At 36.4% G+C, this 121,896-nt stretch overlaps 1 protein-coding gene, 1 long non-coding RNA gene and 1 other non-coding gene across 4 annotated transcripts in view; 1 reads left to right on the forward strand and 2 right to left on the reverse strand.

Annotated features, from left to right (window-relative positions):
• The window catches only part of LOC150103448 (uncharacterized), a 4,719-nt gene extending 3,972 nt beyond the window's left edge, over nucleotides 1-747 (reverse strand). The window contains exon 1 of the long non-coding RNA XR_016548868.1: nucleotides 693-747. This is a non-coding gene — a long non-coding RNA (uncharacterized LOC150103448). The remainder of the gene's footprint in view (nucleotides 1-692) is intronic.
• Nucleotides 748-50,961: 50,214 nt separating this feature from the next.
• Nucleotides 50,962-116,801, reverse strand: LOC150103449 (uncharacterized). Of its 2 annotated transcripts, none has more exons than XM_090397976.1 (6): nucleotides 116,338-116,801; nucleotides 84,875-85,135; nucleotides 70,623-70,717; nucleotides 69,364-69,839; nucleotides 59,168-59,902; nucleotides 50,962-51,405 (listed from the first exon to the last, which is right to left on the reverse strand). In XM_090397976.1, exons 1-6 carry the CDS (start codon nucleotides 116,383-116,385, stop codon nucleotides 51,281-51,283), a joined length of 1,740 nt encoding a protein of 579 aa, XP_090254102.1. In that variant the 5' UTR covers nucleotides 116,386-116,801; the 3' UTR covers nucleotides 50,962-51,280. The 2 variants fall into 2 exon arrangements, with proteins under 2 accessions (XP_090254102.1, XP_090254103.1); XM_090397977.1 differs by lacking the exon at nucleotides 116,338-116,801 and adding an exon at nucleotides 111,707-111,737.
• On the forward strand, nucleotides 73,751-73,933 carry LOC150103450 (U2 spliceosomal RNA). Its single transcript, XR_016548875.1, has one exon. It is a non-coding gene; the product is annotated as a U2 spliceosomal RNA (small nuclear RNA).
• Nucleotides 116,802-121,896: the final 5,095 nt, after the last annotated feature.

Genomic DNA, 121,896 nt, shown 5'->3' on the forward strand with positions numbered 1-121,896 from the left:
CAATTGAAACGTCACGAGTAAATTGATAGAAAGCAGGAGTGGTATGCAAACTAAAGTGGATTTCCTTATTATATTACATAATTCTCATTTATTTTATGCAGCTTAATTTAGGAACAGTGTTGAGAGACTTGAATACTAAAATCCAGAGATGGTGAAGATAAATCCCACTAAATCGTACAAACGTTTCACAGAGGACTTTTTCAAAGTGAGCAGTTTGAAGAGATAACATGAAACCAACTGCGTGGTTCACATGAGTGGAATCCTTCCTAAAGGAATGGAAAAAAAAAAAAACCCTACTTTATCTCCATTTCCTCTTCTGTTTTTTTTTTTCCTCCCCTAGCAGTAAACAGGGAAGGCGGAGTGCAGCACGTGAGCGGATGCCTTGCAAGTTAATCGTTTGCAAATGCTGTTGAAAGCAAGCCGGAAAATAATTATCGTCACGTGACCCCGCCGCCTTCGCCACCGAGAACGGAAGCTGACGGACGTGAAACTCTCTCTCTCTCTCTATCACACACACATACAGAAACGCTAGCAAACACAGTGACCTTTTCATTAACCCAATAAGTCTGAAGTTTTGATAGCAAAAGTTAGGCTTAACTGATACTGGTCATTAGGCCTAAGATGATGTCAACAAATCGTGCTTAGGTCTAATGCTATGTAAATGAGCAACTGTAAGTATAATAGATACTCACCGATAGAGTTGTGAGGTGCTCCTTGTTAGGGGAAATAATCGTTTGTTCTGTAGCAAAGGGCAATCCACAAATTGCAGGTAAGTGATTGGTGCCGCAGGCATTGGTCGATCCGCAAGCTGTCAGTGTCTGGTATTGGGGATGAGGATTATACTGACACGAACAGACCGCATGACCTGTGAAGGTATCCGTCATCAAAAGACGATCATCACAGCACGGACCTTCGAAAGTGGACACGTGAGTTTGCCTGTGAATAGGAAGCTGGACAGAAAAAAAAAAGAAAAAAAAACTCGTTATCTTGTGACGTCACCATTTATAATTTTCTTAAATTATAAAAGAATTGGGACAATTCGAGAGTGTTTGAGTTTCAGTCTTTTACTGAGATTCCAATTCTTATCGGATGAGTTCCCTATTCAGTTATTCAGTGCATTTTCCTCTTTAAAATGTCAATTAATGGAATCACCATATTCCGGTGCTCTTATCTGTCTTTCTGAGAAAAAGAAATTTTCAGTGGGCATGCAAAAACTGGTCGGACGATGTCTACAACACCCAGACGGGGTGTAGAGCCGTATTTAACGGGAATGCATGAGAGGATGACATCCGGTCATAAAACCAAAATTCGCTCAATGAGAGGGATGGTCAAGCAGAACGTCCCAAAAATAGCGAAGGGATAAAAAGCCGGAAACAGGACGAAGGAGACCGCTCATGAATATCACATAAGAAAAGAAAATTAAACACGTGAATAGAGCTGGAATGAATGGTGATGGAATAAGCAAACCAGACTGTTTACTACTTCTATATTTCTTTTTCACGCGCCTGTATTGAGGTTAGTAGCAACAACGCCCTCTAGTTGGAAAGACATGAGCTCGAATCGAGTTCCAAGCCTCAAGGAATTTTTCTAATTTTTAGGAGAATTGTCTATTTCATAGGGACGTTTAGTTGGGTTTTTCTTTCTGGACAACACTCCGGTTCGCCCCTGGCACATTAAAATAAAAAAAATAAAACGAATACCCTGTTGTCCAAAACCCTAAGAACGAACACCATTTATGAAGATTACAACCGCAAATTCAGACGAATCAGCTTGTGACGATTTCTATAACGGATGTTTTCGAGTGGGAAGCGGGAATGCATTCAAATTTCCGAATCGCTCACAAAAGGGCCGCATGGTAGCGGCCCTTTTGTGAGCAAACGTGGACGTCTTGTAATGTCTCATTATTTAAATGATTTCGCGCGAGGAAGAATTATTGGAAAGCTTGAAGAAAGTCGCAGAATTATTGATATTGCCAGAAAGTTTGGAATCTCACACAGCGTTGTATATAGGTTTTGGGGAGAATTTCAAGCCAATGGAATGTGTTCCAGACATTTGCAAAGAGGTCGCGCTCGCTCTGCCACGGAGCATCAAGACAGAATTTTTGGTTATATCAGCAAAACATAATCGACACGCCAAAACATCAAGGCCAACTTGCAAGTCAGCTCCATTCAAACACAGGTACGCAGATATCTTGGAAAACTGTGGCAAAACGTGCGCGACAAGTAGTCTTACACGGCTGAAGGTGTGTAGTCTGCATCCTTTTATCCACATCTCATCGAAGAACACATTTTCAGTGGAGTTGCATCCATAAAAATTGGACAAAACATCAATGGACTGATATACTCTTTACAGACGAAAGTCGTTTAAGTGTTTCCTCTGATTTTAGATCATACTTGATCTGACGTCAAAGTGGTGACACTTAACATAGCGAGAATGTTCTTTAATGGGAGAGATACCGCCGGTGCTAGGGAGGCATTATGCTTAATGGATGCACCGAGCTGCAAGTGCTGGGAAAAAAAGGACTATGATTGGTAAACGATATTGCAAGGAAATTCTTCAACGTGATGTTTGATTGTTCCGTGGTGCTGTAGGCGAAGAATTAATTTTTATGGATGCTGTGCCACACTACATTACATGAATAGTAGAGATACTGCTGGAGACTATTAATCGAATTGAGTGGCCAACAGATCTCAATCCCCATAAAACATCTTTAGGATGCAACAGGAAGATCATTGCTGCTCCAAATCTCCCTTCAGAAAACAAACAAGGCCTAATCCTTGTTTAGAGGAGGAGTGGGCCAGTTTGCCTCAAGAACTCATGAATCATTTGGTGCTAAGCATTGTACGACGTTATAAAAGAGCTGAATCGCAGTTTGGGGTGGACATATTCCATACTCAAATGTCTCTTCGCATAGTTTTCTGTAAGTATTTTAATTTGTAAGAAATTTATAACACATTTTTTGTATAATATAATTTATTGGCATGCTAGCAATAAATTTATGTCCATATTTAGCTGTGGTTATGAAAGTTTTTTTTTCATATAGGTAAAATTGTAGTTCATCCTTAGCTTTTGGACACCAGTGCAATCGAAATCTTCCGGGACATATGCGCTATTTACAGATAGACCTTCCTTATGCCTTTGGTTGTCTGGATGCCATCTTAAGCAAACTTTTCAGTAATAAAAGGAACTAAAATAAAAAATAAAAATCGTTTTATGTCTGCTTCTTGTCATTGCATAGAGAACCCCTACCACCTATCATTGTTGTTTATATTTTACTAGTCTGGCCAATCAGACTCGTTTCATTGATCAAATTCAGTTGACAGGTGGGCTTTTGTGTCTTTGTTTGATTCTTGCAAAATCAACAAGAAAATATTATTAACATGCTCGTTAATAACTATATTATCTTCATAAGACTCCTTTATATAGAATAAAGAAATGAGATGATTTTAACAACTTTCCTTCAACATACGCGATTTTCAAAACGACGAACATTATAACTTACGTGGATAGTTTTCGGTATTGAGACCACGTTATGATGGAAATAAAGAGTTTAATAAAAATAAGCAATTAAAACCCGACGAGTTTCGCACGTCGTAAGACTTACATCATCAGGGGGTAATGGTACATAAAAGTTTTACACAACAAAAGCCTATTAACAATTAATTACACACTTTTTTTTTTAATTTCACAAATGTTAATCATAATGGATAAACAAGAATACCAATGGTAAATTCCTTACTGTATGCATATTGGAATATTGCTAGTTGTTGCTATAATGGTCTGTGGTGTCATAAGTGTGGTATCACAAGGAATGTCATTCCAGTAAGAGAGATGTAATCCTATCTGTTGATGTGTATTATTGCTGACGATAAGGAAAGGTGAGCTAAGATCCCCCTTTTGCGAGAGAAAAAGGGAGGGCTGCGTCTTGACGTCATTTGAGATGACCTGCGAATTATCCTTGTCCCATTGAAGGATGGTATATAGATCAATGTTTAAGGCACTGGTTGCAGATGATCTTGATGATTGGGATGTCTGAGAAATACATAGTTTGTCCAAGGAGTAGAATGGATGGAGGGTGCTATAATCCCCCTAAGCTGTGGATAGGATTAGGTGGGTAATAGAAAGGAGCCTGGAGGCACTCCTGCATTGGTGGCAAAGCTTGAAGAGGGTGCCGTCCACAATGACACGCAGTGAACCAACCAGAGAGAAAGCTGGTTATCCGGTGTGACAGGTAGAAGAGGCGCAGTTTGCAGAGCAGGCCTTGATGCCAAACACGATCAAAAGCCCTGAAAATGTCAAGGGCAAAAGTACACGTTTCTCCGAACCTTTCCATGGCAAGTATCCCGTGGTGAGTGAGTTTGCGTAAGGGATCAGACGTGAATCTAGAATGGTGGAATTCGTACTGCTAGTCGCTGATTAACTGCTGAGGTTCTGAGCGGTGAAGAAGTTGACAATTAATAACTCTCTCCATTATTTTGGAGAGAATTGCGGTGGTCGACAGCATTTTATCTCCATTTTTTTAATGGATTGGATATTCTGTATGCTTGTTTCCACGTGATGGGATAGGTACTAGCTGAGTACTGAAGAAGAGACAATAGGAGACAATGGAACACAACTTTTGAATGCAATAGGAGAGATGCCATCAGGACCGGAAGACTCTGCCGTGTCCGGGTTGTCAACGAAAGAAGGTGATTTGCATTCGTCATGTATGCTTCCGATGGTTTTTGCCAGGGACCAGAAAGCATGGCGTCCGTTTGGAAACGAAGCGATATTTCTAGTATTAGTTTTTATGAAGTTGGATTTGCTGATAGTTGATTTACATTTATTGCATGTTACTGCATAGTCTGAGTACGAAGTTGGGTTCTTGATGCAAGCCACCTGCAGTAAGCTCATTTTTTTCTTCTACTCCTTTCCAGGGCCTGAAAAGAGGACAGGAATTTGGGCTAGAATGAGGAATGAAGGCGTTCATACCAATGTGGATGATTTCTGTGACTCACTTAATGCAGATATCTGGGTCTGAACAGCAGAAGCGATAGTCATGTCATGGAAAAGTAGTAGTTCCCGAGGTCATCCTACTTTGTGCCTTTGTAGTCCCAGAGAACACGAAGTTGGGTGTGGTCAGAGGAGGGGAGCGTTCTGTAAGACTGGAAACTTGCACTAGATTGTGATCTAAGTTGCTGAGAGGAGAGGTCACCTCTTCAGTGTGTCTAGTAGGAGAACTAGTTAAAAAGAGATCAAAAGGAGAGAGTGGAGGGGGATTACTGGATTCGGGTAGGTAGCCGCACGATTTGCGTTACATCATTGCTTGGAGCAAAACTTCTGCATTACGTCCAGCTTGATCATTAGTGATGGAGAAGGGGAGCCAGTTTGAGTTGTGGACATTTAGGTCACGTAGGACCATGACTTCATTGGTTGGATAGCTGGACTGTAGATGGTCGAATTTCGCGGAGAGGAAGGTGAAGAGATCTTTTTGGTTTTCAGAGTTTGGAGATTGAAGCTGATGAATGTTATTAAGTGGGACAAGGAAACCGTCAGCCAGAGGAGGTCAAAAGTAAAGGATTCTAAATTTGGGATTGTCGGCTTCATGATTCATTTCGCCACCCTGTAGCGAAATGAATCATGAAGCGTATAATTTGTGTACTGAAATCTTTTAATTAGTTATTAGTGATTCAACTATCTATATTATTAATCTTATACTAGTATTATAGTATAAAATTAATATTATCCACTAGGATATTACATTACTACCGTAGGCGGACCAAGAATTAGGTAATCCTGGAAATCCTATTCTAGCAAAAATCATGGATCTTTCATGCCGCTGCACGCCTCCACTGAGAAGGGTGTTGTGTCACATTGAGTGATGAAAATTATCTCTCTTCACCTAAAAATAACAATATGAAATAATGCTTTATTTTTATTTTTATGAGTCGCAATTAAAAGTAGTTTTTAGTTTATTTCGGTATTATGAACAAGAAATATTTTAATGCCTAACCACTTATTGTAGTGATCTAGGTCCGCTGTTCTGCACGATGCTATCAATTCGTTTTTCGAACGCCTTCATGTTAAATTGAGAATCCTTCTGTGGGTAATTTCATTAAATATGAAGTCTCTCTTATTTGAAAATGCCAAATTATCTTATGATCGGAATTATTTCTATTGGTTTGTACATCGTCTACTGAATAAATTTAAATAAATTAATATTAAGACGATAATTTTAAATTTAATCGATTTTTTTGAAATGGTTAACTTGAAATCGTACTTCAAACAGTTAATACTTCGAGTGTTTGAAACTTCATACTTCAAATTAATTAGTATTACTTGAGCTTGAAAAATGAGAAAATACTTTATCAAATATTTTCTATTTGGCACTTGAAGTACTTTTAAAACGCAACTATAAGTATGCACGTGTGTTTCTCCTCAACTTAATGGTTGGGGGGATAGTAATGCTACTGTGCCAGGGAATTATTATAGAACAGTCTGGTTTCCTGTTGCCTTTCTTGTCCAATAGTATTTTAGGTCTGTAGATATGTATTTTCGGGGGTAGGACTAATTTGCCTGTTTTGAGGAACCATAAATGCTAGTGTCCTGGAGAAACCTTACACCTCCCTATGAGTTCAGGTAACTCATCTTTGATTGAAAAGTCATGATAAAGTTCTTCAAGCTGGAACCTAGGTCTTTCCAAACAAAGGGTCCTGTCTAAACCAACTGACCTACAGAGGTTCTACGTAAGTATGTAAGAGTCAAATTTAGAATACAAAAACTCCAATTGTGTTCGTTATCAGGCTGTTGTACTATAATGCAGTTTATTGGTATAAGCAGAGACATGAAAGACATCAGTGACTACTCAGCTGGGTTCTTCGAAACAGAAAGAAGGTCAAGCACTTTAGTCTTCAAATAAATGAAGACTAAAGTGATTTCTTATAGTGATTCAACAATGAAGTCATTTCTTCCAACAGCGCGGTTCTTTCCGGAAGTTCAAAATTATGTGGTTCACAACTGAGCCATTGCTCCTAGTAGTTCGGCGGTTAAGTGATTTCTTACAGCTGTTTAGATGTTAAGTGATTCTTCTAGTAGTTCAGCGGTTAAGTGATTCTTCTAGTGGTTCAGCGGTTAAGTGATTCTGTTAGTGGTTCAGTGGTTAAGTGATTCTTCTAGTGGTTCAGCGGTTAAGTGATTCTTCTTGTAGATATAAAGTGATTTCTTCTAGTGGCTAAGAGGTTAAGTGATTCGTCTAGTCGTTCAGCGGTTAAGTGATTCTTCTAGTGGCTAAGAGGTTAAGTGATTCGTCTAGTGGTTCAGCGGTTAAGCGATTCTTCTAGTGGTTCAGCGGTTAAGTGATTCTGCTAGTGGTTCAGCGGTTAAGTGATTCTTCTAGTGATTCAGCAGTTAAGTGATTCTTCTTGTAGATATAAAGTGATTTCTTCTAGTGGCTAAGAGGTTAAGTGATTCTTCTAGTGGTTCAGCGGTTAAGTGATTCTTCTAGTGGTTCAGCGGTTAAGTGATTCTTCTTTTAGATATAAAGTGATATCTTCTAGTGGCTCAGCGGTTAAGTGATTTCTTCCACTGGATCAGTAATGATATGGTTCTTATAGTGGTTCAGAAATGATAGAGGTATAGTTGTTTAGAAGTTAAGTGACACCTAGATCTGTGGTAATTATTTGAAGGGGAAAAAAATAACTACCCGATTTTTACCGCTAAATATTTCGCTAAACCAAAAGAAAATATTATTCCTTGGAGTTAATCTTTGATTGGTTAAGAAAAAAAAAGAAAGAATCAAATAGTTCCTCTACGAAAGTTCTTAGTTCGAATTCGTATGCAAGTGTAGCCAAAACAGAGTAACTTCCAAAAAGATTAATTCAGTCATTATCAGTGTATTTCTATCAAGCATCTGCCAACCTATTAAATCTCAGAGACAACTAAGTGTACAATTACCAAACGCCTACATGTGTTTATTGCGTCCTAGGCTTTGTTATTCTGTTCGGGATTTTGTCGAGCTGTGTAGACAGCTTGTCCTGCGTGTTGGACATTCATAGCGCTCGTGTACTACAACCCAGGACATCTCTTTCTCTCTACAGATGCTAGTAGTTAGTTTGATGAGACCCACATAGTTCAAGGTGATGTCAGCAACCATCGATAGCACACATTCAGAGACAAAAGGGGGAAGATGGAGCCTTTCTATACCTTGGAATGAGAATAAAGATTCGTTTATTAATCTACGAGTTTGTTTGTTTGGATTTTTAAATTCGAGTTTCGTTTTTCTCACTAAAAACGGTTGAAGGTTGCCTACAAGCACAAATCTGACATCCGTTTATTTATCTTTATAATTAGTTTACTCGCATCTTCCAGATAAACAACAGGTGGCGCTATTATTACGTGATGTGCTGGATGAAGATCAAGTAATAGTGATAAAAAGGTCATCAATTATTTTGATGACCTTTAAGCTAATTAACTAGCACGGCAAAAAGCGAAACCTCTGACCTTCTTTAGCTACCATTTAATGTATACGTATATTAGTAAACTTAAGGGGGGAGTTCACCCCCAGATGGTTAGATACTGCGTAATTTCGATATGTTCATGAGGAGATAGAAATGATTTCAATCCGTACACACGCACGTGACCGTGTAATAGTTGGTTACCCCCGTAAAAGGAATGATAGTCCCTTTTTTTTGAAAGGTCAAATTGCAGTTATTCTGACTGTGGCAGTTTTCGTTTTACAGAAAAGGTTTTTTTTTTTTTTCTTTTATCTTATGAGAGTTCTTGATAGTAACTGAATAGAGGATCAAGTGTTTGCATATTTTCCACAATTAAGAAAGGCGGATGCTGCAGAATCGTCTTTCTTAACTTAAAGAGATTGTAACCATGTGCTGAACATTCGATGAATCTCTTTGTGAGTTTTTCAAGCCTCTAATAAGCTTGGGTGATGTTGATGGCGATCTCACATCGAGAAATAAAATTTATCATGCCATTTAAATGGATTCACGAATCGGATTTGAACCTAGACTCTTGGATGGCAAAGATGTCCATGTCACTTATAAAGGGACACACAGTGGGGGAGGGACAATGCAGATCCCTGAACGTCCGTGTATTTACTACTGATATATTTGTCAACAAATTCTGATTACTAGGCATACAATGCCTATTAGCAGCATCTGAGATGTGAACTTGCATCTAATAAATTGGCATGTCGTATACACATTTATAAACGAGTTGCATTCACGCACAGAGAATGCAATATTTCTTTTCTTATTCTTAGCCTTTAATGAAACAGGAAGTATCTAATTAGGATTTCTCTTCGGAAACAACGCGATATCAGTAAAGATGAACAATAAGATTGAAGGAAATTAAAAAAGAAATACTTACCGGACTCTTAATGGTGTTGCCACAGCTGATCTGTAAACATGACATCGTACCTCGAACTTTTTTTCACAAATCACGTGCTACACGAATATCCCCCCTTCGGCTATCACCGCACGTGTCTCATTTGACGTTGGCCAATAAGACAGACAACGTCGTGCAGCTGACGGTCGAGTTCCTAATCTATCGACGGAGGAAAAACCATGCAAACAGATGTGACAGTCGTTCACCTTTTCTAAGGGGGAGGTCAGAGGTCATGCACGTCCTGCCGACCGGACGATCAGGCTACTTGCTCTTGAACCGTTCCTACTTTCCTAAAAAAAAAAAAAAAATAGGAAAAACAAACTTTTGTTTCGGACTTCGTCACAGGGGTGTCGGATTCGACGATTGTGTCCCTCGGTCGCTAGCTGTCATCATCGTCGGATGCACGCACGAGCTGGCGGATAAGCACCGAGAAAAGACGAAGGTCGTGCGCGTGTTCTATGCTTTTCGTCTATTCGCTACGGTTGAGCTGTGGCGATGGCGTTGCTAAGGGAATCGCTTGGGGTGACCTACAGGCACAAAGTGTCTAGGCCAATCGCATTAATTCATAGCGAACAAAAACTCTGGCTTGCACGCCCCCAGCTTTGGGGGCGGGAGTCATCACTCGTGCGCATTAGGCGCTGTCATAACTATCGACGGAAACAACGCTCCGCCTAAGAGTGCGGATCGTAAATAGTGGTGCAGATGAGTTTACATCATGTCTCAGGTTTTTATCTCCCCCCTCATCCTCGCTCACATCATCTACTGATGTCACCTAGGAATGCTTTGTGGTTTTTCGCTGGAAGGGATGACAATGGTCGGCAAACAGTTCCCTACAGAACAATATCTGTTTCAGTTAATGAAGGGGGAAATATATATAAGGGCACTACAATGAAAAGGATTATAACAGGGTATATGGTGGGTAATAAAATATATACAATTTGTCCTGCTCCCGTCTCAAGAAGACATTCTGGTGTCGAATGGCTTCTTGAAGGGAAGGAGGTGTATTGTGTGTTCTTGTTTTCGATTCTTCATCCTGCTTCATCTAAACTCCTTGACAAGTTTTTTTTTTAATTATTTCATTTTATTATTTTTCTTAAATCTCTACCATGTTCTCATAACGGTATCATAAATATGATGCTGTTGTGTAGATGCTGTATAGGATCTTGTCATAAGTCGCAATATCATAGTTGAAAGACGAATAACATTTACTTCAAAAAACGAAAAACTATACTTAGTTGAGGATATGACGTTTGGGTCCACCTTTGTATTTATTTAATGTTCTTTTTCCATAGGATTTATTGTTGATTTGGGCGCTACAATAACCACAATACCTCATTTGTTCCATAACAGAAAAACGACATGAAGTTCCAACAGAAAGAGAAAACATCTTGTTAAAAAGCAATAGCATAGGACTGGAAAAGAATCAACAGTTTATTGAATACGAAAAAATATCTTGTCGAGAAAAGGAAGACGGATTGAGGGGGGATTGAAATAATGTAAATGGAAAATGAGAACGACAACTTTCGGCATTGAGAGTTTATTGAGTGATATGAACTGATTTTTTCGTTGAAAAAAAAGTATTAGTTCGAAAAAGGGTGAGTTAAATCACCCACTAGAATCACTATTAGAAGGAACCCTAAAGATTTATTGGTAATTTCCTTTCTTTCTTGAAGTTCAATAAATAAAGGGTATAGAAATATAATAAAACCTTGAATCTAATTCATATAAATTTCTATTGAATTCACATAGTTCCCTTCGACACTTGTATAAAGCATATTAACAATTGATCGTACTGGGTAAATTTAAGTTCTAACAATGATTGAACTTTGTAACTCTTAGCGAGGATCTGATGGTTCTACTTGGACGCCTCTGAGGTCGTTCACCATCTCTTTGTAACAGAGAAAGCGAAATGAACTACAACAGACCACTATTGAAAAATAAGCCCATAAATGGCATATCAATCAGGACGAATTACCTAACAATAAATCCAAACAGACACTTGAACAAGGAGATTAATATAATTTTTCTTTTATTTATTGCCAAAGATCATATATCAAGGCTTGTTGACGTAAACTTGTCGAAAGCCCACAATTTTACAACTTATTTGGTATGTTTGGCAATAACTAGAAGAGAGAAAGAAAGAAAGAAAAAATAATAATAAAGACGGAAATATGTATACTGGAGAGGTCAGAGTTTTACAAGACAAAATATGTGAGTCACCAACTTCCCAACTACCTATCGAATCTCACACCGTCTGCGAGAACACGGCTAACATCTCCTATAAAATGAGTAAGTTTATTCAGGATAAGCCACAAGAAAACAATTACTTTGCAATGAACACCTGACCCCACGGTGGTGATTTATAGAGGGATCTTCCTGACCAGTACAACGCGATGCTCGTAAAGCGTTCTCTGAAAAGATTCCAAACAATGGAGAAGCAAGCAAAAATGCCACCAGGGGGCAGTCTATTGTGGTAAGAAGTGCAGTAGTGAGTAGTTTGATGAGTCAATGGTGAGAAGTTGGTCGGCTGTTTTGAGAAGGCAAACTCTTGTCCATTGTTTGAGTTGGGAACTTTCTTCTTTTGCTCCTTGTTCTTCTCGTGTTCATCCTTTGTAAAACATGAGTGCCTAGAGAAACATAACACACACACGATGTCAATAATTAACAACTTGACAGCTTTGTTTGGTGAAATGTGGCCAGTTTATTGTTAGCCGGAAAATAGATGAGAAGAATACTTAAAATTTTGCTCAATAAGGGATGATGAAACGATCCAACCTATTCGTTACCGTTTGCAAAACTTTTTCAAAAAAAGAAAAAATTGTTTTTCAGGAATTTCTGAAGAGGACAAATGGATGGCACCTTTGGAGTTTTAAATTTCCTTCTTCCATTGTTTAGAACTTTTAGTATTTCAAGAATTGTATAAAAAACATCAAACGATTTGTAAGTATTGCAAAATTAGAATGAAGTCGTTTTTGGAATAGAGAAAAGCCATTGCAATCCATACAAGGAAAAGATTATACAGAGCAGTGGCGCACTCAGAGGGGGGGGGGGGAGTCATGCGTAGTGTATATTCTCAAATCGTCTACTCAACTCGTTTCCCCCACAAGATTAATCTCTGAGTGCGCTATTGATACAGAGACATGCAGAGTTTATATATTTATATATGAGAATAAATCCTCAGAATTGAAGGAGATACAGAAAGATAATTTCATGGGGAGCAGTTGTTGTAACAAATATAGCTTAAAAATCAGCAATAAAAAAGACGAAAAAAAAAGATTCGTTAAAATAGCAGAATTATATTCAAAGTGAGTTTATTAGGAAGAAACTTGAAGCTGTTAGCATTCAATAATGAATGAGAAGAGCTAATCTCAGATGGTATAGTCACTTAAACAGAATAAAAGAAAGAAAAGATTAGCAAAGCGTGTGATTTGCTAAATGATTGGGAAAGGACACACAGGAAGACCAAGATCTAGACGGATTGATGCAGTTATGAGTGCCTCAGAAGAGAGAAGTATAAAATCTGATAAGATTGTAATAATAAATAATAACCCTCGGTACTGACAGGCCCCCAACCTACCAAGATTGGCGCTTTCGTTCCCATAATTTTAGGCTTAAGTGGTTAGGCTGATGTCTATATATCAGGATAATTTAATCAGGATAACTTTTAAAATCGGAAAAAGATTTTTAAAAAAAAAACGTAATAGAAATTTATTTTAATCTACGGAAAGTTTTTAACTATGCGAATAATCGGTCAAATACGATCACTCGCATTTGGTCACATCTTCTAGTACAATTTTTTCGGTCTTTTTAATCGCTCGTATCTGGATAATTTTTTACCATAACTAATGACCAACTTAAGTGTTCTCGAGTACCAGCCAATACTGAAATTCATTCGAAATCATTTTGTTGTCATTCCAAAACCAATTGGCCATAATGAGGTTGATTATCTCTTGATGAATGAACATTATAAGTCTCGTATGATTACTGGGAATTACATGAGTATGACATATTTAAATTACGAGCTATGAAAAGCAATCGTGTGTGACTAAGAGTTCTTCACTTCCGTTAAAAAAAATTACTCGACATTAATATTGTCGCCATAGAAACGAGCGAATTAAGGGAACTAATCAGTATTCGTGTTTCACTTGGACAGTGCACGAAACCTGAAAAAAAAGAGCTAACGCCAAAGTAAAATTGTGTTTGTGATAAATGGTTTATAGATTTAAATCATGATTGCTATAATTACAATAATCACCTTAGTATCCGCCATCACTTTAGTACACATGCGAAGAATTCATATAACCCAATAGAAACCGCATTCGCCCATTTATTACGTTGGAGTAACTTCAACATGTGACTTAGTCTATAAAAAAATGATCTGTTTAACTGCACTGTGGTGTGGTGGCGCCACTTTACGACTTGCTACTAACTGCCCAGACATTTAATTAGCTGAGACAGAAGGCAGGCATCTGTCAATGGACCACTTGACAGGCCAACTCGCAGTTTTACAACCCTCACCCTCCATACAAAGAATCTGCTAAGACAAGTAAATAAGCAAATACTCAAGCAGTAAGTTAGAAAGTAGAAAAAGATGCCGACATTCTTACAACTTCATTAGTGTAAAATTCCTCGAAGAATATTCCCAGACAAGAATTCCTGTTTAGAAATAACATAAAGCGCCTAAATAAAGTTTATAATATTATTTCTGAAGAATTGGCTATATATTTGAAATAATTACTTCAAATTTTATTTTCCTTATTTCATAGATATTATAGGGTCTTTATTTTTTATTCGAGAAATTATATTTATGAAAGCATAGGTGGCTCTGCAGTCTGAGTTCAATTTTTTAACTTTTGGATATGATATACTATTCCGAAGTTATTTTCAACATCGAAAATAAATATAACTAAAGGCATTGTTGATTCTTTTAATAAAACACTAAAAATAAACTTTCCTTTTCTCATAGAATTTTAGAATTTTCTGCCATTTCCGTATACTAACTTATGTTTGGTCGTAAATAATAATAGTTATTATTTATTTTATTTTATTTTATTTTATTTTATTTTATCTAAAACCTCGTATAGTAGTTTCATTCGTTTGTTAAATTTTTCCAGATGGCGCTTTTTCCTATTCGTTTGCGCTTATCAATACTAACTTATGTTTGGTCCGTAAATAATAATAGTTATTATTTTATTTTATCTAAACCTTGTAGTTTCATTTGTTTGATAAAATTTTCCAGATGGCGCTTTTTCCTATTCGTTTGCGCTTATCAATACTAATTTATGTTTGGTCCGTAAATAATAATAATTATTATTTATTTTATTTTATTTTAGCTAAACCTTGTATTTCATTCGTTTGTTAAAATTTTCTAGAGGGCGCTTTTTCCTATTCGTTTACGCTTATCAACAATGAGACATTTAAATTAGTGCTCAATAATGGAATTCGTTAGTGTTTATCTCGTTCTGAAAAAAAAGCTAAGATATCAGTTGCATTTCAAATGAAACAAAATCTACTTATTTCCTGCTTTTGATGTTAACTTCTTAGTTTGAGTTTTTAAAAAAACCTCATAATGTGTTACATTTGCATGGTTGTTAAGTATTCATGAAATATAACCAATGATAGAGTATCGCTAAAGCGATGCTATCTCTTGCTAAATTAAAGTGAACGTACATTACATTTATTAAACGAGGCAGTTTATTATACTTGTCATGACTTGTTCTCCGTTGACTAGTTCTATGTTTTTTGTCAACGTAGACCGCAGCTGTTCTCACTGGTGATACGTGAACGGATTATAATTGCGAATCGGCAGGAAACGGACACATTCCCAGGAAACGATTGAAGTCAAAAACATCCTTGCATGTAAGATTTTTGATAATAAAATCTATCTATTGAGTATAGCGTAATTTGGAAGTTTAGATTATTGCTTTAATACCTCATTATTATTCTGAAAAACTATTATGGCAGTTTAGACTTATTACTGGAATATTTAAATAAATAAATAAATAACACCATTCATACATTATAACCAAGTCAGGAAAGTTAATACGGTTTTTTTTTTTTTTTTTTTTTTTTTATCATACTTCGTCTTTAAAATGAGATATCTGCATAGAAATGAGATTTATTTTGACAGTTTGATAGTCTGAGACGATTGTAATCTTAAATACTTCTAGATTATTTATAAATTTTATGCAATTTATCTAGAAATCATAATGAAACCTTTATTTTACTAAAATTAATTAAAAATAATTTGAAAATTTCAAAATATTTTTGAAATATTAAATAAAATTTTCATACACCTTTAAATATTCTATGTTAAACTATTATAATTAAACTGAATATAGGGATTTTTATTGGTTTATTCATTTGAACTGTAGGTGTTTCTAGCCATGACATTTTATCAACATTACCTCGGCGCCTTTTCTGATCAGCAAGGCGCGGATGACCTCAGCAAGTGGGATGGGATATCACATGTGTTCTCGATGATCTTAGCGCTTTGCGTGATAGGCCGATATCCCCCCGAATAAATAAAAGCAGCTTGCAAAACAATTAAGGCAAGGAAAACTGAAAACTCCTGGCTATGAAATGAGCGAGATCGCACTTTAGTAAAAAGCTTGCGGCTAATCTCCCTGACCAACACGGACTATAAAATTTTCACGAAAATTATCTGCGCCTGCATTAAATCAGGCATCCAAAATGTCATAACCAGCTCGCAGGTTTATGGCGTTCGGGTAGATCAATGGAACTAAATTTCTTTTTCCTTCGGGATTTCATCCGTATCGCCAAAACCGAGGAATATCCACTTGCACTTCTCTCAGTTGATCTGGAAAAAGCATCTGATAGTGTTAGGGGCACAGCTACTTGCATCACGTCCTTCAAAAAATTGGGGTGGAACCTGGGCTGCTCAAAATAATCAAAAATATTTACTCAGAGGTCTCCACCCACGTAGCTATAAACGGATTTCTTTCGGAACCGATTCGCATGCAAAAAAGAATAAGGCAGGACTGCCCGCTAAGCCTTCTCCTTTTTTCGCTAGCTTTAGAACCCTTCATCAAAAAAAATAGATTACTCTCCCGCAGTCAGAGGAATACATTTACCCCTAATCTCCAGACAGAGCAAGATTGTGGCATATGCTGATGATGTAGTTGCATCGCTTCGAGTTCTGATTCTATCTACATCTATTTTGGCATATTGTAGCAATTCAGCATGATCAGCGGTCTACACGTAAAAACGAAAATTAAAATATTTGGAAATTTCCAGACAGCATGTCTTCCGTATGGTTTAAATCCGCTACTATCTCCTCCTCTTACAGTACCTAGGCGTTCCTTTTTTGGCGAGTGCGGTTCTGCCCGTCCGAAAACTACAAGACTCCTGTAACGAAAAATTGAAACCTTTTAAAGCCAGTTATTTTTCATTCTAAGGCAGAGCTATAGTATTAAAAACAATCATACCCCCCCCCCCCCAATGCTCATGCATACGATTGACGTAACCGGCATAACAGAAGTTCAAGAAAATCGACTTTATAAACCACTAATAGATTTTTTTTCTGGAATAATGGAAAGCATGCAACTGAGAAAGAATACCTAAAACTTAAAACCAACCAAGGGGGGATTTTCGCTTCCCAGTCTAAAATACTTATACTATGTTGAACACATTTAAAACAATACGGAAGGCCTTAAGTTCGAACCACGCATCCGGAACTTTGATTAAAGACTTTCTGGGGCATTTTCTTCCCTACTTTGGGACCAAGCTGGTCCTCGTGCAGAGGTTGTGCCCGAGTGGTGTTATCCACAATGTAATTACATAAAAGAAGTTTACGACAGATGGATAAACGTTCTTCAATTACAATCACAAAAGTTAGATATGACCTTCCGCATCTTGGAACAAATGTGGAGGTATTATTCGACAATATCAAAAATAGTTGGGGACAACCATTTCACCAGGACTTGGCCTGGAGGATAGCCTATGGGCATCTTCCGGTAAAGTGGGTAAAGTCGCAATACAGACCCAGACGTGCAATCCGTTCTGTGACGTTTGTTTGAAACGGAGGGACATTTCTTCTACTTCTGTCCATCCCCCTCCGCTCAGCGTGTCTGGTGAAGACTCAGTAATGTACTAGGCATCCCAATGCTGACCTTTACAGAGATCGTGTATTTACAGTTCCGCCACCTGTTAGGAAGATGCAGAAATTCCTAATCAATATGCTGAAATGCCATATCTGGAAAGTGAGTCCTCAATGGGTTTTATTTTGACTTGCGTAGGTTCTTGGCACAAGAGAGATACCTGTTGAGGGATAAAAGGTTCTTCAACAAATAGTGCGAACCACCTATTATCTGTTTCATGACACAGGGACAAAATAAACCTTATCTATTTTTATAAATAATTCTTTGATTTTATAGTTCACAAATAGGAGGGGGGGGGGGGTTGACCTGATTAAACCTGAGCTGTGAAGGCTAACATCGAGGCGGTTTATCCTTGAGAGCTATACCACTCGGACCAGGTGCTTCCCCCATTTTTCTGTTCATTTGGTTTTCTAATCAACGCTTATTACATTATCTTAGGGATCATTTCGTCATTTTTGTTTATTTATTTTGGATAATTTATGTTCAGTTTTCAATTTTAGCATTTTTTTTTTAGACAGGTGTGATCAGAGTGATGTCTAAAGACCTTTTAGCCACAACCTCACAGTTACATAGCTAAATTAGTCGACTGAGGCCTCTTTTATAACCTCCTACTATCATACTCTACCTTTATCTCTTCCCCTCTCACTACTTGCTGACCCTCAGCACTCTTTTATACTATAAAGCCCGACGATGAGGAATATGAACTCACCAAATATCTTATCAATTTTTATTCTTTTTCTTAATTCGAATATCAATCTTCCCAATTTGCAGAGGTCGTTGATATGATAGCTGTTTATATAATTTCTTATAATATATGTTCTTTCTTTCTTTCTTTTTTTATATCAATTTTATTGATCTTCTTACCTTCTTTAAAAGTAAAGCCAAAATAACTAAATAAAAGAAAATACGAAAATTACATTAGTCTTTTTTTCATTCATTGTTCATTAATTTCGACCTTTATTTATAATAAAATTCATGTGTTGCCTAGCGGCAATTTCTGGTACAATAATGTCAGATAACCACTACACACACGATTCTAGTCTGCGAATACTTCTTTGTCGGCCTTTTTCCAAGTTATTCGATCTCTGCTACCCTACGTCTCAAACTGGATTTTTGCTCTCACATTACTTCAGACTTTTAATTTAAATACCAAACAATCGAAAAAAAAGATAAGTAGACTACCTTTCTCAAGTGGTTACCCATCATCATTACGAATTAGAATATAACATCAGTCAGAGAATAACGAGACAGCATGAGTTGTCTATCATACTCTCTCCCACGATACCCTCAAAATCTCCGGTAACCCTGAACTCAACTATTAGTGACGACTAAGTGCAGTTGTCCACCGATTTCCAAAATTCATTTAGTCCTGTTTTCTGTGCTTCCTTGGAAATAAAAGTCAATGAGCTGAAAACGTTAGATCAGTTTATATAATTGCGGCTCCGGGAAGGACATTTGGCACTACCTTTCCTATTAGGATTTATTAATATGAAACTTTTGCGAACATCAAAGCGCAGATTTACAATACGTGATTGTTACGCTATGCAAGAACCATTTTCTATTATTTTATGAATCGAGCTTTTAAAATTTCTTCAAATCCAACTTCCTGTAGTCTGCAACTTTTAATTTAAATGCCAAACAGTCGAAAAAAAGATATGTGCTACCCTTTCTCAAGTGGTTATCATTCGTCATTACCTGTTTGGAGAACTTCGCCTTCGCTCTTCTCAAAGACACCTTCAGATCTTACGAGGTGGTGTGGAGGAAAAGTTCTAATCCTGTTTCTTTTTGGTATAAGACTCTCTAAGCTGAATTGAATCAATTTTATCAATCTGTAGCACGTTGGTGGTTAATTATTATTATTATTATTATTATTATTATTATTATTATTATTATTATTATTATTATTATTATTATTATTATTATTATTATCTGCACTCCAATTTTTCGAAGCTCCACATCTATATAATTTTGTTAATCAACACAACTTCTAACTTATCCCATTTTCTTTCTTTCTCTCTCTCTCTCTCTCTGTGTTTGTTTGATTTTTAGGATGCTTGTGTATGTTCTATTAAAACCTGCTTATCTTTCGCCTTCCAGATACTATAGGATTGAGATATAAGCCTCGATCTGATTTGCTCTTAGCATAAATATGCCATTACTGCGAAAATCACACTATTCTTCTTCAACCTATCTATCCCTTAGGACGGGTACAGTCTTCTGATTAGAGGTTACGGAGAATTAATGCAACTGGCATGCCTATAGATATGTGTGCTCATGGGGCAGATTTGCCTGTTTTGAGGGACGAAAAACTGAAAAACTAGAATATTAGTGAGAAAAACCAACCACTAAGGTATGAGACCGGCTAACTCACCATTTGATTGAAAAGATTTGGTAGAAGTTCCGGTGAAATCACACTAAATAACGATAAAAGAATTTTGATCTAGTATTATGATTTCACAGACAAAAGTATTTTTTCGTAATTTTATAAATGTCATAAGCTGTGTGATTCGCAAACTTCGCAACGTTTGCGAAACCTTTGCGATTCGAAATTCTTTGTTTTTAGGGTCAGTAGTAATTTAAAAAATAAAAATAATTAAACGCCTGGACTTTTAGGTGACATCGCGCTGATATTTTTTTGTCTTTTGTACCTGTCGGATTTCGGATTTGTACAGCGTTGTCAGCCTTTGTTCAGATGAGAAATGTTGCATCGAGTGAAGGCTAAAGAGGCCAATGGCAGTGATGTGTTTTTGCGAAGAAAAGATATCTCCCAAGAAGAGAAATATGATCTTGATTGGCGACTTAACAAAAGTAAGTGAATGTGAGGTGATGTCTTGTTTTATGAGAAATTACACCGAACTCTGTTCCAAGAACGCGGAAGTTGGTGAAGTTAAATTTTCGAATGGTAATGAGATCAATATTGTGAAGACATTGGATATGGAAAGTTCTGAAACTGAATAATTGTATACTACAAGAATGGAATGCATTGCAATGAGCAAAACATTGTAGCATAGGATTTGTAGTCAAAAGGTCGTGCATGAATAGGATAATGAATGTGGGAAAACGTACATAGACCCAGTTATTCCTGCATCGATGGCAAAATTCTAAGATTGGAAAACCATCCATCATGACATGTGTGAACGCTCAGAGAGGAAACTATTGACAATACTAAAAAGGTGAAAGGAAGACGTGATCTTGGTAAGTAGATCATTCTGCCCAGCCATCGATTTAGCCTGGAAATATCAAGAGAAAGCCAGTTTCCCTCGGCTTTTGTCCACAGATGCGAGATGTTACTAATGTGCATCGAGAGTGGTAGAATTCATATTGGTGTCACTGATTGCGTTCCTAGTCACAGAAGAAATGAGTCGTTGATGATCTGATCCAGTTCTTTTTACAGAAATGAAATGAGAGCAAGGGAGAACTGTTTGATGGCTGACTTTTATCTCCTTTCTTTAGGATGGGCTTGCTTCCATGGGATCAAGTAGATGGCAGATGGAGGAATGTAAATTTGAGCGCAATTGAAAGAAATCCTATCTGGAGTAGAGGACTTAGCATCCAAGTTGTTCATGATTCTTCTGGTTTAATGCTGACAAACGTGTAGAAACGAAATGGACCGAATTATTTCTAATAGATTGGAAGGTGATTTTCCTTGGTCGTGTATACGCGAGTTGGAGGAAAAGTTTCATTTGTAGGAAAGTTTCATTGAGATGGATGCAAAGGATGTTATCCTTCTTCTCTTTCTATTCGTGTCATTTGATGATAATTAAATATCAAGATCTGGGAACAGCTCTTAGTTCCGCAGTCGCTTGTTGCATCAAATAGTCAACACTTTATTCATCTACTTCACGCACTACTTTGATGAACATCCCTTATAGCTCATAGGTTTGGATGATGCCCTTTATTTGGTAATTCCTGGATTCAAAATCTGTCTAGAACAATAAGAACCTCTATTGGGACTTTTGATTTGAAAGTGAGTATGTTAGTCTTATAAGGAGTTGGCAGAGATTTTTTTTCTCTGGAAAATTCGGGTTTTTCCTCCCGCAACCAGGTAAGCCGGTCAGTAAACCAAACGTGACAAACATCAATACATTAGAACCAATAGCTTTATATTGGTTTCATAAAATGGATATCCACTGCTCGTGTGGCCTTCAGGGCTGTTGTATTGTCATATGCTAATACAATAACGTCTTATGATGCAATGATGGCGTCATATAAACGTACGTGCGTGTGTGTGTGTGTGTGTGTGTGTGTGTGCAGAAACTGGACTCAATGGCTTTTCGACGGATAGATGACGTGGCCGCTTAACTGAGAGAGGTGGAAAGTTTGAATGTTTTCTGCCTCTGCCGCTCTGTTACAGCATAACGCCCGTAACACTGTAATAGAGGGCTGTAGTGTGTAAGAATACCGAAGCTAGACTTATTTCTTTTTGAGCTACTTGAATTATCTTAGACTGCTTTTGCAAACATGTTAGAAACCAGGGCTTGAATTTTCAGCAATCCATTTTTATTATTATTGTCGATTAGGATGAATCCGAAGCAAGTTTCCGTGTTTCCATGGCAAGAATAGATTCCGCTTGACGTTTGGAGAAACTGGCTTGTTTTCTCTTGACATTTCCAGGCTAAATTGATGGCTCGGCAGAATGATCTACTTACCAAGATCACGTCGTCCTTTCACCTTTCTAGTATAGTTAATAGTTTCCTCTCTGGACGTTCAGGCATGCCATGATGGAATAGGCGATCCATTGTAGCTCAGCTGGTAGATGCTCCATCACTTCCAATTATTTATCTCTTGAATCAAGTTAAGGCCAGAAAAATGCTGACCGCGGATTATAAAACTGAATGATGAAGATAAAAATTAGAAGCGTTCAGAATCAATGGTAATTAAAAAAAAAATTAAAAACTAAACGTCTGGACTTTTAGGTGACATCGCGCTAGTACGGGCACGGCGAACCCGAGGCACCTGAAGCTGGACCACGCCTTACTTCATGTAACATACACCTGTCCGTAGACTGGTCCCTACTCTTCTTTCCCTCTGTATTTCTTTTCACCTTGCTCATTTCCCCCAATGTTATTAGAGTATTCGAGTGATTCTGTCCTATTTAGCTATTTTTTTTTTATCTCATGCACCTGGCCACCCCCAGTTAAAAATAGTGAAGACAAATCAGAATTCTAATTCGCATCGGTCGTCGCGCGGGTTACCAAGGACCGCACTGTATGTTAGGCTTCCTGGACAGCCAGTGACAAATGGGCTACAGGAGCAAGATCCACAGAACTCGAAAGTATTTACTAGGAAAAAGTGGAGCATGACTGAAAATAGACAAGTCATGCAGTGCTTCTACAGTTCAAACCCATCAGTTAGGGGATTTCAGAAACGAATGTTCCAACTTGGGCTTGAACGACACCCAAATTCTGAAATTTCATTCGAAAGGCTGATGCAGCAACGCAGCTTCATTATCAGACGCAAGGTATTTAGTGAACTTGAGCTGGAAGCACTGAAACCTCAAGTTGTAAAAGGAGACCGTACTGACCCTGAAGTGACCAGGAATGTGAATGGAGCAGAACCAGATTCCAACGTGCAGAATGCTGACAAGTTTGAAAATATACAAATAGTTGAAAGGAAGCTATCAGATAAGGAACAAGAACTCGCAAGAAAAATTATCGAGCAAATGAACAGCAACCAGGAACGAGTTAGGCTTCCGGTATTGAGACAAGTACCTCAACAAAAACTGAAGGAACTCCAACAGGAGATTAATAAATCTGCAAGGGATATTCCTACTGGAACTATTGGACAAACGAATCAACTTATGTACTCCTACGTCGTAACATCTGAATTAGAAGATTAGTGAACCCAAAAGCAGTAAGGCTCAGGAACCAAAATGGAAGCATCGACTGGAGAATAAAATTCTTAAACTCAGAGCAGACGTGAGCAATTTGAAAAACCTTAAGGAAAAGAACTGAAAAACACAAAAATCCGAAATAACCTCATAAAGAGATATAATACTGGAACACGACCTATTGATGAAGTATTAGAGGAAGTGAAGCAAAACATAGTTGCAGTTGCAGCTAAAATAAGAAGATACAGTGCACGCATTGAACAGTACAAGCAAAATTCGATGTTTCGCGCAAATCAGCACCATTTTTACAAGAAAATTGATTGCTGCAGGAATGATAATTTTAAAGAAAATATAAATATAAATACCAGAGACAAAGAAAATATACTTAAGTTTTGGAAAAACCTATGGGACAACCCTAAGAGGCACAATAACAAGGCAAAATGGATTGAACAAATTACGAACAAATCTCAAGAACGAAAAATGGACCAACTGAAAATAACAACTGAAATGGTTCAAAACCAAGCTAAAAAAATAAAAAAATTGGGCAACACCCGGGAAGGATGAATTACATGGCTACTGGTTGAAATATCTATCAGGCTTACACGAAAGACTTGCTGACCAATTTTATGATGTTTCAGAAGGAAAGTGCAAAGAAGAGTGGCTCACAGCAGGGAAAACGTTTTTGATCATAAAGGATAAAGAAAAAGGTCCAAACCAAGAAAACTCCCGACCAATAACCTGCCTGCCAACAACTTTTAAGCTACTCACAGGCATACTAGCTGATAAAATATACAGCTATCTTAAAGCAAATTCTCTTCTCCCAATTGAACAAAAAGGCAACAGCAAAAATTCAAGAGGCACAAAAGACCAACTGCTCATTGATAAAACGATTCTGAAAAATTGAAAACGTAGAAAAACCAACCTTCATATGGCTTGGATAGATTATAAAAAAGCGTTTGAATCGGTGCCTCATAGTTGGATTTTAAAATGCACAGAACTATTTAGTATTAGCGAAAACGTGCAAAACGTTTTGCAATCCAGCATGAAAAACTGGAAAACAACGTTGGTTATAAATAGAGAAGAAATTGGAGAGGTAAACATAAAAAGGGGCATCTTTCAAGGAGACTCATTATCTCCTCTATTGTTTATATTGTCATTAATCCCCCTAACTAGAATTTTAAATAAAACTGCCCATGGTTATCAAACTGCGAAAAAAAGTGCAAAGATATCTCACCTTTTATACATGGACGATCTGAAGTTGTATCCAAAATCAGAGAATGAACTCGGATCGTTGCTAAACACTGTGCACATATTCAGTCAAGATATATCAATGGATTTTGGCTTAGACAAATGTGCAATTGCTGGAATAACAAGAGGAAAGTTTGAAGATATGAACGAAATCGAGCTGCTCAATGGTGAAATAATCAGGGCAATAAAATTCGAAGACAGCTACAAATATTTGGGAATTTTAGAAGCATCACAAATTCTGCACAATAAGATCAAAGAAAGAACTAGAGCAGAATACATAAGACGATTAAGAAAACTCCTTAAGTCAATGCGTAATGCTGGAAATTTGATAAAAGCAACCTGTTCTGAGATATTCAGAAGGCATTGTTGAATGGACCCAGCTAGAGATGGAAGATTTAGACCGAAAAACTCGAAAATTAATTACAATGCACCATGACCTCAATTCTCGCAGTGACATTGATAGGCTCTATCTATCACGCAGAAAAGGAGGTAGAGGATTATTACAAGTGAAGCAAGTTATTGAAGAAGAAAAACGAAATTTAAATGATTACCAGCAGCAAACAACGGAAAAATTTCTAATTGAGGTAAGGAAAGAGGGTTTATTTAAACCCATGGAGACAAAATTGGAATACAAAACCAACCAAGTAAAAGTGAGAACTGAAAGATGGAAAAATAAGGCATTGCATGGAAAATACCTTCACAGCATAGAGGGCAGCGCTGACAGCAACTTGACCTGGCAATGGTTGAGAAATGGAGCACTGAAGAAAGAAACATAGTCGGTAATTTTTGCAGCACAAGAACAGGCCATTAAAACCAACGTTATGAAGGCAAAAATACAAAAAATTCAAGAAGACAGTAAATGTAGATTGTGCAAAGGAAAGGAAGAAACGGTAGACCACATTATAAGTGGATTCAGCAAAATCGCACAAATTGAGTACCGTAAAAGGCATGATAACGTAGCTAAGATAATCCACTGGCATTTATGTAAAAAGTATGGGTTTGAAATATCTAAAGACTATTGGAAGCAAGTTCACCAGAAAGTGGTTGAGAATGAAAAAGCTAAAATACTCTGGGATTTCAAAATCCAGACTGACAAAAGCTTGGAATGTAACACACCCGATATCACAGTGGTTGAAAAAAGTGAAAACAAGGGTGTTCAGTTTATGGAAATATCAGTATCAGGAGTTAGTCGGATTGACGACAAAGAAAATGAAAAAAACTACAAAGTATCGCGATTTGCAAATCGAAGTTGAACGAATCTGGCAAAAGAAAACGAAAGTTGTTTCCATAATAATAGGTGCTTTAGGCGCCATCCCTAAAACATTGAAAAAACATCTAGAAGCACTCGAGTTAGATGGATTAAAAATTGGGCAGCTGCAAAAGGCCGCTTTGTTCGGCACAGCTTTCATTTTCAGAAAGTATTTCCACAACTCATAGGCACTTGGGTGGGGCTCGAATTAGTAGAATATAACCAGCCTTTTCTTAAGACTGTGGAAGCAAATCAAGCTTTGATGAATATTATATATATATATAATTTCAGAAAAAAAATTATTTTTTAATTTTATAAATGTCATAAGCTGTGTGAGTGGCAAACTTCGAAATGTTTGAGAAACCTTTACGATGCTAAATTCTTTGGTTTTAGTGAATCAATCAGGTTACACGTGTTCCGGTCATGTGTTTCTAACTCAATTTGTACTGTGTCCAGATTTTCTTGCAAATCGTAGTCAGGTTCTTTTCCCATTTGCTTTTGCTGTAATGCAAACCCTCGCTAAGATAATTAAAAGGAAATCATGGCATCTCGAGTTGTGTGGTTAAAGACTTACAACATTCTGTCAGAATACGAAAATGAAAAAAAAAAAAGGGAAAAAAAAACGCTTCGATCATGCCGAATGTAAAAATTAAAGAAAAAAAAGTGATTATTATTATTATTTTTTTTTGTCATTTTAATCAAGCACAATCGTCTTCTTAAGACAAGTTAAAATAACATAAGCAAGTTGGTAAATACTTTAACAGCTTCTCTCCCCAAAATTGAAATAAATTACATTTTTCTGTGGGGCGGGGGTGTTAAACACAGTATAAAATATAGAAAGCAGTTCACGTTACGTAAATTAACAAAAATTTACATGCTTGCTTGTTGTAACGAGTCATGTCATACAATTCCAAAGTACAAGTGAAAATGCAACAAGAAAACACTTTCGTGTTTCATTTTATTTATATTTATTTATATTTTTCTTTATAAAATGATACATAAAATAAAACGATTTTCTGAACTTTTCTCAACTCATATTCATATTATCTCTTAAGTAGCTTAAACTTGGTGTCGTGATTGATTCTTTTTTTTATTGTGAAATTACGGAAAAAAGATTATAAAGTGAATTAATTTTCAAATAAAAATTAAGATACATAATATTAATAAACAGAATAATCAATTTTATTATAATTTGTCTGTTATAATAAATCATTTTTCATTCCGAAAATTTCAAGAAAGGGTATATGTGGAAGTATGCTTAAGGACTTCCTAAGAAAGAACTACGGTAAATGCGTCTTAAATTAGACAGTAGGCTTAACGATACCTCATTATCTCAACAGGTGGCGCTCAGGTATTGATTAATCGATATTTTTTCTTGAGTTGACTAATATCCTCACTACTATTTCCATCAAATGCACTGCAATAAACGAAGTCACACACACACACACACACACACACACACACACACACACACACACACACACACACACACACACACACACACACACACACACACACACAGGAAACGACAAAGATTGTGTAAACGACCATGAAGTATCGAAGTGGCACCTGGTGATAAAAATTTTCCTCGTAGCGGTGATGAGACTCGAGTGTGTGTTTCTTTAGATAATTTCAACCATCTCCTAGAATAGGTGGGTGGTGTTGGGCACGTAAGTCAGGAGGATTAGCACGCTACATCACCCTGTTCTTATCACTTACGTGGAGGGGCTGTCAGTCAAACCACAACTGTCAACGCTAACGGGAAAGATTGGGCGGGAGATAAATGCTTTCTATCCACCAGTCCGATAAGTGATTCTTACTTTGTAGTCCTTCGAATTAAACGAAGTAAAATTGTTCTTTGTAACAATCTAGTTTCTCACTAAAGAAAGTGTCATTCTAGATTTGACTTCTTTTTTTTTTTTTTTTTTTTGTTGACTATCTGGCCTACTATTAGGGTTCGTTTATTCAGCAATATTCAATTCAAAACCACCAATGGATCTTTTTTTTTGAAATTACCTCAATTCCAGTCTTTCCAGGCGTCTCTTGATTTTTGAGAAGGCTGTGCCTACATATTGGTTTTATTTTTTGGAAATGCAGCAGTTATATCCTTTCAATAGTTGCATAACTTTTGTGAAGGCTATGTATATACAGTGCCCTCCCAAAGGTTTGTCACATTTCTGTCTCCCTAATGTTTGGAAAGGCAGTGTATCTATATTCCCTTGAAATTGAGATGTTTCTAATATTTCAGTGATGTTCCATAACTTTTGTAACATAGTATATAAATAGTGGACTGAGTTTCTTCAAAAAAAATTGCCAAAATTCTAAAAGAAAACTGTTTGAGTACAGCGTAGAAACTCAAAATTTCTTTCTGTCTGTTTTTGTTTCGGATGTGGAAAGTGCATGAGTACTCCAGGGATTTAGATTTCTCCTTCTGCAATTTTTCTTGTAAATCCCAGTAGAGTAAAACGATTGCCAAATCGGTTTCTTGTGTATTGAAGTCTCTTATTTCAGAGTAGAATGTTTGTATTGTTTTGTTTATTGGCTTTGAAGTCTTTTAAGGTAGAAATATTCTACAGTTGCCTTATATACATGGATATGGAATCCTACTTGTAGGATAATAGAAAAACAGAAGGCTATGGAGCTATTTAAACCTTATATTTTCTTTTCTATCCTAAGTCAATATTTTATTTATTTCAGTGTATAGCATGAAAAGCTGATTTTAAGTTGAACTTAAAACTATGTAATAACAAAAGACTTTAGAAACAAAAACAAAAAGATTTATTACAATAATTTATAGTCCTTATAAGGACTGGCTTAAAGGGGCGAAGCAAGAATGCTTTTCATATTCCCCGTTATCTGTAGAGGACAGTGTAGGGATAAGGTGTTATTGAGCTATTAAAGCTGTAATCATGGCAAGAGGGTAACAGCAATAGCCGAGCCTCAGCGAAAATTTCATTGGCTACAGCATTGCCATCCATTACCCTCCAAAGGTATTAATCACCGCATCTCACGGTCGATTTCATCTTTTTGAAATGATCATGTCATGGCAGGAGGGTAACAGCAATAGCCGAGCCTCAGTTAGAACTTCATTAGCTACAGCATTGCCATATTTAAAGGTAAAGCCGTCTCTAAAAATTCGGACGATCCCTAGGCCACTCAATCGTGGGCGAAAGACCGTCCATCTCAGCGTTGGCTCCACTCAGTGATGGCCTTCCACCCACCCGCCACCACTGAGCAGAACCGCTCAAAGCCCCTCAGCGGGCCGTGGCGGAGAACACTTTCCCCGGAGACCTCCCTTAAGGCAAAAACCTTAAGAGAGCGTACTCGAAAACTCTCGAATCTCAGCGCCCCTGAGGGGTAACAGCAACAGCCGAACCTCAGTTACACTTCATTGGCTACAGCATTGCCATCCATTACCCTGATTAGTAAGTAAAGGGTAAAATCTCAAAAAATCGGACGATCTCTAGGCCACTCCATAGTGGGCGAAAGACCGTCCATGTCTCAGCCTTGGTTCCACTCATTGACGGCCGCCCCGTCCAAGCACCCCGACGGGCTCCCCGTTTAAGCAGAACCGCTCAGCGTTGGTTCCACTCAGTGTCGGCCGCCCCGTTCAAGCACCCCAACGGGCTCCCCGACTCCTGAGCAGAACCGCTCAAATTCCGAGGAAAATAATTCACCGACAAGAACCCCTCAGCGGGCCCTGCCGGAGAACACTTACCCCGGAGACTCAAGGTGCTCCCTTAAGGCAAAAACCCTAAGGGAGCAAACTCAAAAACTCACACCCAGGATAACAGCAACAGCCGAACCTCAGTTGAACTTCATTGGTTCAGCATTGCTATCCATTAACCCTCCAAGAGTATTGGATTCTGTATCTGTATAATCCTATAATCCTACTCTCCTCCCAATTGCAATAACTGGAACTTATGTGTTTATTTATAGTAAACTTATTGAAATAAATAAAGGGTGTAGGAATGAAATGATTCTGTTAAAGTCATATTATTGAAAAACAATCTCATAGAAAGTTTATTTATGTTATGTTTTACTTTTCTATGTTTCGTTTATCTCTGAAGAAAAAAAATTAGAAAAGATAGAAACATTATCAATGATCTCCTAACTGTAATAACCTATGGGCTCCTATTTTTAATTGATATGTGAATCCACTAATCCTGAGAGTTAGTGATTTTTTAAAATTCATATTTATTTTAAAAAAGCTTCATTATTAAACGCAATTAATACTTTTATTTATTTAGTATTTTATTAAACAGTGATATGTAAATAATTTCCTGTAAATATTTTCCCTGTTAAATCATTTTAAATAAATAAAGCTTTGTTAAAACCATTGAAAGCAACGTTTTATTAATATAAATAATACCAAAACTTATTAAACTTATCATATACTACTAAAACCGTAATATTTATTTAAATTTTAAATGATTAAAACTAATATGAATTATAATAAATTCATTAAAGCGCTTTAATATAAACAAGAGGTAAAATTTCATATATTAAATCTGTCACTGTAATATCAATAATAGTTTGCTTTTAATTAAATTTTATAAAGAAAATTTTATTAACTTTTTTCTCTTTAATACATTGATTATGCATTAAGGATGAAAAATTAAATTAATTAGATCACTCTTTTTATTAAATAAATATGTTTGTATGATTCCCAATCATATACAAACAATTATAGCAAGTTTATTATAGCAAGTTTATTATATTTATAGCACAGTTTATTATAGCAAGTTTATTATAGCAAGTTTATTATACACACAGTTTATTATAGCAAGCGTCAAACTTGGCTCCAGCAAGCCGGAGCCAAGTTTGACGCTTGCTATAATAAACTACATAATAAAATGAAATAAAATAAAATAAATATATAAAATTATAGGAACTGTAATTAATAATCTTATTATTCACGCTAGGAGGCCCTGCAGTCGTTGGGGAAAACAAAAAATCTGACATGGTTGTAATATTTAATTAAAACCTAAACTGTTATAATCTCGTGAATTCACAGCCAAAATTTTATTCGCTAGATGGCGCCCCTAAATCGATTAAAAACACGTGTTCTGATTTTGAATAATCAATGAAATCTAAGTGATAATAATTTCTTCATATCTATCTAGTTGTTTCCGATCACTAGATGGCGCTAGGAAGACTTATGCACGTCAAAGGACGTTTCGCACTTCTCCAGAAAAATATTGGCACGTCAGTTGAAATGGGAAGGGAGAAGCATACAAGCGATATACAAGTCTGTTTATATAGCTTTCATGCGTGTCGACACACCGACAAGTGTTTGTTTTAGAGGTGATAAAGGTTATTAGCGGACTCGTCTGTCATTCACAAGTGGTGGTCTGTCTACAGAATTCAGTGGTTGAGTTTTTGTAGTTTCCTCCTCTTTTGTGTGTGTATATCCTTTTCCCCCGCTTCCTGTATTTTGTTTCTGTAACGACCTCTTCTAGTTGCTTAAGGAAGCTCACTGTATATATAAATATAACATAAGATAACCGACTACGTGGGCTTCTTTTTGGGTCATGAACATTTAGTGTGTGAAAACTCCATAAATAATGATTGCGCAGTATTATCAAGGGCGAAAATAATGTCGATCATCGTAATATTCAGTTAGGATTGAAATGCATATTACGGTGTTTAACAATCAAATTTTTTTTTTTTTTAATGCAAGTTCCATATAGTTTGTAACTAGGCAACCGGCGCGTGGTTGCCTAGTTACATGCATGCGTCAAAAACTGAATTTCACATTGGAAAAGTGAACCGGTTGCTTAGCAACGAAATAATTGTCATTAACTAAACAACAGGAAGTGTATATTTAAAATGTTGGTGCATGCGTAGAAATGAACTAATTACAGTAACGACAAATAACACATTTTAAACAAAAATTTTAATTTCGCAAGGAAATAAGTACAAAATTAAACTGCAACTTTACTTAATAATTTATATGTGTTCCTCTGTTCCTAATAAGTTCATTAATTCGCTTAGGCGTGGACTCTACCAACGAAAAAGAGCACATTTTACTTATTTCTCATCTCGAAGCCATACTTTTATAATCGATTGTATTAACTTATCCTTTGTATCACGATTCAATTTTTCAAGTCTCTTTTTCACTATTGACCACCAATTTTCTATTGGATTACTGCTACAAGAGAGTTACCTGACCACTGAAGCAATTGCATGTTGTGATTTTTGAGGAACTCTTTCACTTTTCTGAAGTGTGGCATGAAGCGAGATCCAGTTGAAAGATCAGTTCTTTGTCTTTATGGATCTGTGGGACCACTCTTTTCTCTGATATTTTTATGTATTGGTCACTTTACCTCATACCGTCAACAGGCACAAGTGATCCTGGACCGTCAACAACCCCAGAACATCTTTTATGCTGGGTGTATAGGAGCTTGTTGAAGGTGGGCGGAAGAATTCTTCTTAGCCGTTGATTTGCGAACATAGGGTACTCGTCTCCTCTGACAAAGAGATGGCTCTCATGGGAGAATACAACCTTCTTCCACTTCTCAACAGTCCAATCTTTTGTACTTGTGTCCACTGGAGCCTCTTTTTCTGCATAGCTTTCGTCAACAGTTGTTTCTTTTTTGGTCTGGGGGTATTCCTCCCTGCTTCCAACAATCTTCGACGGATTGTCATGTCAGAAACATTAATCCCATTAGCTGCCAAGTCTCTAAGTCTACAGCAGGCAATCTTGGATTCATTTTGATTTTCCTAACTAGTAAACGATCTTGAGTAAGTGTAGTTTTCCTTTCGCTGTCAGTAGAAAGAGGTACCAGTCTCCCTAAACCTCTTTAAAATCGGATTAACGGTACCCAAACCAACACCACTCTCATTGGCAATTTGTCTTTGAGTCACAGGTGTGTGTGCTGAGAAAGAGTGCATATTTTTGAACGCTTTCTTGGAAATGCATCCATTTTATAGCTACACAAAATGAATAAAACACTACGAATATCAAGTTGTTTATACTATTAAAAACGCACAACACTATTAATAAACATCGTAGAGACAGTTAAAACACGCAGCATTGAACCGAAATTGTGAACTAAAACCAAACCAAATTATTGTGAGCTAAACCAACACCAAAAATGACGAAAATTCAGATTATTTGGATTAATTTGTTCGCTACTGTATGTGTAACAAAAGAATTAAGCAGTTATGCAAAGCAAATTTTGACGTTCTCTTTTTCTGTAGTTTATTTTTATTTTTTATTTTTAGCAGGATTTCTTAAAATGAATGCAGTGCTCCAAATTTATGAAGACCCAGAAATTCATTATAATTTATTTTATAAGCAATATTAATATTTTCATCCGTTTAATGTAGTAATAGATTTCAAGATAATGTATAATTCAGATAATGTAATCTTTAAGGATTATACAAGCAGTACTATCACATATTAAAACTCTTCTCTTGAATAGTAATGCATATAATAATAATAGTAATGTTTATACTAAAATGATATATTCTCTTTAATATATACATGAATAGAAATTTAAAAAAAAAATAAAATAAAACTCAATATAATTATAATTCTGATGTACACACCAGAGTAATCCTACCTGTTCAAATTTCAGCTATCGAATATATTTTATCTCACATTACCAAAACTTCGCCCACCCTTCCGCTGAAATCAAATATGTACATTCACCCAGAATGACACTTTACGGTTTCCTACTGTCAGTATTTTTTGTCATTTCACTCTATCACTCTGCCGCCTATCCCCGGACCTCTGGAGTCGCACTGCGTTCATAACTTACTCCTACCTCTCGTCCATACGTTATGCAATGGGGGCGACAGAGGTCGCTAATGAGCTGACGGGCAACGTGAGTCGCATATTTGAATGGAAAGCACCAGCATGGTCAGGGAAACCTTCGAGTACCCAAATGCCACCCACGATGCCAAAAAGCCACTTAAAATCATTTACTTCAGAAGTCATTCCTTTCCCTCCCCCCTTTGGTCTGTGGCATCAGACAGTCCCCAATTCATCATTCACCTTAAGTAGGCGCCAGCTACAGATATCTACAAGGGGGGGGGGGGTTGTGAGATGGGGGAAGTTGACCTAATCAGCATAGAAATTGGGGGAGGGTGATAGAGAAACAGGGGAGTAGAAAGACCCTCGTCAATGTGGCATGCGACTGGAGTAATCAAGCGAGTCAGATACGATCTCTCCGACGCCTCTCTAACCATCCGAGGAGCCATGTTGATAGATGAGTAAGAAGAGGAGTGCATCCCTCCAGTCAAACTCCCCCCCCCCCCCCAACCTCGATCATTCAGATAAACTACACTCATGACTTTGGGACTCCTTCTTTTGCTGTGACCGGAAACGCAAACAGAACTTGTTTGAATATATCTCACAACCCACTAAGGTTTTTCTCACCTCATACGCAGCATATAAATTAGGCTTAATAGAAAGTCAGCACGCCAACATCTCTATTCAATATAACAACATGGAGAATTTTGATTTTGATTTTTAACACAATATCAATTAAGTCAATTTCTTCAAAGAGCAAAACTTTTATATGTATTTATTTATTTTTATTTTATTTATTCATTATTATATTAATTAATTAATTAATTGATATATATATATATATATATATATATATGTTCATTTATTTATTTTGTATTTGCGAATTAATCAACTCAATATTAAAATCCATTTTAAAGCAAACAAATACGCAAACTCTAAAGGCAAACCATCTCTCAAAGCCCATCTAATGAGGACAAGTGATGACGACCATGTTGTCGCTCCTCTATTTGCTGTTTTCTTTCAAGGATAAAACAAGATTAAACATAGCGTCTTACCTCCCAGTTCGGAGAAGGTCCCTGGGTTCGGCTAATCACCCCAAGGCAGCATTGGAAAAAAGTTGGTATGTTCAATTAATTCTCAGTAGGACAACCGTCCCCTTAAGAGACCTGCCAAAGGCGAAGTATCATTTATCAGCATCCCTACAGGGGGTTGATGTACCTGTGTGGTTCCGTTATACTCCGGGCGAAGGTCCTGTCTTCTTATAAAAGGGCCTGTCACGGATCGACCCTCGAGTGCAGTATCCGCATGTAAGGCAGTGTGTAAACTCGGAGGCGTTTATGGACTTGGGGGTATTGTAGCCCACTCGGGGGACTAAAGGTGGCAACGCATAAATACCGTACAGGCGAACTCCTCAGCCTACCCACTTGACAGAAGCTTATGTGGAACATCCGGGAACTGACAGCATTTTCTAAAGACTTCATAGAAGGAAGTCTGCATGAGACTTTATGTCAGTGTGCGTGCTTGAGTGTGTGTGTGTGTGTGTAAGAGATAACTTATACCGTTCATCTTATCATACTCTTTTTCTTAATATTCCTAGAATGCTACCTTTCGTTTTCCTTTTCTTCTTTCAGTTGTCATTCAGGTTTGTTGTTGAAGAAAGTAAAAATGCATCACGTAAGAGGTAAAAAAATAAAATCAAATACAAACAAGAAAATGAAACGGAAGGACCCAGAAAGGAAAGAAAGACGGAGTGTAAGTGTGGAAAAGTTAGTGCTTGACCCAAGTAGAAAGAGAGAATAAATGATGGAAAAAAGAGACGGAGAGAAGGGGAAGATAGAAAGAGAGAGAAAGAAAGATAGACAGATAGAGAGAGAGAGAGAGAGAGAGAGGGAGAGGGAAGATAGAGGGAGATGGGGGAAGATAGAAAGACAGCGAGAAAGAAAGATAGATAGAGAGAGAGAGAGAATAGAAACAAAAAGATACAGAGAGAGAGGGAAAGATAGAAAGAAAGATAGACACACAGAGTGAGAGAATAGAAAGAAAAAGATAGAAAGGGGAAAATAGAGAGAGAGACAGAGAAAGAAAGATAGAGCGATTGGTAAAGATAGAGAGAGAAAGATAGATAGACAGAGAGAGAGAGAGAGAATAGAAAGAAAAACATAGAGAGAGGGGGGAAGATAGAGAGAAAGAGAGATGGGGGAAATAGACAGACAGAGAAAGAGATAAACAGAGAGAGTGAAATAGAAAGAGAGAGAGAGAATGAAAAAGAAAAAATACCAATCAATAAGAAATAAATAGAAGATAAAGCAAGCAAGAAAGAAGCATAAAGAGAGAGAGAGAAAGAACAAAAAGAGGGAAGAGAAACACAAGAGTGGAAGATGCAAAGAGAGAGAAAGATCTAATGAAAAGTGAGAAAGCGGAACATAAAGAGAGAGAGTGAACGAAAGTAATAAGAGAGAGAGATAATGCGGCATTATCTCAGGATGCACTGAGAGCACAAAAGGATGCGTTGTCAAGACGACCTCTTTAATGCGCACTCCTTTTTACATCCGCCGGTGACCTGTGGCGTTCAGATAGCATTTAATGACCTCGGTTATCCGTGGGCCAAACAGCTGCCTCTTTTAATGACGACGTCCGAGATGCGGAAATCTAATCCGTGGCCACCGACAAGGGATTCGGTAGCGCAGAAAGGTTGTCGCCAAGCCGTGCGGGTTGCCCGCCAAGAGACTCGAGCGTCGGTCCTGACGAGAGGCCTTCCGCTGCTTTATGCGTTCATTATCACCGATCATTTCCCCGGACGCTTTAAATTTTCCTTAAAGCCTAAGTACCCCTGTCATCCCATGACACGTCGCAGAGGTAAGTCTTGATTTAGCATCCCTCCCCTTTTTTTTTTCCCGCTCCGTTTTGACCCTCTGTCGTAAAACGGAGCCCAACATAGTCGACGTCTGTCGCAGCGATGCCGAGTGTGTGTGCTTTGAGACAAGACGCAGCCACAGTCGTGTCGTTTATGACCTGCTCGCCATTCCAGGAGAAAGATATGGTTTTATATGAAATCCTTCTTTCTCTCCGTCATGTTTTATCCTTCTTACTGTTTACTCGTTTCATGTTCCACTATTTTTTTTTCTTAACTTTAGATTTGTTTGTTCATAAATAAATAAATAAATAAACCAGAATATTCTGTTTCCCCCAATTTTTTCTTTCTTCTATCTAGCTCTCTCTCTCTCTCTCTCTCTTTCTATCTTTCTTTTCTCACTCCTCTATGTGACATTTTTTATCCTCTAATTAATCCTTCTTTCTTTTTATCATTCAAAGGCCTTCAAGTAATCTAGGATGGTAGATAAAGAATGAACACGTATCGGCAATCCACCCTCGGGCGTTGCTTTCTGGTAGACGTGGGAAGTGGTGTGACATCTGACAGTTATACAACGTGATAGGTTCTGGGAAAATATGCAACCAGCAACTTCCTACGATGATCACACAGAGGACATGAACTGCTCATAAAGATGCGTGGAGTCAAAGGCAGTCCATGAGTTCTGAATGCCTTATTTGCTGACTTCATCACTGCTCAACTTTACACTTCAGGATTCGTCTGTTTACGCATGCGCGAGGTTTCTCATTGCGCCTGCGTAGAAGATGAATCCTGAAACGTGTTTTTTTTTTTTGCTTTTTTTTGGGGGGGGGGGGAAACAGTGCTCTAATAACTATTAAATTAAGGAAACAACCCAGAATCGACTGATCCGGAGAATGCCTTTCCATATCACCAGAGTTCATCTTCTTTTTCTATAGAGCCATTTCAATCGTTGCTATTCCATGAAACACAACCACAAAAATCATTTGTATTCTATTTGGACTTATAAAACTCCTAACTACTTTTACATGATTAAAACTATTTATATAAGAAATTTATTGTAATTTTATTAAAAATAATAATTCAATTTATAATTTAATTTGTTTTCTTAAATTTTAAAGAAAATATATTTTCATATATTTTTTTAATTTTAAAATTATATTATACACTTTTAATTAATTTATGTCATGATATTATAATAAAAGAACAATAATGTTTTGAATTACTTTGTTCATCCTGTAAAGTTTGTATACTCTTCTTCTTCTTATTATTGATATTGATAGATATTGATAGACGTCAAAAGATCCCATAATTTTAAAACAAATTAGCGGGAAGGTAGCGCTCTAATTTCTCCATCTCTTTATTTATTTATTTATGTTATTTATGAGGACTATTGTCCGAATGAACAGAGCAATAGAGAAGAAATTAAAGAAGTATACCTAGCAAATGTCTGCTATACACAAATTATATATCTCCATACTTAAGAAAGACAAAAATTTCGTACAGTATCACTCTGTTTCACAAACTTCAACCGTCTGAATAAATGAAAGGTAAAAAATAATCCGAAGAAATGCCGAACACAGAACCACTAATGAGAACTTTAGATGGTTCTCCATAATAACGACAACACTGTTGCCCACTCAAACAGACTTACGTAGATTAAGCGAATTTGAAAGAACACAAGTACTGAAACAAGCTATGATGCTACAGTTCTCTACTGCGTGCTTCCTTTTCTGCCAGATAAAGACAAATTGGAAGACGTGAGTCTGCAAGAATTAAGGGAATCAGTGATGTTACCCCAGGGAACATGTTTGGTCCATTGTTATTCAATCTGTACGTTAACGAACATTAGGAGAAATTTGCAAGTGACACACACACACATACAGGGTGACATATAGACACATAGAGTGGAATTTCAAGATTAGTAAATGTTAAATCATGCACTTTGGTGTGTGATTTAAAAAAAAAAAAAAATTGGCGTGTGATTATCCAATGTTATTATATTGGTGGGATTATGATAGAAGAAACTGATGAGGCTAGGGATCTTGGAGTGTTAGTAGATAGGGAGTTCAAGTTTTGGAGTCATATAGAAAAGATTGCAAATACAACGCAAAAGATAATTGCAATGCTGAAGCGAATATTGACAAGCAAGGATAAGGAAGTTGTTTTGACTCTCTTTACAAGGAGGGATATGAACTCACCTGGATTACTGAGAGAGAGAGAGAGAGAGAGAGAGAGAGAGAGAGAGAGAGAGTACAATGATAGTGCATTCTCTCTATCTCTCTAGAAAACGTTATACAGATTTCAATAGACGAAAGTTTACATTTTATGGAGAGTGGGGGGGGGGGAGAAGGACAAGAGGGCATCCTTGGAAGCTGAAAATGAATGCCATCAAGGAGTTCAGAGGTCGATTTTTCTCTCCTAGGGTGGTGCGTGTTCGGAACGGATTGCCATTGCAAGTAGTGTGAATGAATTCAAGAAGAAGCCTGACAGAAGGTGTGAGTGATGTGTAGTCTTTCTCAATGAGTACCAATCTTTCTACAGGTATCTAATAATAATAATAATAATATGTATTAACGGGAACCACGGACGTTCCCCCTACATATGGAAAATTATTTCGAAGATAATTGATAGTCCAGTTGTCATAAAAGACATACACTTGTGTCCTGAGGACGAATTCTTGAAGATTCCAAACCCTCCAATTCAGACGAATCACTTTGTGGCAATTTGTATAACTGACGATTTCGAATAGAAAGTGGGTACACATCCAAATCTTCGAATCGCGCTCAAAGGGGTCACTTGGTAGTACGTGACAGGATAAAAGGCAAAAAGGCTGCGCTAAGCGAATTGTGTTTGAAGGAAGCTGTTTTCGCGAAGGAATAAAGTTGCGAATTTGGATGTCTTGTAATGTCTCAAAGATATCACGAGACGATTTCACGCGGGAAAGAATTATTGGAAAGCTTGAAGAAGGCCGCAGAATTACTGATGTTGCTAGAGTTTTGGAATCTCGCATCGCGTTGTATCCAGGCTCTGAGAAGCGTTTCAAAACCACTGGAATGTGTTCTAGACGCTTGATAAGGGGTTGGCCTCTTATCAAGCGTCCAATATCAATATCGTTCATCATAGCACCGAGCTATGATGAACGATATTGTAACTAAGTTCTTCAACATCAAGTTCGATTGTTCCGTGGTGCTGCAGGTGAAGAATGCCTTTTGATGGATGACACTGCCACAGCACATCGTATACGAGCAGTAGAAATACTTTTGGAGACCGAGGATATGAATCGAATCGAGTGGCCAGCACTCTTCCCCGATCTCAACTCGAAAGAATACGTTTGGAACGCAATAGGAAGACGCATTACTGCTTGAAATTCTTCTCCAGAAAACAAACAAGGCCTTATCCTTGCTCCGAAGGAGTAGTTAGCACTTTGCTTGAAGAACTTCTGAATCACTTGATGTTAAGCATGGTACGACGCTGTGAGAGCTGCATCGCAGTTCAGGATGGACAAAATCCATACTGAAAAGTCTCTCTGCATAGTTTCCTGTAAGCACTGTACATTAATTCCTTAACTACATCCTTAGAAAATATGTAACTTTTGCCAGAAACGTGTTGTCATTTAATTTGTACGAAATGTATAACACATTTTTTGTGTAACATAATTTATTAGTATGCTGGCAATAAATGTATGTCCACATTTGACTGTAGTCATGAAAATGTTTTCCTATACAGGTAAAAATGTAGTTCGTCCTTAGCTTTTGGACACCAGTGTACTAAGTGCTATCGGGTATCGAAAAATATCACACATGATTAACGTTATCGGAGATTACAATCATCCTGATCGCACTCTTACAAGCCTCTGTCGTATTATTGACCCAAAGTGCTTTTTTGCAAATAATTTTTACAAATATATAAACATTTTTAAAAATATCAGTAAATATTTTTACAAATACATTTTACAAAAAGTCCGATCGTCTCAACATGCGGTGAGATGATCGTTTTACTCAAACCATTTAAAAACTTTTAGATCGCTCAAATTTTCAAATGTGTCTCGATGATCTTTGAAGACGGTTTCATCACTTATAGCCAAATGAAAGGATGTAAATGATGCTAAACACATTAGTTTCATCGAAAGAAGCTTTTCCGTAGTTACTCGTAGCACAGGCTGCGTTGAAAAAAGTGTTAATGCAACAACAGCTTCCCACAATTTTGCACTTTTTAGGAAGTGCAAAATTGTGGGAAGTCTTGCACTTCCTAAAAATCGAATTAAGCTGTGTTATTTGCTATTAAGTTTAGATTTTATTTATGAAATCATAAATAAAGTGTTTTTATACTGTCAGAAAGATCTTCATGGCGTACTTAAATAGCACTGAATTACGCGATTTAAACTGAAGACTTTCTCTGAATAGTCTAATGGGTCTTAAGATGGGAACAATTTCTTTGGGAAGGTATGTTTCTTAGCTCTCATTGACGTGTGGACTGTGGATCGAGTAAGATAAAGGTTTAGTATTTAATAGTTTCATGCTTTTCTTTTTTTTTTAATTTAATATTTATCTAAATTAAATTAAAACGAAAGTCCAATTGAAATTTAATTAATCTGCATCAACTTTCCAAATTAACATCAAGCTTACTGTGTGTTGGAGAAGTCCATACTTTATAACATCTATCCAAGAAACATTATTTGAAACACGCACAGCAGTATCTTGAGATATAAGAAGTGCTTTTCTAGCTACACTCTCCCTTTTAACGTACCCATGCCTACGGAGCATTTGCATGATTATTTTGACGGACAGAGAGTTGTGTTTTCGATCATCCATACGCCTACTGACTTAACTCATCCTTCTGACAGGAAGGCACGTTTGATCCATGACCTTTCGTCCTGTTCACTGTGGAAATGAGAATTTCAAATACCGTTAAGTCCAGATTCCTTTGGAGCTCTGACTGGTTTCGAATTGTTGACGTTTGACGATCTGTTGTTGCAAGTACACGGATTGGGACTGTTGGTGGTCGGGGGATCTGTTTACTGACCTATACAGACGATGGAACAATCAAGAAGGAAGAAAAAGAAAAATTATAAGAATAAGATAAAAAATAAATAAAAGAGAGAGAGAGAGAGAGAGAGAGAGAGAAGACGATGGAACTAAGAAAGGGCAGAAAAAGAAATGGAAAGAAAGTGATAAAAGACAGAAGAGGAAAGGAGAGAAAGAAAGTAGGATAAATATTATATCATTGTATCAAGTGATATGTAGGTGTGTGTGTGTGTGTTGTCGTTGTCCAATAAGATAGCTTTATTCATATGCTGTGATCGCACTACCATGAAGAGTGAGAGTAGGCAGTTGTATAGATACCATTCTGCGTGCCATATCTAATTTTTGGCCATGGTGATTTACAATTGGCGTTCAAAATAAAAAAAAAGTCTGCCCTTTTTGTTACGGAGAGAGAGAGAGAAAGTGCTCAGTTTCGATCTCCATCTGAAGCTACAGTTGATGATGTTTTGTAAGTGAATGCGAAGCGAGACTCATTTTGCTATGCTACGGAAATGTGACATTAAAATCTGTTTAACAAGCATTCACTTTTCTATTCAACAAAACGCATAAATTGAAGGTAAAGTTGGAGATGAAGATCGTATCTGGTATCACACACAAGTTGCAGCAGGCACGTGTGGTATTTAAGAAGATAATTAAAGGACACACACTTTAACAAATATTTCTCGCTTTTCTACAAAAGTGTAAACCCAATAAAATGCACCGATATTTCATTAACCAAGAGAACAGTCAATGTACATTCCTAAACCAATTCATAGCCATGGACTATGAATGAAGAAAAATTCTGACGATGGACTTCCGATTGCAGCATCAAGATCTCGTGAACTAGATCCAGGTTTTCATCTGTCATTCACGCGATCACTTCTCGAGCAGAGCTAAATGATCTTGCAGGAGAGCTAAATTGTAACAAAATACAAAATTGAAACAGCAGCGTGTTCGGATAGATTTGATTCTCCTCGAAAATGGCCCTAAAACCACCTCGTTTCGAAGACGTCAGCATTTACTTTTTTTCTTCTATAGGCGGAAGTGACTTTGTGCTTTGCAATAACGTTTACGATTTCCGATATTTATATCCCAATGAATATGTTAATGGATGCAGTAAAGCTTAGTATGAAGGCAATGCTTCTGCGCATTGGAAATGCATGTCCTGAATGCCAATTAATAAATGCGATTGTATTCAAAGGAATCCAATCAGAGTATGGGACTTTGTTCTTAAATGGATCAATAGGAGGGGGGGGTTGAATACCAATGGAACATCGATGGTCACTTTACACTGATAGCACATTTAAATTTAAAAGCATACTGTCAAGACTGCGTTTTAAATGTTATTTTTAGTGCCAAGAAAAGAAAAATATTTTGCGTTTTCCCTTTGTGAAGCTCCCTCCTCCCCAAAAGTTCCAATATAAAACTTGGCGATGTTTCTTTCCCATATTTTAAGAATAAGTTTCCAAGAATAAGTGATGAATAAATTTTCAATTTTATTTCACAATTTATTCACGTAGTCTCTTGATGCAACATGGCAGATGTTGTTGCAAAATACGGCTGTGAGGCCAATGCATTACATCTGTTAACTGTTCTTTGTGTGTGTGTGTGTGTGTGTGTGTGTGTGTGTGTGTGTGTGTGTGTGTGTGTGTGTGTGTGTGTGTGTGTGTGTGTGTGTGTGTGTGTGTTGGGGGCTTTACAGGATGAAAAACACGAGGATGAAACCAGCTCTAACTCAGCTTGAAAAAGTCCTTATAATGATGGTTCCTCCCATCTTAGGTAGGATTCGAACCTAGGTCTATCCAAACATTATGGCTGAAAAATATTGAAACAAAGATTGTCTATTTGTTCTATCTTGTTTATAGAAATAATTTACAGTAATTTAAACATTACTCGACCAGAGAAATTGGACTGACTTGTCAAGCGTTATGAGCATCGGTAAACCAGCAGTAATAATGCCCTTTGGTTAGAAATATTAGGGTTCTTCTTTTCTGACAAATTTTCAGCTACTACAGGTGAATTTCGAATATATATATATATATATAGTAGGGGGGGTCCTCCCGCTGACGTCTACGGCGCCCCCCCCCCGTGTTCTGGACTGGTAGGCAGGTTCTCCTCCAATTCTGATGATTCGAATTTTGAAGACTTGACATTCAGGGTAGCCCCTGAGTGTCGAGTCTTCAAAAGGGGGCTCTTCCCCCCTGGCACCTACGACGCCCCCCCCCGTGTTCCGGACTGGTAGGCTGGTTCTCCTTGAGTTCCGATGACTCGAATTTTGAAGACTCGACACTCAGGGTAGCCCCTGAGTTTCAAATAACTTGACAAAAACGTTACATAATAACGTTACAAAAAACGTTACAGCCTACATCCGTTTCAAGCCGACGTCACATCCGTTTTCAATATTAGCTTATCATTTTATATAGAGTAGATATATATATATATATTTTTTTTCTTGCATCTCGAAGCCATACTTTTATAATGGATTGTATTAAGTTATCCTTTGTATCACAATTTAATTTTCCAAGTCTCTTTTTCACTCTATCCAACGGCGTTTTTTTGGGGGTTAATGACAGGAGAGTTACCTGGCCACTGAAGCAATTGCATATTGGGATTTTTGAGGAATTCTTTTACTTTTTTTTTTTTTTTGAAGTAGGCATGGAGCGAGATCCTGTTGGAAGATGAGTTCTTTGTTTTTCTGGATCTGTGGGACCACTCTTTTCTTCAATATTTTTATGTATTGGTCACTTTTCATCATACCGTCAATCAACAGGCACAAGTGATCCTGGACCCGCCAACAACCCCAGAACATCTTTTTAGCTGGGTGTTTAGGAGCTTGTTGAAAGTGGGTAGGAAAAGTCTTCTCAGCCGCTGATTTGCAAACATAAGAGTTCTCGCTCTCCTTGGGCAAAGAAATGGTTCTCATCTTTCTTTTTTTCCCTAAACCACTTTAAAATCGGATTAACAGTATTCAAACCAACACCACACTCATTGGCAATTTGTTTTTGAGTCGCGGATGTGTGCCGAGAAAGAGTGCATCTTTTTGAACGCTTTCTTGGAGATGCATTCATTTTATAGCTACACAAAATGAATAAAACACTGCGAATGTCAAGTTGTTTACTGTTAAAAACGCACAACACTACTAATAAACATCGTAAAGACGATTCGCTGGTTTGTTCAGCATGTCATACGAATAAGCGTGGGGGACGGTGAGAAAGCCATTGGTTGTCTGCGCCACAAGGAAAAGAAGACGAAAAGAAAATTTTTCAAAAAAGAAATGATAATAAATGAGAAATAAAGAATGAAAAATAGAAAGAAGAGATAGAGAGAGAGAGAGAGAGAGGGAAGGAAGGATAAAAAAATGTAATACAAAGAATGAATGACATGCAAAAAAAGAAATTAAAGATTATATTGGTGAAAGAAAATGAATGAATAAACGATATAGAGAATAAAAGGAGAGAGAGAGAGAGAAGGAGGAAATGAGAAAAATGGAAGTCCTAACTACTCCGCTTCAGGAAAAGTTCAGATCCGTCTGTTGGAGGGATTTTATTACTACGTTCTGGATTAAGTTTACAGATGTAATAATAATAAATGCAATTTTGTTGAAAGTGGGTTCCTGTGTTATGATCAGGATTGGTGCTCTGTAATCAAAGCATTATTTTCGGTTACTTTTATCTTGTAATGCATATTACGTTAGCACAAGTTGTGTCTGATTTAGTGCCAGACAACGAAACAACTCCATTTACCAAAGAGCTTAAATTAACAAATGAACGTTGAAACAACGAAGAAGAATCCTTAAGAGGCCCCTAATAATTATCATCAGAGCCCTATCTGATGAAACAGAACGGCCTGGGCTATCAATTTTTCCTGACCTTTCAGGGATCTATTTTATACTTAGCGATGAGATAATTCTAGAATAAACAGTCCACAAATAAGACGCACTTCGTGCCTCATAAAATACATAACAATAAAAAAGAAAAAGAAAAAAAAAGACTTTCTTGATTGAAGAAATTCCAGAGAAACAAATACTCGCTTCTGATTGGTCAGTTTCCGAAGTCCTCTTCGTTCACGTAGATGGTTTGTTGCCATCACCTAGAATACGAATGACTTGATTTCTTATCTCCAGTACTCTTTAGAGAGTGAGGTTAGGGGGATGGGATGGGGGGGGGGGGAAGGGGAGAGAAGCATAATTTTCCGTCGCCCGCAAGTGTAGAACGGCGGATGTCTTGTGACGGAACGCTGCGTCCGTATGTGTACTCTCCCCTGGTCTCAGAAGGTCTTTGTTTGGAATTATTTATTGCGTCGCCAATGTCGGAGGAACATGGCTGACCTCTAATTACAAGGTGGAAACGGTTGCGGTCTCGATAAATTTTTTTTTTTCTCAAGACCACCGATTTCCGCCTCATTGTGGATGCAAAATGCACCAGAGGAGGACATGGAACACTTCCAATTAGCGTTAGTCCTATTGGGGGCACGTGATCGAAAAAAAAAAAAAAAAAAAAAAAAACGAGCTCAAGTGACTTTTTTTTTTTTTTTTCCCCCGGTCGTCCTTCGACTATCTATTAAACAGAAACTGCGTTTAATTTATAGCTAGCCATAAAAACAAACCCGAAAAAACACTCCTCACCTTAGACACAACGGCTAGCATTGTTATTCCCCCCCCCCCATACACACACGTTTCTACGAAGAGGGGCAATGAATATTTCGCCTCTGTTAAAAGTTCTTGCTGGAGTTTAGAACGAAAGAAATAGAAGGAAAAGATAGAAAAGACAAGGGAGAATAAAAGAAAGAAAAATACGTGAAAAAGAAAAAGCCGATTCATTGAGTGTAATTTCAGAAAGAAATTTAAATTCTGAACAATTAAAACAATAATGTCAGCCAAGCAGCCGCTTCTAAAAATGCAGTACTCAGCTCACTTTGAGATGTCTTTTAATGATTTTACTGCTTTTAGATGAAGTAGTCGGTAAAGCAATAGATAAATGATTAATTGCAATCGGCTGAATGAACTTATCAGCAACTGCTGCGTTTCATTTTTTTCTCTTTTACAATCCCACTATCAATTTTTGATTAAATCGAAACGGATATTTTTCAAGGGACTAATAATTTCCCTTGAAAAAGGGAAATTATTCATTTTATTATTAATTGCCATTCGTTCTAATTAGTGTTAGAACGAATGGCATCTCTCTCTCCTGCCAAAGCTGTATGGGAACTGAAATGATTGGACTTTCTGAAATATCTTCAATTAATTCGTCCCCAATAACAGTTTGTTGTCTCTGTGCGATCTCGGATTCCCCACATTCTGATTCTGAAATTGTCTTCAATGAGTTCTTCCCCCCCATAAGAGCTTTGCTGGTCCCTGTGAGATCTCAGATTCCAGACATTGTGAAATAGCAAGTTATGATTGTCGTGTGAGTTCTCTAAAGGCTTAGTAGCAGTGTTATTTAGTATATAATATAACTCGTTATTATATAAATGAATCACAAAAGAAAGTATAATAATGATACTTATTTTCATTAATACTTTGCATTCGCTTGGCGAATTTCAGCATCGTCATGTTCCATGCATGACAAGTTGCTATTTATTTTTTATCTCGACGATCTGCTTCTGCTATTTCTGTTACATTACACGAAGTCTTTGTGAAATTTTAGCTTTCTCATTGAGTGTTATTAGCCAAAATTGAAGTACCAATACTGGGAAATTTCAACTAGAGGCGAGTTAGCAAGAATCATACGTTGGGGAAGGGTTATCCAAATAAATACGAATTTAGATTCAACAACGTCAGTGTGTATGAAGTCTACCCAAGTCGAAGTGTGTGTTATGTCTTCATTATATCTTGAATGGGACGCCTAGCACCACTAAATCTTTTCTTGGCAATGATCATATCCGATACAGAATCATCTAGAATGCAATCGTCTACAAACAGAATCCATAACCACGTTATCAGATAGCAAATCAAACCAGAACTCAGTCTTCAAGAACAGAACCAACCGGCAGTAAAATCCAGAACCAAATAATCTCAAACCGAAGCCAAAAATAATCACACAAACGATCAAGAGCGAAACTTACAGTGATTAAAAAGTGTCTCGAAGACACAACTAAACTTTTTCGTCTTGTTTCATATCTCTCATATCTTTTATTGGGCTCAACAACAAAGAACTGAAGGAAAAACCTATCACAAACAGATGAACTCCTAGACAGCTTTTGTTTTACTTTATTTATTTATTTTTTTTTTTATCGCATTGTATCGGCAACAGAGCGCAATCTCTTCTCTCCTATGACGTCATACTCTGAGGCTGAGTAATGTTTCTCCGCTGACCTCCCGCTTCGTACACGGAAGTCGTGTGTGTGTCCGACGGAGACCCAGGGTCAACATCCCGCGGTGCGAAGCTGACTTTTCTTTCTCCCCAAGAATGTGTTCACGACTTTTGTTGGCCATAACCACCTCCGGTGCTTCGACGATATTCATAACACGTGCTCTCTGCCATCCCTGACCGCGTGACTTTAGAATTTAAGTCCGGGATGTTTGCCGCATCACCCCCGTATGCAATGACCAATAGCAAGAGATAAAAGAGAGAGAGAGAAAACAAGACGTAATATAAACATTCTCTTGCCAGACAAATGAAAGGCTTCTATGAAAATTTACAGCCCACTCAAGGAACAGGTGGATTCATAAAAGACAAATAAATTATTCTAGAGAGAGATCTTTGCTCCAACAAGATAACGAACGCATCCGAACAATGTCACCTGCAAATTATGGTTTCTACTTTTCATTCTTTGCTATATTCCTCTTAATAATTTCGGTCATAAACACCAATGGATAAGCGATAAAGTAGGCCACTGACGCCCTCTACCGGTGACGTAAAATATCCCAAGTAAACCTGTTTATTTATTTATATTTATGTATTTATTATTAAAATTAAATTAAATATTACTGTAATATATAGAAATACATATACATTTTATATTGGTGTACTTTAAACTTACAGAAATATTGCAATAATTTTAGAAATTTTCTTAGATTCTTATTATTTTTAAAAATTAATATCTTTTACACTTTTATTTTATAAATATAAATAAAAGTTATATTATTTAAAGTTTCTTATTGTCCAAATTCTTTTCTACTAACTTATTTAATGCATTTATAATATGAACTATGTATTAAGTAAAATTAAATTGCATATTTTTTAAGTATTTTTTTTACTTACCTATTTTGATTCAACTAGTGAGATCATTTGTTAAGGGCATTTCGCAACAACGCAAAATTTTATTATATTCGTTTTATCCAATTTTTTCACTCGACCAAACATTTCATTTGCAATAAAATCATTCCTTAGCATCTAAGTCTACATGGGAGCTGGTACATGACCAATAAAGTATTGCCACCAACCCTGCTGTCTCTGTGACAGTAACATAGACACGAGCCTTTAGGCCTGTGTTCTATACCAACAGTATTATTAACTAAAGACAAGTCATAAATTTGAAACGTTTGCTAGCCTTATCGCCTATACAAGGTTTGCATTCTATGCTTCCTGCTGAGATGGAAATTGTAGCGTTTAGCCTCGGCTAAGAACCCTTTTTAGATAACTCGCGAATGGCGATGAATGTGAAATTGCTGCAACTCTTCCTTAAGGCTTCACCTTTGGGTGATTTGAATAAATAAATAATTTCATCCGCGTGTTGAATTAACAACCAATAATAAATCGTGAACACTTATAGCATTAGATTTTTTTCATGTTATATTTTCTTTGGAAGTTTTTGAATGTTGTCTATTTAGATGATGGAAGTTTCTGAATATTAGTTTTTTAATACGGAAGTTTCGAAAAAAAATTATTACTGTTTTTTTTTTTCATTGTTGTTTTTAAATAATTTATTTCATATTACGCGATTTTCATTTTTTATTTTGTTCTTTGATAGCAGATTTCACTTCACGTGATTTGTATTTTTTTTTCTATAGTCGATTTCAACTCACGCGATTGGCTATTTTTTATTTTGTTCTTTAATATTTTTATTTTGTTCTTTTCATTCACTTCACGCAATTTGCATTTTTTTTTGTTCTTTAACAGTCGATTTTACTTCACGCGATTTTTTTTTTTTTGTTATCAAATCATGTCAGTTTTATTTCACGTGATTTTAACTTTCTTTTTATTTATCATTGTTGCTGTTTTTTAAACAATTAATTTCATTACACGCCACTTGCATTTTTATTTCTGCTCTTAAACAATCGATTCCTTAGAACGTGCGTTTTTTTTTTTTTAAGAAAAAAAATCAGACTTGCCAAAGGGTAACATGTAATTTTTAAAAACATTTGGCCTCATTTAAAACGAACAGATGTTCTTGTGGCTTTTATTGTTAAGTTCATTGCTGTGAAAAGATTGGTTTTGATACTTTATACGCATACAACGAAGCAGCTGTTAGAAGATAAATTACTGGCACTCTCATGAGATATCGCTCTGTCTTGGTCTTCTTGAAAAATGATTCGTTTGAGAAGGGGTCCGTTCGCCAATGTGATTTATTTTCGTTTTCTTTCTCTCAAACTTGATTGTCGCTTGTGGTTTTTGGCGAAAAAAAAAAAACACACCCCAGGGATAGAGATAAAAAAAGATGATTTTTATCCGATAATTTAAATCAGATTGTGTGTGTGTTCGTGCAGCAACAAACAATAGGAAACAGATGTGGATCATTTAAACAAAAGACAAAATAAATGTAAACTTTTTTTGGTTTTCCGGTTGGCTTTTCACTAACAACTAAGTTAATTCTTCATTAATGATAATTTTGTGTTCATGATTCGCTTTACTATAGGGAATTGCAACACGTGTGCGTGAATAGTTTACGAAACCACCAGGTACAATAATAATATCCGGACAGGTGATTACATGAGGTCGTGGATGCATTGTACATAGTTAAACAAGTCTGGTATATCTTGTGTGGCTAGCAACTGTGAGAAAAACAGCTTTGTGTTATTAATGACAAGCCATTAGAAGCAGACAAGATCTATTTAACGAGTTAAAAGGTCTCTACTTTGTGTGCGGTACAAATAAAGAAAAAAAATGCCGATAACTAAAAATAAAAGGCAGAATCATGTAACTTTTGTAATTCTTCATTTTCTGTTTCACACTCCATCTATAAGTAAAGAACCTTGTCATTTCTAATATTATATTTTCATAGTAATTTCAGTTTTCATTTAAATTTAATTTTTTTCTGATCTTTGTACTTTTTATCGTTCTTCTAGATTTCCCTGATCTTGCCTCTTCAAACCTTCACACTTAAAAAAAAAAAAAAAAAATATATATATATATATATATATAAAATTTGAAACGTTTTTTGTCTTACAGGCTTACCAGCCCGGAACTCAGGGAGGTTGGGCGCCGTAGGGGCGGAGCCCCTTAGTGTGTATATATATATATATATAGTCTAATTGTTTTTTCGCATCCAATTTCTAAAATTTAAGTCTTTTAATGTCATCGGTTTGAAGTAGTGTTGAATTTATTAACAAAAATGTACACGCTAAAACGTCACCTCTACAATTTATTGCTTCTTCGTTCTTTTTTTTTTTTTTATACTTAACACAGCTTCCATAATTACAATGCCTTTTATTGTTTTCAAATAATTTATCAGAATGCAGGCAGGGAAGTGATTTGTACACGGTTTCATTCTAACCAATGAACACAAAAATATAAAATTATAATGAAAAAAAAAAAAAAAGCACCCACGTGAATTACACCCATTCGAGAGCCAAAAGCTCCATGGTTGGAAAGAACGCATGAAGAAAAAGGCCTAAAGTTTTAAAACTACATCAAAGCTACAGTGAAAGCTCCCGATAGATGTCACTGCACTGGATGTGCTCTGTAATGAGCGGAATATTCTTCGGCTAGACACTCCGTCCTCTGTTGCGTATTTGCTGGAGGTAGACCACTGTGGCTGACAGGGAAACTGCTGTGAATTTTATTCACTAGAAATTAAAAAATAAGTTATTTAATACTATTTTTATATAAAAAGTTAGCAATTATAATAATAAGATTGTTTTAAAAATAATAATAAAATATATATTTTTATTTTTAAAAAATGCTTAATAATTAGGTACAGCTTAAAGTTTTTTAAATTTAATGGATATATTTATTAAGCATCTAAACTCTCCCTAATATATGGTTTTCGGGGAATCAATCGACCGGGAGTTGTGGTGATTGATTCAGTCAATCCAATACCCTTGGAAGGTAATGGATGGCAATGCTGTAGCCAATGAAGTTCTAACTAAGGCTCGGTTATTGCTGTTACCCTCCTCCCATGATCAGAGCTTTAATAGCTCAATAACACCTTATCCCTACACTGTCCTCTACACATAACGGGGAAGATGAAAAGCATTCTTGCTTCGCTCCTTTAAGCCAGTCCTTATTATAAGGATAAGGACTCCCTAATATAATAAATTATCATCAGACCACAACCCAATTCTACTTCACTTAGGGAACAATGACCAGTCACCTCTCCTCCATTATCTGGGAGAAACTTAGGAAAGTGCTACCAGAACACATTGGCCCGGTTCCCCATATATAAAAGCCAAGGAAGAAATAGACACGGCAAAATAAAGAACCTCACTAATCAAATCACTAAAACCATAACAGCAGCCACATTATCCACGATTACCCACAAACAAAACCGTCTCCCGAAAGAAATCATGGATTTAATAAGGGAAAAAAATAAACAAAGAAAAAGATACCACAACACTCGTGCTCCCCAGGACAAAACAGCCCTCAACAGATTAAACAAATCAATTCGAGAAGCTCTCCAGAACCACAGGAATCAACAATGGGACAACAAGCTCACCCCCATCTCCACAGCAGACCATTCCATATGGAAATTCCTAAACAACCTCAGGAACAAGCGCAAATCCCTTCCCACTCTTCAAGCAGAATAGTACCTTGCATACACAGATGCTGACAAAGCTGAAGCCATAGCAAGAAACCTAGAGAAATAATGCAGTCCTGCATATGAGAACCTAAACATCAGCCATGTATACAAGATACATCGTAAAGTCAGAGTAAATCGTTCCGATGACAATCCAAGCCCTATAATGCCTACCTCACCTACCGAAATAATCGGCATCATCAACCATCTCAAGATCAAAAAAGACCCAGGTCCGAATGGCATCACTAACCAAGTCATCAAGGCACTACCACGCAAAGCCATAGCACATCTGGCAAACATCATAAACTCCATCCTCAAATGGCAGCACTTCCCCCAGTGATGGAAAATAGCTGATATCATCCCAATCCACAAACCAGGCAAAGACCCACATCTACCTGAAAATTACCGTCCCATCAGCCTGCTGTCCAACTTAGAGAAAATAGCAGAGAAAATCATCCTCCTCAGACTCCAAGATCAGGTCAACCAACTAAATATCATTCCACAAGAACAATTTGGCTTCCGTCAAAATCACAGCACCACCCATCAAATCCATAGACTGGTAGAATACATCACCACAGGATTTAATTGGAACCAGCACACTGGAGCCGTCTTCCTAGACATCTCAAAGGCCTTCGATAAGATCTGGCACCAAGGCCTCCTCTACAAACTTATCATCATTAACCTTCCACTAAACATGACACACCTGATCAAAATCATACCTCTCCAACAGGAGGATGGAAGTCAAAATCAATGAAACAGTCTCAACCCAACGGAAAATCCTCGCTGGAGTTCCTCAAGGATCACTGCTAGCCCCGATCCTCTTCAACATCTATATGGCAGACATCCCTCAAAATCCTCTCACATCCACCATCGCCCTTTATGCAGACGATACGGCTATACTAGCCAGATCCCGCCAACCACATCTCGTAACCAAAAAACTACAAGACACCATCCCGAATCTAGAAAAATAGTTTAAAGAGTGGCGACTACAATTAAACCCTCAGAAAAGCACAACGATACCCTTCACAAGAAGACAAGCATCCCCCAAAGGAGACACACCCTGTTCAACTCTAAAATTCCCTGGAAAACTGAAGCAAAATACCTTGGAATACTTCTCGATAAACGATTATGCTTCAACAGCCACATCAAGAGCACATGCACCAAAGCTTCAAAAGTTATCTCTCAGCTATACCCCTTAATCAACAGACACAGCAAACTAAGCTCAAAAACAAAATTCTACTGTACAAGACAGTGATCCGTCCCACAATTATATACGCCTCTCCAGCCTGGAGCCATACCTCCAAGAGAAACATCCTCAAGCTACAAAGACTACAGAACAAATGCCTGCAAAGGATACTGGACGCCTCGTGGTTCATCAGGAACGCCCAGATCCACCGGGACATAAATATCCTCTACATCTCTCCACTACTACGCTCCCTAGCAGAGAAATTCTTTATGAAGACATCTACGCATCCAAACCAACTAATACAACAAGCCGGAAACTATGATGGTAATGATCACTGGAAACATAAAAGACCGAAAGCCATCCTAACACTCAACGACGAATAACCACTTCTACCCACTCAGGGCGAGTTAAAATAGGTCACAAATCTCTCCCATCACTGCTCCCGAAACAGACAACAGGGAATATGAAAAGCGTCAAGCTTCACCCTCTGCGCCGTATATGCCCTGCGTTCTGCGTCTCACTAGTAAAGGTGTGGGTGGAATGTCGACCATGAGATGCGGTGATTAATAAAATAATACCCTTGGAGGATAATGGATAGCAATGCTGTAGCCAATGACGTTCTAACTGAGGCTCGGCTATTGCTGTTACCCTCCTGCCATGGTCAGAGCTTTAATAGCTCAATAACACCTTATCCCTACACTGTCCTCTACAGATAAGGGAAGATGAAAAGCATTCTTACTTCGCCCCTTTAAGCCAGTCCTTACTTATAAGGACTCACTAGTAAAGGAATAAAAGTCCTTTTTAGGATTCCAGAGTAACGAATGGCAATGCTGTAGCCAATTAAAACTTCCGGGCTGTTTACGAAGTTTCTGGGTTTTTTTTTTCCCCTCTCAGAAATCGTTAAACAGAATTCCGTTAGTAAACGCGTGGTATGTATAAGGAGAAAAGGAGAGATGCTACGTTCAGAATCGTTTTCCGTAACGCAGTCAAAACCATAGGGCAACTTATAACCCCTTTGGGGGGGGGGGGGTATAGGTTGAAAAGATGCGTTCGAATTCCATCTAACACTTCAGAAAACCCTTTATAAGATCTTTTATTGAAGGTGATTGACCGTTCTCATATAGAGATAGTAGGGTATCCCACCTCTCCGAACAGACCGTGATCCTGGTTGTCTGTTCTTTCAATCGCAGAAAAGGAAATATTCATCAAGTATAGAGCCGAAAAGCTTCAGCCATCCCTGTTTTATAGTCAAATATAACATAATATAATATACAGCATAATATAAAATAAAAGTTTCGAAATTCGCATCATATTTGTTGCTTATTAAAATTAGACAGATCAAAGCTTTTAAAAGCCTTGTTTAATGCTATAGAAATTCTAAACTCCTAAAAAGGACTTTTTTCCTTTACTAGTGAGTCCTTATAAGGACTGGCTTGAAGGAGTGAAGCAAAAATGCTTTTCATATTCCCCGTTATCTGTAAAGGACAATGTAAGGTAGAGTGTTATTGAGCTATATAAAGCTCTGATCATGGCAGGAGGGTAACAGCAATAGCCGACCCTCAATTAGAACTTTGCTACAGCATTACCCTCCCAGGGTAACCATTTTAATCGCCTCGTACGACATGCATGAGCTACATTGGGGCTGATACGTAAGTAAAGCCTTGTATAAAAATTAGAACGATCCCTACACCACTCAATAGTGGCCGAAAGATCGTCCAACTTAGCGTTGGCTCCACTCAGTGACGCCCCCCCCACCACCACCACCGAGCAGAACCGCTCATATTCCAGGGAAAAGCGCCCATCGACGAGGGGCCACCGGCGAGGCCCCTCACGGACCACGCCGGAGAACACCCTCCCCAGAAACTCAAAATGCTCTCCCAGGGTAAACCCCCCACCACCACCGGGAGCAAAATTCCGGAAGAAATCTGAGAGATCTGACTTTCGAAACTCAGCGTCCATTTTAGTCGCCTCTTGCGACATGCTTGGATTTGCAATATTTAAGTAAAGTCAACTCTAAAAATTAGGATGATCCCTAGACCACTCAATAGTGGCCGAAAGACCGTCCAACTCAGCGTTGGCTCCACTCAGTGACGAGCTCCCCCACCACCATCATATTCCATTCCAGGGAAAGGCGTCCACTGACAACCCCCACCCCATCACCGGAGACTCAAATTGCTCCTTGAAGGCAAAAACCTTAAGAGAGCAAAACTTTACGTTTATTTAGTCGGCTCTTACGACATGATTGGATTTGAATTTTTGGTAGGTGCATAATGAAATATTAATATATAAATCCAAAAAGCTTAATTTAGAAGAAAAAAAAATTTAATAAAAGGAGAATATTATAGATCCACCTATATTTTATAGCAAAATATAGAAAAAGCTTATATATTTTGAAATTTAGTTCCTGAGGGAATCTAGCACTTCTTGTATATCTTTTACGTTATATTTCAGTCGAACTGAACTAGAAAGAAGTTCAATTGAACTAAAATAGTGCCAAACGGAACTCGGTTGTGTATGTTAAATCGCTTAAGAATGAAGTCTTCGTGAAGTGCGGATGAAATATAAGACTTTTGTTAAAGAAAGGGAATTCTGATTTTGACATAATAACATGTTCGGTGTATATCCAACAGTATTGCAATTATAATGTTTTGCAACGTAAATCTTCCTTGGAATAAATTTCTGAAGAATAAACTTTCTTTTAATCAAAGGATCTCGATTCGGTCAGTTGCCATGGCAACGTGTGTTTTTTAAAAAATCCATCTACACCTCTCTTTTGACTGAACTATTCACTGGATACATAGAATCCTTTCCCACCTTGCTACTAAACCTTAATCCTTCATACTTCTTAATCCATTTTGAAATCCAACAACTCTATCCAGAACCTTCGTAGCCCAGTCGTTATTGATGATGAATTTCAGGTTGAAAGACGGGTTTTTTTTTTTTTTTTTTTTTGCATAAGAGGCAAATTGGAACTTGAGTAATTCACAAGCCTTAATTGCTTCGGCAGTAATTCAAAACAACTCAATTCCGCTTTTTTTTTTCTTCAATAAAGCCAATTCAGATCTAGTTTTGATCATCCACAATATTCTTCCCATTTTTTTTTTTTATAAATGAAAAACATCCTACGTGTTACGACTCTTTCACCATAAAAAAAAAAGTTTCCCTCGACAGGTGTCACTGCTGTCGGTAACCAAAGCTAAGTGATATCTTCATAGACGACCCCATCTTCGAACAAGGAATTACTTATTTAAAATACTAAACACTCCAAGCTCAATCTAATCTGACTTGAAAGATGAACAAACTTACCTTTGCAGTATTTAAATTATAAAAAAGTTTACTATTTACTAAAAAAAAAAAAAACTGGAATTTCTAATCGTTCCAGGTATACTGAACCATGTAATTACAGGAGGTAAAGAAAGCTTTAAAAATTAAAATGAGTTATCTACACCCTCTGTCCAAAAAAGAAATCTAACTTTTCGAAATTAGAAGAAACTAGTGGGACCACCTGTCGTATCTTTTTATTGTCGAAAGCGGCAACCTTCATTAGTGTTGTGTCAACGGTCTATGACATTTGTTTCATTAGAAGCCGAGTTATAGTGCCAAGTGTGACAGTGTGTTTTGACGAACGGTCGGTCGTCACGATATTCATGCCGTACGCGACGAATTCTCGCTATCAATCGCTTCAAAACTTCGAGATAAAACTCACCATTGACCGTTTGGCCAGGCGGAACGATTTCTTTGTGAATAATGCCCTTGGAATCGTAGAAACAAATCAGCATTGTCTTTACTTTTGACTTCTCTAAGCGACTTTTTTTTCGGATGCTTCTCTTCTGGTGGTCTCCACTCGGCACTCTGTTTCGGGCTCATGCTCAAAACACCACGTTTCGTCACCAGTAATGATCATTTCAAAGAAGTTTGAGTCCTTACGAGCGGTTTTAATGAGGTTCTTGCAGTGTTCAAGTCGATACATTTTTTGGTCGTCTGTCAACTTGTGGGGAACAAATCGCGAATTCGATTTACGAAGGCCCAAACTCTCGGTCAAAATGTTGTGCACAGTTGATTTTGGAATCCCCAATTCATCTTCAATCAATCTCACGGACGATTTCGGGATTTTCTTTGACGAAATCACGCACTTTTTGGATGTTAACTTCGCTCAGTCCAGTTTTTGGATCGCCCGGCTTTTCGTCGTCCTCAAGCGTCTCACGACCACTTTGAAATCGGTTAAACCACTCGTAAACTTGAGTACGGGACAAGCATTCATCACCGTATGCTTTTTCAAGCATTTGATGCGTTTCGGTAAAACGTTTACCAAGTTTAACACAAAAGTCAATCGCAGCTCTCTGTTTGAAACTCATTTCCCGACCGTTCGTCCAAACACTTGGCACTATAACTCGGCTTCTAATAAAACAATGTCATAAACAGTTGACGCGACACTAATGAAGGTTGCCGCTTTCGACAACAAAATGATACAACAGGTGGCGCCAATCGTTTCTTCTATTTTCGAAAAGTTCGGTTTCTTTTTGGACAGAGGGTGTATTTACAGGATTATCTGTGTTATTGCCATTCTAAACATTAAAGCAGAACTAAATGGGGAAAAAATGTCTTTAATATTTCCGAAATTCATCAAGGATGCCTGGGAATGTCTTTAACAGGTAGATGAAATGTATCATCTGGTACAGGATCATCGCTCCGTTTATTGCATGCTGAAGTAGCTAGAAGAGGTTGGTGTTTGGTGTCTAGAAGGAGCTCCAGGTTAACACAATCCTTTTGCACACTTACCCTCTACCCAATCAGATATCTGTAATTCGGCCCTGAGTTTAAAGATCTGAGGTTCGCATAGCTGACATATTCAGTGTATTCTTATTGGATGTTCTTCATCTATCAATCCACTGATTAGTATGAGCGCACATTCTTTCCCCTAAAGTTCGGATTAGATTATCAGATTATGCTGTTGTAATCCGATTACACGGTAGTCTGTGCTATAATAATAATAATAATAATAATAATAATAATAATAATAATAATGTGTGTGGGGGGGGGTAATAATAAATTCGACCCTGGCCAATGTTCATGGCCAGGCTCGACTCTGGCTATCAACATTAGAAGGAAGAGCGTTGAACTTTCACTTCTATTGCATCCGTTGTTCAAATCATGTACCTTTTATTATTCATCTATCTTCCCATTATTGTTAGTATTCAGGTACATTTGGGCAACAACACATACATTTCAAAAATGCATAGACAACTTAGCCAATTAAGAAAACCACATCGAAATAACCAAAAATAATAAATAGTTTTCTGTATGAACTGCTAAATAGCATTGAGTACACACTTTTGCAAAGCAGCCGATATACCAGATATTTTTCTATTGTTTGTTTTTCAATTATTGTTGCTACCAAAATTGTTGGATAACAATAAAGGATCAATTTCAACAATGCAACACCGCTAAAAAAAAAACTATTGTTATATCTGGAGCAGGCACATCATTATTACGATGAAAATAAAAATATTTTTTTTTAAAAAACAGGATTCAACGAATTTTATTGATTACATTAATTGTATTTATAATAATATTAGTTATAAATATTCTAATAAAAGGAGTTGAGGCACCTAATGTCACTCCTTACCTGCTGACATGGACAACGATAGGTTGCTGCAGGAGGTCGAACCCTGGCCGAGATAGAGATGAGACGAATGCTGAGATCCTAAATATCCCCCAGTTGAACTCAAGAAGGGCACCTTCAAATTGGGAGGAGTCTGAGGAGGGGTATCAGTTTGGAGTGAAACGGGGTTGAACCCGTGAACACAATTATACGTTCCCTGAATATCTGCAGGCACAGACGCACTTAGAGAGTAATGTCCACTGTTCACAAAGTTCGTCATCGAACCTCGAGGGCCCATAGATTCGGACGAAGAAAACCACCCACACTGTGTCGTTGAGCCGTAGTTACCGGGATAGTCCGAATCCGACCCGGGATACGCTCCGGGAAGCGTCGACGAGTTGGAACTTTTGTTGGTAGCCGTATCTGCAAGAGACCAAATCTTCGGCTTGCTTGGGGCGACGTCCAGTTCGCCGCGACCCGCACATCCGCCGCCTACCGATCCGGCAGTCGTGGCAGAGTCTCTGGCGTCGGCGGGAGAGCTGATGTACGAGTCGATGGGAGACAGATCGGGAGAGGAGTCGTCGTGAGAAGACACGGAGGGGGTGAAACCAGATCCTTGAACGTTGCATGGCATCACTACGGGAGACGAATGCGATCGGTCACATGCATTGGAAAGCATCGGACTGGTGTCGGGGATCACGGAGAATGGTTTGGTTTCGGAGCTCAAGTCGCATCGGAAAATGGGACCGATGTCCTCCCCTGAAAATAATAATGAAAACAATAACAATTAGGTTTTTATCGCATTTGTTTTTCTCATTATAATTATACCAACAGAAATTTACATCTGAAATTAGCATTGTTGTGGTTCCCATGGTAACTGATGAGGAATAACAAGTTATGATTTTATCAGAAGGCTATTAATATCCAATGCATGGGTTTAATTAACTTTTGAAGAGTAGTTCATTGACCGGGGGGGGGGAGAGATGGGAACTGTCCCTAACTGAAGAAATTCATGCCAGTCACGATCTCCTGGAAAACTCGTTGTGAAATTTCGAGTAGTCAACCTTGTGAAATAATATTAGCGGAAATTTTTCAGCCATTCACCCGAATAGTCCATATTTTTACAGCAGAGGAAAATGGTCACGAACTCGGTTCATTTCTGTAACTACTTTCAAAACCATATAAGAATGCCGACACATCCAAGACCACACAGGGTACACTTCTTGAGAAAGTTCAAAGAAAACATTTTTATGGCAGTCTAAGGCGGTGTTTCTTAACCTTTTGGAGACTGTGGACATAATTTTTTTTTTTCGGAGAACCCCCCCCCCCTCCACGCCTTGGATAGGAAGTCTTCACAATAAACGTTTCCTGCAAAATATCTTAATAAAAAAAAAAAATACAAAATACAAGATATAAGTTATATCTTGCATTTTGCCAAATCCATATTCCGCTATGGATTTGGCATTGGTCTCCTGTACTACCATTCATTCACGTCTTGTCCAAGACGGATTGAGCCCTTTGATTACGGATTTAGAGCTTCTATAACCCTAATATTTTATGACTGCAGATTATTGTGTATTCAAGGCATTGGTTTGCCTATTTGATGGATGAAAAACCCGAGTTTCCAGGATTTCTTTATTTGATAGTAAGTAAACAATCCTAGTATTCGTTGATAATAGGCGACAGATTCTGGAGAATCGATCGTACTCTATGTATATAACAGCAATATTCGTTCTGCCTCGGACAAGCTCTTCTCAACAGTTGACAGGAGCACACGATTTGTTAGCTAGTTATTTAGGTTACCATGGCAACAGAGTAATTGTTCATTTTTAAATGCTGTTAGTAGGCTTACATCGGGCACTCAAAACTTAATGTAAAAAAAAAGTATTAAAACCATAAAAATATTCAAATATAACAAACTGTTTATAATTACAAATTTACAAATTACAAATGAAATTTAAGAAATAACATCTAAGTTTTATTTAATTATTTTTTTTTTAATTTCAACCGTGCATAATGAAAGATTTAAAATAGTCTGAAAAACATCCTAATAATAGTCAAGTATAGCTTATTGTTATAAACAAAGATAAAACCTACTACAAGATGCAGTATTGAATGTTATGTAAATAATAATATTATTATTATTACAAAGAATATCACATACATATATATTCATGGGATTACCGACCACGAAACGCCGTAAATAATTGGAAAGAGAGCAAAATAATTCCCTGGTATAATAAGGGAGGTTCTAAGACTGCAGTAGCAAATTATAGACCAATCAGTATCTCAGGCATGAAGATAAAAGTACTAGAATAATTGATAAAAAAGAGAATTCAAGAATGGGTAGATAAAAATATGATACTGTATTTCAACATGGCTTTGTGAAGGGTCGGTCATGCCTTAGTAATTTACTAACTTTTTATAATAGAGTAACAGCTGAGTTGGATAAAGGAAATGGCTACATGATGATTTTGATGGATTTTGCAAAGCCATTTGACAGAACATCACATGGAACTCTGTTAAGCAGAGCAAATGGGAATGGTTATGACACTGGTTAGGTGGATAAGAGAGTGGCTGCTGGACAGATATCGAAAAGTGGTATATGGAGGGGCAGAATCGAGGCAAAAAACAGGTGACTAGTGGTGTGCCACAGGGCTCAGTGCTGCGACCCTTGCTGTTTAATTTGTACATTAATGATGTAGGAAATAACCTGAAAGGAAATATCCAGTTGTTTGCTGATGATGTGAAATTAGGTAGAGTTATAGTTAATTCAGACGATATAGAGAGTTTGCAGGATGATTTAAATAGGCCATCAGTATGGGCAAAAGATAATGGGTGTCAGGTTTATGTCGAGAAATATAAAGTTATGCCTTTTGGGAAAAATAGATTACAAGCTGTGTGCCACATTGATGGCACTGTACTCCAGGAAATAGATGGATGTAGAGATTTAGGAATAGTGGTAGACAGAGAGTTAAAATTTAGAAGACAGATTGCTAAGGTAATCCATAAAATTACTTGGCTATTGAAGAACACATTAACAAGTAGAGATAAGAAAGTTGTCATTCTTCTTCATAAGGTCTTGATACGCTCACATCTGGATTACTGTACTCAACTCTGGTCCCCTGGGTTTCTTCAGGATGAGGAAGCGGTGGAGAGGATCCAGAGGTGAGTGACTAAGATGGTGAGTAGTGTGGAATGTTCCCTATGAGGATAGTTTGAGGGTGTGTGGATTGCAGAATCATAAGCATCTACCCACCACGGGATTCCAACCCGGTATAAATTTCGTGCCACATATTTAATAAATCTTCGATTCAATTCAGCTGCTAAAACTCGGTATCATAGATGTGCCTTAGAATAATACAAGTAATTATTAATCCCATTGTCCTCTCGCGTACGTTGATATCGGGAAGATATCGTTCTCTCTGGATTTTGATGAAATATGCTATTCCAAATCTTTACTAATATTTATTTATTGATTTTTTTTATATATATAACTTAAGTACGTTTTACGTATCTTGGTTAGCAGATGTTTCTTATATAATAATTCAGCAATGGAACCCAATTTTAATAACCTGTGAACGACCTTTCTTATTTTATTAAAGCGTGTGCCGTGTACTTCAAACACATAATAAAAATATGAAAAGGACTTAATCTAATAGTTTACTATGACTGGAAAAAATTAGTAGAATACTAACACGTTTTTTTTTTTTTACTTTGACGTAAGATGGTGCCACGATGGATTTAAAACACGAATATAAAATAATAAAATAACATTTTATTTATAAAAAGCAAAACTTTACTATAAAATTAAATTTAATAATATTTAAAATTTGCTTCTTTTCGAATTTCTTATTTTAAAAATTTAGTAAATTTTTAAGTATCAGTAAATACACCTTTTATTTGTTACAATGACAATTATATAAATTTTATCTTTATCTTTCGTGATAAGTGAAATAGTAGCAGGTGATCTAAACTCAAAACATCCGTTATGGAATAGCAGGTGTCCCAATTACAACGGAAAAATTATTCACAATTTTACTAAGCTGAGAAATATTATCATCGCAGGCCCGATTGAACCAGCACACTATGGAACACACGGCAGGCCCGATGTATTAGATATTAGATATAGCCATATTCAAAAACACATTTCATCAATTCCAGCTCCAAGAAGTTAACGACCTCAGTTCGGACCACAACCCAGTACTTCTAAAACTGGGAGAGGATCCGGAACTTATTCCCAGTCAGTCATTTACTAATTTCACAAAACTCAAGGCTACAATCAACACTATCATGGATTCAGTGCCGAATATCTTCACCTGTGAAGGAATTGACGCAGCAGTCAACAACCTGGAAAGCAAAATTCAAACTAGCTTAACTGCAGCCTCTTCTATTTCCACTCCAGCTCAAGTAAACCTACTTCCAGAAGAAATCCTTACTCTAATCAAAAACAAAAATAAAATCAGACGTCGCTTTCATAACACACTGTCTCCTATGGATCGCCAAGAGCTGAACAGAGCATCAAACTTACTTCGCTATGCACTAAACCAGTGCTTCCCAAACTGTGAGCCGCGGCCCCCTTGGGGGCCTTAGGTTTTGTTGAGGGGGGGCGTGAAATAATGAAAACAAATTTAAAATGTTTTAAGACTAAGTAGATTTTTTTTTATTTTAAAAGAAATGTATTTAACTTTTATTATTTATTATTTCTTTTTTGTTATTTTTTATATTTTAATGGAAAAATTGGTTCACAAACTTTGCTTCCTGCGTATTTCGGCGCTTAATGAATATTAGTAAATATTGCTTATTCGTATGTTTCATTTCAAAGCAGTGGTTAATTGTATTTACTTCGAATGCTCTCCAGGGAAGCTCCAAATCTTCCTGTCCCTTTCATCATGCGTTCGTAATCAGGGACAGTTGATATTGACTTTATATACATATCAAAACTCGTTTTATATTATCACTGTCATCCGAGCAAGTTTTCTGTTACCAATAAAAGTTTCGTATATACTTCACTCATGAAAAAAAGCTTAAACAAGTTCATGTGGGGAGATAGTAACTCGCTTGCAGTGGTAAACAACAGCCCTCCCTAACAGCCACTATACTGCAGAGGCAATAAAAACAAGTACTTTTATTATGCCAGTGAATAAGGTATGAGGAGTCTGTGTAATATATTTCTCAACAAATAGTGCAATTAGAGACAACTGGGATAAAAACACACTAATTAATGAATCACATGTCCCCTCATACAGAAACTATGCTGTATAGACTGAAACAAAACCATATGTTGCATGGGCAAACACAGTATCTAACTAAAAACTATTGTTATTAATTAGATGTGTGTGAGTGTGTGAGTTTATATATATATATATATATATATATATATATATATATAATGAATGTTATGGCAGTTTCACATATGGAATTCGGTTGAAGAGAGTTAGCATTTCAACTCAATTGTCAGCTATGCTTTTATCTTTCGGATGCGCGATCTTTTGTTAATACCGCACCAATCATACGCACGTTTTAATAACCTGCCTTTGCTGTCTGTTTCGCGTTAGGCTTAATTACCGTAAAAGGAGAAAAGTCACAAAAATGAAAAATGTTCCTGGTCCGGGGATTCCCTTATTCAGGTAATATTCACTAATTTCATGTTATCAGTCTGTGGTGTGCCAGTATCGGTAAGTGGTGATGTTATTTGATCTATTCTACGTTAAAAACTTTAACCCTGAGATGGATAAGTGGCTGACAAAAAATTAAAAAAAATCCCGCGAACAATCAGAAGAAGCAGAAACAGACTCAAAAAAACAAACAAATAACGACAGTATTTCATATTTTACCAGAACAGCCCGCATCGTCTTCAGAACCGAACAGTAAGAAGCAAAAAATGTAATACATGCATTTGATTTTTGCAATATTCGCTGTGTATGTTTTGTATTGAATATAAATACAATAAATATTATAATAATATATCTCTCTATTACGATTTTTTTCGAGGGGGGGGCGTGAAATATTTTAATTTTTGCAAAGGGGGCCCTGACATCCAGAAGTTTGGAAACGATCACAGACATCAACAATGGGGAAAAAACTTTGTTCCCTGAAAACTGAAGATAACTCCTTGTGGAAGTTGGCAAAGGCCTTCCGTACGGACCGTTTCAATATCCACTCCATTCACGGAGAAAGAGGTAGAGTTTATAGGGACGATGAAAAGGCAGAAGCCCTTGCTGAAGCTCTTCAACTTCAGTGCAGTCCTAATTATGCGCATGCGCATTTGATCTTCATAGAGAAAAATCACCGTCGAGTCCGTACTGTGCTCCAGCAGCCTAACAACCGTGAAAATATCTGCCCCACCTCGCCTAAAGATGTCTACTCAATCATTAGGAAGCTTAACAACAAAAAAGCCCCTGGCCCAGATGAAATTAACAACAAAACAATCAAGGCCCTTCCGCACAAAGCTGTCATGCATTTGGTAGCAGTCATAAATGCAATGCTCAGACTAAACTATTTTCCAACCCGATGGAAACAAGCAGATATAATCCTCATTCATAAGCCGGGAAAAGCGCCTCAGTTACCGCAAAGTTACAGACCCATCAGTCTCCTTTCATGCTTGGGAAAAATTGCAGAAAAAATCATCCTCAATCGACTTCAAGATGTGGTGAACAAAAACGATACAATACCGAAAGAGCAGTTTGGGTTTCGAACCAGGCCCAGTACCACACAACAAGTTCACAGACTGGTCGAATTCATCGCTACTGGATTCAATTGGCGACAACATACAGGAGCTGTTTTTCTGGATGTAGCAAAAGCCTTTGATAAGGTTTGGCACAAAGGCCTCATCTATAAATTATTTATGGCCAACGTTCCGCTCTACCTTATCAAACTTATCGACTCCTTTCTAAAAGACTGGAAATTTCAGGTCAAGTTGAGAGGACTCAAATCCTCTTTGAAAAGAATCACTTCAGGTGTTCCTCAAGACTCGTTGCTCTCTCCGCTGCTTTTTAACATCTTCGTTGCTGACGCCCCTAACATGACATCAACCATCACAGCTTGCTATGCGGATGACATGGCAATTTTGAGTAGATCTCTCAGGCCGAACTTAGCTACACAGCGCTTACAAACGACAGCAACAAACCTAGAAAAATGGCTCAGGAAATGGAGAATAGCTGTGAATGCCGACAAAAGTACTGCCATTCTCTTCACAAGACGGAAGGCATCCCACTACGGAGAAGTCAAACTTTTCAACACAACTATTCCATGGAAATCCAGCACCAAATATCTAGGTATTCAACTGGACAACCGCCTCAACTTTAACTCTCACATCGACTATGCCTGCAACAAGGCAAACTCCGCAATTATGCAACTTTACTCTCTTCTCAACCGAAGAAGCCGTGTCAGCACCGAAAACAGACTACTGATCTACAAAACAATCATTAGACCGACATTAACTTATGGATCACCGGCTTGGGGTCACACCTCTCCTGGTAACATCAAAAAGCTACAGATCATCCAGAAAAAATGTCTCCGTATGATATTCAATGCTCTGTGGTTTGTCAGGAATGCTCTCCTCCACCGAGATGCGGACATTCCGGATATTCTCATGTTTCTCCGTGATACTACCATTACACATTTCACCAAAGCAGCCAATCATCCCAATCAACTCATTCGAGAGTCATCTAACTACGATGAAAACGATAGGTGGAAACACAAGCGTCCGAAAACGGCTCTGCTAATCGGTACAGACGCTCCCACACTGCCCTAAAATGGGTGAGCCAGGTGTTCGATAAATTCTCATTAATGTAAGCCATTTTTCATAGAGATGAAGGGATTATAATCCAGCCACAAATGTTAAGTAAGTTAAGTGACAGGTGAAATATGTACACCGTATGGTGGCCGGGCTAAGAATAATCCCACTGTAACCCATGCATGTCGTAAGAGGCGACTAAAATGGATGCAGAGTTTCCAGAGTTTCGCTCTCTTAGGTTTCTTCCGGAATTTTGCTCCCGGTGAGTGGGGGGAGTTTCGGGGGCTTGCCCTGTGAGAGCATTTTGAGTCTCTGAGGAGGGTGTTCTTCGGCATGGCCCGTGAGGGGCCTTGTCGGTGGATGCTTTTCCCTGGAATATGAGCGGTTCTGCTCAGAGGGGGGGGGGGAGTCACTGAGTGGAACCAACGCTGAGTTGGACGATCTTTTGGCTACTCGGTGTCTGGGGGATCATCTTAATTTTTAGAGACGGCTTTACTTATTCATTCCACTGTAGCCCATGCATGTTGTCTGAGGCGACTAAAATGGGTACCAAGGGATGGCAATGCTGTAGCCAATGAAGTTTTAACTGAGGCCTGGGTATTGTTGTTACCCTCCTGCTATGACCAGAGTTTACAGCTCTATATTACCATAGATTTTCTTTACAGATAACGGGGAATATGAAAAGCATTTTTGCTTTACTCATCTAGCCAAAAAAAAAGAAAGAAAAAAAAAGTGAAATATGTGATGGGGAAAATGAATATACATCATCATGCATATGTGTGTCTTAACTTTATTACAAAAGTTACCAGAATGATAAGCCATATAATTCCATCATGACATAATTGCAAGGACAGTGGCAAGGTGTAAATTTATAGTTTCAGTAGAAAACAAGCCGATTTCTGTGCAGAACCATAATTAATATGATGGTGGCAAAGTTCTGATCTATTTTTAAATGGGCTAAACGCTTTTCTTAACTCAGATGTTAGTCATGATCTAGAAGTCCAAGAAAACTTAAATTGCGATACTAATTCAAAGTAATAAATGTTCATCTGCAAAGATGGATGAAGAACAACTAAATATTAATACATTGATCCCGCTTGACTTATTCTTAAAATTAAATACATGAAAGGTTGCAGAAGAGGACTAATTAGAGTGATTAAAAGTCGTTTTCCGGTTATATGAGTTAAATTTAATCGGCTGTTGAAACTATCTCCCAGCTTCTTGGAAACCTGAAGAAGTTTGTAAAAGTTCTATGTTTGGTTTCTGGAGCAAACTTGCCGAATTATTAAAAAAATAAATGAAACTAAAATGGTTAAAAAAAATCGCTTAGCCTAATCAAGGTATTAATGAACTATGTATCTAGAAATACAGGAAAAATACATTAAATTATAATATTTTCCTTTAAAAAAAAAAAACATGCAGAGTACGGAAAATAAAATATTGTGCATTTATATTTCAACGAGAAATATTCTAAAAAATTTCAAATCCATAAATTTATTTCGATTTTTTTTTCAAAGGTGGAGGCGAGGTTCCTATAATAGGTAACACCAACCACATACATTGCCTCCGTAGTTTAGTCGGTATAGATGAGGTCCTTCGGTCGGAAAGATCCGGATTCGATTTGCGTCAGTGATGTGAGGAACTTTTCTCGGGTCTCTCGACTAAAGGTGAGTTAGCCGGTCTTATATAGAGTATCCTATGTTCTCAAATCAGCGGCTGAGAAGACTTCTCTCGCTCACCTTCAACAAGCTTCTAAACACCCAGCATAAAAGATGTTCTGGGGTTGTTGACGCTCCAAGGATCACTTGGAGCGTCAACTCCAAGACCTCACTCCATGGAAAGAGTTCCTCAAAAATCACAACATCCACTTGCTTCATTGGCCACGTAACATTAATCCAATATAAAATTGTGGGTCACAGAGAAAAAGAGACTTGAAAAATTAAAATTAAGTTGCGATACAAAGGATAATTTAATAGAATCCATTACAAAAGTATGACTTCGAAATGCAGAAATAAGAAAAATGTGTTCTACGTTGGTAGATTCCATGCCTAAGAGAATTAATGAACTTATTAGGATCAGAGGAGCACATATAAATGATTAGGTAAAGTTGGAGTTTAATTTTTGTTTTTAATTTTTTTGCATAATGAAATTTTTTTCTTTAAAATGTGAGTGTTCCGATTAATTTGTTCGCTACTGTAGAAGTTTTAAAATCACTAAAATAAAGTGTGCTTGTGTAGTGGAAATGGCTTTTGCTTCCATTACGCTAGACTGCCTGAAGACAGAAAATATTCTAATTTGAGGAATATTTTCTATGTCATTCTTCTGCTAGGTCCCTAATTAGTCACATTTCTCAAGGAGGGGGGTTCCTCCTCTTAGAAGTTAAGGTATTTAATCGGCGCAGCTAAAAAATTCGACTGTAGAATTTATATATATAGATAGATAGATAGAGAAATTGAAATGCGTTGTCTGAATTCTCACTTACCTGTTGTTGATTTTTCCTGCAGGTGTTCCGCATCCTTTGGCTCATTTAAAGCAGGCATCACACAGTCTGCACTGTCACAAGTATCCGTGCATCGGTTCCCTAACGGGTTACCCTCAATGCAATGTTCGGTGTCCACCATTTCTCCGTTATTATCATCTTCGTCATCATCTCCATCCGGGTCTCTTCCGTCTCTGTTTTTTCTTCTTTTGAAATCGGTGTCATCTTCATCTTCGTGCTCCACCTTGTTCCTTGGTTCCCAAGTCATTTTGTTTTCTTTCTTGAGTCTTCGACGAGCATTGGCGAACCACGTCGACACTTGAGTCAAGGTCATCTTAGTGATGATGGCCAACATGATTTTCTCGCCTTTGGTTGGATAAGGATTTTTTCGATGCTCGTTCAACCATGCCTTTAGAGTGCTCGTGGAATCGCGAGTGACATTCTTGCGTCTGGCACCATTGAAATCGATACCGCTGTACCTGAAATGAAATTCAACAGTATTTTGTACTGACAGCGCATGAGTAAACAATAAACAATGATCAAATGCGTTCGTGACGTTTCGATGATTGATTGCAATCATCTTCAAGGGTTAAAGTGCTTTTTTTTTACCGTTTAAATAATTGTTTAATCTCTTTCTTTCTACATTAAACATTATTCTTTAATTAATTAATTAAATTTATTTTTTACTTTTAAGGATTATTATTATTATTATTAAGAGACACCTCCAGAGAGTCAGAGACTCATCGAGGGAGGCCACATACTACACACACCAGCTATCATAATTATTCTTGAATTCATTCATGCTGCTTGCACTCACACACCCAATGGCAATCCATTCCAATCACGAACCACCTATGAGACAAAAATCTAGCCCTCACCCACTTCTTAGCGACCTTCATTCTCTGCTTCCAAGGATGCCCTCTCGTCCTTTCCTCACCCTCCATAAACTGAAAAATTCCATTAATTGAAATCCAGTATGACCCTATCAGAAGTTTGTTAGTCTCTATCGTCCCTATTTCTTCTTTTTGCTAGTGTCTGCAGTATTTTGTACTGACAGCGCATGAGTAAACAATAAACAATTCTCAAATGTGTTCGTGACGTTTCGATGATTGATTGCAAGCATCTTCAAGGGTTAAAGTACTTTTTTTTACAGTTTAAATAATTGTAATTATTCAAAAGAATACTTTCTTCAGGAAGTCGAAAAAATGTTTCTTCCCGAAGAAAGTACATGAAACAAATAATAAAAAAAAAAATCTAGTTACCCATAAGCTGCAAGGGCTGGATCATAGTAATAAGACGTTGGTTGAGAAATCCCTCGCCAGGGATCGCCACCATCCTTCATTCCATAAGCAGAATTCTGAATAAAAAAAGAAAATGACATGAATGGCGAAATCCTAACTGTAAATTCGATTAATTAGGAACACAAACTTTTGAACTGATAATAATTATATACCGATCTTTATATAGCATTTCTCTTTTCAATACCAACGAAGTGCAGTTGAACAGAACATTATTTTGTTCCACAAACAAGAGCTTACTTCGCTCATTGGGTTCCGATGGTTGGAAAGATCTGAATTCCAACTCCATGCCTTACGAGAAAAAACTTTATAAAGTGTTTTTTTTTTTCTTTTCATCTGAAGGTGAGTTAGCTGGTCTCATGCGTAGTGGGAAGGATTTTTGATCCGTAAAACAGGCCAGAAGAACATAAGCAAAAGAACAATATAGGAGAATCTGTTTGGTTGTGGTGTGGATCTACGAGTAAGACTCGAAACAGAACAGACGCAGAAAGAACCTCTCTGTGATCTTGGATCTATCTAATGGTAACTTAACTATAAGATCCTTGTGAAACTTCACCAGATAAACCCTCCTGTTAACCACTTTCAAATTAAAGTTAACCCAGAAATCTCAAATCCTTAGTATACATTTTAATTCTAAATTGATCATGAAAATCTATTTGATACTTAAATAAATGAAAACGAATTTATTTATGAGTTAAAATAGTTGATTAAAAAAATAAAGATAAATATTGCCTCATTAGTGAAGAAAAAAAATAATAAAAAGACACAAATATGACGTATTTTTCTACCATATATTGTGACCTGTATGGTAATTCCGGCAAAAGTTTTCTTGTTTAAAAATGACGTCTAAGAAGCCTGCTTAAATGTATTTATATGTATCGATGCACATCTTTATTTTCTGTTTATAAGCAAAGCTGAAGGATTTGAAGTTTTTTTTTTTTTTTTTTTTTTTTAAAGAAAAAAGGCGAGTTTTCTTTAAAAAAAAAATGAAAAAAATCGGCATTTCTTTAAAAAAAAAAAATGTAGGACAGCTTATGAACCAATCGCCTATACTTCATGAAGAATCAGAAATACTGATGGACTTCGTTTCTTTCTTGTGTTTTTTTTTTTTTTTTTTTTTTTTTTTTTTACGTGTGGAAGATCTTATGGCATGTTACCACCGTGTTGTCCTCAAACCCAAGATCCTTTCGCAGCGATTAGTGGTCGCTTGTGTAATGATGTAGTCAACTTCATTGCTTCTGTAAATCATGCTCAACGTTTACTCCTTCTGTGGGTGTGTTCCCTCGTGTACCACGAGGACAGTCCTTCTCCCCTTTACTTCCCTCACAATTAGACGGATGATCTCGTGTGGTGAACACTTTTCTTGCAAGCAATAACAGACGAGTTCAATTTGATCTATTGACGATCTCTTCTGGCTAATGCTTGATCATTCGCTAAATTATTCTTCAAATCAAAAGTATTTGTTGAATTAATCAATCTTATTTTGAGAAATTAAACTTCAAGCTTGATTTATTTCGATTGTTAAGCGATCTTCAGAGCACGATTAAAATGCTAATCCAAACGATGAACGTCATTGCAGCATATTTTTACTGTATTGTCATTATATTACATCTTAGTCGACATAAACTAAATTATTTTATTATATTTTTTATATTATTTACTTGAAACTATAATAATTATATTAATTTTCTAAATAATTAATTATAATAAGTGATTTTCATTTTTGTTATGCTGAAAACTAACCACACCATTTTTTCTTAAAATTAAATATCTTACTTTAGGTACAGACTGCATTGTCTGTAGTGTTGGGTTGTACCCTTGGAGGGTAATAATTGAGGCTGTCTAACTGAGGCTAGGCTATTGCTGTTACCCTCCTGCCATGATCAGATCTTTAATAGCTTAATAACACCTTATCCCTACACTGTCCTCTACAGATAACGGGGAAGATGAAAAGCATTCTTACTTCGCCCCTTTAAGCCAGTCCTTATAAGGTCTGTAGTGTTGACGAGGATGGAATCAATCGGCTGTGAGATGTGGGGATTGATTTTATATGAGATGCCCGTGAAGGGTAACGGATGGCAATGCTGAACCAATGAAGTTTAACTGAGGTTCGGCTGTTGCTGTTATCCTGGGTAATGAGTTCGCTCTCTTAGGTTTTGCCCTAAGGGAGCACTTTGAGTCACTGGGGGAAGTGTTCTCCGGCACGGCCCGCTGAGGGGTACTTGCCGGTGAATTATTTTCTTCGGAATGAGCGGTTCGGCTCGGTGGTCGAGTTTCACTGAGTAGAACCAACGCGGAGATTTGGACGGTCTTTCGCCCACGAATGAGTGGCCTAGAGATCGTCCGTATTTTTGAGATATCACCTTTACTTACATAGTCGGTGATTGATTCATTCAATCCAATACCCTTGGAGGCAATGCTGTAGCTAATGAAGTTCTAACTGAGGCTCGTCTATTGCTGTTACCCTCCTGCCATGATCAGAGCTTTAATAGCGCAATAACACCTTATCCCTACACTGTCTTCTACAGATAACGGGGAAGATGAAAAGCCAGTCCTTATAAGTCTGTGGTGTTCAATGAGTCGATAAAAAGAAATTGCTATATTATAACATTTCATTAAGCATAAATTTGTTGTAAAGTGTATATAATAATTTTCTTATAAGTAAGAATCCCACATCTTTTCATCTTACACAATATACCAACTTCTTTCCTATTACTGAATTACATTTTCTAAGCGGCCGCAAACATATTTTGTAAGATGGTTGATGGGCAACTCGTGCGAGGCACAGCCTAGCATGAACGTGTTAATATATAAACGGGAAAGTAATTTAATATTCTAAAAGTATCTTGACAATAGGCATGGTAAAAATGCAAACTTTATTAAATCACAATTTTATTTTGAATATTGGGGAAATGTTTAAAAAATTACTAAATATTTTAAATTTCTGAATGTATCTAAGTATGTCACACCACTGCATGTTCTGTATATCAACTGTTATACAGAACATGCAGTGGTGTGACATACTTAGTGCCGGTACCTAAATAATATATTATATAATATTATATAATAATAATATAATATAATATTATAAAATCGCTTCTCGGCCTTTTGGCTTAGATCAAGTGTATAGTTTCTGTTCTTAACCGTTAATATCGGTACGAGTCCAATCGGGTTTCACGATATTTAACCGGAAATTTACAGAACTTCGTAAACTGGGGAAATATCAAACACTTGGTGGTGGGAATAGTTAGGCTCCCCCCATCTGATCATGCCTTCCATTCTGCCGCGTGTACGTACCCTCGGCATTGAGGTTGACGCCACAATACCGGCAAGGGCGATGGCGAAAGCTATCATATCATAGACTGCGTCGGCGCAGAGAACATTTTTGGATTTACCCCTTATGGGGGAGGAAGATACCAGGTAGTGACCAAAAATATGGAGACCAGAGAAAAGCTTCTCCAAGGGTTTGACTGTGGTATGTGGTAAAGTAAAAGTATATCTCCCTTCATGGTTGGGAGCATCCTGAGAACCCTTAAGATACTACGATTTCCCCTAGAATATGCAGAGAACAACGATATAATTCATAGCGTATTCTCTAAGTGGGAAGTTGTACGGGAAATCCAGGTTCACAATGACGCCGACAATCCTGAGTGGAAGTCAGTGGAGGTAACCATCTCTCTTGAAATGAGGACCGAAGTTCCTAACTTTGTCCTCATAGGATCTGCCCGGGTAATGGTAAATTACCCAGGCGTCAAAAAGCAATGCTTTAAGATGTGGTGCCTTCAATCATCTTGGGGCAGACTGCCCTCGCATAAAATGCAAGAACTGCCTAAAAATTGGCCACAACCAAGAAAAATGTGAGGCAGCTTGTTTGAAATGTGGGGTCACTGACCACAGAGTCGACACCTGCCCATTCGGAACCCTCGCAGAGAGGATGGGTGGTGCAATCACATCAGCAACAAAACCAAGTAATGAAAAGGTCACAACACAGGAAGAGTTTCCGCCTCTTGAGGCTACTCCTGATCATGCCGCCATGTCTAAGACAACGAAAAGGTCCCGTAAGGGAGGGAAACCTACCAGAATTGCAGAGACCAGCAATACGATCCCAACAGAAGAGACTGACAATGCAGAAACCATCATAGTAACTCCCACGGACGAAAGCGGAGCTACCACTGCCAATATAGACATCGCCAATTCAGATACAGTAGAAGAAGCTGTAGTAGAGATGGAGACGAACACCAAAACTTCCAAACGGCCATTAAGTCCGCAGGAAGAAGAGCTGACAAATCTCAAAACAGCAAAAGTATCTGAAACCGAACACCCAGAAGTCCCTCGTGCAAAGCAGGGGAGACTCTAAAACATCTCCTTAGAGGTATGCCCGGGGTGGCAGAAAAGTTTAAAGAGGCAATAGATAAAGTAGGAGAACCTGAACTCCTCCTCACAGGGAAATATGGACCCGACATCGTCAGTGCAAAATGGGGTGACCTCTTCGTTGATGACATCAGCAAAATCACCCCTGAGCAAGTAGAGGTAGCCCTGGATATAGACGAGGAGGCAGCTTCGGCGTTCTTCATAGCTCTCTGCAAACTAGACATGGCCAAGGGAAGTGAGGTGGCCAAAAGAATCATAACAGCCCACAACAAAAGAAAGAAACAGTAACCACCTTGTGGATTTCTGTACTCAGCTTCACCGGTTTTTAGTTCCCACAGGTGGGGGAGGACCTGAGAACCCGAGCAGCGAAGGCTTACAGCGAGGCGGTGCAGTTCCTTGTGAGCTACATCACTCGGGCCAGATCCTTCCTCCACCTCTAAGTTTACCTTTCCATTCCTTCTCCAAATTTATTCTCTCTTTGTTTTGTTACATGTTTCCTTTTTAGGATTTTTCCTTTTTTGTAAAGTGAAAAATCAACGACCGTTTTAGAAGCGCCCCTGGGGGGCAAACAGCTAAAACAGGTCAACTGAGGCCTCTTTTGCCTACCCTACCACTATGCACTCTATCTTTATTTCCTCTCCTACTATCTGCTGACTCTCAGCCTATCTTACTCTACAGGCCAATGATGAAGTTTATTGAACTCACAAAAATATATATATATATCGATGTTGTCAAAATACATATTTAAATCACTTCTCAGCAAGTGTAGTATCTGTTCTTATCATTTTCATCGGCTAGAGCAAAAGGTAGAATCTGTTCGCTTCGTTATTATCGACGAAGGGTCTCATAGAGGCACTTGATAATTAACTACATAGCGGCAGATATAGCATAAACCCCGGACTGGGGTTAGAACAAACACTCGGTGGTGGGAATTGTGAAGCCCCCCCCCCCCGATCATGTCCCCTGCTTTACCACGTACCAGGACTCTCGGTATAATAGCAGACGCCAGCATCTCGAAACGGGGACGCTTGCGAAAACTTTGATTGACGCTGTAGGTGCAGACAAGATATTTGGTTTTACCCCTTATGGAGCAGGAAGGTACCAAGTGGTAGTAAATGACGCCGCCATAAGAGAGAAACTACTGCTAGGGATGGAATGTCAAGGAAAGACAGTTTTTCTATCTGTAGTGGGAAGTATTGTAAAGACCTTAAAAATAGATAGGTTCCCTCTAGAATATCTAGAGGAGAGCAATGACATCATTAAAGCAATATTCTCCAAATGGGGAGTAGTCAAAGACGTTAAAGTGGCCAACGATCCAGATTGGAAGTCTGGTGAGGTCACAATAATATTGGACATGAAGACAGAAGTGCCCAACTTTGCTGTAATAGGATCGGCCAGAGTAATGGTCACATACCCAGGAGTAAATAAGCAATGCTTCAGATGCGACTCTTTGGATCACTTAGGGACAGAATGCCCAAAAATTAAACGCAAAAATTGCCTTACAACAGGCCATGCACTTGAAAAATGTCAAGGAGCTTGCTTTAAATGTGGGTCCAAGGACCACAAAGTTGACACCTGCACATCGAGAACCCTTGCAGAAAAGATGGGAGGTGCCGTCACACTATCATCGGTAGAAGAGACAATTGATACAGAGCGAGAAGGTTTTCCAATCCTGAAGGCTGCACACGACACAACAGTAACAAAAAGCCATAAGGTAGGAAAAAAAGCTGCTAAAACTGTAGAAACTAAAGCTGCTAATACAGAAGAGCAAGAAGATGAAACAGAACAAATGGAGACAAACAACACATCATGCCCAGTAAAAAAAACTAAAAAAAAAACAGAAGAAGTGCAGACCAATAAGTCCAGAGGAATGGAGTCGAAAAAAGCAAAACCAGCTGACATCACAACAGAAGAATCAGAGACTGCCCACCAAGAATTCCCCCACGCAAAAGCAGGGGAGACTCTAAGGTTTCTCCTAAAGGACATCCTCGAGGTGGCAGAAAAATTTAAAAAAGCAATGGAGAAAATAGGTGAACCTGAACTCCTCCTCACAGGGAAATATGGTCCTAACGTCGTCAGTGCTAAATGGGGTGACCTCTTCGTTGAAGATATCAGTGAAGTCACTCCTGAGCAGGTACGGGGAGTTCTGGACATAGACGATGAGGTGGCAGCAGCATTTTACAGAACTCTCTGTATGCTAGACTTGGCCAAGGGAAGTAAGGTGGCTAAACAAATCCTGACGGCCCATAACAAACGAAAGGCACATTAACCACCTCGTGCGTTCCTGTGCATAGCTTCACTGGTCTTTAGTTCCCACAGAAGGGGGTGGACCTGAGAACCCGAGCGGCGAAGGCCTACAGCGAGGCGGTGCAGCTCATTGTGAGCTGCATCACAACGGCCAGGTTCTCCCCCCCCCCACATCTAAGTTCACCTTTTCGATTTTCTTTCCAGACCTTTCTGTAGGTTTGCTATCTCTCTGCTTCATCCATGTTAAGTTTTCTAGTTTTTGTTACGTGTTTCCTTTTCAGGATTTTTCCTTTTTTTAAAGTGAAAAATCAACGACCGTTTTAGAAGCACCCCTGGGGGGTCAACAGCTAAAACAGGTCAGCTGAGGCCTGTTTTTACCTATTCTACCACTATGCACTCTCTCTTTATTTCCTCTCCTACTATCTGCTGAATCTCAGCACCTATCTTACTCCACAGGCCGATGATGAGATTTGTTGAACTCACAAATTAATTAATTAATATACTGTATTAATATCAATATTATCAATACATATTAATATATTAATATTATCAATATAAATATATTTTTAATATTATCAATATAAATATATTATTAATATTATCAATACATATTAATATATTAATATTATCAATATAAATATATTTTTAATATTATCAATATAAATATATTATTAATATTATCAATACATATTAATATATTAATATTATCATCAATACAGCAATCCCTCGCTTAATGCGCCCCCGATTAGTGCATTTTCGATCAGTGCGTCATTTTTTTCTATATTAATATCAATATATTACTGATGTTTAGATTTTCATATGCGGGAGTGCACTGTTTTTCTAAATTAATTGCTATATCTTCTGCTTTTTCAGCATCAGTGTGTGTGCTGATTGAAGGGGGGGGGGGATTTACGTTTGTTTCTGAGACTTTTGAATAATTTCCAGATAGAATGATCTGCAGGATCTAATCTATAGATGATAACTTGTTTTCGTGTTGGTTTCTATATTAATATTATCAATACAGCAATCCCTCGATTAATGCGCTCCCGATTAGTGCGTCATTTTTTTTTTCTGTACTCAAATTCGATTAGTGTGCTTAAATGCATCTTAAAAATAAACTTTACAGAGTTTAAACATTTTCTATCTATACATTTTTTATGGCTAACTATTTTAAAAAATCACTCACCAGAATGAAATAATTTAGTTACCGATCTGAAACATTTTACAAAGTTATTTTTAATGGCATACTACACTATTCCCATGTACGCTATGTTCCAAATTTACTGCCAAAATGTACGTCGTTTGCTAATTACATACTGATCATATCTCTTGCAATTGTTTTCGTAACTTTTTTTATTTTTATTTTGAAGTAATTTCCCAACGAAGGGAAAATTTCCAACATCATGAGTAAAAGAATTTGTAAGCAAGTGGAAGTGGGAAAAGATTCGATAAGTAATCTCATTTGGAAGAAAAACTTGAAATAATAAAGAAAAACGAACAAGGCGAGTCCAGAGCCAACAGATAGGACAAGAACACAAAAATGGGTAAATCAACTATACGAGCAATTTTAAGCAAAGCTGCTGAATATAAAGAGAAAGGTAAGGCTTCTCCAAGTTCATCATGCATGCACTCGAAATCAAAGTATTATAATAAATGAATTAGAGAGCCTTCTTTCTACATGGATCGAAGATTGTCACCAAAAACGGATCCCGCTAAGCACTGACCTTATTAAATCAAAAGCATTGTCTCTTTGCAACCTTGAAAGAAACGGTTATCAATGATGGAAAAGAAGAATTCCACGCTATTGATGGATGATTGGTTTGAGCGTTTCAAAAACAGAAATAGCCTATATAATGTTGTAATCACAGACAAAGAAAAATCGCTTCTACGAAATATTTTTCGTAGAAGCGAAGTCTTTAAGCAGCAATGCTTAGAGGTTGATCCTGATGAAGAGAGAAGCAGTAAAAGTTGCAAAAGAGTAGAAGAGGCAATAGGGCCATAACGTCAGTTGTATGAAACAAATAAACAGAATGCCCACCAAACTATGTTAGCTCAATTCTTTGTTAAAAAGTAGAATAATAAATTTATAATCTGAATATGTTTTAGTGTCGTTCAGTTTAATGGTTTTCCTTTAATTGAGATATACCCTAATTCTTTTATAAAAAAAAAAAAAAATTAATGATCAAAACAGAAATTTGACCCTTAATTTTTTTTTTTTATAAAAGAATTATTAAAAGAACAACTGATACTTTTCCCCATAGGTTATTTTATTCGATTGGTGCGTTTTCGATTAATGCGCCTATTTTAAACAACGCGTTAGTCGAGGGATTGCTGTAATGCCATTTTTATTTTTAAAAATAAACCATAAATAAAGTAAAATAGATAATACGACACATTATTTTACAAAGAAAATATTTATTCTGACAGTTAATGACGTTTTTCTGTAATTCATAGGAAAATCCTTGGCGTCAGCATTGAATTATGTGGATGAGATTATGGTGATACGCGCATCCTTGATTTAAATTCAGAATAACGCCATCTCCCTTATTTCCGGATCATTTATTTATTAATATCATATTTTCTCATACATTGACATTTTGGAAGATAAATATTGCTGTTTTCTACGTGTTCGGAATAATATTGTCATCATGAATGTTCAGAATTATAAATAAGTATTGGTGATGTGATAGAAACTTGCCGCAATCTTTAAAATAGATTTTTTTTTTCTTAAACTGCGTGTATATTTAGTCGCTAGCAACTATAAAAATTGTAGATTACATAAAAATTACCTATTGAAAAATACTGAGATATTATATCGGGAAATTTCAATACATTAAATTTTATTTTAAATGTTGCGTGATGAAATATTTAGCCGCACAGTTAGTAGCTGTGCGCTTCGCAACCATACGCCTCGGGAAGGAGTGTCCTAGGTTCGATTCCCATCGGTGACGTCACGATCTTCCATAGCCAAGTTAGCCGGTCTTGGGCGTAGACAGCAGGTTTTTTCCCTTACCTGCTTTGCGGGAGGAAAAATCTGGGGTTTTTCCTCCGGCAAAGCAGGTAAACCGGCTTCGTGAACACACGCTTTGACATGGGATACCACCGGGAATAAGGAGCAACTAACCTATTCTGCGGGATTGTCGGTTACGGAAACTTACGCGGTGAAATGTGTAGGCCTGCGCAAAAGTGGAACATACGAAAATAATTAAAGGAGAAAATCTAATACTCTATTTTCCGATATGCTGGTGAATAGTTAATATGGTGTTTGTTTGTTTCGTGCCAGGAAACCCTGCAATTATAAGGCCGGCTAACTTAAACTTGAAAAACCCCCTATAAATCCTTGACAACATACTAAATGACGTTTTTCCAACTAGAGGACATTCTCGCTACCAACTTTCTTTTCTTTTTATGTGACTCCCACCCTAAAACGTCATTTAGAATGTTGTCGAGGATTTAGGAAGGTTTTTCAAGTTTAAGTTACCAGCCTTATAATGACAAGGTTTGCTGGCATGAAACAAACAAACACCAACAAACCAACCATATTATTACTATTCACCAGCATATCGGAAAACAAAGTACAGTATTATTTTATTAATTTTCTCATTAAATAATTTTTATTGTGTATATATTGAAAAATTAAAAAGGTGTGTAAGAAGTCAATTTATCTGGTAGTAAGAGAACCTTGTATCAAGGAAGGGAATATATGAATTTAAAAGATTTTTTAGATTGCCTTTTAATATTTAACGATATTTAAAAGAAAAGAGTGTTTTATTTAGTCTCATAAGTACATTATTATTTGTGAGAGCAAAGGGTATCTGTGCGCTGGTTATCTACTGTAAGAACTAAAAATTACAAAATATGTAAATTTTGTGCAGTCATGGTAATACCATAAAGAGATATAAGAAACTTAAATAAGTTTCATTAATCATTCCCAAATTCTAAACGTGTATATCTTCTATAAAAACAGCTAAAGAGAAGTAACTATTGTATTGAAAATCTCTCAGGAATCTAAAATAGTAGTATATACTAAACTCATATGTAAAAAAAAAAAAAAAAAAAGGAACATACTAAATTGCATAAGTTTGATTTTGTTTATTTATTGCATAAATAAACAAAAACATTCAATCCGCCTAATAAAGTAGACATACGAAGAAATGAAGACTGGGGAGCTTCAAATTCATCTTTGAACTTGAAATCCCTCCCCCTCCTAATGTTACCTGTGGAGACTTTGGATGTGATATCCCATCTCTGGAAATCGATTTTCCAAACTGCATGTTAATCACTTAATACTATAAAATGTATAAAATAAAATTATGAAACCCGAAATATTACATTACAGAAATATCTGACTCTATGAAAAACTAGCATTAATCCTTATAAGGACTGGCTTAAAGGGGCGAAGCAAGAATGCTTTTCATCTTCCCCGTTATCTATAGAGGACAGTGTAGGGATAAGGTGTTATTTTGAGCTATTAAAGCTCTGATTATGGCAGGAGGGTAACAGCAATGGCCAAGCCTCAGTTAGAACTTCATTGACTACAGTATTGCCATCCATTACCCTCCCAGGGTATGAATTACCGCATCTCACAGTCCACTTTTCCGTCCACTAGTAAGAATGGGAGTTCATGTCTCTCATCATCGGCCTTTGGAGTATAAAGATTGCTGAGGGTCAGCAGGTAGTAATAGGGGAAGTTAAAGAAAGGTAGAGTATGATAGTAAGAGATAATAAAGAGGCCCTCAGTCAACTTGTTTAGCTATGTAACCAAGAGGTTGTGGCTAAACGATCCGTGCATGTCAACTCTTCTCGCCTGTTCTAAAAAAAAAAAAACTTGAAACGTACTTTACCCCATAGCTTAAACTAGATTAAACCAGGTGTCTGATGGTGTCATCTCTTAACACCTGTTGCGCTATATAAAAAAACGTGACTAAAATTAAATTAAACCAGGTGTCTGTAGACGTCTCCCTGTTCCTACAAGAAAGAAAAACTGAAAACATTTTAAATTTAAATTATATAGGATTGCATTTTGGAACTTAACTGATTAGCTTAGTGCCGAATTAAAGGGATCCATTGTTTTGAAGGGCAACTGAGGGGAGAAAAAAAAACCTGAGAACGGAGATTTAAGGGAAGAACCTGGCCCGAGTGATGCAGCTCACGAGGAGCCACACCGCCTCGACGTAAGCCTTCGCTGCTCGGGTTCTCAGGCCGACCCCCTCCTGTTTGTTGAACTGTAAGACCTGTGGATTACCTTATAGGAAGAGACAGGGTTTTATTTGCCTCTGTATAAGGAAACATATTATGGGTGGTTTGCACCATTTGTGTACAAATTCCAAAACTGATGTTTTGGAATAGGATTTCCATATTTGTATCTAAATTTGGCTTATCACATCTAGAAAGCTGGAAATATTCCCAGTATACTGCTTGTGATTTTAATTTTAATATATCTATTCCCTCTGTTTTAAATTTTTTGATGTGTTTACTAATATTAATTGTATGCATGTACATTGGCGTAATAATGGTTTTGATAATTATTGCTCTTCCCTAAAATGAGAAATAGTTGGGTTTAAACGGTTTTAGTTTTTCCGCGCAGGCGTTTTGAGACGGACAGTACTGGAGTCGCGGGGAATGGAACGCCAAATAATGTAAGAGATTGGGTTTGCGGTGTTAAACCATAGGGAAGGCACGTATTATGGAAATCTCCAGAAATTTTAGTTTTGGGGGGTTTACGCGGAGACCACTGATTATGCGGAATTTTTGCAAAATGCCGAAACAGATGGACTCAAGAGTCCCTGAGCGTAACCACTACATCATCGGCATATGCTACAATTGGCTTATAATATAATATTATAATATTAAAGTATAGTAAACTTTGTTTACACTGGTATAACCGCATGGCAAAGCCTGCACTGAAGTAATAGTCTTCATAATAAGGACTATTACTTCAAGTCCTTATAAGGACTGGCTTAAAGGGGCGAAGCAAGAATGCTTTTCATCTTCCCCGTTATCTGTAGAGGACAGTGTATGGATAGGGTGTTATTGAGCATTTAAAGCTCTGATCATGGCAGAAGGGTAACAGCAATAGCCGACGCTCAGTTAGAGCTTCATTGGCTACAGCATTGCCATCCATTACCCTCCAAGTGTAAGTAAAGGTGATATCTCAAAAATATCGGACGATCTCTAGGCCACTCATTCGTGGGCCTTTCGCCCACGAATGAGTGGAACCGTCCAAATCTCAGCGTTGGTTCTACTCAGTGAAACTCGAGTACCGAGCAGAACCGCTCACATTCCGAGGAAAATAATTCACCGGCAAGTACCCCTCAGCGGGCCGTGCCGGAGAACACTTTCCCCGGAGACTCAAAGTGCTCCCTTAGGGCAAAGCCTAAGAGAGCGAACTCATTTACCCAGGATAACAGCAACATCCGAACCTCAGTTAAACTTCATTGGTTCAGCATTGCCATCCGTTACCCTATATGTATGGGCATCTCATATAAAATCAATCACCGTATGTGTAAGTAAAGGTGATATCTCAAAAATATCGGACGATCTCTAGTCTCTAGGCCACTCATTCGTGGGCGAAAGACCGTCCAAATCTCCGCGTTGGTTCTACTCAGTGAAACTCGAGTACCGAGCAGAACCGCTCACATTTTCCGAAGAAAATAATTCACCGCCACGCACCCCTCAGCGGGCCGTGCCGGAGAACACTTTCCCCGGAGACTCAAAGTGCTCCCTTAGGGCAAAACCTAAGAGAGCGAACTCATTAACCCAGGATAACAGCAACAGCCGAACCTCAGTTAAACTTCATTGGTTCAGCATTGCCATCCGTTACCCTATATGGGCATCTCATATAAAATCAATCACCGCATCTCACAGTCGATTGATTCACCTACTTCAAGTAAAAAAGCTCATATCAGTCTCTTATTTCTATTATATTTGAACTAGTAAATAGTGTTGGAAACTATTAATACAAATAAACTTCAAAATCTTAGCATTTTCTTATAAAAATGTTATTTTATTAATTCAACTGAATATTAACAAATATACTATATGATCTTTCATAGGTATGAAGGTTTTTCTCATATTTTAAGTCTTTCTAATTTTTTTTTTTGTTTCATATTCGGCATGCATTGACTTAAACCGAAAAACTGTATAGAGTGTTTGCTGTGCAGTATATCTTGGAGTTTGACGTATATTAATACATCTTTTTGATAGAATTTTGATTATCCATGCGATAGGGCTTCTTGATGGATTAACATATAATCAGATCCAACCAGCAAAAAGTTTGAAGTTAACGTACTTCAGCAATTGTTTTTAAGTCTATGTGTGTTTTGATGTATGATGCATTCTTGATAATACGTTTGGATATTCATAATGAAATTGTTTAAAAGTAGTTCTATAATTGAATGATAGAACTACTTTATAATTAGCTAGCTGTCTATGATGACTCATAGACAGCTAGCCAATCAAAGATCTAGCTAGCTGTCTATGAGTCATCATCATCATTGTTCATTGCGAAAGCCTTCTATGTTCTTCTGTGGTATTTAGTATATCTTTTTTATAATTAATTAAATTAACTAATTAATAAAAAATATAATTTTGCTTACCAGTGAAGAATAAAAAGCTGGAGATTCTACTCCTGTAAGGTTAGTGTAACCCGGCTGATCCGTAGTATAACTGTTACCACTATATAGCCCCGAAGTGGTAGATAAACTGGAAGTTAATCTCGGATAAGTAGTCAACAAACGGGAATCATAAGCTGCTGCAGAAAGAGATCGCATGGTGGAAGATGATTGCGTATCACTATTTACACTGGCCCTTTCGTAACACGACCCAGGTGACCCGTGGGGTTGACCTCCAACAACAAGCTGTAAATACAACAAAATTTCATGCGTAAATTGGAAGCGACATTTTTTTTTTTTTTAATTTTTCACTTAAACTGAAACGCATCTCACGTTCAAGATGATGCTTTGCCGTATGGCAAGATAGTGTAGACATCGGACAATAATTATGTAAATTCAAGTTATTTCCTACTTAAATTTTGTTCTGCAGTGACGTCATTACTCTTGCTATATAGTAAAGCATCGATTACCACATTTAAAAGGTTTCGGATCATAAGCAGAGGCTTGAAATTATACTTTTTTTTTTCTAACTTCGCCCATTAAGCGATGTCATCTTATCTTGTCCAAAGACTTCACAAACAACTACGTTTACAATAACAAGTGGAAGGAACTTTGTCAAATGTCAATAATTATCTGGTCTTCGTAGGAAAAAAGATCGAATTTGACAGCTAAAGATAACTTTTCGTGTGGACTTAGTTCTTACAGAACTGTCAAATTTAACGTCTGTAGAGGATAACGAAGATACGTGATAACTTTTAGTGCGAATGAACGCTTATTAGGGGGAATCGGGGGATTGAAGAACGTTACTAGGATTAACAAAAGAATACACCATCAGTAGATAATACTTTAGTCACACCCTATCATGTTCTTGAGTTTAATTCCTGGTTTCTGCCACCAACAAACAACATTACAAGCCAGCTAGGTGCATCTTAAACTCATTTATCTTTATAATGGTTATTAATCAAAATAAATGTTCATTTATTAAGAATTAATAAAAATATTATTTAAATGACAAATTAAGTTATAAATATTCCATGACTGATTATTTTCTAGAATCTTTTAATAATACGTTAATACGCCTTTTTATTATTTGTATACATAAAATATATTAAATTGTATTAAGGTGGTGCTTTTTATTGATAGTCTATCTTCAAAATGTAACTAACTGATAATTTTAAAATAATTCGTATTTATACTGAGACAAAATCAGGGATCATTTGACTTTTCAGCAAACAACAGAAATTACATACAAATAACGCCTTCTTACATACAAATAACTCCGAGTGATATATAAATTAGTATAAGTAGTACATTAATATTAATAAAATAAATATAAATTAGCCTTTCCAACGGATGCTACTTTATCATATTATTCATGGCTGTTTGTGTGCAATGACAAACAGCACTTCCATCGTTTGCTGAAAACCAAATAATTTGTGTTACACATAGTGGAATGTGTTTTCCTCTTGTAATTCTGTGAACGAACCGATTCGCGCGGTTAGTATAATAAAAATATTTATTATATTTTTATTATACTAACTGTGGTTGTTTCCCTGCACTTGATTCATATAATAATATTATTTCCTATACTTAAGAAACACCAATTGATGTACAAAATAGCGAATGACTGCACTTTTAAATAGTAATGAAACTCTATATGATACAATCTTCGTTTTATTAAACATTATTCCACCGCGCGATGAGTTCGAAGACGCACTTCTCGAAATGGCCAAAACCCGTCATTAAATACTGCGGGCTTGTCATGCATATTTCAAGTTTGTTTTAATTTTTCGTCTTATTGCGCATTTTATATTCAACTTTATTTCTAATTTGATGTTTCTTGGTATCATTTTCGTGTTTCTGTATATATATATATATATATATATATATGTTTGGTTTTTTCACTGTCTACGTTATGTAGTTTTATAGCAAGTTCAGTAATAAATAAAGAATAGTATTCGTCAATAAAAATTCTTAAAAGTAACTAAATATGAAGCTTTACAAATTATATCGATCATCATTCCTTTTAAAAATATTTTTGAACAAAATTCTATTATTTTTTAAAAAAGTTACAAACCAGTTGTTCCACTAAATTTTACGCAAAATTCATTGTGTTTCTTATAACTGAAATGTGTGTCTTATAACTTTAACTAAAGAAAAGCTCACAAGAAATTTTAGTTTATCTGCTGCGACAGCTTAGGAAAATCCATAATCCTGCCTTTGATTTTTCATCAAAAACCGACACTGCGGACAGGTGCCAAAAGCAATTCCTTAATTTTATTTTATTTATTTGGGGCAGGGAGAGAAGGAGGGGGAATATGTGATTTAAAAAAGGGAGCACTTTCTCTGATTTTTTTTTTTTTTTTTTTTTTGCCAATTTTAACACAAATGAACCAAACATGCGTTTCTCCTTATCGAACCTCTTTACAGCTGTCCAATTTCATCTAACAAATGATGTCCATCCCTTGGAAGTTAAGATGGATCCAATTCTAGAATTATTCAAGAAAATGAAAGCAAAGCTGTAAATCTCTACAGTTGTTCGTGTGTTTGTGGGGACTCAGAATCAATAGTGGAGATATTAATTTTGAATACACTGAAGCATTTGTGTACTACAAATGCTTCGGTGCCGAGGTGTGATTGGTGGCTACATCCCAACTTTCGGCAGTACTACCAGCACATTTGACCCCATATATGACTTATTTTCCAATGAATATCAATCAAGTCTTTGCAAAGGCATACTTGTGCCTACACACCGCCCAAGTGCTATAAGTTCTGCAACTTCTTTTGTGTGTGTGTGTGTGTGTGTGTGTGGTATGGTCTTAAGATCTATATCAAGATCTTAAGACTGATATTGTCGCCTCATTTGGTGCTATACTTTAGTGCCTTGTGAAGAAGTATTTTGACAACTTCGAATGTTTGTAAGAGAATTGGATTCGTGGATTCAACATGAACGTGCGAATCAGTAAATATAGGTTCATTGCGACCTGTTTAGAGAATATATTCTGCTTTTCCATCACTCTACGTTTTACTACCTGAATGGCGCTTTGCACGAGATGGTTTCGATTTAGTTTTGTTGAGAAGCTTCAGATATTTATAGATGAACGCGAGACAATATTTTCCATAGAATAAAATAAACTCTAAAAAAGGACAAAATACTGCCTTGTCTTCCTTCCTAGAGAGACAAAAGTAAAGTGGAATGTCACTATTTCTGATGTTAAGAGAATATCCCTTCCTGCTACATCAGTGGTCTCCAACCCAGCCCCGCATGCGATCCCCCAGAGCAATTCAATGCGGTCCTTGGTCTCCGAAAGTCTACATCTTGCAAATTTTTATATACGTTTGACAGCGTCAACTTTTAGTAACTCTTTCCCAAATAAATGAATAAATGTATATCTCCTGATAAATGGATGTATTAATTTCAATTTTGTTTTTTGACGATGACAGATTTTTTTGTTTTGTTTTGTATATCTATTAACACCATCGTAAGTTTTCAATGGATGCGATATATCAACGTTCCCTCAATTGACTGTTGACTAGTACATTTTCAGGTATTTTGTACTATCTCCATCTCCGATGCTTGGGCATAATTTGACTCACTGTAAAAAAAAAAAAAAAAAAAAAAAAAAAAAAAAAGTCAACAGATTTTGTCTGTGGGAGGTGAAAGTTGAAGTCGACTGTTTTACATGAAGCACTAATGAACCAAAACATTATGTAGTGTGTTGGGCCTCCTTTGACTAAGATAACCACTTGCATCCATCTTGCCATTGAAGTCAATAGACCACAGAAGATGTCCTGAGATACTCTGAACCAAATTAACAAAATAACGTAGAGATCAGCGACCGAGGGAGGCAATGACATTGACTAGCAAATGCTGCGTTCCACATGATCTCCCAAATGTTCAATGGGATTCAAATCAGGATAATTAGGCATCCAGAGGAGTAGAAGTACTGCTTGGCTATACTTCTCGAACTATGCTTGTACGATGCGAGCCTTGTACTAAAGTGTGTTTTTATGAACAGACCATCGGCTCACGGTGTCCATATAGGGCAATGCCTGTTTTGAAACAATCCTCAGGTTCAAGCTGTGTTCAACGGAGATTAAAGGACCTAATGATATAAATGAGAATATTCTCCATACCAGGATATTGCCATCACCAACCTCTTTCTATATAATTCAGGGCACATCAGAATAGTCAGATGTGCGCTGTCACTGGCTAAAAATAGGCTGAGTGGTCATAATAATTTGCTATATCATATAACATATAATAACACTAGATCGCCAGAAAAAAAATAAATCTAGTCTAGTCGCTGAGTAGAGGATTTTTTAGTCAGTTCCAGAGTCTGCATTTCATGAGAAGAAATGGATTTTTTTTTCCTCTGGAAACGTCGATTTTTTTTTAATCCCCGTGGCTACAAAATTGACACTTAAATTCACGCTGTTTCAGTAAATAATATGCCAGTTATTGTTTAAACTGCAATTGCCTGATGCACTCTATCCCTGAAAGTCTTGAAATCATCGGTAGCTCTGAACTTAACTAGCGGTGATGACCAGGATGAAGATCGACTTTCCAGATTTTCAAATAAAAGTTACGAATAAAAGAGTTCTGTCCATCATCCCATGTGAAGAATAAAAAACATTAAAGATTTTATTTATATTTATTTATTTTTTGTTTACATTAAAGTCAATATTATTTATATTTTCGTTCTCAGAGCACACCTACTGGCTGGTTAACGAACTTTTTTTTTTACTCATCCACGATACCATCGCTTTACCACAAACAAAACGTTTATTCAAGCCTATCGAAAACCAATTTTTATTTATTTATTTATCACATGACCACAAGAATGTTTGTACTTTTATTGTTGCTTTCTGCATGAAATGTCGTTTAGCTGGTCGGACCGGTAGATATTAAACTACGTGAGAATGATTAATAATCTCACCAGTGAAACTTTTTACGAATAAAAATATTACCAGACGACAAGAAAAACATCACAACCTTACGAGCTATTTCCAAGGAGCTTGTGTGTACTTTTTAAGAAGGTAAGGAAGTTTTTGAAGATGAAGCAGAATACGAGCCTCATTTTAATTAGACTAGGAATGGAAAGCCATCTCCATGGAAACTCCCGGAAAAGTACTTAATGGCCGAACAGACCACAAATTATCGTAGACTACGACAATTATGTGAGCAATATAAAAAGGAATTTTTTTTAAATAAAACACATTACAGAAGCAAACAATAAAGTGCTCTATTCCTTTATAGTTATCAAAAAAAGTTGAAAATGTATTGTGTTTCTCATTAAACATAACGCTTATATATACCCAACGTAAACATATCGTACATCAGTAAAGGGTTGGATAATCTGGGAACCTTGCTCTAAAGAATAAACAAGGAACTGTTTCGTGTCACCTGGGGCTTCTAATAAGCAGGGTGGATGGAAATTGTATCCCACTTATCGCAGCAGTCCGAACCAGCGGTCTAGCGCAGTGCTTCCCAAACTTCTGGATGTCAGGGCCCCCTTTGCAAAAATTAAAATATTTCACGCACCCCCTCGAAAAAAATCGTAATAGAGAGATATATTATTATAATATTTATTATATTTATATTCAATACAAAACATACACAGCGAATATTGCAAAAATCAAATGCATATATTACATTTTTTGCCTCTTACCGTTTGGTTCTGAAGACGATGCGGGCTGTTTTCTGGTAAAATATGAAATACTGTCCTTTTTTTAAGTCTGTTTCTGCTTCTTCTGATTGTTCGCGGGAATTTTTTTTTATTTTTTGTCAGCCACTTATCCATCTCAGGGTTAAATTTTTTAACGTAGAATAGATCAAATAATATCACCACTTACCGATACTGGCACACCACAGACTGATAATATGAAATTAGTGAATATTACCTGAATAAGGGAATCCCCGGACCAGGAACATTTTTCACTTTTGTGACTTTTCTCCCTTTACGGTAATTAAGCCTAACGCGAAACAGACAGCAAAGGCAGGTTATTAAAACGTGCATATGATTGGTGCGGTATTAACAAAAGATCGCGCAACCGAAAGATAAAAGCATAGCTGACAATTGAGTTGAAATGCTAACTCTCTTCAACCGAATTCCATATGTGAAACTGCCATAACATTCATTATATATATATATATATATATATATATATATATATATATATAATGAATGTTATGGAATGAATATATATATATATATAATGAATGTTATGGAATGAATATATATATATATATATAACTTAGTTTAACACTTTTACGAATTTAAACACGTTCTGTTGAATTTTATTGCTGCCTTGGGAAATCGAACTCACACATATCTAATTAATAACAATAGTTTTTAGTTAGATACTGTGTTTGCCCATGCAACATATGGTTTTGTTTCAGTCTATACAGCATAGTTTCTGTATGAGGGGACATGTGATTCATTAATTAGTGTGTTTTTATCCCAGTTGTCTCTAATTGCACTATTTGTTGAGAAATATATTACACAGACTCCTCATACCTTATTCACTGGCATAATAAAAGTACTTGTTTTTATTGCCTCTGCAGTACAGTGGCTCTTAGGGAGGGTGTTGTTTACCACTGCAAGCAAGTTACTATCTCCCCACATGAACTTGTTTAAGCTTTTTTTGCATATATGAAGTATATGCGAAACTTTTATTGGTAAACAGAAAACTAGCTCGGATGACAGTGATAATATAAAACGAGTTTTAATATGTATATAAAGTCAATATCAACAGTCCCTGATTACGAACGCGTGATGAAAGGGACAGTAAGATTTGGAGCTTCCCTGGAGAGCATTCGAAGTAAATACAATTAACCACTGCTTTGAAATGAAACATATGAATAAGCAATATTTACTGATATTCATTAAGCGCCGAAATACGCAGGAAGCAAAGTTGTGAACCAACACCAATGCGTGAATTTTTGCATTAAAATATAAAAAATAACAAAAAAGAAATAATAAAAGTTAAATACATTTCTTGTAAAATAAAAAAAAATCTACTTAGTCTTAAAACATTTTAAATTTGTTTTCATTATTTCACGGACCCCCTAAACAAAACCTACAGCCCCCAAGGGGGCCGCGGCCCACAGTTTGGGAAGCGCTGGTCTAGTGGTTGGAACGTATGATACACGATTTTCTAGGGAGGCAGTAATTAAATAATAACTGATTACAATTATTAATTAATTACAAATAGCTTTATTTTATGACATTCAAATAACGAAATATCGTTAGTTATCTAGAACCACATCCGAAGAGGATGTGCTAAAAAAGTTGTGATAATCACCACGAAGGAATTGATGTGTCTTCTTATATATCCTAAAAGAAAAAGAATAAATGATTACAATTTGATGATAAATGGGGGGGGGAGGGGTTAAAGAGTTTTAAGATTGTTCTTTCTTGTAGTTTTATCAGTTGCTTTAATATCATTTTTGTTCTAGGTGTTTATCGGAACTTTCCAGATCCCCCCCTCCCCCGCCTCGTAGTTTGAAAAAAGTGGCATCAAGGGTTACAAAAAAAAACGTTTTTCTAAACTTATTACAATTTCTTAAGAAGAATTGATAGAAAGCATATCAGAACATGCGAGTAGTTCGATCGTAAGAAAATCCCACCCTGCTCATCAAGCGACAGAATGTTGCAACGAGACAGTAGATCTTTTAGGTCATCAAAAGGGGTCAAACATAGCGTTAAATGTTTGCGACACCCTTAGAAAAACAATTTTGTATCTTATCTTTGTGTTTTCCCCTCTTAGTATCTCTAGCTGTTCCTTTCTTCTTTTTATTATTATTTATGAACCAACAGTAGTAATCCAGTAGCTTATATCTATTGGATTATCTCTCAATTTAAGATCACCTGCAGTGTTCAGCCAGCGGATACAGCTTTGTCGTGCATCTAACACCTGCCCCCTCTTCTTATCAAAATCAAAACCCGCTAGCAAAGAAGCATGGAAGATACATCGTAACACAAAGGTGTTTATCGTCGCTTATTATAATTCCCTTGAAAATATACGAGATAACTAAACTATAAGTGTCTGCAGTACTTGGATAACATCAACTTTCTCAAATTTATATGAAATTAAGAAAAGAAAGGCGCTATAAATCATATCATTAAAAACAGAAGGCAGCAGGGCTAACACGTGATGTCTGCAGATGGCTTATAAATACAGTTGAGTTGCATGAATCGATGTAAAAGGTACTGGTAGAGGGTCGTTAACAATGTCTCGTGAAAGAAAAACATTCAAAATTGTATTAAAAATGAAATAGATCCATATCAAATACAAAATAATAATAAAGAAAAAATTTTATAATTTTAAATTTTAAAATGATGACGAAAAAATCATCTTTTTGGACTATAAGTAAACAAAAATCGTCTAACACCTTTTTTATTTCCCCATAGCCGTTATTGATAATTCAACTCATGACTGCTAGTTATTTTTAAATTTTTAAAAGTAATGGGGCCCGAGTACGATGGTGCTAATTGTTTGAAATGATGTGAACTCTGAGATCTATTTTTCTGAGTAGCAGAAAAGCCGAAGTTTCTTGAAAGTGAACGTCAAGTCCTAAATATAATTGCAGAAGAGTTGTCACAAGACTACAGAAATCTTTTGCGCTGAAGTTAACATACATACGCCAGTATCCTCATTCATAGCATCATGCTGTGATTGTTGAAATGGCATTTTAACAAAATGCTCAATAGCACAAACAAAGCATTATAAATACAGTCATGGTCATTAGTCTAAAAAATAAATTGCCATTGCTAGAATCTACTTTGGAGCTGCTAGCATTGTTCAGCGCGTGTGCAGGCTCGAGTTCGCCATAGCAGAACAATGGTCTGAAATTTATATTGAAACGGTTGGGATTGAATACGACTTCTATTGCTTTTATTTTTCTTTCGTTTTTAAGATTACATCAGTATAGAATCGTTCATATTTTATTGAGGCGTCTTGTACAATGGTTATTTACTGTTTGTATTTACAGAAGCTATACACACATACACATAAAAATTGCATACATTTAAACTGTCTCTAAGGCTAACAGTGTACGGCAGTGTTTCTCAAACTTTAGATATCCGCGTACCCCTTCTTGAATTTTCATTATTACCAAGTATCTCCTAATTAATTAATTAATTTAAAAAAAATAAATTCATTAATTAATTAAAAATAAATTAAAATTAATACATTAATTTAAAATATTAATTAAATTTAAATATCTATTTTATTTGAATTTATATGTTCATGTAAACAAAAAATAGGATTTATTTTTAAATTTTGGTTGCCTAGAGATGTCAGACGACACACTCATCAATTTCATTCGATCCAGATGCAATATCAACGTTTTCTTGTTGCTTACAGCTACTTGCTATATTTGCTATATTGCTCTCTTTTGGGGGTTTCATAAATCCAATCTTTAACCAATGATCCACACGTAAGAATTTGAAAGCTAAAAAAAAAAAAAAAAAAAATACTGTATTTACTCGAATATAACTAACTTTTTTCCCAAAATTAAAGCTAAAAAATCGGGTTGCGAGATACGTGCGGGAATTTTCGGAAACTAAAATTTTCAGAAGTCGCACCATTTTCAACTGAAAATGGTGCGACTTACCAAGAAGCTCCTACTCGCTAGCACTACTTTTGGCATCGAGAACAGTTTCTTTGTGTGCATCGTCAAAGTCATCTACCCAAATAGCGTCATCTTCTTTCCCATTATTTCAAGCAAAAATTACCAGTAATTTACAACACTTGAGATACGTAGAGCAGCGAAGAACTGCACATGATTGGTGCGGTACAAAAGATCGCGCGAACCAAAGACAAATTAGCATTTCAACAGTCGAGTTGAAATGCTAATTCCCTTCAACCGAATTCCATAACATCTGAAACACATTCACTATATATTTCTTAATTTTAACACGTTAACGACAGGGGTGGTGTCGAGCAAAATCATATGTTCCACCGGCAACATATGGTTTTGCTTGAGTCTATATAGCAGTTTCTGTTGGAGAGGGGATGTGATTCATTAGTTAGTGCCGTTTTATCCCGGTTGTCTCTAATTGCACTGTTTGTTGAAAAATATAATGACTCCTTTAATTATGCATAGCCGAAAATTGCCACGTACCGCCTTTCGCGTACCCCCAAGGGTACGCGTACCACACTTTGAAAAACACTGGTGTACGGTAATATACAAGGTTACGTTGAAGGTTGCATGTATTTTGGTAATATGTTTTTAATTTAAATATTCACATTTGTTATGGAATATGATTATATATGAGACAGACCCTTTCCGTGAGTGTTTCCTGTTATTCAGTGATGTCGTATTAAACTTAACTTAATAAAATTCCAGGAAATAAATATTAAACGTTTTATAGATAGTACAACAATACATTTCCTTCCATCTACGTAATAACATAAAACGAATGACAAAACAGGAAGATCGTGTATGATCTTTGTGTATGCAATCATATTCCATAACAAATGTGAATATTTAAATTTTAAGCCCATGCAACATTCAACGTAACCTTGTATATTACCGTACACTGTTAGCCTTAGAGACAGTTTCATCATCTCATCTCATCTGATTGGTAACGGGTTGAGTCCACTAAGAAAAAAGGTTCACCACTTATCGCGATCTTTAGCCATCTCAATCATGGCTCTATAGCTGGGTAGATGTGAATGTTCTTTCAGCAACTTTATCCAAGTACTTCTTGGTCTGCCTCTAGGTCTTTATCTTCCGATATATCCATTCAGAGCTAAATATGGGAGTCTATGAGGGGCCATTCTCTGAATGTGACTAAACCATCTCAACTGATGCTTAATGATTGTGTCTATTATATTATCTGGGAAGTTTAAATCTGCTCTGACTTGATCATTGGTCTTGTGTTGCATCCAGTGGATGTTATTAATTTTTCTGAGGCATTTCATTTCAAATGCTTGAAGTTTCTTGATTGGTTGTCCAGTTAATCTCCAGGCTTCTGAAGCACAAGTAGCCGTTGGGATAATAATTGTTTTATATAATTTTAATTTTAGACTCGTTGGGATTTTTTTATTTTTCCATATTTTGTTTAGTTTATTCATGTTGGTCCAACCTAGGTTTAGCCTGCGTTTTACTGTTTCCATATTGTTGAGGTTACTAGATATAAGACTGCCAAGATAAACATATTTATTAACTTGTTCCAGCAGGTGATTTTCAAGATTTATAGAAATATCTTCTTCTCTACCTATCTTCATTATTTTTGTTTTATGAAGATTTATTTTCATACCAGAAGTTTTACAAGAGTCATTTAAAATATAATAGTTTTTTCTAGCAGTGGTTTAGAATTTGCGAAAATAATGATATCATCCGCGTATTGTATGTGATTAATGTTGATACCATTGATTTTTACACCTGGTTCATCGGCTATGGTTTTACAGACTTCTTCTAGGAAGAGGATAAAGAGTTGAGGTGAGAGAGGGCATCCTTGCATTACACCTTTCTCGACTCTGAAATTCTCGGTTTTAACGTTGTTTGTTTTAACAAAAGCTTTGGTGTCTCCATAATAATGTGTAATAAATGATAAAATATCAGAATCCATTTTTACGTTTTTTAGGATAGTAATCAATTTGTTTCTATAAACTGAATCAAAGGCTTACTTAAAATCTATAACCCAACAGTATATGGGCAGGTTGTATTCCCAATATTTTTCTGCTATATTATTAATGGTGAAGATATGGTCTATAGTGGATCTATGTGGCCTGAATCCTGCTTGGTTTTCCTCTATGATTTTTTTCTGTAAGCACCTGTTGTTCTCTTTTGTATAATTCGAATGAATAGTTTATAGCTATGACATAAGAGTGTTATGGGTCTGTAATTTTCGCATATTCTTTTGTCTCCTTTTTTTTGTGAATTGGTATAATAATTCCTGTTTTCCAGTCAGTTGGAATTACTCCAGTATAAAGAATTTGATTATATAAATTCATTAAGAAATCAATGGCTTCCTTGCCACCATATTTCCATAGTTCTATAGATATTTCATCTTTACCCGTAGCTTTTGAAAGTTTCATTTGGTTTATTGCATTTATAATTTCTACTGAGGTTATGGGCGGTGCCTTTTTATATATCATCTTTTCTGTTATACCTTCCTCCTCCTGTTCTTTTTGAAATAATGTTTGATATTGAATAATGATAATATTTTGTATTGACCCAGTTTCTAGATTGTTTTTATCTTTCATCGTTAATGGTTTATCTTTATAGATCTTAGTTAATTCTTTGGTAATTTTGTATACCGTTTTATTAGCATTTCTTTTATTAGCTTCTTCGCAGAGTTTTGCTTTTCCCTCCAACCAGTTAGTTTTGGCAGATAAGCACATTTTATCAATTTTGTTTTTAAGATTCTTATAATGTTGTTTATTTTCTTCTGTATTTTTTATATTTAATATATGCTTCGCTGCTCTTTTTTCTTCTGAAGTATTTAGAACTTCTGACCCAGCTCTCAGATCCATAAGTTAAAACTGGTTTGAACACCGTCTTGTATACAGCTAATTTAGTGTTCCTACTAATTTCTCTCTTATTCCATATGAATTTATTCAATTGACTTCCTACCATACCAGCTTTATTGATTCTGTTGTCTATTTCCATATTTAATTTACCATCTTCACTAAAAATCGTGCCTAAGTAGCTGAAATGTTTCACTTGTTCTATAAGTGCTCCATTCACAATGCAGTTGACATTTTCAACGATTCTGCCTATTTTCATTGTCTTTGTCTTTTTATTGCTGACCTTCATACCATACCTATTACAACAGTTTTTCAATTTAGTCAAGGAATCTTGCAGACTCGTAGCGGATTTATTGATAAGTATAACATCATCTGCATAAAGCAAAGAGCTGACATTAACATCTCCAATTTTGATATCAGGTTTAATACCACTTTCCTTCATAATGTGATCTATATAGATAATGAATAACAGAGGGGATAATGTACATCCTTGTCTCACACCAGATTTAACATTAAACCATCTTCCTGTACTTCCTTCAATTCTAACTGCTGACTTACAACTCAAATACAGACTAAGTATTGCTTGATATAATGCCCCATTGACACCATATAACTGCAACGTATTGAATAGCTTCTCTCTTGGCACCTTGTTATATGCCCTTTCCAGATCTACAAAACTTAAATACAGATCTTTGTTATATTCCCATGCTTTCTCCACTATTTGTCGTAACGTGAATATCTGATCATGACAGCCTCTATTTGGCCGGAAAATCTGCACCAAGCTTTTCTTCTACAGTTCTTCTCGACCGTTTCTCAAGTATACTTGCATATATCTTACCAGGAACACTCAGTAGGGAAATACCTCTGTAATTCTCACATTCAGTTTTATTTCCCTTTTTATATATGGGTACTATGAGAGCTCTACTCCAATCATCGGGAATTCGTCCCTCTGTCCAGGCTTTCTGAACTATGCAGTGCAACCACTGTAAGACTTTTATACCACCATACTTCAGCATTTCTGGTTGAATATCATCTACTCCTGCTGCCTTTCCACATTTCAAGCCTTTGATGGCTTTTTCTACTTCAAGTATGGATGTGTATTCCTGACTGCATGCCTGGTCAGTGTTTTTTAACACTGTGCTATCACTGCTTGTATCATTTGACAATTTTTCGAAGTAATTACTCCATACTTCAAGGATATCTTTTTCTCCTGTTTTCATGTCACCTTTATCATCTCTAACTCCTTTTACAGCACTCTTTTCTCCATTCCTAAGCTTCTTCAACGATCTCCAGAATATCTTACCACCTTTTTTGATATTTATTTTCTATGTTCTTGCAAAAGTCCTTCCATGACTTTTGTTTAGCTAATTTTACACAGTGTTTCGCTTTCTTACATTTGTCTCTGTATTCTCTAAGATCAAAAGCTGACTTATTTGCCAGGAACTTTTGATATGCTTTCTTCTTTTCCTTCACTGCCTCTTTAACTTCCTGTGTTCACCATGGAGTTCTGATTTTTTTATCCTTACAGACAACCTCACCACATGCCTCTCTGGCTGAATCAATCAGGGTTTTCTTCAAGGCTTGCCACTGAATCTCCAAGGTTTGGTTCCTGTTCTCAAACTCTTTCATTTTTACTTCAATAATCTTTGTGTATTTTTGTATACAGTTCACATCTGAGAGCTGCTCAACTTTTATTCGCTTTAAAACTTTCTTACATGTTATTCTTTTCAATATGAAATTTAATTTTATCCTGCTCAAGACTAAATAGTGATCACTTTCAATTTCAAATCCTCTGTACACTCTGGTGTCCTGCACAAGAGAGAAAACATCAATATCAACAATAACACAGTCAATGAGACTTTTCTTATTCCTTACCTCTTCTCTCCATGTGAATTTGTGCACATTTTTATGTTGGAACATTGTGTTAGTAATAACCGGTCCATGTCCTCAGCAGAAATCCAACAAATATTTGCCATTATTATTAGCTTTGCTCTTTTCTCCAAATTTTCCCCAAACATTTTTGTATGTCTGACAATCACTTTCTACTCTGCTATTTAGATCCCCAACAAGTACCAACTTTTCCTTTTTCATTGTGTCAGATGCTTTCTCTAAATCCTCAAAACATTCCTCCACTTCTACCTTAGTAGAACCTTCTGTGGGACCATAGGCACAAATAAGGCTCATTGTCCAGTTCCCCATTCTCATATTTGCCCACATTACTCTACTTGAGACTGCCTGCCATTCAAGAAGATTAGCCTCGTATTTTGTGTTGAATACTATGGCTACTCCTTCTTTTCCTTGATTGTCATTGCCTGAATGTAACATTTTGTATTTATTGCTCAGAAAGATCTCACCAGTTTTTGTCTTTTTTGTTTCCGTCACCCCTATTATGTCGATCTGGTACTTATCTAATTCCTCAGCTAGCTCCATTTCTTTGCCATTCAGGCTTCTTACGTTGATAGTACTGATCTTTAACTCTGGTGATGTTGAGTTGGGGTTTGTTTTCAGATTTGTTCCAGTAGCTGACTTTTCGCTGTTCGCCCTGGTTCCCTGGCGAAAACAACGGGGGCCTTGTTTAACCGGGCGACGCCCCAGCCGGCATGAAATTTTGTCATGTTGTACCATCATTTTTTATTTTGGTTTAACCAATAAGAATACAATTTGATCGGCTAAATCCCAAATTGCCAGCCCATCCTCGTTCGTTCAGTAGGGTGCACCACGAGAAGGTGAGGGTTATACATTAGGTTAGAAGTCCTGGTCGATTCTTCGCATTCCTTTAAAGGCTATGTGGAGGTCTCCTCTCAGTTATACAGCTTTGACCCATCCTTGCATGTAAAAAGTAACCATGACTTTTTACAACTGGTCATTTACTTCATTTCTTATGTTACTGTTATAAAGGATTTCAGAAATGTATTACTTATATGAGTTATAAATTAATTAATTTCAATAATTATAATATATATTTAATATAATTTTCAAATACATGAAAATATCTCAAATAATGCTAAAGTATCTAATTTAATTAGAATTATTTTAAAACACCATTTTAGTTTTTGTGTAATAAAAATTGATAGTTAAATTCCAAAATCCATTTATGGAAATGTGTGTTAAGTTTGATAAAATATTTCTGTGTCAGGATTTCTGAAAAAATTAAAACTGCATAAGAAAAATAAATAAATAATAATAAAAAAAATTTAAAAAAATATATATATATAGAAAAAAAATCATCATTGTGCTACAAGATACAAGATTTAACTAGCTGTTAAGTTTTTATAGTTGAAGTAATGAAGCAAATCAATAAAAGAAGAGAAATTTAAGACTGCTTAAGAGTGATGAATTCGGATCTGTGTCATCAAAGATGAAAGAAGGATTGCCGACGCATGATTTGTGGGCCACAGCTGTAGTTACTAAGCGTAGTAAGGAGTGCCAAAAAGTTCCTGCGAAAGGGCATTTTACTGTTAACTACCCTCTCTGCCATGCAAGACGTAAGTTCACAGTTAGTTTGTGACTAGTATCGGATCGTACATTATTTGTAAGCCCTGTTTGTCCTTCCGATTAACAACCTTGTATTCGTAGTATTATCGCTCTTCTTGACATCTTCGTATGGTTTTGAATGGGGAACAGTTTTCTTCATAAATAGACATTGGCAGGGTCCCAGATTTTATAGAGCACAACGTAAAGAGACGGTTATTTTATTTCGTCTAGAGGATTTAAGTGGATTACGACAGTATGAAAATAGCCCGAAAGGCATGAGGAGAAACTTCGTTAGCTAGTTACAAAGATGCGGAGCTTAGGACCCTATATACAAGCTTATTTCAAGTTTTGTAGCTTAAAAAATAAATGATAAAATAGTGCTTTATTACACTTCAAAGTAAAATGATAATCTTCATTGTAACCTAATCAAAATGCACGTCCTTCCGTGACTCACCCACCGGAAAAAAAAAAAAAAAAAAAAAAAGTACATTTATTGGGCGATTTTTTTTTTTTTTTATTAAATTGACTTATTCCTAAAACACTTATGTCACTTTATAATATTATGTATCGATCAAAATATTTTAATTTTGCACATTCACATTCATTGCCATAATTTCCTTTCCGATATATATATTTTTTTTTTTTGTGAAATTTCCATAGAAGTTCAGAGAAAAAGAAATATTTTTTGAAGGGTTCTACAGCTTCAAAAAGTTTAAAATGATAAAGATGTAATCCATCTTTATCATTTATAAAGCTTGAATTTAATAAGTAAAAGAAAAGGTTCTTTCACGTACTTTCCTTGAGTCGTTAAAAATTACTGAACTAAAGAAATTGGAATTGGAAACGTGATTTTTTATGTGCAGAGAAAGAAGCTACTGAACGAACATTGTTATATTTACATTGTTATTATTATAATATGTTATAAACTCATAGCATGTTGTGGGCTGACTATGGGGTTTTCTTCTTTATATATTTTAATTATTTTTATATGGAACATTTTAAAGCCACTTTAAATCTCCAGTAAGCGGGAAGGTGATTTCACATCGGCCAATAAAATTCATCTCCAACCTAAAAAAAAAAAAATGAAGAGGTTGGAAGATATCATGAAGATATTACAATACTCCACATCATCTAGAAATACAGCCAATGACATAACCAGTTTTACTCTGGACAGATAACTTAAGGGATGCTTTTTAAAATGCCTCCTCGGTTTCTCCACCAACAGACCTTCTCCCCCCCCCTATACACTCCGTGCCGCTTCAAGAATCTTATGCCCCCACTGTGAATGTGTTCGCCTTTGGATACAGAATCGTGTTTATTGCTATCAGAGAAAACATTCTTAGAATTCCAATACGAATTATAGTTTAAAGACATGTCTTAGTCAATCGTTAGCTTAACGACCCACTTCCCTATCCCTACTCAATCCGTTCATCAAGGCCCGAAAGGAAAAAAAAAAAAATTTTTTTTTTTAAAGTTCAAGTAGAGACACAAGTTTACAACATCACTCATTCATCTGTGAATAGGACACAGGTTTCCCGTTTGTGACATCCCGCAAAGGGGCGCGCGCTTCGTGTAACTACCGTGCGAAACCCTACTCGTTTCCTCTTTCGTTCGCCGTATCATTTATCCTATCCATCATTACGATGTCTGGTCTTGCTTGCGACGCATCCTCATCCATTCTCCCGCATATATCTCCGTCTCTGTCAAATGAGTTGCATTACACCAAATCACTCGAAGACATCGCTTCCAATGTAGACTTTTTTTTTCCCCTCTTGCACACCATCCATCGTGTACCAAATTCCTCGCTCTACATTTATCTCTTTCTACAAGACATTTTCTTTAGACGGTAACTTGAATTGCATTTCAAACAACTACTTGAGCATCGTAATCCATTTGAAACTAAAATGGGAAAATTTCTTGTTTTAAGTGTCATCTCACACTGTTTTTCGTTAACCTCAAATTTGTGCACGTTTCTGTGGCGCGTACCTCTCTGTAAAAATAAATAAATAAAAAATAAATAAAGTAAAAAGGCTTTATTTTTTTCAATTAAAGATAAGTTAGCTGATCTCACACTAAGGTGATAAAGCGCTTATCCTTCCAAAAATTCAGGTGCTAACAGGCAGACAAACGAACAAGCCGACCTGAGATCACACGCACACAGTGGTCGAATATCAGTGGATACAATGGGTCCGTTCGAAATTGGCCTAAGGAAGGGATAAGGCCTGAATTAACCGAGCTTGGATTTGGAGTCAGTACGAAAACTATACATAGGAAATAACTCAGCTGATAGAAGAGAGTACTCTTAATTCCCTGGTCTTGTAGTCACGCCTTACTTCGATAGGAGAAGTTTCTATCGTCCTCATTGACCGAATGGAGCTGCAACTGATCAACAGGATGCAGGTTCGAATCACACAGTGATCATGAATGCTTGCGATTGTCGTTAAGAGGTAGATGAATTTCATCGCGGAGTGAAACCACTGCCGCCCCCCCTCCCCCCCCCGAAGTGGATTTTGAAAAAGTTCCACATTTCGTCTCTATAACAGGTTTTGCGGATTAGATAAAAATTATAATAAATATTTTATTTATTATAAATAAATAATTGTTTAATAAAATAAAATAAAATTTAATTTAATTAAATTTTTAAATAATGTTTAAAAATTAATTAAATTCAATTATAAAAAATTTTAAAAAATTTAAAAAATTATAAAAATATATAATTTTGATGGGTCCGCGCGGTTAGCCTGGTGGCTGTGCGCTTCGCAACCGTATGCCTGGGAAAGGAGTGCCCTGGGTTCGATTTCCGTTGCCGACGTGAGGAGCTAAGGATCTTTCTCATACATAGTCAAGTTAGCCAGTCTTAGGCGTGGACAGCAAGATTTTACTCCGCAGTTTATCTGGGTTTTTCCCCCCCACCGGCAAGCAGGCAAACCGGCCTCGTAAACACACGCAGCTACAGACATAGGACATACCGGGAGGCATAAGGCTAGCCACCTTATCCTCGGGACGGGTACGGCTAAAGATAGCTCCGTAAGTGGCCACTTGGCCTAATACGAAAAAGGAAGAAGAAGAAGAATTTTAATGGATTAGATAATATGGAAGATTATTAGCATATCCATAGTACTAATAGCTTATAGGTTTAAAAATATATTCTTATTTTTAACCATTTCTTATTAAGGATAACCTTTCGATTCTCTAAAAGTCACACTTACTTGTTTCCTGTGATACAATCTATGGGCTAACTTCGTCACTTCTGTGTCCCTCTTTAACCGCGTTGCAATTACAAACATACAGGGAATAACCTCGCTTCTATATTCTTTTTCATCACGTGACAGGAAGTGTTTATTCTCTACTTATAGCCTCCTAATACGTGAAGGTTTCATCAAACAGTGTACAAGTATGTCAGATGAATCTGCAGAATTTAATCCATGGTTTCATTCGTTTTCATTTTTTTTTTTAATACAGAAATCACATCCTATTTATCTTTCTAACCAAATTTCACGTGAATGATTTCGTCTGCTAATCAGCATAAATACATGTCGAAATAATATCCTTCGTTCAAACCTTGTTGTTGCATTAAAATTGATGCAGAAGATCAAATCAGTGAATATCAATGTTTTTTCACAAAACATTGATATCAACGACTAAAGCCAATACTCAGTCTAGTGCAGTATGGCGCAAAAAAAAAAAAAAAAAAAAAGTACTGAATAACTACAGCGATGTATGTTATGAAGTGAACGGTTTATTACCAGTTGCTAATAACATTTATCTACTATCTAAAGGCGTTCACACATATCTAAGCCACAGTAGATACGAAAACGTAATCTGTTCGTGAGAGATCTAAGACAGCATCCAAGCAGACCGTCTATATTTTTATTTTACTACAAATCACATTTCCATGGTTTCTTGAAACGTCTAGGTCTTATGACATAAGACATTTAATTAAAGTAAGTAAAAAATTGAAACCAATGAGAGCCGATTTGTTTAAACCTAAAATGTATAGGTAATAATAGGGCCTAGATAGAAACATGCATGAAATCAATAAAATGAATAAATATGAGTTAAAATATACTACAGAATGCGCAGAGGAGCGCGCACACCCACACCCACGTCTCTCTCTTGAACATAAACTTTACGTATTCTTTTTTCGGTATTTTTTTTTAGGGGAGGGGTGAGAGGTATTTAAATAGGATCATGCCTTCTTGGCGTATCAAATCATATAAGAGTAAAAACATCACCTGTCAGAGTTTGTTATAAATAAATGTAATTCATTCAAATATTAGTCCTTATAAGGACTGGCTTAAAGGGGTCGAAGCAAGAATGCTTTTCATCTTCTGCGTTATCTGTAGAGGACAGTGTAGGGGTAAGGTGTTATTGAGCTATTGAAGCTCTGATCATGCAACAGCAACGGCCGAGCCTCAGTTAGAACTTCATTGGTGATACGTAAGTAAAGCCAATCTCTAAAAATTCGGACGAGCCCTAGGCCACTCAATTGTGGGCGAAAGACCGTCCATCTCAGCGTTGGCTCCACTCAGTGATGGCCTTCCATCCACACGCCACCACCGCTCATATTCCGAAGAAAAGCATTCACCGACAAAGCTCCTCAGCGGGCCGTGCCGGAGAGCACTTTCCCCGGAGAATCAAATTGCTCCCTTAAGGCAAAAACCTGAAGAGAGCGAACTCTCGAATCTCAGCGCTCCAGGAGGGTGGGGGTAACAGCAAGAGGCAAACCTCAGTTAAACTTCATTAGCTACAGCATTGCCATCCATTACCCTCCAAAGGTATTATATTATATATTATATTAATCACCGGTTGATCATTATAAAATATTCTATTGGTATTATGCTTTGATTAAAGTGGTGTAAGAGTGATATAAGCATATTATGAAACTCTCAAAAATTATATATGAATAGAACTATGTTTTTAAGCTCAAGTTTTTCTTTTTTTTTTTTTTTTTTTTACGAACAAAATCTTCATTGTCCCTGCATGGAATCAGTAACTCAGCTAGATTTCACGAAGGTTCACCACGTTCTACACGAGATTCGAACTCGGATTCTTTCCAACTGGAGAGCAAAAATCTTCCTTCAGATTCATGACATTTTAACAAATTAGGCACAAAATAACATTATTTCGCTGTTTATCAGCAGATGATTCTCAAACCACGCAATCGAATTTTACTGTTGAAACCAACAAAAAAAAAATTCACTTTCCACAAATTATTCACAAGATGGAGTAGTAGTAAAGAAGCCAAAAATCATACGAACTTCTTCTTCCACTACGCGTTATTCTCGCTTCCTATGCAGGGTCCGCGTGTTACTTAGATGCGACTTCTTGTTAGTACTACTCCCAACTGATCTGTCGCCCAGCCTGCCGCTGGGGGTTATATATTTTTGACTGTAGAAGCGTATGTTCACGGGGCTGGTTTGCCTGCTTGCGGGATGAAAAACGCCAGATAAACTGACGGAAAAAAACCTACTGCCTGCGCCCTGCTAACTTGGCTATGGCTGAGGAAGATCCTTCAGCTCCTCACGTCTTCGACGAGAATCGAACCTGGGACACTCCTTCCCCAGGCATCAGTGTTGTCAATTTAGCTCTTTTGGAGCTAGATCTAGCTCCTTTTTTTTTCTTCCCTAGCTCCAAAATTTTTCAATCTAGCACCTAGTTCCAAATCTAACTCCTTCAGAACTAGTTTCGGCTCTTTCTAGTTGTTTTTATAACTTACTGTTAAAGAAATTGTTTTAAAACTTTTCCAGATATTCGCATTTGATAAAGAATTGTATTGTACGTTTGGCGCAAGCATCATACACGTTTCAAACGCGCGATGATGTCAGTCAATCACGTGGCCCAACAGTCTGCCATCTTGTCGCCTTAAAGTTGATAGCACCGCTACAAGTTAGTCTTTGCACAGTGTTCTGGTTGGTGGTTACGATAGCGAGTGGGACGTTTTCAAAGACTGATCGTAATTCGTTGCAGTAAAGAGTTGTATACCCTTCTTCAAAAATAAGCAAAGAGAAAACTAAAGCTTACAAGCAAAAATTTAGGAGGGAGTGGTTGCAAATGGGAATGTTTAGTAAATGGTTGTGTGAAGTTCCTGGTGACGCTACAAAAGGCCACTGTGAATTTTGCTGATGTGATATAGCTGCTAAATATTGTCAGCTTGTAAAGCTTATCGAAACTAAGAAATATCTTGCTGCAGTTCCATATAAGGCTGTTCCTATTACAAATATGCTTGTGAAGAAGTCTGATGAGAGCGCGAATTTTGAAGGTTAGCATTATTTCTTTCTTGTCACTCATCATTAACGCTAACGTTGAATGGTGACGCTACAACTCATCATTCAACAGTTGCGATCATCTTGTAGATCTTAGCAAAAATATCATCCCAGACATTATGCCAAAGGTAAACATGCACTGAACTAAGTGCTCTGCAATTGTAAGAAATATTCTAAGTGAGTATTTTGAAGAAAATCTAATTGCGAACATTAGAGATGAAAATTTCAGCTTGCTAATATCGAATGATATCACAGTGAATAAGATTTTAGGAATGGCCATCATTTATTATAGCAAGAAATTCAAAATTATGCATACATTTCTGTGCATGGCGGTTCTAGAAAAGTGTGATGCCAGTGGTATTGTGGCCGCACTGAAAAAAGAGCTCTTGACCAAGAAACTGGACATTAAAAATCTCATTGCAATGGGTACAAACAATGCCAGTGCTATGGTTGGTGTCAATAATGGCGTTTATGAACAACTGAAAGTATATATTCCCTCCTTAATTGTAATTAGATGTGTATGTCATTCATTACAACTGGCAATGTCTCACACTTGTGCAGAATCTCTCCCAAGAAAATTAGAATTTTTTTAATTGCCGAAATAAGTGGTTTTTACATTCTTCTTTAAGACAAGCAGCATACAAAAGAGCTGTATCAAACTATCAACGAAGATGATGCTCCTCTGAAAACTGTAAGCAGTTGTGCAACAAGGTGGCTCTCCATTGAACCAGTAGACAGAATTCTCAGCCAGTGGTTGGAATTAAAAACTCACTTCGAAGTCGTGAGTGTGACTGAGAAATGTTACAAAGCTCAAATTTTGTGGGAGATGTACAAAAATGAAAGAAATCTGTTGTACCTTTTATTTTTGCATTTTTTTCTAGTTAAGTTCAACAAGTTAACAAAATTTTCGCATCTAACAGTGCGGATAAGACGAGATTATTTGAAGACCTTTCTCGTTCGATTCGCTCAATTGCTAATATGTTAGTGCGACCATCACCCACAGTCGACCCTCTAGAGTCAGAGATTGATGTCTATTTGGATCCCAATCCAAATCTTGGTTACAGATTTGAAAGAAAAATTTCACAGTTGATGATACAAAAGAAAATAACGCAAAATGATGAGCAAAATCTTAGAAGTAGAGCAAGACAGTTTCTTCTTGGTCTCTTCCAACAGCTTAAGAAAAGGTTGCCAGAAAACTTGAATATTTTAAGAATTATCTCTTCTTTTTCTGTTGACAATACCCTAAAACACATAAAAGAACCTGTTACTCCCATCTTAGAAATAATGCTGAAAACAGAAAAAGATGTTGCTGCTGCTGAATGCCAACCAGTACAATACTGTCCACTTAAATAAATGGACAAATATAGAAAACACTGAGCTTTTCTGGAAAGTACGAAAATACAAAGATGTATCTGGAATGAATCCATTTAAAGAAATTGCTCAGTGTGCGATAAATTTATTAATACTGCCAAATTCTAATGCGGAAATTGAATCAATTTTTAGTTCCATGAATGTAGTTAAAACTAATTTAAGAAACGAGATGGAATTGCCAATGCTGACAGCTATTTTGTCAGTCAAGTATGGCCTCAGGCGTAACAACAAGTACTGTACAGACTATCATTTACCAGCATCTACACTGAGTAATATTGGAACGATGGCCACATATAATAAAGCTGAAAATCTAAGTGAAAACGTGGGCGAATTAAGCACAGAAGACCATGGAGGATGTATTTAGCCACTTATATGCAAGTATCACTTCAACTTTTAAGTAAGAAACTTAAAAGTACCAGCTACTGCTTTTAAAATTTTAGCTTCATATTTTTATTTTTAACTCCTTTTTAGCTCTTTTTATTTTTAAAGATCTAGCTTTTTTTTTTGTAATAAAAGTACCAGCTACTACTTTTAAAATTTTAGTTTCATATTTTTCTTTTTAACTCCTTTTTAGCTCTTTATTTTAAGATCTAGCTGTTTTTTTTTGTAATATAATATAATAATATAATATAATATAATATATTTGTAATTTACATATCGCAATATATAATATATAACTTTTTATGTAATGTAATATAATATAATATATAATTTTTTTATTTTTACTCCTTTTCTTTTTAAGATCTAGTTGTTTTTTTTTAATTTACATTTTGCAACACTACCTGCCAGGATCGCTTAAGTCCCAAAGATCATACCAACTGATTGGTACTAATTATCCTTATAGTCCTTATAAGGACTGGCTTAAAGGGGCGAAGCAAGAATGCTTTTCATCTTCCCCGTTATCTGTAGAGGACAGTGTAGGGATAAGGTGTTATTAAGCTATTAAAGCTCTGATCATGGCAGGAGGGTAACAGCAATAGCCGAGCCTCAGTTGGAATTTCATTGGCTACAGCATTGCCATCCATTACCCTCCAAGGGTATTGGATTGAATGAATCAATCACCGCATCTCACTAACTACCATACTTTATCTTCCGAAAATTACTTATAATAATTATTACAATTTTCTTATTGGTGTATTTAAAATTTCTATAAAATTTTATTGAATACTCCAAATTATTTTAATTATTTCAAAATTTATATTTTTTATTTATGTTACAATTAGATTTTATAATTTATTTGATAATTTAGGTTTTCTTAAGGATGCAACAGATGTTCTTAAAACTCCTATGTAAACCACCATTATTCTCCTTGGTCTATATCCGCTAAATAAATTCCAGCCGAATATTCTAGGTTTGAAACATCCACAATCCTATTTAGAATGTATGGAAGTGGTGAACTGCACAGCGAGAAGGAATTCATTGCTTGTCAAGATTACCTTGTGAACCAAACGTAATTCTTAGACGATGAAAGAAAATGATGTATCTTTAGTAAAAACATACCACCTGTCCACACTCACTAATCCGATATTTGTATCCATGCGGTAGGCGGGAATACTAATTGGGGTGATTGAAAAAAAAAAGAAAAAAAAAAAGAAAGAACGTGGATGCCCCCCAGGCATAAAGTCAGTGGGTACTTCAAAAAGGTGACAAGAGAATTACGGTATCAGCAACTGAAAAAGACACGAAAATATAGATTGCACGGTAACCATAGTTACCATGATGAACTGGACTGTTTACTTTTAGGATGGAAGGAGATTGCGTTTAAGATTGCTTTTTTTAAATACGTTACATATTTAAAAGAAGAATAAAGAGGTTTTCCTCCATAAAATGGGATAACGATAGAAAAAAAAATGAACAAGAAGAGTCTATATCCATTGTACCTCAACTGGAGATACCACACATCGCACTGAATAAAAAAAAATAATAAAAAACAAAAAAAGTATGCGATATTAGCAACTTCCTGTGGAAATCTTGGTAGCAATGGTTTCAGTACGTCACTGCTTCCTCTTTTTCTTCCTCTGATTTTTAGTAGGCCCTTACGCACCCATAATAGCCTTGGATTATCCTAACCGTTATTCCAGGATAGGATGGCCAGCCCTATGCCTATAATATATATATTTTGTATGTAACTGCGGAAGTTTTTTCTAGTCGCTATGTCTGTTTTATTGAAAATCTCTGATAAAGATACTCATCCTAGGCAGGATTCGATCTCAGATAATAATAATGATAACATAAAATCGATTATTATGATCTTGCTAGGTATAGGTTTTAAGGCATGTTTAAGATTATCGTCTTATATCATTTTAAATAAATTAAACAAATTCTTTACGTATGTCTGTTTATTCAGTGGAAAATTATTAAGTGGTAAACGACCTCAAACGTCCAGTACGAGACCACCATGCTTACAGGAGGCCTGAAGCAGCTTGAAGAAAATTCCGTGTTTAATCTCTAAAGCTGAGTTCCCATATTATCTAAGCCTTAGTCCACACCTGCAATATTGATGTACAGTTAGTTTCGTGACTAGGATTCACATTAAAAAAAAGAAAAAGAAAAACGATCTTAATGAAAACATATCTTTTTAAGCTTTTCTCAAAGAGGATATCCAACTTATTTTATTTATTTTTATGACAAATTACTTCTGTTGTTCCCTTTATTGGATTCTATTGGTTCTCGTGTACTGAATGCTAGTTGCTATAGAAGCCGGCTAATCATTTGTAAACCAGGTGGAATAAACATACAAATCAAACTGGCGTGTAGACTTTCGTATGTAATCAGTCTTAAATGTATAATGAGTCTACTGAAGAACATATGCAAAAGAGGACTTTTACAATTATTATAATCAGTCATCCACTCACTTACTGGGAGAAAACATACGATGCAATCTCTCTCTCACTGATGGTGTGTCTGTCAGGAAGCAGAATTTATCGTATTGCATTCGACCCCAGGAAGAGAATTTATTGCGCCTTCACTATCAATTCCCGTGAGACTAACACGGCAGTAATATTGAGGGAATCCAGCTATGAAGAATGTCCTTAATCTCGTGTCTAAACGACAGAAACATCATATTCTAGTCTTAAAAGGCATTTTTGAACCTAAAAGTTCAAGTAAACCTGACTTTTAACATTCCATATCTGCAATTGAATGTATTTTATAGTCAAAATAATAGATTTTTGAATATTTCTTTTTCAACTCTCATCAGGTCTTACATAAAGAGTCTTACCCCTAATTCTATCCTTTATTTACGATTCTAAATCTCTCTCGGTTTCATATGCGAAGTCACGGAGGTCAAGTAGTCCTTAAAACTAGAAAGAAAAAAAAAATCACAAAAAAGTAATACAACAAAAAAGAAAAATAAGAAAAAAAAGTTGTATTTCACAGGTGCTCAAAGATGTGTCAAGGCATTTTTATTTTTAGCACAAATACGTGATTATCTTATTTTCAACTTAAAAAAAAAATTATATGGCTCTAGTTTAGCGCGTTTTAACTAAAGATATTCCAAACACACCATGGGGTGGTCTAGAAACAGCGTGTTCTGGTCATACTCATTACTCTATGTTCGTTATCTTTACCTATCTTAATCGCTTCTAGCAGAATGTACACAGCACAAACTCCATTAATATCACAGTCGTAGATATGAGATCTCATTATGAGTAGCCTAAATGCAAGTTGTGTTCTTTTTACAAGGCTGCAAAAACATATGAACATGTGTAGAATTTATTCCACGGTCACAGCGACTCTTAGAAGATCATCCAAAACGTCAGGAAAAAAGATTAAAGTACAAAAAGATAGAAAAAATAAAGAAAAAACCATAATAATTATTATTAAGTATAAAACTAATTCTAATTTATTGAATATTTTTATATTTTAAGATAAATTCTTTATTATAATGCTTTGGACGTCAATACACCAATTTTATTTTAATTGTCAGTTAATATAAAGTTTTAGAAGAAGTAATGTCCCACTTGGACAGTTGCTAAATATATAATTATTATAATTAGCAATTGTAAATATAATTATAATTATATAATTAGCAATTGTAAATATAATTATAATTATATAATTAGCAATTGTAAATATAATTATAATTATATAATTAGCAATTGTAAATAATTATTTTGCTAATACGTTGCATACACTTTATGTTCTTTTTTGAGTTTTGAATTCAAAATCTATGATCAAGATACTTCTCAGTTTCTTTACTTTTTTTTATAAAGATATAATTATACGCTGACCTGTTTTTGTTTATTTTAATGAGAACCAAGTCTTAAAATTTGCTCACTTATTTTACGTTAATAATAATAATTCTTTATAGGTCTTCCACATTACAGTGAAAGTTAAAACACGAACCTGTTAATGGTTTTCAGTTCTATATAGATCTATCGAAAGTACAACTTAGTTTAGATCTTAAGTTAAATTAAAAATATATAAAATTTTAGCAAATCTTTCTCTGCTTTTATGCCAATCAAGCAGGGCGAATGACACTTTCTATTGTTCAGAAGTTGTCTGCTATGCTAAACAATGAATTAGGCTTATCTTCGTCGATCTTTCAAGAGAGTAATCTATGATTATATTCTAACAGAGTTATGATCGTAGAAGATCAACAAGAACAGAATATGAATTAGGAGCCTGGGGTATCGGTGAACATCCTAACGATCATAAATCATACATTGATCACCAGCAGGCATCTAAAGTTCATAAATCATTTTTTATTATCGACGTTCTACACCTAAATAAATGATAAAATCATTTTTTTTTATAGCAATCATATGGAAAATATTAACGCCTCTTTAAAATAGGCGTGTGAAATCAAATGATCTTAATTTATACTCTTATAAAGATGTAAAAGAAAGGGCCCCCCTCTTCCGGTTTAATGATAATAATTATGTACAAAACAAGTGACCCTTTTTTTGGAAAGAAAACATAATTATTCGCTATCATAATCAGGTCCTGAATAGGAGCCTTTCAAGCGATAAATAGTGAATTATAAACTTCAATTTTTACTTTTTTCCCTCATCAGAATTTTTATTTTCAGCAGAATATATACAACACTGCAAAAAAGTATTTCGCATAGTCAACTAACAGTTATTGAATTATAAAGAAAAAACATCTCCGATGACGTAAATTTTATTCTCAATAGGCCCTCTTGTCAATTTTTGAAACTAAAAATTGGAGTTATTTTTTAATTTTTCTATGAAATAAAAGTGTATATTTAATATTCCCTATTATTTTCTATTAAAATTGCAGAATTAAAGAAGTTTTAGTTCTTTTTCTGATTATTAAATAAGACAGAAATTATTTTTATAAATGTTCAAATTATTTTTATTTTATCATTTTTTTTGGATGAATGACAAGTAAGAAAATGCTCGTTTTAGAAGTTCGAAGTCAATGAATTTTTTTAGTTTATAATTAATAATAAATAATGAGATTATAACATCAATGCATTTAAAAATAGTTTCAAAAATGTGAATACTTTCAAATTACATGATCTAATCCTGACTTATTTAAGACAATAATAGTAATTAAATCTTAGTCACATAATAGTACAAAAACATGTGACTAATATGTCGAATATGACTAATTACTTGGCTTGTTTAATACTATAGTCTCTTCGTAATTCTTATCCAGAAGTCAAAACATTTTATACTTATGACATATTTATACATTTATATATATTATGTTTTTTCCCCCTTCCCTTTTATGTTGTGTCATTTGCTTTTCGGCAAATTTATATTTCTGATTATTTGTACTAAATTTCACCGTACTAAAATATTTTAGAGTTTTTTTTTTATTTCTAAATGTATATTTTGCAAAGTATTGAATAATATTTAAAGATACAATGAAATGCAAAATATATTAATATATTTTCTGAATTATTGGTGCCTCAAAAATATTGATATAACGGTAACAGCCTTATTTCGTTATAATACTTCATGGAGAGAAAAGGCAGATTTTTTTAAATGATAATTCCACCTATAAAAGGTTGCAAATCTATAACATATTTCATGTTTGGGCTGGATTAAGTATATCCGGAAATCTTTAGACTCTGTTCTAGGGACTAAACATCGAACATGAAATTATTTTCAAGTTACTTCAGGCCCCCAATAAGTGGGAGTAGTGGTCTCACACCTGATTCAAATTAAGTCCATTTAGACTATTATAACATGTTTAATCGGGGCTACTACTTTCAAACATGGTTATCATCCTTGAAACGATGATCATTAATATGCATAGCTGGAGAAAAGGGGTTGAAGGGAGGGAAAGTTTATTACGAAATACTTCAATCACTCGAAGCACTATTTTTATTTGTATTTTGGTTTTCTAAGAAATAATCTCTAATAGTTAGCTAACTAGGATTTCATTTGAAATAGGCGAAGGTCACTTAATAGCAGGACAAACCGGCTACCAATTTGGTATTTTGTGATTCTACTGCTAACTAGTATTAATGACATTTTATATGCGAAACGCCCATTTGACAGATTTAATTTGTCACCTTACTGCGTACATGACAAATAAACGCACTTATTCGGTCTGTAAACAAATGAGTAGATTTATCTTTTCTTAACGAGTCGTACATGTTCAGTATCCTACTGGAATATTTTTGGTTAAATGACCTTGGAGAAATGGGTAAATGACCTTCAGCTAAATCAGAGTGAAATAATTTATTTGCGCTCACCCTATTTGCATAAACAACCCACTTAAGGGGCAATCAAATGAACAAGTGTGGCATCTCAGTATATATTGACAAGGACAAAATTGACTTTAATATCTTAGGATTTTATTCGTAGGCTAATTAGCCTTATCCATCGGTTTATCTTTGCTCGATGGCCTAATAGTTTGCAAGTTTACTTGCAAACGAATATTAAGATAGAGGCTAAATTAGCCTTGAGTTTAATCAGCTTTGTTTACATGCCTATAATATAAAAGTTTATTTTTGAATATAGCCTTACTTTAAGGTAGGCTAATTAAATAATCCTTCATATTTACTATTAGAAACTCAATTCTGTATTAGCTGTCTGTTTACAAATTAATATTTAGATAAACGACGCTATGAAATCTTTATTATGTTAGTAAGAATGACTAGCCAAAAACGACCTCAAGAGAGCGCGGTCGTAAAAACATGCTGTGACTGTTTTAACGTAGTTAACAGATTTTCACAATCAAAAGAGTATATGATTGTAAAGATTGTAATAGCTAGGTGATCTTTCAAATGACTTTTATAATCTACATGTCATAAGAGAAAAAATTATATTTAAGTGCTACGGATGAGGCATAACGGTTAGGCCTAAGCTTCACTTAATACACATAAATTAGAGGAATTGTACTATTACTAAACAACTGTAATATTTTTATATATTATCACAGCGAACAATGCATGCAATTGGTTTTCTAGAGAGATGAAAGAGAACAAAGTATTTGCTCGGGCTGTGAACGTGTACTATTTTAATGCAGTCATACCTCATTATGTTTACAATTAGAATCAGTAATTGTTTGTGGATTGAGCCATTAATCGATTCTAATTGTTAAAAGCTTTCATTGTTGATTCAGTAGGCTAATAAGTAGAGATGATTATTGTTTAAAGCTATCGGTAATCGTGGTAGTGGCAATTATTCGGGATAAACTCCTTTGTTACATTATTTTGCTAGGTTTTTTTCTGTCTTAGTAAGATGTTTTTGCAGTTTTCTTTCTTTATAGAAATTCTAATCCCATGTTCATATAATAAATAACCGTTTAATTCCCGTTTTGATTATTTTTTGGATACAATTAAAAATAAATCAGAACTAAGTTATAAAACTTGAAAGATTTTTTAATACCAATTAACTTGGTCTATATATTTTTTTTAAGTGATCTTACCTGTGGAGAAGCGGGGTATGAAGAATATCCGAAGTGGGGATAAGACATACCGTTTTCCTGGTGATAATGTGGACCCACACAGTACGAACTGCCAGTTAGGGGATGGTGCAGTTGGTGCCCTCATCAAAAAGAGTCAGTCCAGTCCTGAGGCTGTCCACTGACACAGCAGGTGTTCATGAATTATCAGACGTCAAAGTTCATCATATCCACATCGGAAGGATCGCTAAATCTTCACTTCGAGATGTGCCATTATATCCAAAAAGGGTCACCCGACCCTCCTGTTTCCGCTGAAGTCGTCACACAACTCTTCGCAATCCAACCTGGACGATCAACATCGTTCCGCTTCGGTGGACCATCCAACAGCCGCACGAGAAACAAAAGTATTCACGGCCTGTTCGCCACGGCTAAGCAGCACTGTCGACCGCCCATTCTGCGGCGGAAAAATTTGTGTCTCCGACAACACCCCCTCGACGGTGATCGACGTCAGAAGACGAGCGGATCAGTTACGGCTTCGCGACGCTATTTGTGACCGCCAGTCGCTTAGCCTCGCCCACAAGGATGACTGGCAGACGGCTGCAAGCGCCACCCTCTTCGTGACATCCCATCGCAGACTTCGTTGCCATCTCCGTAGTGATGACCCTTTCCGATAAAGGAGCCTGCTTGTCTAGAAGGATGCCCCGTGTCCACCGAGCTGCAAGTGACAAGGAGGGAGGGGAGTAAGAGATTCCCCCCAGCAGGCGAGGACTCCTCCTCCCCCCTACTTCGGATGAAATATAGCAGCCTAACAAGGGTCCGTGCCATTTGGCTTGGGACGTCGGTGGTGAGGTAACTTGATCTGTAAACGAAGCTGCGATGAGCGGTCTGATCACAGCGTTGGGGGAAGGAGGTTCGTGGGTGATGGAGTAGAAGAGGAGTCAGTGGCACACAATTCGCGTTTCTCTCTCTCTCTCTCTCTCTCTCTTTTCCTTCGTCGATGATGAACGCGGTTTCATCTGTGTTTCTACGAGTCACGATCTCGGGGGTGGCTTAGGGGCTCGTTTGGCGTCCCATAGTGCGGTTAGTGACAGCTAAAAGGCTCAAAGATGACTTTGGTGGCTTTAAAGGTTATGTAAACAGTAATTTCTTAGGTAAAATTTATTCGCTTTGGTGACCTCGGCTGTGATTACATTACGAACAAAACCAAATAGAGCAGTTGAGTTTTCGTTACGATTTGATATACGGATGACAGTAGATGTGCTACGATGATTAACCCATCAAAGAGTCTCTCACCTCCCTTCTCCCCGTAACGCCCTGTCCCAAGAAAAATAAAATTATTCAGACTCAGTGTATCAAATCTTAACGAGCATTTTTATGTTAAAGTAATATAATTTAAATATTTTGCGGTTAATAAAAAAAAAGAATAAGATTTGACGATGGTAAGATTTCCACTCAGACCATAAATATAAACATTGCTACCATAGTGATCCTTAAACAAACAGCACTTGATAGGCGAAACAATCATGTAGCAAATAAATATTAACTGATTCTCCCTACCATCACCATTCGGATCATGGATTGATCTATTTCAGTTTCATTCTTTAATTAATAGCATTTTTTTAAGGTCGATCCTCTCTTTTTTTCTCTTTTTAGTTTATATCCAACAACTGTTCAGGACATCGCCAAATATTTTTTTTTATTCGGCTTGTGAGTTCTATGTTTTGCAGTTCTCATAATTTTCATTTCGTTTATTATTATTATTATTATTATTATTATTATTATTATTATTATTATTATTATTATTATTATTTGTATTAATGTTCTCTACTATAGAACCAGGACTTCTGTTTCGAACAGCCAAACTAGCCACACAACACATACAGTTAGCAGACAAAAATATATTTGTGGTCTCGATGAATTCTGGGTACTGGGTAATAAAAATAATAATAATTTATTAACCCTGTAAATTGTAAAAAATTAGATATTTTATTTAATGATAGTTGAAGCTGGTCAAAAGTATTTTGGGATTTGTTGCTCTATTATTTTATTATTGCTTACGATTTTACTTCTGCCCGGGACTTGTCCACAGAAATGCCATTGTATTAGTTTTTTCAACTGATATTTTTAATTATTATTCTATTTGTTCTATTAATATGATATCTCTTTTTCTTTCTTTTTTTTTCTTAACTTATTTTCTGTGTTGGATGTTGCTCATCACTTGCAAAAAAGGACGCATTTATTTTCTCATTACGTGAGATTTTTACACTTATATCAGAATATTCTGTTGTATTAATATTTCGTATTTTTTATTCCATTTATTTATACTTTATACTTGTATTTTATCAATTGTCAGAATAAAGCATAGTTGTGAGAGATCAAGCTATAATTATCTAAAGGAACATGTGATAATTGTACTCCATGGAGGATAATGTGACTCCGAGAAATTTTGACTCCTCCATCCCTCCTCACAAAAAAAAAAAAAAAAGAAGTGAAATAATAGAATTTAAACTCTTCTCTCTGCAATCACACTGTATCTCAATGTAATAATTTTGATCCATAAATAAGAACAATTTCAGAAACATAACATTTCTGGTCGTTGCATTTCAGATAGCAATAAAAATGACTGATAATTTAAAAGAAGGTTCAGGGATTTTTTTTTTTTTAATTAAAAATATAGCACTGATTATCATTATAAATAAAAATAAAAGCTGTTGATCCATCGAAAAATGATGACATTTACAATAGATTATTTTGGAACTAATAAAAAATATCCTAGATATCCTTATTGCTGGGGATAGCAATAAAAAATAATACTACTGAAACGTTATCGTTGTTAAATCCGAATAAAAAAATCTAAGTTCAAATTGGAAATGAAGTAAACATTGAAGTAAACAATCAAAACTACAAGAATCGATGCTAACAATGAAAGCTACAAGAATCGATGCTAACAATGGAGACTGCAAGAATTGATGCTAACAATGAAAGCTACAACTATGTTAACTATGAAAGCTACAAGAATCTACGTTAACATGAAAACTACAAGTCATATCAATAATCAAAGCTACAAGAATATGTTAAAGCTACAATCTACATTGACAATGAAAGCTACAACTATGTTAACTATGAAAGCTGCAATCTATGTTAACGATGAAAGCTACAAGAATCTACCTTAACATGAAAACTACAAGACATATCAACAATCAAAGCTACAAGAATATGTTAAAGCTACAATCTACATTGACAATGAAAGCTACAAGAATAGATGCTAACAATGCTAATCTATGTTGACAATGAAAGGTACATCTATGTTAACTATGAAAGCTACGATCCATGTTAACGATGAAAGCTACAAGACATATTAACAATAAAAGCTACAAGAATATGTTAACAAGGAAAGCCTAACAGAATATATACTGAAATGAAATCCACAAAAAACTATGCTACTATGCATTGAAACTTGTAGTTTTCATCGTTAACATAGAGTGTAGCTTTCCATAGTTAACATATGTAGTTGTAGCTTTCGTAGTTAACATATGTAGTTGTAGTTTTCCATAGTTAACATAGATTGTAGCTTTCATAGTTAACATATGTAGTTGTAGCTTTCACTGTCAACATAGATTGTAGCTTCCATTGTGAAAGGTACAAGAATGTACGTTAACAATGAAAGCCTAGAATGTATGCTGACAATGAAAGTTACTAGAAACTATACTAACAATGAAAACTACTAACAATTATACAATTATTATTTATTGATAAATTCACTGTGTTACATTCATCTGATAATTCTCGTCTCCAATAAGATATTTGAGAATCCTTTCTCAGAAACCTCATTAAAGTCGTTATAGTTTCAAGCCTTAAGGATACCATAACGTACAACAGTTGACGGAAATATTGCAGTTCGTTGTCAAGCAGCGATACACACGGTGGGAGAAGAGACAAGGGAGGAACTTGCCGGATGTGACCGACACCAAGACGCCCGTCCACTACACATGATCTACGGCTGGAGGAAAGATGTGTGGCACATTACCCGCTGTTTGATACCTACTCCGTAACATGACACCAAGGTCACAAGACGGGACTGACCCTAGTCAAAGGCATGCGACGAAGATGCGAGACAGTAAATTGGACAAGGACGCCTCTCGGTATGTAAGCCTTTCGCAGGCTTCGTAAGACGATGTCAGAATTCTTATTTGATTCTCCTCCCAGTTCAATCCCAAAACACAGCGGATGAAATATGTCCTAGTTGAAAATGATAAACTGTTCAGGAAAGGAGAGAAGTACGGAAGATGGGATATAATTTTCGGTTGATTTTAAACATAAAATGATGTTTTAAAAAATATACGACATACAAATTTAACATAAAATAGTAGCACTAATTTGAAAGAAAAAAAAAACTGGGACGTGTGCTGATCACTCCATTGGGTAGATACGTTAGAATATACTGTAATAATAATAATAATAATAATAATAATAATAATAATAATAATAATAATAATATAATTTTTTTTAAACAACTGTAAGTTGTAATTCTTAGGGGGGGGGGGAGAAAGATCCAAAGAAAGAAGATGATAAAAGAAGATGAAGAGAATTACCTTCATCTTTTTCCAGCTTCTTTGAATTTGAATATCGACGAATTTTGAGTTAGCTGTGTATGACTGTTGATCAATAACTGCCTTTTTTTTTAGAACAAAATCTAATGATCATGTTTGCCATTTCAATGGGAAAACATGTTCACATGAAGCACCTGTTGTAAAGACGTATGACAGGAACAGTCTTTGCGGGATGGGGTGGCAACAAAAAAAGATTCTCCAGTTAACTGATTTCTTTTTATGTGAATCCCATTCATTAAGGGTTTCAAATGGTACAAGTACTATGGGATGGCTAAAGTTTGCACACTCCGGAGACTTTGTTTTAGAAACCGAACGTGGATTTTTATTTTATTTTATTTTTTTATTTTTCATGGTACGTAAAGTATCCAACAAAGATATGTATCTACAATCATGTTTTATTTTATTTTTTTAGACATAGATTTTTTTATTTGTAAGCTTCGTATTCCAGTATACATACTGTATACACACATACGTACATCCATATAATATACATATTACATATTATTATAATATAATAACATAATAAAATCACCGGAGACATGCTAATACGTACAAATACTAATACGCTTCAAGTAAGCATTGTTCAGATGAGAGCTGCTTCTACAGTAGAATGGAAGAAGATGCCGAATGTTTTAGAGGATGGGGAAGATGTAGTAGTTCGTTCAGAGAAGACTAAAAATAGATGGCAACTCAGTAAATAATATATGATCTTATATGCGGTTTTTGGTATTAACAAAAAAGTAGATGAGAGGTTTTGCTTGTTTTTGAAAGAAAAAAAAAAGTAGGCACGGTTAGGCTTTATCGAAGTTAACTGGATGTCCTCACTGCCCTCCTCTGCATAACCCTTTCGTTTCAGCATTAAAGTTAATGAGATAAAGAGATCTTGGATATAGATATCCATGCCAGAGTGGAATTCGGATTATTTGTGGCATGGACGCTTGATTTTTGCGAAAATCTTAAGTGTCAGACAAGT

The sequence above is a fragment of the Typopeltis vanoorti genome, chromosome 9 (assembly GCF_054136105.1).
Source record: "Typopeltis vanoorti isolate ZY-2024b chromosome 9, IOZ_Tvanoo_1.0, whole genome shotgun sequence".
NCBI classification, from domain to species: Eukaryota; Metazoa; Arthropoda; class Arachnida; order Uropygi; family Thelyphonidae; genus Typopeltis; species Typopeltis vanoorti.

Bases quoted from the DNA above. Each gene is read 5' to 3' on its own strand.
- LOC150103449 (XM_090397976.1), bottom strand. From the start codon at position 116,385: ATGTCTTATCCCCACTTCGGATATTCTTCATACCCCGCTTCTCCACAG. The intron at 85,136-116,337 runs GTAAGATCACTT...TTGTATTTACAG, and splicing joins CATACCCCGCTTCTCCACAG to CTTGTTGTTGGAGGTCAACC. The intron at 70,718-84,874 runs GTAAGCAAAATT...TTTTTTATTCAG, and splicing joins CAGCTTTTTATTCTTCACTG to AATTCTGCTTATGGAATGAA.